This window comes from Anomaloglossus baeobatrachus, chromosome 8 (genome assembly GCF_048569485.1).
Source record: "Anomaloglossus baeobatrachus isolate aAnoBae1 chromosome 8, aAnoBae1.hap1, whole genome shotgun sequence".
Classification (NCBI taxonomy): Eukaryota; Metazoa; Chordata; class Amphibia; order Anura; family Aromobatidae; genus Anomaloglossus; species Anomaloglossus baeobatrachus.
Window position 1 is genome coordinate 57,452,222 of NC_134360.1, and position 137,893 is coordinate 57,590,114.

A 137,893-nucleotide genomic window follows, 5' to 3' on the forward strand; every position below is an offset into this window, starting at 1 on the left:
ATGATGAAAAGGCTGGGGGCTCCTCAGAGCGTGGGGGCCAGTCTGCCCGCTCTAACGCTGGCCCTGAGAAACACTCAGCCCGCAATAACAAGCCCCCGGTACCCCATACAATATAAAGCATGGGGGTACACTGGAAACCCGGGGTCCACCGGAGGATTCCCCGGTGCTTCGGTGGGCCAGTCTGACACTGAGCAGACGACCTTGGATTTTATTTGGTGGTGGGAGCCATATTGCTTTCCCAGGATCTTTGTTCTCCCAGAAATAAAATTTCCAGTGACAGATGACGAACCTAAGTGGGGGCTGGTTTTGTGCGGGATAAGTTAGGGGTTTTATTAGTAAAATTTTTGGGTATAGAACATTTTTTGATCGCTTTCAGTATACGGCTGGGATCACATTCTTATGTTTTGCACTGAGCACTTATGTCGGGGTTTCCATGTGAATCCCCCAAAAATGTGATTCAGAGGATGGCACCACTCACTAATGAAGAGGATGGAGACACTTTGGACTCCGTTTGGCATGTTTCGCTGGTGTCCATCTTTTTAGTCGTGCACAGAGCTGCGGTCATAACCTTTTTTTGTGCTAAAAAGACGATGGTACGTTGTCAGGACAGAACAGAGACCAGACAGAGTCCAAAGCGTCTCCATCTGCTTTATTATAGTGAGTGCGTCCAACGGGGGGGGGTTTGTCTGAATCGCATTTTTTGGGATTTACATCGAAACGTCGATGCAAGTGCTCAGCAGAGAGAGCGCAGGATAAATGTCAGCCTTTACTCCGATTTTTGGAGGCAGAATGAATAGACAGTGGGATTTTTTTTATTTTTGCGCGGTTCACCATGCGGTGTCAGTGACAGGACGGGTTTATTCTGGGGGTCAAAAAAATGGCTGAATAAGAAACCAGCTTCAGCATCATGTTGTGGTTTTCTGTTTTTTTTCCTTTTCTAATAACGCATTCCCTTTAAAATGTTGGAAAGTGTGAACTGTGTCATTATTAGGGGGTCTGTGTATTTAGGGGTCTGTATTTCGAGTCCTATATAAATGGCCGGGATGACGGTAACAGCTGTCACTTTCCGGCTACAGAGGAATCCTCGCACTGACCGCAATAACGCGGGGACACCGGGAGTCCTGTGACCCTGGGAGAACACCGCCGCCTCACGTCTCATTCGCGCCATTTTCTCGAGAGACTCGCTGACAGCCTATCATTCTTACTGGCCGTCTCCATAACTACCGGGATCTCTGTCAATGACGTCACACTAGGCACGCCCCTTCAGGGAGGTCGAATTTCGAAAGAAATCTTTGGCGCGCAGGTCACATGACAATGTCGTGTCACGCCCTGTCCCCGGCGCCCCCTGATGACGTCAGGCGTTCTCCCTCTCGACTCATTGTGGAAGATGGCGGCCGCAAAGTGAGCGCGTTTTTCCCGCACGGCGAGTCTGGGAACAGCATGAAGCGGCAAAGCGAGAGAGGGGAGTCCAGTCCCGGCCGTGCTAAGCGGGCTCGGGAGCGACGGGAGGAGGCCGGAAGTGGACACCACAAGAGCTCAGGGAGGCGGGAGAGGCCCAACCAGGCCGGGGCCTCCTCGTCCTCCTCCTCCCGGCGGCCTCGCGACAATCCTCCGCCCCGGCCGCTGCTCCTGCCCAGCCAGGCGGATGTGCCGGAGTACAAGACGCTGCTGATCAGTAACCTGGGCACTGCGCTGCCGGAGCCGCTGCTTGAGGACTGGCTCTTCAGACATTTCCAGCGCTTCGGAGAAATCAGCGTCAAATTGTCTCACACCCCGGACTTGGGGCGAGTGGCCTACATCAACTTCCGGCGGCCGGCAGAGGCGCGTCAGGCCCGGCATGCCAAGCTGCGGCCCCTGCTATACGACCGGCCCCTGACGGTGGAACCCGTTTTCACCCAGCAGCCCAGCCGCCCCCTGCCCCTGAGCAGAGCTGCCCTGCCGGCCCCCCGGCACCTGCTGCTGCCCCCGGCCCTGAGCGCGTCCAGCAGCAGCAGCGCCTCTGCCGAGGCCTACTACCAGAGCCTGTACGAGGACAGGGCCCGCGGGGCCACCGATGACAACGAGCAGCTGGCCCCCGAGGACGACTACCGTGCCACTCGCAATCTGTTCATCGGGAACCTAGACCACAAAGTGACAGAGACAGACCTGCGCCACACCTTCGACAAGTACGGCCCAATCGAGGAGGTGGTGATCAAACGTCCAGCCCGCACCCAAGGCGCTGCCTACGCCTTCCTCAAGTTCCAGAACCTGGACATGGCCCATCGGGCAAAGTTGGCGATGAGCGGCCGTCTGCTGGGGAGGAACGCTATGAAAATCGGGTACGGCAAAGCCAACCCCAGCACTCGGCTCTGGGTGGGGGGTCTGGGCCCTAACACCTCCCTGGCCGCTCTCGCCCGTGAGTTTGATCGCTTTGGAAGCATTCGCACCGTGGATTACGTGAAAGGCGACAGCTTCGCTTACATCCAATATGAGAGCTTGGACGCTGCCCAGGCTGCCTGCACCCAGATGAGGGGGTTCACACTCGGGGACCGCCGGCTGCGTGTGGACTTTGCAAATGTGACACCAGAGGAAGCAGCAGCAGCTGTGGCATCTTCCCGCTATACGCCTATCCAGCCCACTCCATACCCACTGCCTCTCTCCTATGAATTGCTACAATCTGAGGCCTACAGCCGCCACCGGGCAGCACTGGAGCCCGATCTACGTGTCAGAGACCGTACACCCCCGCATCTTCTCTACTCTGACCGTGAGAGGCCGTTTGTGGAGGCGGGCTGGCTAAACTCTGAGCGACGCAGTGCTGGGCAAGGTGTGCGCAGCCGCAGTGGAGACCGAGGAGGAGGGAGCAGCTCTAAGAGCAGAGAGGAGAGACGACGACGGCGCAGCTTGTCCGGGGACAGAGCACGGAGCAGAATTGAGCGCAGTCCGGACCGTCCCAGGAGGGACTTATCCGACCGAGAGCCAAGCACCCCTCCATCACCACCTCACAATCACCGCACCCCAGCACAGGACAAGCCCCGACCCCCAACTCCTGAGCCGCCGCAGCCCCGGAGGAACCACCACCCGAGACCCCCAGAACCACCTGCAGAAAGACAATCCTCACCGGTGGTGGAGAAAGGACGGACGCTGCCGCCCGTCTGGTGTGGTCACCTGGTGTTGAAGAACAGCTGTTTTCCTACCTACCTTCACTTTTTGGAGGGTGATCGCGACGTCCCTGCTGCCCTTCTCAGAGACCGCACCGCCCCCGGAGCAGGGAGTCTGACACAGCTCAAAATAGCTCAGAGACTTCGACTTGACCAGCCTAAACTAGAGGAGGTGACCCGCAGGGTGAGGCTGGGCACCACAGGAGGCTATGCTGTACTTGTCGCTATCCAGGCCCCTCAGAATGAAGGGGTGATGCCTGGGGAGTCCGGATTACAGCGTCGCCTGCTCAGGAACTTGGTCTCCTACCTAAAACAGAAGCAGGCGGCCGGGGTCATCAGCCTCCCTGTGGGGGTGAGCAGCAAAGGCAGGGACCCCAGCGGCATGCTCTACGCCTTCCCCCCTTGTGACTTCCACCAACTGTACCAGCAGGGCGCCCAGCGAGCTGTGGGCAAGCTAGAGGAGAACATGATTATTGTGTTGGTAAAAGACAATGCCTGACCCCTCCCATGCAGGACCACTGCCCTCCTGAGGTCTCCCCCCTCTGTTACAAGGTTTATGGTTGCGACATTAACCATTTAAATGCTGGTGGTATCCTCTCTGCGGATCATTGGTGCAGTCTGGGCTCTTCCAGCATTTCCAGGGTTAAGGTGGAGTATCTGCTGTGTACATATGGGTGGTGGGCAGAGCAGCCGTCACATCAGGTCCATGTTTTATAAAAGCTGAACTCTCCCAGTCGTTGCTGCTGGACAGATAATTTTCCTTTTTATTGTTCCTTTCACCCCCCACCCCTGATGTTTTCTTCTCCTCCGGTTCTTCCCGGGGCCCCTCACTGGTTGTTTTCTGGTTTGGGGGGGAATGTATATTAGTTTCTTGGGGTGGGGGGGCTCATACTGTTTTTAGGTTTGTGTGTTCTGGAGTCTTGGGTAGCGGGGTCCCCTGAGTGCCTTATTGTCTATGTGACGCGGATGTGTGTGTGCGGGGGAGGGGAGCGGACACCCCCCCTGGGCTCCTATTAGCGGCTCACTGTCTCCCTGTTTATAACCAGTAGAAACCTCTGGGGATCGGAGCCGCTCGTTATCTTGTAATGAGGTGTCGCGCCCTGAGATTGCGCAGCCCGGTACCTGCAGCTACAATCACTATTAACCCTGTCACTGCCAGGCAATGTCGACCACTGTACCCTTTCTGTAGAACGGTCGGGAGTCAGGCACGTAATGTGTGGTCCCAGGCGGAGTTGTAGCTGAGTTTCCAGCTGTTGGTGGACCGTCTGTATCTCAATACTTGGCAATATGATTGGCTTATCGGTGTCGTGTCTGGTGTACTCATGGTCTGTAATTTTAACGTGTGTGAGGACACGTGTGGAAGGCTGGGACCCAGAGGGGATAAAATCTAGGTAGTGCTGGAATCGTTGAGGGCAAGAAATCACGATGACTCGGGTCAGGTTTCGGTCTTGCGCTAAATAAGGACTGCAAATCCCAGCGGAGTAATGAAGCTGCCCAGGGCCCAGCGCTGTGTGGGACGGTCATATGTACGACACCCGACAACTTTATTCATTATCACGTTTTTCCATCTCATTAAGGCTGGTGGGGAATGGGGACGTCGGACCCTCGCGTTTGAGTGCATCACCCAGAGAGAGAACGTGTCTGGTATAGTTTTTAAGGGAGTACTCCGCAGTTACAGGATTCTGTAAGAGGAATTGTCTGGTTCAGGGTGCATGAGGGGGTGACCCTGTTTTGCAGCAGCTAGGGAGTCGTTCCCTAAATATTGACCCTGCGGCTCATTGTTTCCATGAACTGCCTGCAGAATTGATTGGTCATGTCTGAACTGATTAGCGTTCTTCATAGATTTAATCAATAAACACCAGGCATGTCCAATCATTCCTGCAGTGCCTCCCCCAGGTCAATGGGCAGGATCTCTACACAAGATCTATTCTTATCCCTTTGGATCTCTGGATAAGCTGAGGGGTGCAGGGGCCTTTATTAGACTGTCCTATCGATTTGTGGGTGTCTGTGCCACCTGTTCTCCATTACTGTCCCGTCACCAGGCATTGGCAGCACCGTTAGACTATGATTAGTTTATGGGTCTTATAGTTCAGCAGACATGAAATGGCTGATTCTTTGGCACTGCTGATTTCTGGCTCACGCTTATATAATTTTATTTTATTTTTTTTTGTGGATGGGTCTTGAATGTGATTAGTAAAGCTCCCAGAATGGACAAGTGTCACGTGTGTTCATTTCAGTGATGTATCCGCTGATGGCAGAGTTACAGGGGCACTAGGGTCATATAAAGAATCTTGAGGATGGGGGGGATCATACATGAGCGGGATGCAGACCCCCTATATGCACATGATAGAGATCCTTGTATACATGTACGATCTGCAGAGGCTGCCAGGTGGCCATATGGATTACATGGGGAGATTGGCCTTGTTTGAATCGGTGTCTTCTGCGTAACCTTGCCCTTAGTTGTCATTAGCGAGGGTGTTGGGGGTATATACGGTGGTGATTTGCTATCTGGTGGTTCTCAGCTAGTGTAAAACTACAAATCCCAGCAGGAAGCCCCAGAATATAAATGATCAGGTTCTTGATATCGCTGCTCTGAAACACTGTAACGACTCGTCTGCAGGAATGTGTTGCATTTGCTTCTGTGGTGTGACATTTCTCTGCAGTAGCACTTTTTGGAGTTGTGTGTCCCCCAGGTCCTAGAGGAGAGCTGTGCGCTGCCTGTTTGTTCATCTCATCATTACCGTTCTGTATTACGTCAGTGGTTTCCGTCTATACTCTTTAAAAATGGCTTTACCCATCCAGGCGGTTGTATTCCACCCACAGACCCATATGGAGGGGTGCGGCATGGCATTAAATCTCAGGACCTGTCTGCAGTGTCCCCCTTGTGGGGAGCTGTTATGAATTGGCTGAGACGTCCTAGTGACGGATGCTCCTTAGTAGCCCAGTGCCATGTGTCACCCCCTTATATTCAGTGCACACATTTCTAATGTAAAGGGTGCGGTGGCTGCTGCACATAGGACCCTATCCCTGTGGATTTGCACCTTTCACGTTTGTCCCTGCAGCCGGTGTACCCTCCTATGACCTTGTCCAGTAGCGTGGCGGGGGGCACATACCACCTCTTCCAGGACTGATCTGTGATTTCTATGTAGTGTCCCAGGCCTGTTTGTATTGAGCACTTACTCGTATAGAGCAGACGCCTCAGAATATATTAAAAGCTCCTCTCCAACATGTCCTGTGTGTACGTTTCTCCATTATCGGGGAAAGGGTCACATGACCCCGGGCATCAGTCATCGGCCACTGGCGTCACAAGTTATTCTAGCGGCAGAGACGAGGGGATCGGTGATTTGCATGGCACCTGGCACGATGAAACCACAACATACAATATCTACTAAAGGGGCCGCAGCTTCTGTAAATAATCCATAGATCACGAAAAGTTCTGCAAATTCCGAATAGATTTGACAGATTCATTTTTGCATTTGCCCCATTTTTTCTTTAGTGTTTTTTTTTTTTTTTTTTTTTTTCTTTTATTGTGTTTTTACATCCGTCACTGTGGTCAGGAATTCAGGTTTCCAGAAGTTTTTGACTGATTAATCAATTGGCATTTTGTAAAGTCACATTTTTGTACGCAGAGGTTCTCCAGTCCATATGTGGAATAACTTTGTTTTTTGTATTACGAAGGTGCAAAAAAAATTGCATTTTTTTTTTTTATTTTGTGCAAAATTGATGAAAGGCCTGTGCCGTTTCAAAGAATTTCGAGTAACAACGACCACAAGACTTAAAAAGGGGCAAAACATAAATGATATGTTCCCAATTCTCAATATCTATGCTTCCAGCAGCCGTGATACCGTGTAACAAGCCTTCATCAGGGGCAGGTCTAGGACAAGACGTTGGAAGCTTCTGAAAATAACATTTTTATTCACTGGCAGCAAGCACAGATTTTGAAAAATGGGGAGGAATTGAAAGTGTTAGACAATCACAGGATGGTTCGGCTTCACTCACAGGTCAGGATTGTTCTTCTCTGGGTAAATTCACACATTTTTGCAATGGGCTCATTACAGGAGAAGATCACGGTCTGTGCAGCAGGTGTCGGGATTTCTGCCACGTGGGAGTTCACCTTCGCACTTCCTCTTCAGATTCATGGCGGCTTCATGCATTATATCAGTGAATCTGGCCATAAATCTCTACATCTACCAGCACACAGCTGAACAATTGTACTCTAGTCACAGCCAGAGCTGCATTTCACGGTGACACAGTGCCTTAAAGGGAATCTGACACCAGGTTTTGGCCACCTCATTTGAGATCAGAATGTAGGGGCAGAGACTCTGATTCCAGCAATGTGTCACTTACTGTAGCTTTTATAATACCACTGTTTAATTAGCATGAGATTATCATTAGAGGACTACTTGTCCTGATGCCAGGTAGTCCAATATATTCATGACCCCTGTATAACTGCTAGATCTGCAGCAGTGAAAACATTGCTGTCATTTTGATAAAATCTATCAGCTCAGTAAGTGACAGCGCTGGGATCAGGGTCTCTGCCTCTACATTCTGCTGCTCTCAGATGGGGGAGCGAAACCCTGGTGACAGATTCCTTTTAACATGTCAGTCTGACAGTTTTGTTGTAATATTTTGACAGCTGCAAAATTTGTGTATGCAGCTTTACGAGTGAATGGAGCAGAGAACATAATGGAAGCTCTAATACCAAGTAACAGTGAACGCCATATGATTCTTTTGAGGTTATAGTGTACACATACAGTATATCAGAAAAGTGAGTACACCGTCATATTTTTTGTAAATAGTTTCTTTTCAGGAGACAACACTGAAGATCTGACCCTTTGAGTCAGTGTGCAGCTTGTATAACTGTAAATTTGTTGCCCTCTAAATAAGTCAACACACAGCCATTAATGTCTAAACCACTGGCAACAAAAGTAAGTACACCCCTAAGTGAAAATGAACAATTTGTACCCAAAGTGTCAATTATTTTTAAGCACTGCTCAGCTGGATCCTCTCACGATGTCACGGAGCTGATAAATGTTAGACCTTGTGCTCCTCCACCTTTTGTTTATGCCCTACAGATGCTTAATAGGGTTTAGGTCTGGACACGCTTGGCCAGTCCAGCAACTTTATCAAGGCAGTGACCGTCTTGGAGGTGCACTTGAGGTTATGTTGAAATTCTGCCCTGTGGCCCAGTGTCTGAACGGAGGAGGGCTCATGCACTGCTTCAGTATGTCACAGTACATGTTGGCATTCATGGTTTCCCCAATGAACTGTAGCTCCCCACAGCCGGCAGCACTCATGCAGCCCCCAAACCATGACACTCCCACCACCATGCTTGACTGTAGGCAGGAACTTGTCTTTGTACACCTCACTTGCTTGGCGCCACACACACTTGACACCATGTGAACCAAATAAGGTCATCTTGCTGTCATCAGACCACAGAACATGGTTCCAGTAATCCATTTCTTTAGTCTCCTTGTCTTCAGCAAACTGGGCTTTTTGTGCATCATATTTAGTATAGTCTCCCTTCTGGGATGACCGCCTCGCAAAGGAATGTGATGCAGGGTGTGGCATATGGTCTGAGCACTTGACAGGCAGACACCCCCACCCCCCCTGTAACCTCTGCAGCAATGCTGGCAGCACTCATACATCTAATTTGAAAAGACGACCTAAGGATATGACGCTGAGCACGTCCTTCAACTCCTTTGGATGACCATGGCGCGGCCTGTTCTGAGCGGATCCTGTCTTGTTAAACCGTTGTATGGTCTTAGCCACTGTGCTGAAGGTCAGGGTCTTGACAATCTTCTTATATCCTTGGTCATCTTTATGTAGCGGAACAATTTTTTTTTTCCAGATCCTCAGAGAATTCTTTGCCATGAGGAGCCATGCTGAACTTCCAATGACCAGTATGAGACAGTGTGTAAGCGATAACACCAAATATAACACACTGATCCCCATTCACACCTGAGACCTTGTAACAGTCACATGACACCGGGGGGGGGGGGGGGGGGGGATGGCTAATTGAGCCCAATTTGGCAATTTTCACCTAGAGGTGTACTCACTTTTGTTGCCAGCAAATTAGACATTAATGGCTGTGTGCTGAGTTTAGAGGGCACTAAATTTACACTTATATGGGCTGTAAGCTGACTACATTGTATCAATGTGTCTTCAGTGTTACATGAAAAAAATAAATATTTACAAGAATGTGATGGGGTGTACTCACTTTTGTGATATACTGTATAATCAGGCAGGGGTTTTTAACATGACACATTGTCACGTGCAGCAGTTATTGATGGAGGTGTCTTACAATCTACATTGTGAGTGAAGTTTCTACAGAAATGCTTTTTATTCCTATAATATAAAATCCATCTCCCGCTTTATGTATGCAGCGCAGGTGCAGATCTATGTCGGTGTAGTACCTTCCTGCTTTGCTATCAAGAAGAAAAGGTAGAGACTAACACACGATCGAGGGATCAGACTACAGGGTTTGTTTCTTGTCTGCAATCATGGAGACACATCCCTACCTAGGGCCCAGTTCAGGGTAAGCAAGGGCCAGTATCCTCGGCGCATAGGTGCTGTACCTTTCCAGGGTGATCAGGGGAGCCAGGGGTCAGCAAAAGGTTTGGTCAGGGGGCACCATCTCCCCCTTCCCTAGAGACAGGGTTTCTATTCCCTGTAGCCGTATGCTCATACCTTGCATGACAGTATAAAAGCCAAGGTAGGGAATGCAGAAGCTATTTTATGCTGAATCTGGATACCTTCCTGCTTTGCTATCAAGAAGAAAAGGTAGAGACTAACACACGATCGAGGGAGCAGACTACAGGGTTTGTTTCTTGTCTGCAATCATGGATACACATTGCTTTGCACGGACCCTGTATACACAAAAACAAAAAGTCAACAAATATAAGTATAATTTCTAACATAAAAGGGTCTTTTTGTCACTCATACAATTAACATGAGTTAACTTGCTGCAGCCCATCCCCTCCTTTATCAAGACCCCATATTAATAAACAGATGCAGGATAATGTCTAAAGCACTGGCATTTATAGTGCTATAGAAGAGGCGAAAATAAATAAATGGAAATATTTAAGGGATAAAAAAAAAACTGCGATCGCCGTTTCATATCAAATACTAATAATGAAGAAAAGCACTATTATCCCAGGTCAAGAATATATAACGTCCCTACACATCTCTGCCCCGTCTGTATACATACCACTAAGTCTTCAGTTATATCATTAATATACAGTGGCATGGAAACGTGGGCACCCCGGTCAAAATTACTGTTATTGTGATCAGTTATGCAAGTTGAAATGGCATAAAGTTAAAGATGACACATTCCCTTTGTATTTTAAGAAAAAGAAAATATTTTCATCTTTTACATTTTAAAAATTACAAAAAGGACAATGGACCGATGCAAAAGTTTGGACCCCCTTGGAGCTTTGTGTTCTCAGATAACTTCGACCAAGGTATCAGACCTTAAGGCTATGTTCACACAACATTTTTGCAGCGTTTTTTTTCCTGACCAAAACCTGACCTTGTGGCAGGACGTCTCCTGGGAGTCATCTGCGGTTTTTGTGACATTTTTTGTGACTTTTTTACAGTGTTTTTGTTCTGTGATGTCAAGACCTGCAAGGGTTCAAGAGTACCAGAGTGCTGGGCCGGGCTGGTATTGACCTGGATCTGGCACTCTGGCAGTTTAAAAAAAAAAAGGTAGAACGAAAGAAAAAAACAAAAGTACAGCAAGCGCGCTATACTTACCAGTTTCCGGTAGATGCTACAGTGTATGGACTCCTTCCAGGTATGACGTCTTCAACAGGCCCCTATCACATGGAGGGCAGGGGGGAGAAACATGGCCGAGCTCACTAACCCAGCTGGTCACTCCCACTAACCTGGAAGAAGCCCATACATTCTAGGATCATCTGTACCTGCTCCCGAAGCCCCTCCTACCTCCGGTGCCGCACATTAGCCTCATGCATATTCACTGCTTCCCCCTCCCACTGTAGTCTGCGGGTCTATCGTACAGTAAAAAGTAAAAAAAAAGAGGTAGAGTCCCCCCATATTTTGATACCCAGCAGATAAAGCCTACAGCCACGGGCTTTATCTTAGCTGGATATCAAAATAAAAGGTACCCCATGCTGATTTTTTTAAATTATTTAAATAATTAAAAAAAAAAAAAAACCTGTGCGGTCACCCACCCCCCCTTCCCAATATTGATGCCCAGCCAAGATAAAGTGTACAGCTGGAGGCTGGTATTCTCAGGCTGGAAAGATCCAGCCTAAAAATATCAGTCTGCAGCCGCCCAGGATTGTCTCATCCATTAGCATTTTGCTTGCCTCTTCCCGAATTGCCCAGGTGCTGTGGCAATCGGGGTAATAAGGGGTTAATCGCACCTCATAGCTGTGACTAAGCCCTAGATTGGTGATGGGGGGAGGGGGATCTCAGACACCTGCCATTACCAGTCTATAAGTGATAAGAAATAAACACAAACTGAAAAAGTCCTTTATTTGCAATAAAATACAAAAAGCCCCTTCTGTCACCACTTTATTAACCCCATAATCACCCCTGCAGGTCTGACGTAATCCACATGAGGTCCCACAGCGATTCAGCTCTGCTACATCTGAAGATCACAGTAAGCAGTCACAGAACAGGACTGCCCGCTGTGAGCTCCAGAGAATGAATGAGTCGCACGATCACCGGTCACTTCACTCAGGTGATTTCTGGTCACAGCTGGCGATACCTGTGACCATAAATTGCCTGAGTGAGAACACCACTGTATGCGAGGCTCACTCATTCTCTGTATAGACACTCAGATCGGGTCTGTGATTGGTTGCAGTCAGATCCTAGGGGCACGTCTGACTGCAACCAATCACAGATGAAGCAGTGAATATGAAATGAGCGGGGAAGTGGAGGAGCCGTGGGAGAGTACAGCAACGCCAGGGATTCGGTAAATATACCACGTCTGGTCCGATCCCCCTGTCTCCCACCACCATTTAAGTGCCGGCCAGATATCCTGGATCAATTCCGGGCCAGAACTGGGTTTTCTATTAACCCGGTTACACCCACCGATCCAGGGTATCTGCAAGTCCAACTGTCACTAGGGTGAAAACCGTAGCAAAAGCGCTGAAAAGAATTGACATGTTCATTCTTTTCAGAACGCAGCAAAACCGGAGGTATTTCACAAAACAGGAAAAAATCCTCACGTGTTTGTGTGTGTACATGAGATTTCAGAAATCTCAGACTTTGCTGGGACTGTAAAAAGAAGCGTTTTATTAGTCTGGATTTGCATAAAACCAAGGCAAATCTGCAGCTAAAAAGAGCGCAAAAACACCCAGTGTGAACATAGCCTAACAAGCTTATTAAGCTATGTTCACACTGGGCGTTTTTGCAGCGTTTTTCGCTGCAGATTTGCCTTGGTTTTATGCCCTCGGGTGCTCTTGAACCCTTGCAGGTCTTGACATCACAGAAAAAAAACGCTGTAAAATACCACCAAAACCACAGATGCCTCCCAGGAAAAAATGCTGCAAAACGTCCTGTGTGCACATAGCCTTAGGGTTATGGCTTGTTCACTATCATAGTTAGGAAAGGTCAGGTGATGCAAATTTCTCAGTTTTATAAAAGCCCAGCCTCCTCTAACCTTGTACCAAAAACAGGAGTCATGGGTTCTTCTAAGCAGCTGCCTAGCACTCTGAAAATAAAAATTATGGAGGCCCACAAAGCAGGAGAAGGCTATAAGGAGATAGCAAAGTGTTTTTGAGTTGCCCTTCCCACAGTTCGAAATGAAATTACGAAATGGCGGTTACCAGGAACAATGGCGGTTACCAGGAACAGTGGAGATAAAGATACGGTCTGGAGACCAAGCTAATTATCTGAGAGCTGCTCATAGGATTGATAGAGAGGTAAATCAGAATCCCCACTTGACTGCAAAAGACCTTCAGGAAGATTTATCAGACTCGAGTTGTGGTACATTGTTCTACTGTTCAGAGATACCTGCACAAATATATCCTTGATGGAAAAGTCATCAGAAGAAAACCTCTCTTGCGACCTCACCATAAAATTCAGCATCAGAAGTATATGAAGGAACATGTAAACAAGCCTGATGCATTTTGGTAACAAGTCCTGTGGACTGATAAGGTTAAACTAGAACTCTTTGACCAACTGATTAAAGATGTGTGGAGAAAAAGAACAGAATTTCAGGAAAGGAACAACTCGCCAACCATTAAGAATGGTGGTGGGTCAAATATGCTTTGGGGTTGTGTTGGAGCCAATGGCACTGCGAACATTTCACGGGTAGAGGGAAGAAAGGATGCAATGAAAGTTCAACAAATTCTTGATGCAAACATAACACCATCTGTAAAAAAGCTGAAGATGAAAAGAGGATGACTTCTACAAATGGATAATGATCCTCCACAATAGACGACCTGAAAAGGCACAAGCTGAATGTTTTACAATCCCTCAAACAAGAATTGCTACAAAAAGCGTTTACAAGCTGTGATACCTGCCAAAGGGGGTGCTATTAGGTACTAACAATGCAGGGTGCCCAAACTTTTGCATTGGCCCATTTTCCTTTTTTTTTGTTAATTTTAAAATGTAAAAATTTTTTTTTAATTTTCTTTGTCTAAAATACAATGGAAATGTGTCATCTTTAACTTTATGCCTTTTAGAGATCATTTCATTTTCAACTTCGTTAACTGTTCACAATAAAAGTAATTTTGATCAGGGGTGTCCAAACGTTTGCATGTCACTATAGCTATGCTGAACGTGATGTAACTGTGGAATAAAAGCGCAAAATAGGGTCTTACCCGGTATGGGGAATTTAGTCTAGTGCTAGAAACGCACTTACCTGCTGGGGTTGTGCCAGTCACAACTCCTTACTGCACAAGTAACGATAGTGGTCAGCAGCGGCCCCGAAGGTTAATAGTATCATAAACGGGGAGAGGAATACGGGTGTAAGCCGCTCTAAAACCACAGAGTCCAGAAAATGTAAATAAATCCCTTTATTTTCATAAGTCTACACGTTTCAGAGATATATCCATCTCCTTCTTCAGGACAAGGGGAATCAACATTGATTCCCCTTGTCCTGAAGAAGGAGATGGATATATCTCTGAAACGCGTAGACATGAAAATAAAGGGATTTATTTAAATTTTCTGGACTCTGTGGTTTTAGCGCGGCTTACACCCGTATTCCTCTCAGTTTATGATACTATAGCTATGCTAACACTCCTCAAAAGTGTAGTCCCCCTCCCCCATGATATCTGACCAATGGTTTGTTCTCCAGATTGCATTATTGTGGAGCATACAATTCTACACAATGAAGGGGGGTATATCAACTTTTAATTAATCTTGCATCAAAAGAAAAGATAGATTTTTGTGTACTCACCGTAAAATCTCTTTCTCTGAGTCTTCATTGGGGGACACAGGACCATGGGTTATGCTGCTGTCACTAGGAGGCTGACACTAAGTAAACAGAAAAAGTTAGCTCCTCCCCAGCAGTATAACCCCTGAGCCAGAGGCGGACTCAATCAGTTTAGTGCACAAGCAGTAGGAGGAGAACCAAACAATCCGGAATAAGACAAGGAAAAAACCTTAACCAAATAGACGTGCGACCAATGGCCTGGGAATAAGGCCACTGAGGCAACAGACCGGTAAAATGTAACTCAAACAAAACACAAGCAGGGTGGGTGCTGTGTCCCCCAATGAAGACTCAGAGAAAGAGATTTTACGGTGAGTACACAAAAATCTATCTTTCTCCATCGTTTCATTGGGGGACACAGGACCATGGGATGTCCAAAAGCAGTCCCTGGGTGGGAAGAGAACCATCACCGGAGATCGGTAGGAAACCGCTACCTCCAGTCGGGCTTGACCCAGACCTACAATTACCTACCTTGTTACAGGTGTGCTACTGCCGCCCGCAAAGATAACGGCAAGACTGGCCACTGCCAAAGCTTGGGTGTGACCTGATAGGAACTAGGAAAGGTCTGCCTACTAGACCAGTAGGAGGCCCGGCAGACCTCGGTCCGTCAACGTCTGTAGTCCAATCATCCAAGAAACTCTCCTTGGACGGTAGAAAAAAACGGCGGAGGTCCGTTTTCCATGCGATAGGCTTCACCTATGACGGAAGGATCTCTATGGAAATCTTAGCCCTGGGCGCCAGCATGCGCCTCCTGGGACCGGATGAAAAGAGGAACTGTCCTGAAAGATGAACTGACTGTCGGAGTATACCGAAAAGTGCGGTCCGGACTAGGCTCTTTTCAGGCTGAGAGAAGGTACCAGAACCGAACTCGAAACCCCAAACACCTTATCTGGAAGGAAGGCGGGCTGCCTTGGACCGAAGGGAGGGTAGTGGCCGGAGCACCCCCCTTGCCCTACTGGAGGACCTGGAAAAACAGGGGGGGAACAAAGGCAACAAGAGAGAGATGTCCGCCCTGATGCCCCTTGAGACAAGGAGACGGTCACGAGGAGCCCACCTATCCAAACATGTGGGAGTAAGAAGCCCTCGGAAAAGCTCAAACCGAGAGCCGTGAGGTGAACCCATCGCTAGATTAAGGTCCCACGTCACTAGTGGACGGCGATGCCGCTGAGCCAGATGGACGCTTCTCTGCGTGAAACACCTTGGTCGTGGGACGATAAGTGATAAGCCTCTGAACTGAAATGACCGCGTCGACACCAGGCCCCTAGAGGGACGCGCTAGAAGCCGCATCCAGATCTGACTGTCAGCATGGCAGTAGTGCAGGAAAGGAGCGAGAAAGAGAGAGGAAAGAAGATGTGCTCTTTTACCCCCCGGATGAATGCCACACGTGTGGTAATACATTTTCGAGGGAACCAGCTCCCCGGTCTCCAACATTGTCTGCATCCTTCTTGCCAACCGGCCTGTGCGAGCAAGAACCCGGGATCCGCTCTTAAGGTCGGGAAACTTAGGGCTTCTAAGTCCTGGTGTCAGAGCGGACTCGACACGGAAGAACTGGACGGTCTGGAAAGCGCCACAGGGCCTCTGCGAGTGGATTGAGTGACTTCTGTGAACTATGCTCGCCTGGGCCCCTCCATAGCCACCCTCTGCCTCGGTCCCTCTTGAGAAGCTCGAGATCATGGGAAGCCGTAGGCAGATGCCCAAGAAAATGAAAAAATGAACCGGCCTCACAGCCGGGCGAGGGCGTCGTCACCTAGCGCAGAAAAGGGGGGCACCCTAGGTGCGCCGTTGACTAGAAGCTGGATCGGGGGCAAATAGGACCACTACTGGAGGTCTTCCTTCGTCGTAGATCTGGCTGGAGACTACCCGGTTGAGGAGCCATTCTGCCTAGGCGAGGCCCCTCCTGCTGAGAAAAGAACGGCCGTCCAAACGTCCACGGTAGGGAAGTGGACTGCTGAGATTAGAGAGCGCGAGATCCGGCCCAGAGCAAGATCTTCTTGACCTCTTCCTTATTCACGACACTTCCTGCGTCTCCCTGGTGGATGATGCACGCCACCGCTGTGGCATGGTCCGACTGGGACCTGATTGGAACAACCTCGCCCCAGTGAAGAAAACGTAACCAGTCTAACCGGATGGATCTGAAATCCTGGAATGCTGAAGGGGAGACCACACATAGGGGGTGTTCCTAGGGATCGTGCTGTGGAAAGTGGACAAGCCCACCCTAGCATAGGAGACTGGTAATGGCTGATGCTATTCGCCAGAGGAGACGGAGAGGGGATCTTCCCAGGGACCGGACACGAAAGCTGGTCCACTAGGAAGGGAAAGGCGGATCCCCCGGGGCAGACGGAGGTTACTTATCTCCGTTCTTCAGTGGGGACCTCTGGAAGGGCAAGGATGAACACCGGTAAGTGTACCACCGCTATCACCTCCCCCAGCCGCTGCGGAGTAACGTATCGAACCTAACTTGGTGCGGGGAAGGAAAAACTACTCCAGCGTGAAGAGTAACTTCCCTATGGCGGACTCGAAAAACATGCCTAAGGGGATGATCTACCGGGCCGAGATCTGAAAGGACTCCAACCGGTGGAACAGCTGCCCTAGTAGCGAGAAATGACGATGAGAAATAGAGGCGCCCTGACGGTTGCGGCTCGAACGGACAGGAGCCGAGCGGTGAAGGCGACGATCCTGAGCGTCTGGGCCGATGCTGGGAAGAGATGTGCCCTTCCCTCACGTAGCCTATGGAGAGATGTACACTTCCCTCACGTAGTCTAGGGGATCCACTGGACTAACCTATGTCCGAAGGTACGTTCACCTAAAGGCGGAAGGAAGGTCAGCGACTCTTTAGATGTCGCCTCCGCGATCCCGCTCCTGAGGCAGAGGCCTCGACGTGTGGTCACACTGCTGCTATAGGCTCAGACCGTGAAGCTGTGAAAGTGCCAGGGCTATGATGAGAAGGGACTTACCGAAGATGTCAACCAGTTCTGATCGGCAGATATGGAATGTAGTCCTCTGCGTAGGGAGACCGTGTGGTCCCTGAGAGACGTCACCTTAGGGATGATCAGCCAAGAGGCAACCTGGCGAGTCGATCGCAGGGGGGCATGCCACTTCTCTCCGGAGCCCCTTGGAGAATGAATAAAGAGAATAACAAGACTTACCGCTGGTAACGTCCAGTCTGGCTGATGTCTGTGAAGGAGCAGTAGCTCTGCGAACTATTGGATGTCCACTGACAAACATCCTGGGTCCTCTAGAAAAGTCTTCAAGGAGACCTGTGTGCTCAGAGAGGAGAAGAGAACTATCCGTGGCCTTATGGTCTGACTCACCGTATCTTCCAGGCTAATCGTCATGCGCTGAAGCTCGGCGCTTGCCCGGAATCCAGCAGAGGTGGTACGTCTGGGTCATCCCCAGAGAGGTCGGAAGGCTTCTGGACGAGCGGGAGCTTTGGACCTGGGAATGAAGGAAAAACCAGGGGGAGGCGCCGAAGGCGAGACCTGGCGGGTACGCTTCGAGCAGCGGGTGAGGACCCTGGTACGGGACTCACCTCCCCCGGTGCGTGCACGTAGAGAAGGACTGTCCGTACCTTTAAGGCTTGACTCACCATCCTTACCCGGCTATTAGTCATGCGCCAAACATCCCGGTACTCCTGCTCGAAGTCCAGCAGAGGAGGAAACGCCTGGGCCATCCCCGAAAGGTCGAAAGACTACTAGAGGAGAGGCAGTCTGGACCTGAGGAGTAAGGTGAACCCTGGGAGCGCAGACGACGAGACCTGGCGGGTCCGCCTTGGGCAGAGGAAAAGATCCTTAGTACGGGACCCAACTCACCGGGGGAAAAGCGCCAGTCTTGCGGACGGTTACGGCAGAGCGACAGCCCGGGGGCGCAGCGCATGCGCACCCACCCGAGGGACGTCAGCACGGGTATGCGGGGTCTGAGAGAGAGAGCGCCAACCCGCCTGCCGGTGCGGGATACCGGTGCGTGCAGTGCCAGGGCCCGCGGAAGCTGGAGTACTAATGTGACAACGTTCGGGGCAATTCATAACTGAGAGAACAGCCCTAAACCAACTGTACCTCTTATGCAAATCAAGAACCCGAATAAGAGCTCGTAAGAGTTAATATACATAATCTATATATATATATATATATATATATATATATATATATATATATACATATATGTACATAGAAAAACCACTTCCAGATTTCCATTATTTAGAACTTATATTGCAGACTCAAACAATAACCTTGAACACAAAGAAAAAAGGGGGGGTCTAGAATGCAACCATGTACTTTTTGCAAATATCAAAAAGTATGTTCTTACTAAGAATAAAAAGAGCAATTTACATATTGAAATAAACTGAGCCCCTGACAAAAGAACAGAACAACCACTACCGTTCAGTGGCTAATGTTGGCTACTTTTCCCCCCTATGAGTGGTTGCTGAAGCCTCAGCAATCCGCAGACTAGGGAGACTGCTATAATCAGTCTTTTTTTTTTTTTTTTTTTTTTTTTTCTTTTTTAAAATGAATGCTGGGGTGGGAGTGGGGGGGGGGGGGGCCGAGGAGAGCGGGAAAAAACCTCCACCGCCCTCTCCTGTGATGCCTGGGGCTGGGAGGAGGGTGGAGATTGAGCGGCCGGCGGCCAATCGCGCTGCGGCAGGAGGCGGGCCTAGGACGCCGGGGACAAGGCCGAAGCCGGGGCCTAAATTTTGAAGGCTGCCGGAGCATGGAGAGTACCGGCCGGCTGTCCGGTGGCTGCGGCGCAGCTGCGAAGACCGGATGGCGGCAGTGCGTGCGCTCTGTCGCCCGATGCGGCCCGGGGCGTCCGGTGACTAGGCCCAGGCCGGAGCCTAAAAGGAAGCAGCCAGCGCCGGATTATGAAGAAACCGGCGGTTCTACCTGTGGGGGCGGCGGCGCGGCAGCGACATCCGTGCACCGGCCGTCAGAGCGGACTCCAGCGCTGGGAGAGGACGTGGCCGGGGCGCCCGGTGAGTAGGCCCGGACCGGGGCCCATATTTTGTAACCGCCTGGGGGGAAGGTAGGAGGGGGTGTCCTACCTGGTCGGCGGCGTAGCCTCTGCCAGTGTGCAGGCTGCGGACCGCAGAAGGATGAGGCAGGCAGGCAGGCAGGCAGGCAGGGATGGTGGACGCCGGTGGGGGCAGGGAGCCCCCTGAAGCAGCGCTGCGGGCCCCATCATCATCCAGACGCGCTGTGAGGTCCAGTCCCTGCTGTATGCCCTTGCACCCTTTGGGGTGATACCGCAGGGTGAATAGGAGGTGCCCCGGAAGGATTAGCCCAGCGTGCCAACCCGGGAGTGGTACCGTGGAATTGGACGGGGGAGAGGGCCCGAGAACTCAAGCTTCTGCGACCCAGGGGAGCGGTACCCACACGGGCTGCGAGGGCTGAGGTAGAGAAACGATACCTGCAGAAAAAGAAAATTACCACAGATGAGAGCGACGAGCGTCGCCGAGAGAAAAAAGAAAAAATATACGCAAAAAATCAAGTGGCTGAAGAGGGCCCAGACGGCCCACATCAGCCTCCTACGACACTAAGCAAAAAACTGATTGAGTCCGCCTCTGGCTCAGGGGTTATACTGCTGGGGAGGAGCTAACTTTTTCTGTTTACTTAGTGTCAGCCTCCTAGTGACAGCAGCATAACCCATGGTCCTGTGTCCCCCAATGAAACGATGGAGAAATGGATTTATCCGGAGTTATATTAGATGCATATTTGCTTCTCAGGGATAGTAGTAATCTGAGTGACCTCCCATGTAAGAGATGTAAAACCACAAATGGTGGCCATGCCCTTATAAGTGGCTGAATAGTAGATGATGGGTCAGGGCAGGACGATAGGAAAAAGTTTCACAGCGGTCGTCACAATGATTTCCATTCACTTCATCTGGTTTGCATTTTGTCAAGCACAGAAAATGCACCTGTCAAGCGTGGAGGAGCATGTGCCAGCGAACTGCTATTAATCAGGGGACATCTGTGTGACAGATGCAAATACCAGTGACCATCTGCAGGGATCACGCTCAAGTTGCCTATAAGCCAATATAGGATAGGGCAGATCCATCCCTGCTCACCGTAAAATGAGAAATCACCCCAAAAGCATCACGTCACTGGAAACGAATGCGGATTCGCAAGAAGTGATGGGACACACCACGAGCGTTACACCACGCCATTAAGAGTCATCAATGAGCAGCCCCGGAGGTAACTGGAGAGCACAGCACCCACCGCTCCAGTCTCACTGCACTGGCCACTTTGGGGAAAGGCAGATCATTAGAATAGGGGCTGATCTTCAAGACCGTGCATTGGTGCTGGTTACGTCGGGCCGATGCTGGCAGCTAATCGGTGATGGGGTCGGCATCCATCTATCGGATAGCCTAGCCTGAGGTACAGTGAAAAATGCATCTAAAACCCACACTGCATGTCTATTAACATACAAAGGCCACTTTTGACTTTTAGGATTGCTACTTCCCATAGGTGGCGCTAGAGTTTGTCTCCTTCCTGGAGAGACAATTTGAATATTTCCCAGAGGGGCTTTGCAGCTATAAGACCCCTCACTGGCAGCCAGACTGGTTTGTCAGGTCTCCGCAAGGGAAATAGTCTTCCCCGTGGTCCTTACTATAGCTTCTCATAAGCCAGATCAGATCTCATACTTTACACTGACGAGGGGCAATCACCCCAAAACACCATGTCTGCAAATTGGGGTTCTGATTTGGTATAAATCCTAAGTCATATAAAAAGGCTTGTTAAAAGGCCACTTTTGACTTTTAGGATTGCTACTTCCAATAGGTGGCGCTAGAGTTTGTCTCTTTCCTGGAGAGACAATTTGAATATTAATGTACAGAACTTTCAAGGACGTGTAGCATCAATTTCCTATTATGATGTGGATTTTCCGCTCGGATCAGTGCAGAACACCTGCAGTAAATAAACACCTGCAGTTGGGTGTAAACGGAGCCCAACAGGCTAATCCGCTTCAGGCAAATTCTGTGATACTTCCTAGTAAAGTAAATAACAGCAAAAGGTATAAAACATAAGGAAAAGTGATGAGCGAGCACTAAAAATGCTCGAAACGAGCAGGTCGGGCACTCAGACAGGCTCAACTCAAGTATCGAGTAAAGTCAATTGGAAACTAGCATTTTTCCGGAAAATCTTCCAGCAGAATGCTCGAGTTGTCCATTGACTTCCATTATACTATGTACTGGAGCCATCCAAGCCTTCGGGCCTGCACGTTTCAAGTACCTGAGCATGGTGGTGCTCGCTCCTTAGGCTATGTGCCCACGGGAGCTTGCATCTGCGTTTTTTGCTGCGGAAAACATGCAGATTTATCTGGATTTTCCAGATAAATCCGCTGGTTTTAGCATGTACAGTCACTCCCCATGTTATCCTATGGGACATGGGGAGTGCTGTGTCCACGCTGCGGAAAGTGCGGTTGCCGAACATGCTGCGGATGTCCGCATCCGCAGGTATAATTGAATGTCAATTATTCATACAGAATTACCTGCGGATGTCCCGGCCCTCCGCTATGGAGATAGAGGCCGGGACGTCCGTAGGTAATTCGCATGAATGTCTGCATGTTTCCCGCAGCTATTCCGCTGTAATCTCGCAGCTAAAAATAGCTGCGGACGCTGGCGGGCAGCTGCAGGAAACATGCGCTCGTACCTGCGGATACATCCGCAGGTACGAGCACCCGTGGGCACATAGCCTTAGTAGTTAGTGATGGGTGAACCTGAACTGTGGGGTCCATGCACAGACCTGGAACATGGATTTATCAGGGATGTTTGTGTTACTGTTTGTGTTCACCCACCCAGATTAAAAAAGAAGGGAATTTTGTTTACTTACCGTAAATTCCTTTTCTTCTAGCTCTAATTGGGAGACCCAGACAATTGGGTGTATAGCTACTGCCTCCGGAGGCCACACAAAGTATTACACTTAAAAGTGTAAGGCCCCTCCCCTTCTGCCTATACACCCCCCGTGGGATCACGGGCTCCTCAGTTTTAGTGCAAAAGCAAGAAGGAGGAAAGCCAATAAACTGGTTTAAGCAAATTCAATCCGAAGGAATATCGGAGAACTGAAACCATTCAACATGAACAACATGTGTACACAAAAAAACAGGGGCGGGTGCTGGGTCTCCCAATTAGAGCTAGAAGAAAAGGAATTTACGGTAAGTAAACAAAATTCCCTTCTTCTTTGTCGCTCTATTGGGAGACCCAGACAATTGGGATGTCCAAAAGCAATCCCTGGGTGGGTAAAATAATACCTCGTGATAGGGCCGTAAAACGGCCCTTTCCTACATGGGGGCAATCGCCGCCTGAAGGACTCGTCTACCTAGGCTGGCGTCCTCCGAAGCTCTGGTATGCACCTGATAATGCTTGGTAAAAATGTGCAGACTCGACCAGGTAGCCGCCTGGCACACCTGCTGAGCCGTAGCCTGGTGCCGTAATGCCCAGGACGCACCCACGGCTCTGGTAGAAAGGGCCTTCAGCCCTGAGGGAACCGGAAGCCCAGCAGAACGGTAGGCTTCAAGAATTGGTTCCTTGATCCACCGAGCCAGGGTGGATTTGGAAGCTTGCAACCCTTTACGCTGACCAGCGACAAGGACAAAGAGTGCATTCGAGCGGCGCAGGGGCGCCGTGCGGGAAATGTAGATTCTGAGTGCTCTCACCAGATCCAACAAATGCAAATCTCTTTCACATTGATGAACTGGATGAGGACACAAAGAAGGTAAGGAGATATCCTGATTGAGATGAAAGGGGGATACCACCTTAGGGAGAAACTCCGGAATCGGGCGCAGAACCACCTTGTCCTGGTGAAACACCAGGAAGGGAGATTTGCATGACAGCGCTGCTAGCTCAGACACTCTCCGAAGAGACGTGACCGCTACTAGAAAGGCCACTTTCTGTGAAAGGCGAGAAAGGGAAACATCCCTCATAGGCTCAAAAGGCGGCTTCTGGAGAGCAATTAGAACCCTGTTCAGATCCCAGGGCTCTAACGGCCGCTTGTAAGGAGGGACGATATGACAAACCCCTTGCAGGAACGTGCGTACCTGTGGGAGTCTGGCCAGGCGCTTCTGAAAAAATACAGATAGCGCAGAGACTAGTCCTTTAAGGGAGCCGAGCGACAAACCTTTTTCCAACCCGGATTGCAGGAAGGAAAGAAAAGTAGGCAATGCAAATGGCCAGGGAGAAACTTCCTGAGCAGAGCACCAAGCTAAGAATATCTTCCACGTCCTGTGGTAGATCTTGGCAGAGGTTGGTTTCCTAGCCTGTCTCATGGTGGCAATGACCTCTTGAGATAATCCTGAAGACGCTAGGATCCAGGACTCAATGGCCACACAGTCAGGTTCAGGGCCGCAGAATTCAGATGGAAAAACGGCCCTTGAGACAGCAAGTCTGGCCGGTCCGGTAGTGCCCACGGTTGTCCTACCGTGAAATGCCACAGATCCGGGTACCACGACCTCCTTGGCCAGTCTGGAGCGACGAGGATGGCGCGGCGGCAGTCGGACCTGATCTTGCGTAGCACTCTGGGCAACAGCGCCAGAGGTGGAAACACATAAGGGAGCCGGAACTGCGACCAATCTTGAACTAAGGCGTCCGCCGCCAGAGCTCTGTGATCGTGAGACCGTGCCATGAAAGCTGGGACCTTGTTGTTGTGCCGGGACGCCATTAGGTCGACGTCCGGCATTCCCCAGCGGCAACAGATCTCCTGAAACACGTCCGGGTGAAGAGACCATTCCCCTGCGTCCATACCCTGGCGACTGAGGAAGTCTGCTTCCCAGTTTTCTACGCCCGGGATGTGAACTGCGGATATGGTGGATGCCGTGTCTTCCACCCACGTCAGAATCCGCCGGACTTCCTGGAAGGCTTGCCGACTGCGTGTCCCCCCTTGGTGGTTGATGTATGCCACCGCTGTGGAGTTGTCCGACTGAATTCGGATCTGCTTGCCTTCCAGCCACTGCTGGAAGGCTTGTAGGGCAAAATACACTGCTCTGATTTCCAGAACATTGATCTGAAGGGTGGACTCCTGCTGAGTCCACGTGCCTTGAGCCCTGTGGTGGAGAAAAACTGCTCCCCACCCTGATAGACTCGCGTCTGTCGTGACCACCGCCCAGGATGGGGGTAGGAAGGACTTTCCTTTTGACAATGAGGTGGGAAGAAGCCACCACCGAAGAGATTCCTTGGCCGCCTGAGAAAGGGAGACGTTCCTGTCGAGGGACGTCGACTTCCCGTCCCATTGGCGGAGAATGTCCCATTGTAGTGGACGCAGATGAAACTGCGCGAAAGGGACTGCCTCCATTGCTGCTACCATCTTCCCTAGGAAGTGCATGAGGCGTCTCAAGGGGTGCGACTGGCTTGAAGGAGAGATTGCACCCCTGTCTGAAGTGAACGCTGTTTGTCCAGCGGAAGTTTCACTATCGCTGAGAGAGTATGAAACTCCATGCCAAGATATGTTAGCGATTGGGTCGGGGTCAGAATTGACTTTGAAAAGTTGATGATCCACCCGAAACTCTGGAGAGTCTCCAGCGCAACGTTCAGGCTGTGTTGGCATGCCTCTTGAGAGGGTGCCTTGACAAGTAGATCGTCCAAGTAAGGGATCACAGAGTGACCCTGAGAGTGCAGGACTGCTACTACTGCTGCCATGACCTTGGTGAAGACCCGTGGGGCTGTCGCCAGACCGAAAGGCAGGGCTACGAACTGAAGGTGTTCGTCTCCTATAACGAAGCGTAGAAAACGCTGGTGCTCTGGAGCAATCGGCACGTGGAGATAAGCATCCTTGATGTCTATTGATGCTAGGAAATCTCCTTGAGACATTGAGGCGATGACGGAGCGGAGGGATTCCATCCGGAACCGCCTGGTTTTCACATGCTTGTTGAGCAGTGTTAGGTCCAGAACAGGACGGAAAGACCCGTCCTTTTTTGGCACCACAAACAAATTGGAGTAAAAACCGTGACCTTGCTCCTGAAGAGGAACAGGGATCACCACTCCTTCTGCCTTTAGAGAGCACCCGCCTGCAGAAGAGCACCGGCTCGGTCGGGAGGTGGAGAAGTTCGGAAGAATCGAGTCGGAGGACGAGAACTGAACTCTATCCTGTACCCGTGAGACAGAATGTCTCTCACCCGACGGTCTTTGACCTGTGGCAGCCAAATGTCCCCAAAGCGGGAGAGCCTGCCACCGACCGAGGATGCGGAGAGAGGAGGCCGAAAGTCATGAGGAAGCCGCCTTGGTAGCGGTTCCTCCGGCTACCTTCTTTGGGCGTGACTGAGCCCGCCAAGAATCTGAGCTCCTCTGATCCTTTTGAGTCCTTTTGGACGAGGAGAATTGGGACCTGCCCGAGCCTCGAAAGGACCGAAACCTCGACTGTCCCCTCCTCTGTTGGGGTTTGTTAGGTTTGGGCTGGGGTAAGGAAGAATCCTTACCCTTGGACTGTTTAATGATTTCATCCAATCTCTCACCAAACAGTCTGTTGCTTTTTGCGGACGACATGCTGTTGTCTAGCCATCTAGGAGGGTATATAGCCAAGAATAGCGACCGTACAGTGCAATGTATAGCATACAAGCATAAAGTACAAATGAACACTTCGGCATTAGTGGGGTAAGCACTTCAGGTGCTGCTTACCGCCCGCTCAAAAGCGGGTGTGTGGTCGCCAGAATCCTGTGACTGGGTGTCCCAGAGCTTGTCTCCCTTCTCCAGCTCAGACTGCAAACAGGAATGGCTGCCGGCGTCCTGTGGAGAGGGGCGGGCCGTGGGCGTGCCCCAGACAAAGTGCGGGAAACTGGCGTCCCACTGTGTCCAGTGAGGGGGCTGGAGTATGCTAAGCAGACTCCAGCCCTCGGCGCTGACGTTCTGTACAGCGTCCCGCCCCTCCCCTGACTGGCAGGCCTGGGGGCGGGAACGAAACGAAACTAGGCCGCAAAGCCGGGGACTCGAGTAATAAGCGCGGCCGTCCTATGTGCACGGCCAGCGCGGAAGTCCCCGGCGCACCACAAGTCCCAGCCGCGCCGCAGTGTAAAAACAGCCAGCAGCGGCCGGCGCGGCAGTTCCCAATACATTAACTCACTCAGCTAAGCTGCAGTGAGTAATAGCACAAGCGCTCCGCGCTGTTGTCCCCGGCGCACTAACACACCCAGCAATGCTGGTGTGTGTGTGCGCGATTTGTACGGGGACACAGAGTACCTTAATGTAGCAGGGCCCTGTCCCTGACGATACTCAGCTCCATATCCAGCAGGTTCTCCGGGTCTGTGGATGGAGCACGGTCTCAGTGCCTGGAGACCGGTAAGATCCCACTTCACCCAGAGCCCTGAGGGGGATGGGGAAGGAAAGCAGCATGTGGGCTCCAGCCTCCGTACCCGCAATGGGTACCTCAACCTTAACAAACACCGCCGACAAAAGTGGGGTGAGAAGGGAGCATGCTGGGGGCCCTAGTATGGGCCCTCTTTTCTTCCATCCGACATAGTCAGCAGCTGCTGCTGACTAAAACAGTGGAGCTATGCGTGGATGTCTGACCTCCTTCGCACAAAGCATGAAAACTGAGGAGCCCGTGATCCCACGGGGGGTGTATAGGCAGAAGGGGAGGGGCCTTACACTTTTAAGTGTAATACTTTGTGTGGCCTCCGGAGGCAGTAGCTATACACCCAATTGTCTGGGTCTCCCAATAGAGCGACAAAGAAAAAAAAAATAAGTTACAAGGAAGCAAAATAGAAATTAAAAACAGAATTTTACTTACCGAGTTTGCTGTGCAGCTGTCACACTGCTTGCGGGTCAGCTCAGTAGCTTTCATGCATATTCACCAGTTCCCCTGCCTACCTTCTGTGACAGCGTCTGTGATTGGTTGCAGTCAGATTACCGGTGTCCGTGATTTTTTGTGGAGTGGAAAAATAAATAATTGAAAGAAAAAAAATTACATCAGGTCCGCCACATATTGATACCCAGTTCAGATAAAGCAGACGGATACAGGCCCCAGCTGTGAGCATTACCTTAACGGTGTATCTAAATACGAGGGACCCCATGCGGCGCTTTTTTTTATTAAAAAAAAACGTGTGCAATCTTCCCTCACTTTTGATACCCAGCCAACAATAAAAGTAGACAGCTGGGGAGGACCATAGTTATTGGTCCCTCCCCAGCCTAAAAACAGCAGCCCTCAGCCACCGTGTAACTGTCGCATTCATTAGATGCGCCAATTCCGGCGCTTTACCTGGATCATCCTGATTGCACTGGTGCGGTGGAAATTGGGGTAATATAAGGAGATAATGAAAGCTGTGATTTGTCAAAAAATCACAGCGGTGATCAAGCACGAGGTTAGTAATTGAGAGAGGTTTATCGAGATCCTCCATTACTAGCCCTATAAGGGAAAAAAAAACAAACCCAAAAAAACCCAGAAAATAAAGAGAAAAATCCTTTTAAAAAGAAACACACCCTCTTTCTCCAATTTATTACCCTCAAAACATCTTGCAAGTCTGACGTAATCCAGACACGATGATCCCAGCTCTGCTACAAGTTGCAGTGTACAGTTAGAGTACAAAATGTGACTGCTCACTGCGGAATCAGAGACACACTGACGGAGTCCCAGCTGTGACCTGAAGTGAACTCTGTGATCTCACTTCAGGTAAAGTCATTGAACTCAATGTGGGATTACCGTATTAGGCATGTGTGCATATTGAGTAATTGGGTCCAGACATTTCTGCACCAAATCTTCATTTCCTGGCAAAATAAGGGCACCGAAACCACATCAAAACACCTGCGGTCACAGCTGGGGTACCATGGACACCTCCAGCTGTGAACTCAGCGACGTCACCGCTTACAGCTGCGGCTGCGTCAATGTGTTCCTGACACCGTAGTGCTTGGTCATGTGTTTTTCTAATGTGACTACGCACTGAAACTTAAGATGTAGCAGAGTCGGGAGCGCCTTGGGACCTCTTGTGGATTACATCAAACCTGAAGGTGTGTTTTAGGAGTAAATTGGTGAAAGAGGGTGTTTTTTGTTTGTTTTTTTTTAAAATAAAGGCTGTGTGCGCTTTGTGGTTATTTTCACTTACAGGGTTAGCAAAAGGGGGGGGTCTCATAGACCCTTCCCCATTACTAACCTCGGGCTTGATGACAACTATGATTTTTTTGACAAATTACAGCTGTAATTATCTCCTTATATTACTCCAATTGCCACCACTCCAGGGCAAAACCTGGATGAGCCCGGTAAGGCGGTTGATGCGACAATTCCAGGGAGGCTGTGGGGGCTTCTATTTTTAGGCTGGGGGGGGCCCAATAACTATGGGCCTCAACAGCCAGAGAATACCAGCCCCCAGCTGTCCGCTTTATCCTGCCTGGGTATCAAAACTGTAGTGCACCGAAAGCCTTTTTTTATTATTCTCAAATCAATCATATAAGCTTTATTGGCAGGACCCAATACAAATTAGTTTTGCCAAAGCAAGTGTACAATAGGGACTGGAACTGTGGGAATGATGGGTGGGGACTATTGAAATTATATATTTTTATACATATACACACACACACACACACACACACACATACATTATATAAAAAGCTGCATGGGGTCTGTCATTTTCATACAGACAACACAAACACACACACACACACACACACCTGGGAGCCTGGAGCCATCTGCTTTATTTGCGCTGGGTATCATCAATATATAGGGGACTGTCATTATTTTTCCAATTATTTATTTTTACCCTCTACAACCAATCACAGATGCCGGCAATCTGACTGTGACCAATCACAGCCGCTGTCACGGAGGGTGGGCGAGGGAAGCAGTGAATATGCATGAGAGCTAATGAACAGACCCGGAAGCAGTACGACAGCCGCACAGGAGACTCAGTAAGTATAACTCTCCTGCTTCACAGCCCCATGGCCCCTTTTACAGCACACATGTTGGAACCAGCCGAACAAGAACATCTGCGGGTTCACCAATCTCTAGTTAGGAATATTATGATCAGAAACACGCAGTATAAAACGCACTGAACAAGAACTCTGTACAGCTTTCCAACACTACCGCTTTGGTGGCTCTCGGCCGATAACAGCAAGCAGCGGCAGACAGTGACTTTTCCATTTATTTTTTAAATAAATACAATTTACAGAAAAAAAACAAATTGATGACTTCTGGTTTGTGGTTCACATGAAGAATGAGATGAGAATTGATATGAATGATTATCGGGGGATGGTACAGAGATTGTACTACGTGATGTAATGGAGGGTGCTGGGGTGAACCTCACCCTAAATTCCCCCCCAGACCCATTACTGTAATACTGCTGAACGATCCTCTGAGCAGAAACACGATCTCTCTGTCTCTCCCCAGAAACAAAGCACGACCCCCCATTAAACTCATCGTCACACACATCGATCTCTGGTCATTGTTCACACAGACCCAGGCTCCTTCGGCAGTTCCCCCAAAAATACACAGAATTTAAAAGAAACAAAAATACACATTTCCTATGGAATATATTACAATTCTGTCATAAAAATACTTTCCTGTCAAGGTTAAGAAAAAAAAAAAATCATCCTCCCCCTTAAATAATCCTTTGAAAAAAAAAAAACCTCAGAGACGACATTAAAAAAGATCAAATGATAAAGATTTTTTGCCCTCAGGGGGAGGGGGCGCCATTCATGGGGAGAATTTATTTTTCTTGTTATAGTTTGTTTTTTTATTTTTTATTTTCTATAAAACTATTCTTTTAAGAGCTCTGTTTTACAAAAGAGAAAAAAAAAATGTTCATCTTGGAGTCTGTGAGAACAGAGGGGAAAGTGACCAGACAAGAGGGAGAAGGTGTTTATTGTAAGTGCAGACGTCTGCCGATCACAGCTCTGCTCTTCTGTCTCCAGGAGAAAAGACCCTGTGTACTCCCCGGACTCTGCAGCTTCTCATTCATTCAGTGCTAGAATAATGTCATCTTCCAGATCAGAATTATCCGAGCTGTCAGCTGTGGAAGGAGAAGAAAAGTCAGAACAGTGAGAATGGCACTTGTACCAGATATCAGCGGTGACATCACTGAGAATGCCGCCTATCCATCACCAGAGATCAGCGGTGACATCACTGAGAATGCCGCCTATCCATCACTAGAGATCAGCGGTGACATCACTGAGAATGCCGCCTATCCATCACTAGAAATCAGCGGTGACATCACTGAGAATGCCGCCTATCCATCACTAGAGATCAGCGGTGACATCACTGAGAATGCCGCCTATCCATCACCAGAGATCAGCGGTGACATCACTGAGAATGCCGCCTATCCATCACCAGAGATCAGCGGTGACATCACTGAGAATGCCAGAGATCAGCGGTGACATCACTGAGAATGCCGCCTATCCATCACTAGAGAGTGGTGGTCACATCAATCCCTGTTTGCAGATATTTGTACACACTTTTACTTTTGGTGGGGTGCCGCAGACCACCATGCAGGCGTGATGTTCACTACTTACAATCTCCCAGTATCATCTCCACTTCTGGGTCAATGTCTGAGTCATCATCGTGACCATCATCATCGTCACCATCATCTTCTTCATCTTCCAGCAGATTGGCAAGTTCTTCATCATCGGATGGGGAAAAGTCGTTCTCTCCGTCCTCTCCTGCCTGCTCTCCAGCCTCCTCCTCTTCCTCCAGCTCAGCGTCCAGCAGAGGTCCCAAATCGTCAGAGTCATCATCATCATCGTCATCCTCCTCGTCTTCTTGTTCTTCCTCCTCCTTAAAGCAAGGGACCACAACTTAGAAACTTCAAATATAAATTAAACTGAGAACTCGCCACAAATCTCTCCTATGTCCATTCTTCTGTGACAGAGAAGGATACCCTCCACCCACGTATGTAGGCAATGGGTGCCAAAATATGGTCATAGAAGATTTTTAGTGGAGATGTTCCTTTACCTGATCCTCCTCCTCATCTTCATCCTCTGCAAGTCGCTGCCTCCCAACCTCATAGAGCCGACAGACGGTGTCCATGTTCAGGGAATCCATCGTTCCTTGATTCTAAGATTAGAAATGTCACATAAATATGAGAACAAATGTACAGTTGCCCTGTACAATAATAGTGTAGACCCCAACACACCTCTATGACAGCCAGGTAGCAGTCCTTGGTGTCGGTGCACAGGTCGAATATGTTCCGCTTCACATCAATGGTGGCTGAAGAGAAAAGTACACAATAGTTCCAGAAAAAAGAAGTAACAGGAGTAAAACAAATAGAAAAGTTTACAACTCATTCAGATCTTTGATGTTAATGGCTAGAACATGTGTGAACTGTCGCCTATAGAGCTGTTCAGAGGGGGGGAGGGGTTTGCAGACAAAAAAAAAAACAACTCATGGGGACTGGTCTTTGTTTGATCCAAGATGGCTCAAAATCACACATACAAGTGTGTGACCATGAACATCACAGACGTGTGAAACACATTTATTACATTGTAATGGGTAGGTAAACCGTTAACATTTTCCTTTTTTTTGGACATTAAAAATAACTGATGATAAAAAGCGACACTGACCATTCACGGAGGAAAATCTGATCCAAAACGATTAAAATCGCATATTTTTTTACAAGCAAATCTAAAATAAAAATAGGAGCTATAATAATTGGAGAAAATAAAGGAAAAAAATATTATGTGAGCAGGAGAAGATCGGGGAGATCATAGTCAGCATGTCCTATCTCATCAGAGGTGACGATCACTGCTACTTGGGGAAAGTGGTGTAATAATTTCGCTCTGGTGGGGGACACCATGGCCCTGGAGGCCGTTGTATTCGAGCACTACCTACCCATCATGTCACTGACAATGGTCGGTAACTTCACCGATGTTCAGGTTTTGGGTGAGAATTGTGGGAATGTTAGTATTTATGAAGCCTTGGTTTTGTTCCCAAAAATGCTCCCCGGTTTGTCAAACACTCACCGATGCAACAACAGGGAGATGAATAATCGACCGCAAACAGCTGCTATGCCAAACAAATTCTTTTTTATTCAAACGTTCTTTTCATCGGTGCAGATAAAATTGCGGGAGGTGGCTTGGATGCGAGTCCCTCCAAAGGACGACGGCCGTTTCGTCTGTAAGCCAGACTTCTACGGGTCCACTCTTTGGTGGACCCGTAGAAGTCTGGCTTACAGACGAAACGGCCGTCGTCCTTTGGAGGGACTCGCATCCAAGCCACCTCCCGCAATTTTATCTGCGCCGATGAAAAGAACGTTTGAATAAAAAAGAATTTGTTTGGCATAGCAGCTGTTTGCGGTCGATTATTCATCTCCCTGTTGTTGGATCTCCTAGCTGCTCACTACTGACCAGCACGCTGCGCCTGCAACCAGCGCTATATGGCAATCATCAGCACGTGAGCCACTGGACCTGGAGGTAATCTGAGGGCAGGCGGTGCAGGACTTGTTCACTTTTTGCTGCAAAACACTCACCGATGGGTTTGTAATCTGTGGCGTTAAACGTGCGGAAAGAGGAACCAAACGGACTCTTCATCTTCTCTTCCAGGAGGTCGTCCTCATCATCGGCCTGCAGCATTGCTGCAAGAACACAGAGGATACTGTCGTTACAGGACAGGACAGAAAAGAAGAAGACGACGCTGATCCGCACACTGACCTCCATACATCACCGTCCCAGTGTTATTGAAGACAACGCGGCACTGGTCTAAGTCTGGCACCGTGTGGAGGAGGTGGAAGGTTCGCAGGTCCCACTTCAGAAGATGGTCAAGGAAACTAACTCAAATCACATCACAGATAATATACAAAAATTAAATCCAATCATACGAAAAGGAAAGGTCCTGCAACTTTTCAAGAGACTGGCTACAATCCATCACAATAATCAAGATTTCTGCTTGTTGTCAGTAAAAATAAACAGTTTACTGTTGGAAAAAACAATCTTGACCAAATACGGACAGCTCTACAATTACCGTACTTTTCGTTTTATAAGACGCACCCCAAATTTAGAGGAAAAAAAGAGAATTTTGTTTACTTACCGTAAATTCTTTTTCTTATAGTTCCGTAATGGGAGACCCAGACCATGGGTGTATAGCTTCTGCCTCCGGAGGACACACAAAGTACTACACTAAAAGGTGTAGCTCCTCCCTCCTAGCATATACACCCCCTGGATAACCAAATATAGCCAGTTTAGTGCAAAAGCTGAAGGAGGACAGCCACCCACAAGTAGAAATGGAGCAAAAACCGGAACAACCGGAGCCTCTGTCTACAACAACAGCTGGTGAAAACACACGGAACAAGAAAACTGCCAACAGGCAACAGGGAGGGAGCTGGGTCTCCCATTACGGAACTATAAGAAAAAGAATTTACGGTAAGTAAACAAAATTCTCTTTTTCTTCATCGTTCCTTATGGGAGACCCAGACCATGGGACGTCTCAAAGCAGTCCATGGGTGGGAATAAACAGAAAACTGGGAAGTAGGCGAAACCTAACTTCACAAATGGGCGACAGCCGCCTGAAGGATGCGTCTGCCCAAGCTCGCATCTGCCGAAGCATGAGCATGCACTTGGTAGTGCTTCGAAAAGGTATGCAGACTAGGCCAAGTGGCAGCCTGACCGACCTGCTGAGCCGTAGCCTGGTGCCTGAGAAACCAAGAGGCACCGACAGCTCTGGTCGAGTGTGCCTTGATCCCCGGCGGGGGAGGCACTTGAGTACACTGGTAGGCATCGGAAATGGCCGACCAGCCCAACGAACTAGGGTCGGCTTAGAAACCGAGAGGCCCTCACGCCGACCTGTGGTCAGCACAAAAAGAGAGGTGCGCCGCCTAACAACAGCGGTGCGAAACACATAGATCCGGAGCGCCCGCACCAGATCCAGAGTATGCAACGCTTTTTTAAAGCGATGAACAGGAGCCGGACAAAAGGAAGGCAGGGAAATGTCCTGGTTAAGGTGGAAAGGAGAAACCACCTTAGGGAGAAAGTCCGGAGTCGGACGGAGAACCACCTTGTCTTGATGAAAAACCAAAAAAAAAGGTGACTCCGAAGAGAGCGCAGTCCAATCAGAGACTCTCCTGAGGGAAGTTATGGCCACTAGAAAGACCACTTTCTGTGAAAGACGAGACAAAGAAACCTCCCTAAGAGGCTCAAAGGGGGGTTTCTGGAAGCCGTGAGGACCTGCTTAAGGTCCCAGGGATCCAAGGGCCGCCGGTAAGGCGGAATGCTGTGAGATGCGCCCTGCATGAAGGAGCGCACCTGAGCCAGCCGAGCGATACGCCGCTGGAACAACACTGACAGAGCCGAGACCTGTCCCTTGAGGGAATTGAGGCATAGTCCTAGCTGCAGACGGACTGCAGAAAGGACAGAAGGGTCGGCAAGGAAAAAGGCCAAGAAGCATGGCCGGAAGAGCGATACCAGGACAGGAAAATTCTCCAGGTCCTGTGATAGATTTTGGCCAAGGAATACTTCCGAGCCCGAGTCATAGTGGAGATGACTTCAGGAGAGATACCAGAAGTCGTCAAGATCCAGGACTCAAGAGCCGCGCCGTCAATCTGAGAGCCGCAGAATTCAGGCGGAAAAACGGACCTTGTGAGAGAAGGTCTGAACGGTCCGGGAGATGCCACGCACCTCTACGGACAGATGGAGCAGGTCTGGGTACCAAGCTCGCCTGGGCCAGTCTAGAGCAATGAGAATGACCCGACGCCCTCCATTCTGAGCTTGCGCAGGACTCTGAGCAAGAGCTAGAGGGGGAAACACGTAAGACAGACGAAACTGGGACAAATCTTGAACCAGCGCGTCCGCTGCAAAGGCCTGAGGATCGTGGGAGCGAAGATCCGCTTCCGGAGTGCCCCCTTGCGGCAGAATGACCGAAACACTGCCGGATGCAGAGCCCACTCGCCGCTGTCCACGGTTTGACGGCTGAGATAATCTGCCTCCCAGTTTTCCACGACTGGGATGTGGACTGCGGATATGGTGGACTTGGAGTCCTCCGTCCACTGAAGGATGCGTTGAACGTCCAACATTGCCAGGCGGCCGAGTGTCCCGCCCTGGCAGTTGATGTAGGCAACCGCTGTCGCGTTGTCTGACCGGACTCGAATGTGCTTGCCCGCCAACAGGTGGTGAAAGGCTAAGAGAGATAGAAGAACAGCTCTGATTTCCAGCACATTGATCGAGAGGGCTGATTCGGACGGGGTCCAAGTGCCCTGCGCTCTGTGGAGGAGATATACTGCTCCCCAGCCGGATAGACTGGCATCCGTGGTGAGGATCACCCGGGACGGGGCCAGGAAGGAGCGTCCCTGAAGAGAGAGGGACCGAAGCCACCACTGAAGGGAGCCCCTGGTCTGTGGCGACAGAGCCACTAACCTGTGCAAGGAGCAAGGTCGCTTGTCCCAACAGCGGAGAATGTCCAGCTGCAGAGGACGCAGATGGAACTGGGCAAAGGACCGCTTCCACTGACGCCACTATCTGACCCAGCACCTGCATTAGGTGCCTGATGGAATGACGGCAGGGCCTCAGCAAAGGGCGCACCGCCAGTGGAGGGACTGCTGTTTGACTAAGGGCAGCTTCACAAGTGCCGGCAGAGTCTCGAATTGCATCCCTAGGTACGTGAGCTTCTGGGTCGGAGTCAGAGTGGACTTGGGAAAAGGACAAGCCACCCGAATTGGACTAGAGTGGCGAGAGTGAGCGAGGCACTCCGCTGACAGTCTGCACTGGATGAAGCCTTGACTAGAAGGCCGTCCAGGAAAAGGGATTACTGCCAACTCCCGGAGGTGCAGAACCGCAACCACTGCTGCCATGACCCTGATGAATACTCGAGGGGCCGTGGCTAACCCGAAGGGAAGAGCCACGAATTGGAAATGTTCCTCTCCGATTGCAAAACGTAGCCAACGCTGGTGTGAAACTGCAATTGGCACATGCAGGTAGGCATCTCTGATGTCGAGGATGCTAGGAAATCTCGTTGGGTCATTGAGGCAATGACTGATCGCAGAGACTCCATGCGAAAATGCCGCACCTGAACATGCTTTTTAAGAAACTTGAGATCCAGGATGGGCAACAGTAGAAACCTCTGAACCGTTCCCAGGCGGGAACCGGTACAATTACTCCGTTGGCCTGCACGGCGGCCTTGGAGCAGGGGGGAGTTGACAGAAAAAATCTGTTTGACGGGCTGGATAGAATTCTATCCTGTAGCCGTGGGAGATGATATCCCGCACCCACTGATCGGAGACGTGTTGAAACCACACGTCGCCAAAGCGGGAGAGCCTGCCACCGACCAAGGACATTGCTGGCGCGGCCAGATAGTCAAGAGGAGGCTGCCTTAGTGGCAGCAGCTCCTGCTCTTCGTGCCTCAGATGGGTTTTTGGTCCTTGGCTGAGTTAGTGGACGAGGCCGAGGGCTTAGAGGACGACCAGTTGTAGGAACGAAAGGAACGAAACCTCGACTGCTTCCTGCCCTGGACAGGTTTCCTAAATAATTTCATCCAGTTGTTCACCGAACAGCCTGGGCCCAGCAAATGGGAGCACAGCAAAGTACTTCATTGAAGAAGCGTCTGCCTTCCACTCTCGAAGCCACAAGATCCTGCGCATAGCGAGAGAATTAGCCGAAGCCACTGCAGTACGGTGAGAAGCCTCCAGCATGGCAGACATGGCATAGGATGAAAAGGCTGAAGCCTGGAAGTTAAGGCAACCATTTCGGGCATAGAGTCCCTGGTGAGGGAATGCATCTCCTCTAGAGAAGCAGAGATGGCTATGAGAGCCCACACTGCTGCAAAAAATGGGGAGAACGAGACCCCTGCCGCCTCAAATACAGATTTGGCCAGAAGGTCAACCTGGCGGTCAGTTACTCTTCCCGCCAGGGAATCCTTAAGACAGGTGTCATCAGCCACTGATACAACTGTCCGGGCTGAGAGTCTAGACACCGGAGGGTCTACCTTTGGTGAATGAGCCCACTCCTTGACCACCTCTGGTGGAAACGGAAAACGGTCATCAGAACCACGCTTTGGGCAGCGTCTGTCAGGACAGGCCCTAGGCTTGGTCACAGTGGCCTGAAAACTGGAGTGGTTAAGGAACACACTCCTTGTTCTCTTGGGCAAGGTAAACTGGTGCTTTCTTGCCAGAGAGGGTTGCTCCTCTGATACTGGCGGATTGAGATCCAGTACAGAATTAATGGACGCAATCAAATCACTAGCATCTGCGTCACTTTCAGACAGATCAATGGGGTACATGGAGGTAGCTCCGAGCCCCCAGTAAAGGCATCCTCCTCGTCCTGCGAGGCAGCTCGTGAATCAGAGCCGCGGGACGAGGAAGGAGAGGGGACCCTGCGTCTCCTTTTAGGAGGACGGGGTCTGAGACCAGCTTTGCTGAGCAAGCCGTAGCAGCAGAAGCGCCCTGAGAAGGGGGTTGATGCATGCTCAGCAGAGTCCGGGAAAGCTGTCCCATGGAGAGAAGGATTCTGCCCAAGCCGGGGGTTCAGCCACCGGAGCAGCCGGAGGAACCACTGGGGATGAGACTCCAGGCTGAGGCACCACCATGTTAGAGCAGGCATCACAATGTGGTTATGTGCTCGGTACAGGCAGTAGGAGCCTACATGCAGTGCATATTGAGTACAGCCTTGCAGCTCGTGTGAGACATGCTGCTGAAGTGGGGGCTCTGAGTCAGAATGACCCCCAGCAGAGTATAGAAGCAGAGTATATAATATAAGCAGGTCCACAACCGGAGGTTGTGGCTTGCCATACCGTCTGACATTCTGCCAACCCCTCTCTGTGCCCTCCAGATCCCACAGCCCGCACCCCCAGAGAGATACTGCAGCCAGCGCCTATCGCTGTGCTGACATAAGAACGCTGATAAAATGGCGCTTCTGCCCAAGCCGGAGCGAGGAGAGGGGGCGGGGCCTACTCTAAGAGCGGGATCCGGAGGGCCAAGGAGATATACAGGGGAGGGAAACATTTCCTCAGAGAGGAGTGTCCCTCTCCTGAGCCGAACGGCCGCTGGGCGGAGCCGCACTGTCCCTCTGCATGATTGGCATGCAGGGGCAGTGAAAACGAAACTAGGCCTCAGGCGAAGCCGGGGCCTAAATTTAACAATGCGGCCGGCGCGCAGGCACCATCGGCGCGGTTCTCTGGTGAAAACCAGAGAACCGGCCGGAAATGTCAGAATACATACACAGCACACTCTCCCCAACAATAAAGTACAAGGGACCCCCTGAAAATAACGTCTCAGATACTTAGCTTGTGAGACGCAGGGCCAGGTCCCTGAGGGATGAGTGCTCCATCCGGCAGGATCCTGAAAGGGCTGCGGATGGAGACCGGTCTCCTGCAAGGCAGGGAGAACCGTGCTGGCTCCCACTTCAAGCCAGAGCCCGAGGGATGGTGAAGGAGCGCGGCATGAAGGGCTCCAGCCCTGAAATCAACCTTAACAACACCGCCGACACAGTGGGGTGAGAAGGGACATGACGGGAGTCCAGGCTTGGACCCGCTTTTCTTCAAACTCTTTCCAAAAAATCAAAATCAGATGAGAATGCATGTGTGGATGTGTGCCTCCTGAACACAAAGCATTGAACTGGCTATATTTGGTTATCCAGGGGGTGTATATGCTAGGAGGGAGGAGCTACACCTTTTAGTGTAGTACTTTGTGTGTCCTCCGGAGGCAGAAGCTATACACCCATGGTCTGGGTCTCCCATAAGAAACGATGAAGAAAAAAAAAGTTAAAAAAAAAACAAAAAAAAATACGGAGTCCGTTTTATAATCTGGTTGTGTCTTACCGAGGAGGTGGGGCAGCAGCGGTAGTGGAGCACGGTCACAGGAGACGGGAGCGGAGCTGGAGTACAGCAATGTTGCAGGCGGTGCAGAGGGGTGCCCAGATACTCACTGCGGGCTGTGGCTCTGTGCTGGGCCAGCCGGCGCTGCTCTGTGCTGGTGATCGCTGCAGGCAGTGAGGCACTGGCTATTCTGAAGAGGTCAGCGGTGTGGGCTTTAAAGAAATGGTGGCCAGTGTTGGTGCATGCGCAGATGAGAGTTTGAGCCGGGAGGTCTATCTGCGCAAGCGCAAACTCTAGGCGCCATTATATGAATCCATTACTGCCGACATCTTCAGAATGGCTCGTGCCTTGGTGCCTGCCACACAGACCCTTACTGCCCGCTGCAAAAAACTTCGCCATCTGCCGCACAGAGCCCTGCCGCACAGAGCAGCGCCGTGCACATCATTGCCCCTGCCTCCTGTGACCCCTGTCCACAACTCCCCGGTAAGCTACATTCGGATTTTAAGACGCACTCCTCATTTTCCTCCCAAATATTTTGGAGGAAAAGTGCGTCTTATAATCTGAAAAAAGAGAATTTTGTTACTTACCGTAAATTCTTTTTCTTATAGTTCCGTATTGGGAGACCCATACCATGGGTGTTTAGCTTCTGTCTCCGGAGGACACACAAAGTACTACACTTAAAAGTGTAGCTCCTCCCTCTGAGCTTATACACCCCCTGGTAGCCAGTCCTAGCCAGTTTAGTGCAAAAGCTGAAGGAGAATAGCCACCCACAAGTAGAACAGAGTAAGAACCGGAACAACTGGAGACTCTGTCCACGACAACAGCCGGTGATAACACACGGAACAAGAAAATTGCCAACAGGCAACAGGGAGGGAGCTGGGTCTCCCAATACGGAACTATAAGAAAAAGAATTTACGGTAAGTAACAAAATTCTCTTTTTCTTTATCGTTCCTTTGAGAGACCCATACCATGTGACGTTCCAAAGCTGTCCCTGGGTGGGAATAAACAGAAAAACTAAGAAGTAGGCGGAGCCTAACTTCACAAGTGGGCGACAGCCGCCTGAAGGATGCGTCTGCCCAAGCTTGCATCTGCCGAAGCATGAGCATGCACTTGGTAGTGCTTCGAAAAGGTATGCAGGCTAGTCCAAGTGGCAGCCTGACAGACTTGTTGAGCCATAGCCTGGTGCCTAAAAGCCCAAGAGGCACCGACAGCTCTGGTCGAGTGTGCTTTGCTCCCCGGCGGGGGAGGCACCTGAGTACTCTGGTAGACGTCCAAAATGGTCGATCTAATCCAACGGGCCAAGGTCGGCTTAGAAGCAGAGAGACCCTTGCGCCGCCCTGTGGTTAGCACAAAAAGAGAGGTGCACCGCCTAAGCGCAGCGGTGCGAGACACATAAATCCGGAGAGCACGCACCAGATCTAGAGTATGCAGCGCTTTCTCAAAGCGATGAACAGGGGCCAGACAGAAGGAAGGCAAGGAAATATCCTGGTTAAGGTGGAAGGGAGAGACCACCTTAGGAAGAAAGTCCGGGGTCGGACAGAGAACTACCTTGTCTTGGTGAAAAAACAAAAAAGGTGACTCAGAGGAGAGCGCAGCCAAATCAGAGACTCTCCTGGGAGAAGTTATGGCAACTAGAAAGGCCACCTTTTGAGAAAGACGATACAAAGAAACCTCCCTAAGGGGCTCGAAAGGGGGTTTCTGCAATACCGTGAGGACCAAGTTAAGGTCCCAGGGATCCAAGGGCCGCCGATAAGGCGGAATGATGTGAGACGCACCTTGCATGAAGGTGCGGACCTGAGCCAGCCGGGCGAGACGCCGCTGGAACAGCACTGATAGAGCTGAGACTTGTCCCTTGAGAGAGTTGAGGGACAGTCCTAGCTGCAGACCGGACTGTAAAAAAGACAGAAGGGTCGGCAACGAGAATGGCCAAGGAGAATGGCCGGAAGAGCGACACCAGGACAGGAAAAGTTTCCAAGTCCTGTGATAGATCTTGACGGAGGAAGACTTACGGGCCCGAGTCATAGTGGAGATGACTTCAGGAGGAATACCAGAAGCCGTCAAAATCCAGGACTCAAGAGCCACGCCGTCAATTTGAGTGCCGCAGAATTTGGGCAGAAAAATGGACCTTGCGAGAGCAGGTCTGGACGGTCCGGAAGATGCCATGGCATCTCCACGGACAGTTGGAGCAGGTCCGGATACCAAGCTCGCCTGGGCCAGTCCGGTGCAATGAGGATGACTCGACGGCCCTCCATTCTGATCTTGCGCAGGACTCTGGGCAAGAGAGCTAGAGGGGGAAACACGTAGGACAGACGAAACTGGGACCAGTCTTGAACCAGAGCGTCCGCGGCGAAGGCCTGAGGATCGTGGGAGCGAGCCACGTAAACCGGAACCTTGTTGTTGTGACGGGATGCCATTAGGTCCACGTCCGGAGTGCCCCACTTGCGGCAGATTGACTGAAACACTGCCGGGTGCAGGGACCACTCGCCACCGTCCACGGATTGACGGCTGAGATAATCTGCCTCCCAGTTTTCTACGCCAGGGATGTGGACTGCGGATATGGTGGACTTGGAGTCCTCCGCCCATTGAAGAATGCGTCGGACCTCCAACATTGCCAGGCGGCTGCGTGTCCCACCTTGGTGATTGACTCGAATGTGCCTGCCCGCCAACAGGTGGTGAAAGGCTAGGAGAGCTAGAAGCACAGCTCTGGTTTCCAGCACATTGATTGAAAGGGCTGACTCGGACGGAGTCCAAGTGCCCTGTGCTCGAGATGTACCGCTCCCCAGCCGGAAAGGCTGGTATCCGTGGTGAGAATCACCCAGGACGGAGTCAGGAAGGAGCGCCCTTGGGACAGGGAGAGGGGTCGAAGCCACCACTGAAGAGAGCTCCTGGTCCGTGGCGACAGAGCCACTAACCTCTGTAAGGAGGAAGGCCGCTTGTCCCAACAGCGGAGAATGTCCAGCTGCAGAGGACGCAGATGGAACTGGGCAAAGGGAACCGCCTCAATGGAGGCCACCATTTGACCCAGCACCTGCATCAGGCGCCTGAGGGAATAACGGCGGGGCCTCAGGAGAGAGCGCACCGCTAGCCGGAGAGACTGCTGTTTGATTAAGGGCAACTTCACAAGTGCCGGCAAAGTCTCGAACTGCATCCCTAGGTACGTGAGACTCTGGGTCGGAGTCAGAGTGGATTTGGGAAGATTGACAATCCACCCGAATTGGGCTAGGGTGGCGAGAGTGAGCGAAACACTCCGCTGACAGCCTGCGCTGGATGTACCCTTGACCAGAAGGTCGTCCAGCTAAGGAAGCACTGCTAACCCCTGGAGGTGCAGGACCGCAATCACTGCCGCCATGACCTTGGTGAATACCCGAGGGGCCGTGGCTAACCCGAAGGGGAGAGCCACGAATTGGAAATTATCCTCTCCTATCGCAAAACGTAACCAACGCTGATGTGACACTGCGATTGGCACATGTAGATAGGCATCTCTGATGTCGATGGACGCCAGAAACTCCCCTTGGGTCATAGAGGCAATGACTGATCGCAGAGACTCCATGCGAAAATGCCGCACCCGGACATGCTTGTTGAGAAGCTTGAGATCCAGGATGGGCCGGAAGGTACCGTCCTTTTTTGGAACTAGGAAGAGATTTGAGTAAAAACCTCTGAACCGTTCCTGAGCGGGAACTGGGACAATCACTCCGTTTGCCTGCAAGGACGCCACGGCCTGCGAGAAGGCGGCAGCCTTGGAGCAGGGGGGAGTTGAGAGAAAAAATCCGTTTGGAGGGCTGGAAGAGAATTCTATCCTGTAGCCGTGAGATATGATGTCTCTCACCCACTGATCGGAGACTTGCTTCAACCAAGCGTCGCCAAAGTGGGAGAGCCTGCCACCGACTAAGGACGTGGCTGGAGCGGGCCGAGAGTCATGAGGAAGCTGCCTTAGAGGCAGAACCTCCTGCGGTCTTCTGAGGACGCGCTTTTGGGCGCCAGTTGGATTTCTGATCCTTGGCTGAGTTAGCGGACGAGGCGGAAGGCTTAGAGGATGACCAGTTGGAGGAACGAAAGGAACGAAACCTCGATTGATTCCTACCCTTGGCGGGTTTCCTGGTCTTGGTTTGTGGCATGGAAGTACTCTTCCCGCCAGTAGCTTCTTTAATGATTTCATCCAGCTGTTCACCAAACAGCCGTGAACCAGCAAAAGGGAGCCCAGCAAGAAACTTCCTGGAAGAAGCATCTGCCTTCCACTCTCGAAGCCACAAAATCCTGCGGATAACAAGAGAATTAGCTGAAGCCACCGCAGTGCGGTGAGCAGCCTCTAGCATGGCAGACATGGCATAGGATGAAAAAGCTGAAGCCTGAGCAGTTAAGGTAACCATCTCAGGCATAGATTCCTTGGTGAGGGAATGCATCTCCTCTAGAGAAGCAGAGATGGCTTTGAGAGCCCACACTGCTGCAAAAGACGGGGAAAACGCGGCCGCCACAGCTTCATACACAGATTTGGCCAGAAGGTCAATCTGACGGTCAGTGGAATCCTTAAGTGAGGTGCCGTCAGCCACCAACACAACGGTCCGGGCTGAGAGCCTAGACACCGGAGGGTCTACCTTTGGGGAGTGAGACCACTCCTTGACCACCTCAGGTGGAAATGGAAACCGGTCATCAGAACCACGCTTTGGAAAGCGTTTGTCAGGGCAGGCCCTGGGTTTGGTCACAGCGGTCTGAAAACTGGAGTGGTTAAAGAACACACTCTTCACTCTCTTAGGCGAGGTAAACTGATGTTTTTCTGCCAGAGAGGGTTGCTCCTCTGACACTGGCGGATTGAGATCCAGCACAGAATTAATAGAAGCAATCAAATCACTAAGATCTGAGTCACCCTCAGAGAAATCGATGGGATACATAGCCTCCGAGCCCCCAGTGAGGGCATCCTCCTCATCTTAAGAGTCAGCTCTTGAGACAGAGCCGTGGGATGGGGAGGGGGAGGAAACCCTGCGCCTTCTCTTAGAAGGACGGGGTCTGGGATCAGATGATGAATCCTCCGTGAGCTCTGATGGACGGAGGTCAGAGGATAGGAGTCCTCTGTCAAGAGTATTAGAGGCACCCTGTGAGGGGGGCTGATGCATATTCATCAAAGTCCTGGACAAAAGTCCCATGGACTCAGCAAATGACTGGGATATGGACCTAGAAAAGGACTCTACCCAGGCCGGGGGTTCAATCACAGGTGCAGCAGCAGCCTGAGAGACCACAGCAGGAGCTTACATGCAATGCATGCAGAATAAAGCTTTTGAGCCTTGCTCCTTGTGTGAGACATGCTGCTGGTATACAGAGGTCCACAACCGGAGACCGGCTGTGGCTTACCAGACCGCTGAGCGCGGTGTTGTGTGCCCTCCAGATCCCGAAGCCCGGTCCCCCAGTCGCAGCACCTCAGCAGAGATGCAGAATGCAGGATGTCCCAGAGCAGAGTGAACTCTGCCTGAGAAATGACTAGGGGGCGTTCCTATAAAAGAGTGGGAACTGGAGGGCTATAGAGACCTGCAGGGAAGGAGGGACGCCCCAGCAGTGGGGAGTGTCCCTCCCCTGTGTAGAACAGCCGCCGGGAGGAGCCGAACCTGTACCTCTGCATGAGTGACATGCGAGGGCAGGAAAATGAAACTAGGCCTCCGGCGAAGCCGGGGCCTAAATTTAAGCGGCGAGGCCGACAAGCAGGCACCATCGGCGCGGTCCTCAGGCAAAAGCTAGAGAATCCGCCGGAAAAGTTAATACAATCACATACAGCATACTCTCCCCTTACAATAAAGAACCGGGACCCCCAACATAAACGTCTCAGGTACTTAGCTGCTGAGACGCAGGGCCATGTCCCTGGGGATGAGTGCTCCGGTCCAACAGAATCCTCAAGGGGCTGTGGATGGAGACCGGACTCCTGCCAGGCATGGAGACCGTGCTGGCTCCCACTTCAAGCCAGAGCCCAGAAGGGATGGTGAAGGAGCGCGGCATGTAAGGCTGCAGCCTTGTAAATCAACCTTAACAACACCGCCGACACAGTGGGGTGAGAAGGGACATGCCGGGAGTCCAGACATGGACCCGCTTTTCTTCAAACTCTTTCCAAAAGTCAAACAAATCAGATGAGAATGCATGTGTGGATGTATGGCTCCTGACACAAAGCAATAAACTGGCTAGGACTGGCTACCAGGGGGTGTATAAGCTCAGAGGGAGGAGCTACACATTTAAGTGTAGTACTTTGTGTGTCCTCCAGAGGCAGAAGCTAAACACCCATGGTATGGGTCTCCCAAAGGAACGATAAAGAAATTACGGTAAATTTAGTGTTTGCTTCTTGTCCCTATTCTCGGACATCAAGCAGCGATATTGAAAACTTAAAGGTAAACTTTTAGGTCCAATATGCACCTAGAATCACAAGCAGTTCTGAGTATATATTTCTAATCCCTGCCTAACTGTCCCAGAATCGATTAGGGTGACGTGTGTAGCTGTGTCCATTATCACAACCTCAGATGCCGGGTTTAGGCTCAGTGCGCATGATCAGAAGTCACCGCACTTCCGGTCATATCTCTGAAGCCGGGACGCATACACCCAACTTTTTCTAAAGAGCTCTTTATCTATGCTATTAGATGCTGGGACAGTTATGCAGGGATTAGAAAGATCCACCCAGGACTGCTAATTCTGGGTGCATATTGGACTTAACAAGTTCACTTTAAATGTAAACCTGAGAGCCCTATGCTGTGACCCGGCAGAGGATACAATCTCGGTGTTGACTATGACCTCCAGGCCATTTGGATGGAAAACCCCGCTGATGTTCATGTTGAACTTGTCAAACTTGTGAATAGCTTGAGCAGAGCGCACATCCCATAGGACCCCATCATTCAGCACCAAGTCGTCCGTGGGGTTGAAGGTGGCACAGTTACGCTTGTAGTTATTGGCCAGATCCTGATTGTATAAAGTCAGCAACTTCTGTCCGGTCTGGATGTCATAGATCTGGAGGGGATGCAGAGTGTATAGAGAAATGAGAAATAGTGGCAGAGTTCACCTTACAGAGAATCATCACATGCTGGTGTGCACAGCCCTCTATGGATGAGTTGAGGAACAGATTAATAAAACAATCACTGTATAATGGAAATTTCTGCAACTAACTCAGTCGCCATTTACAAATCCAATCCTCTGTCGTCCTTCACTCACAGAAGGTTATAGTCCACCCTGCCCTGTGAGATCGGGGTTAGGTTAGATTTTCAGCAAGCTGATATATGGAGAAAATATGGAGCGTCCGACACCCAAAGTGTATAGAAAGTAGCAGAAGGTGACCTTGTAGTAGTTGGGAAGCAGTGTGGGCCGTGGCTCAGGTTACTCAGAACGTATTGTTGAGCAAACAATTTCTGTAAAATTTGTAGAATTCATCTGGATGGGTTAGATCTGCGCCACAATGAGGTCTACAAATCCCATTCACTTATACTATATAAAGCAATAAAACCTGCCAAGTGTGAACCTGCCCGAAAAGTGTAATATCCTGGACAAAGTAGCAGACAACTAAAAGTGGTCTAGTAGCTGTGAGAGAACAAAATCCAATACTAGATGCGTGTTGTATTGATTTCCCAAGCGCTCGTAAAACAAATCTTACTAATTTGGAGTTCAAGAGGCATAGAAGGACTGTATTTTGCACAAAGGGCCAATGACAAATGTAAGTGCCGGAACACACTAATGATCAGTACCGCACCGCTTCTCATCTTTCTGCTTGTTGGGGGCAGTGCACTCCTGAGGATTGGTAGTCCGGACCAGCAATTGTGTACTCTTCTATGCTGGGTCGAGAGACCCAATTACCCCTAGAGCATTGGAGGAGCACAGGGGGACTGAAGATGAACGGCTACAGCAATCTCCAGAGCGGCACTTAAAATCTCTTTGCCAAAGAGCTCACAAGTATGTGCTCAGTTCTCAGGAAATCGTTTACTGTTGATAGACTAGTGAGGTGGTCGGTGACCTGAGAAAATAGCTACGAGTATAAACAACAGAATTAAAAATCCCTCTGTTCTTGACAACAGAGAGGCTTTTTAATAAGAGGAATGTTGCAGAGTTCCTGGTTCTCATAAGAACTTTGCAATTTGACCCATTTATGATTCTGAGAATCATCTGTTAGAAGGGACCTTCTTATGGAGGGTGAGCAGTCAGTTCTGTCCACAATGGTCATCGGCCTAAGACATACGGGCCAGGCTGACCGGCCTCCAGTGCTGCTGATAACTCACATGAGCAACGTCTTCCTTGGTGCCAATGACACGGTCCTGGGACAGTTTGCTAAACTCCACATAATGATCCTCTGTAAACGAATGCCTGGAAATGCAGGAACACAGAATGAAGTCAAGGGACAACAACACTAAGGACAACGAGGCCTTCACCTCTGACCAAGAACCCAAACTCACTTCATATCAAAGACGGACTTCATGCCCCATAACGCAGAGAGCGGCTGACTCCACGTGGCGGCAGTTAAGAGAAGGGATCCATCCTGTAAATAAAGATATCATATGATGAGGGGTGTGGGCCTAGGACTAAATATCTGGGGACTGGACCCACGGGAGAAGACGTGCGGGCAGGGCAGCAGGTACATACCCGTGAGGGCTCCAGGTGAGTTATGGCAGAGTTGTGGCAGTTGTAGCTGGCTTCTTCCTGTCCGCTGAACACATTATACAGCTTGAGTTGCCCTGTGCAGGTGCCCAACATCAGGAAACGTTCTCGAGCTGAAAAGGCACAACAGGTGAAGCCGCTTTCATCCTCATTGGCTTCTCTGAAAACAGAGATTGGACGGAACCTGAAAGAAGAGAGAGGACAGAAGTGGTGAGGACAGAACGGACCACCATATACAAGTGCCCAGTTTCCAAATGATCCTCACCTGCTGAATATAAGGTGTCGGTCAAAGCAGCCTCCATCTACACCCCCATATTTTGGGAAGGCGGCGCGGCGAGTCAGGCGTGAAGTGCAATTGGTTGGTGCTTGTCTACGTTGCTTGGGCTCTGGACATTGGTGAGGGGTAAAAAGTGAAAAGGGAGGGCAAATGGCAACTGGGTTCTTACAACGAGCGTGCTGTTCCCTTAAGTATTCGGTCATGATACTGTCCAAAGTGGGTGGGGAAGGCACATGCCGCTCCAGCTGTTTTCTGATGGCAGGGCTCTGGCTGTAGGCGCCGTGGTCAGACTTCTGTCTCAGAACACGTGATCGCTTTCCATTACAGGGTGACTGGCGTTCTCGTACAAAGCTGATACGACCAATAAGAGGGGAACCTGTAGAGGCAGGGACAGGAGATGACAACTGAGGTGGAAGCTGGTTACGAGATGGCGGGTGAGGGCACAAAGAACTGGTAGATAAGCGGGCAGGGATGCGTGGTGTCCGCGGCAGGGCAACAGGTGAAGAAGTAGCTGGTGGCTGGGTAGTGGCAGCTGGCAGGAAGGACGAGGAGTGCGATGCTGCGGTCATAGGCAGGTCCGCCTCCCGAGTCAAAGCAGTTGCTGTTTCCTGTAGCCCCTTGGAAATGAGATGGTTGCGAATTAACACCAAGAGTTCCTTCTCCGGGAAGGAAATACGAGACTGTGCCACCACATCTGCCTTCTGCAGTCGTGCCAGTGATACGTCACTGCCCATCAACAGAGGCTTCCCTGAGACTCTTTCAATCAGCTCTGCTGCAAACTTGCAGAAGCGGACATGTTCGCTGCGCTTATCTTGTAGGATCGGCTCCTTCATTAGTTGCTGGATTTGACCGCTGCTGAATAAGGGGAGCTTGCTGATGATCTGTCTCACTGAAGTACTACGACCGAGGCCGACCAAAGCCTTGCAGGACAGAGCGCGGATCTGGTCGGCATCTGTTATGGGCATCTTCACTGACAGCAGAGACAGAAGTACCTTGATGCCATTATTCGACTGAACTACATTCCACATCTTGGCAAGCGTCGGCTCCCCGCTCCCCCCACGACCGTGCGGATGAAAGCTTTGAGAGATAGGTGTCCGTCTCCGTGGGGTGCCAGAGACATATTTGCCAATGCTGGAGATACGGGTTTCTGGGGCACAGACGCAATTGATTATGATCTGTAAAGCAGATTTTTGGATCTCTGCATCGTGGGTGAAAAACTCTCCCTCTGCAACGCCCAAGACGATACTCATCCCTAAGGAAAACGAAAAGAGGTGAACTTGACGACAAACACCACGTCTCTAATACGATGAAAGGATCAGTCACAATGACATCAGGCTCCTCTTCTTACCTACGGTAGAGACTGTGGAGCCCGCCTCGTCCAAAACATCTACCGGCTCAGATAACTGCAGCTGGATTTTTGGCACCACTGTGAGGATTGCGAGGACGTCAAGAGCGTAGCGGACAGTGTCATTTCTGAAGAGTAAATGAGATTTAAGAAGTGTCAGCAGCCATGAGGTTTTCCGCTAAGCTGATCAATAAGGGCCACTAGAAACAGTCCTAGAAAGGCACACACGTGGCCAAACCGCTGTGTGAGATGAACAATGTAGTGGCACTACAGCTCCAGAGATGTCATATCCTAAGAAAACCACATGCTCAGTGCTCACCTCGCATAGTATGTCTTCCAGCTGCAGGCGATGGAGATGAGCTGCAGAAGCAGCTGCACACAGGACAGCTTGAGGAAAACCTCGGCAGGTTCCCAGTACAGCTGAGAAGGGCCGAACGCTATCAGGTATTCCATCATCTCCACGATCTGCTCTCGGGTGTAAGTACAGGCCTAAGAAAAAAAAACAAAGGAGTTTATATCATTAAACAGAGTAGAGGGAACTTCAAGAAGCAGCGACTATAATAACCAGCTGTAAACAGAAAACAACGCTGTAAAATCCAGGACAAATCATATACATATAACATACAGGACACATGGGCACCTGAAGGCTGAACACACTCAGAACACCATTGCTCACCTTGTACGGAGGGGGAGGGTGGATTGGCAGACCACCCTCTGTGCGCTGCAGTGACTGCTTCACTTGCTCCACCTTGATGGCGAGGTGAGCTTCAAAGTATCGGCGTAAGGCCATGCACGTATGTTTCCCTGTTTGCCGACTTGCAAAAATCTCATCGTCACTAAGCAGAGCTCCCTGGTCTTCTAGGTTCAGTATCTCCAGGGTACTGATCTGTGCAGACAAAAGCAGAAGATACAGAATGAGGGAACCCGCTTCAAAAATCTACTCTTACAAAGTGCCTCCTCCCACCTCACCAACTGCACAGTGTTCCGCCTCTTCAACTGACGTCGGACCGTGTTCCCCCTACCCATCTCGCCCATCGCATCATATACCCCACCATCTCCTCCTCTGTCGCACTATATGCCCCGATATCACTCGTCGAACTGTGCCCCCCACCCCATCTGACCCTATAGCACTGTGTGACCGCCCCCTCCCCAGCTCACCAGTTACACTATGCAGCCACCCTTCCCCTCTCACTCGTCGCACTGTGTACCCCCACACCCATCTCACTGTGTACCCCTTTAAAAATCACACCTGTTGCATGGTGTCCCCCCATCTCATTGTGTGACTCCATCCCATCTCACCCTTCGCACTGTGTGCCCCCATCACACAGTGTGCTCCATCCCCATCTCACCTATCACACTGAGCCCCCACCTCATCTAACCCTGTCACACTGTGCCCCCACCCCATCTCACCCGTTACATTTTGTGGCTCCCACATCTCATCCGTCGCATTGTGTGCCTCCACCTCCCATCTCACTTGTCGCACTTTGACTCCACCCATCTCACCCATTGCACTATGCGGTAACCCCCCCCATTTCAGATTGCCGCCCCCACTTGTCACAAGGTGAAGCCATTCTCAATATTCATGTATTGAAATATATTTTTGTAGCAACTCAGTTTCAGATATATAAATGGCCGCTGCGTGGGGAAACTACTACAGCTGCCGGAACCAGCACATAACAGCAGAGTAAACCAACCACCTCCTATTCCCTCCCCCCTCACAATACAAACATGGACCCATCACAGATTCCTAACATGACCTCCCAGCCTAACTTACAAGATTAACAAGCCGCCGTAGTCCATCCTGGTTATCGAACAGCTCCAAAACAGCTCGAAAGGAGAAGCAGATGGAGAAAAACATGGTAGCGTGGCAGCAGCCTGATGCATGGGAGCACTCCATGAGCCAGAGCGTGTAGCTCACTACATCCGCCAGCACCTTGTGAGGATGCATGCAGACCTAGGAGAGGACAGGAGATGGTGAGAATGCACTTTCCAGCCGTAGATTGATTACACATTCTGACATGGAATTCATGGTAAGTTTACAGCCTCATCAGGTCAAATACATTTATCTGATAAGGTATGATACTTTATAAAGTTATCTGACGACGGAACCTCCTTTAAGAGCTCATCCAGGATTCAGTACAACATCACTGATGGTTTTCAAAGAATAAAATAAAAACAGTCATGTCCAGCGCAGAGCACCGGATACAGCGTCTTACACCTGCGTTCTGCTTCTCTTCAATCACAGACTCACCCGTTCCATAGCATCCTGATTGTAGGACAAGTAGTACAGACACATGGACACTCCGGTTGCTGCCATGGAGGGACGGGGGATCTCTAGCAGTTTCTGGACACCACCGTGAGAAACAAACTCCGCAGCAAACTTGTTGTGAAGGAGAAGAGAAGCCAAATGCTGGGCAAAAAAAAGAATAAAGGAAAGAAGGCTGAAAACACTGGTGGACCATGAGACATACATCTTAAGACGCGTCGTCTCTTCACAACAGATGGGAAGTGGCTGCATGCCACATGTTCACAACCGGTGAAAACGAAAGAAGATCTCTGCGCTGGTTAGGAATCCAACCTCTGGGAATGCTTCTTAGCATTGACTTAAAGCGTTAAATAACGTCAGAATACAGACGTTTTGGAAAGAAAAAACATTCACAAATAAAGATATTGGAGAGAATAAGTAACATTTACCTTCAAGGCCTCAAACGTGAGGAGAACATCGTTTGTTCGCTTCAGATCGATGTAATACATCATGAGCTCTCGGGATCCCATCTGCATGAAGATTGGGAGCAACTAGGGAAGAAAGAAGTTGTTGACACTGATAACATGCACTCAGAGGGGATAACAAAGCCAATCAGTGTCAGGAGTGGACGACCGTGCACCCCAGGACTAGAGATGAGTGAGCCTGAACAGTAAAGTTTGGTGTTTGGACCATACTCCGAATTAAAAAAAGAATCAGTGTTCGAATTCGGATGCTTTATGGCGAACCTGGACTAACAAGGGGCCGCTCATCTCTACCCAGGACATCTGTGTAAGACACACAAGGACCTCCGGGGGAGATCCTCAAGAAGACGCCCTGGACATAATTACAAGATCCTACAACCTATTTCCCCTGGATCGCGAGTGAATACCAGCTCCTCACCTCCTGGTATTCTCCGAGGGGCGTGAGGTATTGTAGGATCAGCCGCTGTTCGATGGCTGGAGTCAGGGGGCACAAGCTGTAGTTGGTGCCAATAACCCAGACTGACATCTCGGACCAGCTGCTGTTGGACAGTTCGCTTGGAGCTCGCTCAGACTCGAAGCTCAGTTTCTGTTTCACTTTGCGGTGAGAATCGGTGTCCGGTTTTGATCTCCGCGGCGGTCCTGTGCCATCAGAATTAACCATGACCCCAATACCCGGAGTAGTCTCTGCCTGGAAAGAGAGGTCAATATTTTCCGGCTTTGATCTTGTATCATGTGAATTCTCTCCGTAGTCCATGTCCACGGCCTCTTCGTCCAGCGGGAGGAGGGGCTCACCGAGGGGCTTACGTGGACTGGGACGTTTGCTTTCCGGCTTGTTAGATGTTTCCCGAGTCTGAAGTTCGCGAAGCCTGCGCAAAACAAGCGCAACCTACGAAAAAGAAGAAGTCGAGAAGAGTCAGTTCAGATGAAATATTACACTGGTAATTGGGGAAATATCTTAAGGCTTAAGGGGTTACTCCAAAAATATGATGTCATTCCCTATCCAAAATTGCTTTTTGATTGCACCTGGAAAGCGGGAACTGGGCTCTGCAGCCCCTTCTTAAATGTAATCCACAGGTTCTGCCTCCGCTCCATTCATGGTCTACGCCATAGACCGCCAAGTACAGTGTCCGGCTACTTCCAGTGGTCCCATAGACATAACATACGTGACGGTCGGAGCATGCATTCAAGGCGATGCTCTGCGGGGCCCGATTCTCGGGGTCTGTGCTGTCAGACCACAAGTGACTTGACTTATTATTATGGGAATAACCCCTTAATCTCTTCCTGCAAAAATGAATTTTGCCTTTATGATAAGACTTTTTTTTATTTTTCACACTATTTTTTTTTTAAAAAAAAAAAAAAAATTATTTTATTTTGTCGTGCTCAAAAAGGTCCATATTTCTTTTTTTTCCCCGATTTTATTTTTCTTGTGATGAGTTGTACGTGTCAGTGGCATCACGTTATAGTACAAATAAAGAGAATTTTGTTTACTTACCGTAAATTCTTTTTCTTATAGTTCCGACATGGGAGACCCAGACCATGGGTGTATAGCTTCTGCCTCCGGAGGACACACAAAGTACTACACTAAAAAGTGTAGCTCCTCCCTCCTAGCATATACACCCCCTGGTAGCCAGTCCTAGCCAGTTTAGTGCAAAAGCTGAAGGAGGACATCCACCCACAAGTAGAGATAGAGCAAAACCCGGAAAAACCGGAACCTCTGTCTACAACAACAGCCGGTGAAAACACACGGAACAAGAAAACTGCCAACAGGCAACAGGGAGGGTGCTGGGTCTCCCATGTCGGAACTATAAGAAAAAGAATTTACGGTAAGTAAACAACAGGGCTGTGGAGTCGGTAAGCCAAACCTTCGACTCCGACTCCTCAAATTCTCTTGCACCGACTCCGACTCCGGCTCCGACTCCGACTCCGGCTCCGGCTCCGACTCCTACATATATTGCTTAGTTAGGTGAAAAATTTATTGTAGTACATGAATATGTGTATGTGAACATCAGACATTTAATAATTTTTATGATACGATAATCAAGATATTTGGATAGAACATAAAATATATTTATTGGAATACAACTTTAGAACACAAAAAACTGTAATAAATTGTAAATATGTAATACACTATGTAATATACAGTAGATTACATATATATCTTGTGTGTGTATATACATATATATATTACATATTTACAATTTATTAGTTTTTTGTGTTCTAAAGTTGTATTCCAATAAATATTTTATGTTCTATCCAAATATCTTGATTATTGTATCATAAAAACAATTAAATGTCTGATGTTCACATTGTACTACAATAAATTTTTCACTTAAATATAAGCATTATACTAAATGTTATTATTTAGTAAAATATTCAGCACATTCTGCATTGCACTCCTGTCCCCAATTTATTATATATTTTAAGAGTCGGAGTCGGTGCATTTTATACCGACTCCGACTCCGACTCCACCAAAATGAGCTCCGACTCCGACTCCACGACTCCGACTCCACAGCCCTGGTAAACAAAATTCTCTTTTTCTTCATCGTTCCTTATGGGAGACCCAGACCATGGGACGTCTCAAAGCAGTCCATGGGTGGGAATAAACAGAAAAACTGAGAAGTAGGCGAAACCTCACTTCACAAATGGGCAACAGCCGCCTGAAGGATGCGTCTGCCCAAGCTCGCATCTGCCGAAGCATGAGCATGCACTTGGTAGTGCTTCGAAAAGGTATGCAGACTAGTCCAAGTGGCAGTCTGACAGACCTGCTGAGCCGTAGCCTGGTGCCTGAAAGCCTAAGAGGCACCGACAGCTCTGGTCACGTGTGCCTTGATCCCCGGAGGGAGAGGCACTTGAGTACACTGATAGGTATCGGAAATGGCCGACCTAATCCAACGAGCTAGGGTCGGCTTGGATGCCGAGAGGCCTTTACGCTGACCAGTGGTCAGCACAAAAAGAGAGGTGCACCGCCTAAGAACAGCGGTGCGAGACACATAGATCCGGAGCGCCCGCACCAGATCCAGAGTATGCAACGCCTTTTCAAAGCGATTAACAGGAGCCGGGCATAAGGAAGGCAGGGAAATGTCCCGGTTAAGGTGGAAGCAGAAACCACCTTAGGGAGAAAGTCCGGAGTCGGACGGAGAACCACCTTGTCTTGATGAAAAACCAAAAAAGGGTGACTCCGAAGAGAGTGCAGCCAAATCAGAAACTCTCCTAAGAGAAGTTATGGCCACCAGAAAGACGACTTTCTGTGAAAGTCGAAACAAAGAAACCTCCCTAAGAGGCTCAAAGGGGGGTTTCTGTAAGGCCGTGAGGACCAAATTAAGGTCCCAGGGATCCAGAGGCCGCCGGCAGGGCGGAATGATGTGAGATGCGCCCTGCATGAAGGTGCACACCTGGGCCAGTCGGGCGATACGCCGCTGGAACAACACTGACAGAGCAGAGACCTGTCCCTTGAGGGAATTGAGGGATAGTCCTAGCTGCAGACCGGACTGTAGAAAGGACAGGAGGATCGGCAAAGCAAAAAGGCCAAAGGCTACTTCCGAGCCCGAGTCATAGTGGAGATGACTTCAGGAGGGATACCAGAAGTCGTCAAGATCCAGGACTCAAAAGCCACGCCGTCAATCTGAGAGCCGCAGGAATCTGTCGGAAAGACGGACCTTGTGAGAGAAGGTCCGGACAGTCCGGGAGATGCCATGGCACCTCTACGGACAGATGGAGCAGGTCAGGGTACCGAGCTCGCCTGGGTCAGTCTGGAGCAATGAGAATGACCCGACGGCCCTCCATTCTGATCTTGCGCAGGACTCTGGGCAAGACGTAGAGGGTGAAACACGTAAGACAGACGAAGCTGGGACCAATCTTGAACCAGTGCGTCTGCTGCAAAAGCCTGAGGATCGTGGAGCGAAGATCCACGTCCGGAGAGCCCTACTTGCGGCAGATTGACCGAAACACTGCCAGATGCAGATCCCACTCGCCACTGTCCACGTTTGACGGCTGAGATAATCTGCCTCCCAGTTTTCCACGTCTGGGATGTGGACTGCGGATATGATGGACTTGGAGTCCTCCGTCCACTGAAGGATGCGTTGAACCTCCAACATTGCCAGGCGGCTGAGTGTCCCGCCCTGGTGGTTGATGTAGGCAAACGCTGTCGCGTTGTCTGACTGGACTCGAATGTGCCTGGCCGCCAACAGATGGTGAAAGGCTAAGAGAGCTAGAAGCACAGCTCTGATTTCCAGCACATTGATCTAGAGGGCTGTTTCGGACGGAGTCCAAGTGCCCTGCGCTCCATGGTGGAGATATACTGCTCCCCAGCCGGATAGGCTAGCATCCGTGGTGAGGATCACCCGGGACGGGGCCAGGAAGGAGCGTCCCTGAAGAGAGAGGGGCCGAAGCCACCACTGAAAGGAGCCCCTGGTCTGTGGCGAAGCCACCAACCCGTGGAAGGAGGAAGTCCGCTTGTTCCAACAGCGGAAAATGTCCAGCTGCAGAGGACGCAGATGGAACTGGGCAAGGGAATCGCTTCCATTGACGCCACCATCTGACCCAGCACCTGCATTAGGTGCCTGTTGGAACGACGTCAGGGCCTCAGCAAAGGGCGCACCGCCAGAGGAGGGACTGCTGTTTGACTAATGGCAGCTTCACAAGTGCCGGCAGAGTCTCGAATTGCGTCCCTGGGTACGTGAGCTTCTGGGTCGGAGTCAGAGTGGACTTGGACAGAATGACAAGCCACCCGAATTGGCTAGAGTGGCGAGAGTGAGCAAGGCACTCCGCTAACAGTCTGCACTGGATGAAGCCCTGACTAGAAGGTCGTCCAGGACAAAAGGATCACTGCCAACCCCTGGAGGTGCAGGACCGCAATCACTGCTGCCATGACCTTGAGAATACTCGAGGGGCCGTGGCTAACCCCAAGGGAAGAGTCACGAATTGGAAATGTTCCACTCCGATTGCAAAACGTAGCCAACACTGGATGCTAGGAAATCTCCTTGGGTCATTGACTGATCGCAGAGACTCCATGCGAAAATGCCGCACCTGAACATGCTTGATGAGAAGCTTGAGATCCAGGTCGGAAAGGCACCGTCCTTTTCGGGGACTAGGAAGAGATTTGAGTAGAAATCTCAGAACCGTTCCCAGTCGGGAACCGGTACAATTACTCCATTGGCCTGCAAGAATGCCACGGCCTGTGAGAAGGCGGCGGCCTTGGAGCAGGGGGGAGTTGACAGAAAAAATCTGTTTGGCGGGCTGGATAGAATTCTATCCTGTAGCCGTGGGAGATGGTATCCCGCACCCACTGATCGAAGACGTGTTGAAACCACACGTCGCCAAAGTGGGAGAGCCTGCCACCGACCGAGGACGTTGCTGGCGCAGCCAGATAGTCAGGAGGAGGCTGCCTTAGTGGCAGCAGCTCCTGCGGTCTTCTGAGGACGCGGCTTCGTGCGCCAGTTGGGTTTTTGGTCCTTGGCTGAGTTAGTGGACGAGGCCGAGGGCTTAGAGGACGACCAGTTGGAGGAACGAAAGGAACGAAACCTCGACTGGTTCCTGCCCTGGACAGGTTTCCTGGTTTTGGTTTGTGGCATGGAAGTACTCTTCTTGCCAAAAGCTTCCTTAATAATTTCATCCAGTTGTCCACCGAATAGTCTGGTCCCAGCAAAAGGAAGCCCAGCAAGGTACTTCTTTAGAAGCATCTGCCTTCCACTCTCGAAGCCACAGGAGCCTGCGGATAGCGAGGGAATTAGCCGGGGCCACCGCAGTGCGGTGAGAAGCCTCCAGCATGGCAGACATGGCATAGGATGAAAAGACTGAAGCCTGGAAGTTAAGGCAACCATTTCGGGCATAGAGTCCCTGGTGAGGGAATGCATCTCCTCTAGAGAAGCAGAGATGGCTTAGAGAGCCCACACTGCTGCAAAAGATGGGGAGAACGAGGCCCCTGCCGCCTCCATACAGATTTGGCCAAAAGGTCAATCTGACGGTCAGTGGAATCCTTGAGAGAGGTGCCATCAGCCACAGATACAACTGTCCAGGCTGAGAGTCTAGACACCGGAGGGTCCACCTTTGGTGAATGAGCCCACTCCTTGACCACTTCTGGTGGAAAGGGAAAACGGTCATCAGAACCACGCTTTGGGAAGCGTTTGTCAGGGCAGACCCTGGGCTTGGTCACAGTGACCTGAAAACTGGAGTGGTTAAGGAACACACTCCTTGTTCTCTTAGGCAAGGTAAACTGTGCTCTTTTGCCAGAGAGGGTTGCTCCTCTGATACTGGCGGATTGAGGTCCAGTACAGAATTAATGTACGCAATCGAAACACTAATATCTGTGTCACCCTCGGACAGATCAATGGGGGACATGGAAGCGTCCAAGCCCCCAGTAAAGGGATCCTCCTCGTCCTGCGAGTCAGCTCGTGAATCAGAGCCGCGGGACGAGGAAGGAGAGGGGACCCTGCGTCTCCTGTGAGGAGGACGGGGTCTGAGACCAGAAGAAGAATCCTCTGTGGGCCTTGCTGAGCGAGCCGTAGCAGCAGAGGCGCCCTGAGAAGGGGGCTAATGCATGCTCAGCAGAGTCCGGGACAGCTGTCCCATAGAGAGAAGGATTCTACCCAAGCCGGGGGTTCAGCCACCGGAGCCGGAGCAGCCGGAGGGACCACTGGGGATGGGACTCCAGGCTGAGGCACCACCATGTTAGAGCAGGAATCACAATGTTACTATGTGCTCGGTACAGGCAGTTCGAACCTACATGCAGCGCATATTGTGCAGCCTTGCAGCCTTACTTCTCGTGTGAGACATGCTGCTGAAGTGGGGGCTCTGAGCCAGAATGACCCCCAGCAGAGTATATAAGCAGTATATCAGCAGTATATAAGCAGGTCCACAACCGGAGGTTGTGGCTTGCCAGACCGTTTGACATTGTCTCTGTGCCCTCCAGATCCCACAGCCCGGACCCCCAGAGAGATGCTGCAGTCAGCGCCGATCGCTGTGCAGACATGGCATAAGAACGCTGAAAAAATGGCGCCGGAGCGAGGAGAGGGGGCGGGGCCTACTCTAAGAGCGGGATCCGGAGGGCCAAGGAGATATACAGGGGAGGGAATCTTTCCTCAGAGAGAAGTGTCTCTCCCCTGTGCCGAACAGCCGCTGGGCGGAGCCGCACTGTCCCTCTGCATGACTGACATGCAGGGGCAGTGAAATCGAAACTAGGCCTCAGGCGAAGCCGGGGCCTAGATTTAACAATGCGGCCGGCAAACAGGCACCATCGGCGCGGTTCTCGGGTGAAAACCAGAGAACCGGCCGGGAATGTCAGAATACATACACAGCACACTCTCCCCCACATTAAAGTACAAGGGACCCCCTGAAAATAACGTCTCAGATACTTAGCTTGTGAGACGCAGGGCCATGTCCCTGAGGGATGAGTGCTCCGTCCAGCAGGGTCCTGAAAGGGCTGCGGATGGAGACCGGTCTCCTGCCAGGCAGGGAGAACCGTGCTGGCTCCCACTTCAAGCCAGAGCCCGAGGGATGGTGAAGGAGCACGGCATGTAAGGCTCCAGCCCTGAAATCAACCTTAACAACACCGCCGACACAGTGGGGTGAGAAGGGACATGCCGGGGGTCCAGCTTGGACCCGCTTTTCTTCCAACTCTTTAAAATGAAAAATCAGATGAGAATGCATGTGTGCATGTGTGACCTCCTGAACACAAAGCATTGAACTGGCTAGGACTGGCTACCAGGGGGTGTTTATGCTAGGAGGGAGGAGCTACACTTTTTAGTGTAGTACTTTGCGTGTCCTCCGGAGGCAGAAGCTATACACCCATGGTCTGGGTCTCCCAAAAGGAACGATGAAGAAAACACATTTTGGGGGAAAATACACGATCCAGCAGTTCTGTCGTCATCTATAATTACCTTTATTCCATGGGTCACCGCGATCACCACAATACAATATTTATATTGTTTAATTTAATTTTTTCCTTTTTTTTAAAAAATACAAAAAAGTTCACTCAAATCATAATCAGTAGTTCTTGCGTCACGACATTCAGCCATTAGTCGTCCGTTCCTCCCTCATTGGAGCGGTTTTATGGCTGAAGCCGTCATTAGGACGTTTTATGGTACATGCAACTTTCTGATCACTTATTACTCTTTTGGGGGCAAAAACAACAATTCTAGATTTTTTTTTCCATATTATATTTTTTTTAACAAATCGATACAAGACGGTACCAAATTGATTACCTTTTTTTATTTTTAAATTTTGCACAAGAAAACCACAGGAATATCATTTTTTCTATAATAAACTGAGACACAGAAAAATTTAAAGGTTTTCATTTCCAGGGATGTACAAGGACGGTAATTGTTATTGGTGCAATGTTTGGGTACAGTAGGACGCAGCGATCACTTTATTTCATTTTTTGTGAATAACCAAAAAAACAGCAATACTGGCACAGCTTCTAATATTTTTATGTTACTCACCATGTGGGATAAATATTCATTTAGTTTTTGATTGTCAGGCATGTACATAAGCAACCCACAATCATGAAGTGTGGGATGGAGAAGCAGAGGTAGGATTCTCACTCTGGAAAACTACTCACAAGATTATGTCACTACTGACAGCAGCATATGAGGGGTTAAAGTGCATAGGTAATAGGAGCGTTGTAGTGTATTATTTCCGGCTGCCATGACAGAAGAAATGGGCACAACTCGTGTGTCAGCACCAATGCAGTAATGGACGAACAAAGTCCTAATGGGATAAAGGGTTAAGGAGTGAACATATGTATGTACACAGTGACTGCAGCAGCAGAATAGTGAGTGCAGCTCTGGAGTATAATACAGGATAATAATTTAATGTATGAACACAGTGACTGTACCAGCAGAATAGGGAGTGCAGCTCTGGAGTATAATACAGGATGTAACTCGGGATCAGTACAGGATAAGTAATGTAATGTATGTACACAGTGACTGCAGCAGCAGAATAGTGAGTGCAGCTCTGGAGTATAATACAGGATAATAATTTAATGTATGAACACAGTGACTGTACCAGCAGAATAGGGAGTGCAGCTCTGGAGTATAATACAGGATGTAAATCGGGATCAGTACAGGATAAGTAATGTAATGTATGTACACAGTGACTGCAGCAGCAGAATAGTGAGTGCAGCTCTGGAGTATAATACAGGATAATAATTTAATGTATGAACACAGTGACTGTACCAGCAGAATAGGGAGTGCAGCTCTGGAGTATAATACAGGATGTAACTCGGGATCAGTACAGGATAAGTAATGTAATGTATGTACACAGTGACTGCACCAGCAGAATAGTGAGTGCAGCTCGAGTATAATACAGGATGTAACTCAGGATCAGTAATGTAAAGTATGTACAGAGTGACTGCAACAGCAGAATGGTAAATGCAGCTCTGGAGTATAATACAGAATATAATTCAAGATCAGTACATAATGTATGTACACAGTGACTGCACCAGCAGAATACAGAGTTCAGCTCTGGAGTATAATACAGGATACAGTGTTACTCTGCTGTGTATGTAGATTGGTGCTCAGAGGTGATTAGATGCCCTCAGTCCCTCTGTACCCTGTATTCAGATACAGAATAAATTAGTAGCCCTTTACTGCTCTTACCATCTGTGAGTTCTCATCACGGTAATTTGCAGCGATATCTTGATTCTCCATGGCTCCTCCCAGCAGGCCGATGGCGTATGTGCGGAGGGGTTGTTCGGCTTCCCGCGCCCATTTGAAAAGGTTTTCCACAATCCCTTCCTAATAATGAAGCACAGATATTGTACCCATCCTCCAGACAAATTCTCCCCAATACAAGGATGGGTGCATCTCACTGCCAACAGTTAACACTGGGGAGAATATCATAAGGGGATGTAATAGAGAGAAAAGTCAGTCATTGGGGAGAGCGTACAAACCTTCTCCTGGAAGACCACAGCGGTTTCCAGCCCCGGCATTATGTCCAGTAATAGTCGGCAGGCGGCCGTGTTGAGCGGAGACTCGCGGCTCGTCATGACATAAGCATTAACCAGCTGACGGGAAAACAGACGAGGTATCATAAAGGGGAACACTGCAGGAGAGAATAATCGACGGGGAGGAAAACAGCGACTCACCGCATTCATGAAGTCATCGTTCTTAAAGAGAATCCGCAGGAGGTGTCCCAGCATGCACTCGGGATTCGCACGACCTGGAGAATACAGCACAATGGTATTATAGAAAAATAATAAACACCACGAGCGAAGATTTACACAAACCGCAGCAGGACAGGCGGATCCGCCATCTTTATCAATCGTTCGGCAAATTTACCGCTGTCCGTTACGCAAGTGATACTATTGGACCTGCACTGACCGGGATGTCTGTCGTCAAAGGGGTCAGGGTCACCCTTCCGATATTCCTCTGTCTCCTTCTCAATCAGTTCTGACATCCTAAGATAGAAACATGGAGGAGCTTGGTTACGCATCGCCCCACAGCTCGAGCCCCCGCTATCTGTGAGCGGCTGACCCCAGGACTCTGCTTCCTTTCATCATTTGTCAATCTCTCCTCACCTGGTTAATATGGGCACCATGTCCTGCCCGCTGCCATGTCCCGTCTCCCACTGTTCCAACAGGGAGGTCAGCTCGGATTTGGAGTCAACGTGGTTCCCTATGGACGCCATGTCTGTAAAAAGAAAGAATGGTGAGAAATCACAGAGATCAAGCTTATCTGAACAAAAAACTGACAGTCTCCTCCCCAAAGTAATGGCTGATAACAGGAAGTAATAGATTGTAGTCACCTGTCCTACAGTCACCTACCCCAAGTAATGACTGATAACAGAGAGCAATAGATTGCAGTCACCCCTACTACAGTCACCTTCCACCAGTAATGGCTGATAACAGGGAGTAATAGATTGTTGTCTCCTGTCCTACAGTCACCTCCCCAAGTAATGGCTGATAACAGGGAGTAATAGTTTGTAGTCAACTGTCCTGCAGTTGCCTCTAATCCATTATTGGCTGATAACAGGAAGTAATAGATTGTAGTCACCCGTCCTACAGTCGCCTCCCCACAGTAAGGCTCTGTGCACACGTTGCGTTTTTTTCAGCGCGGAAAAAAAACGCACCCTCTGGCAGAGGGGAGAATTGCAAACAATGCGTTTTGGGAAAAAACGCATCAAAAACGCATGCGTTTTCTTCAGGTGCGTTTTTGACCACATGATCCAGTGACAGTGCCACAGTACATCCAGTACACAGTGCCAGCCTTCCTGCAGAGATGTGAGTGTTGTCCACGGGAGAACGCAGCTGCCCACGATTTGGGTTCAGGCTGCTGTGGAGCTCTATGCTACCTGCAGAGAACACTCTTGTCTCCGCAGCATAAATTGACATGCTGAGGCTCGGGAAGCTGCACCACTGGTCGGTTTATGCTGCGGAGAAGAGAAGCCCAGTGGGCACGGGATTTCTAAAAATCCTTCCACTGTGCTTCTACTGCACAACGCAGCGTTATGGACGCAGGGAAAACAATCTGTGCCCATAACGCTGCAAACCCCGATTGTGGGCACACAGCCTAAAATGTGTCAATGGATGTCAAACATATATATAACGTCCCACCCCCCCTGCATATTCTAAGCTGGCACCCTTTAGTGCCTTTCATGTGGCACTAAAGGGTGCCTAGCCTTGTATTTAGCCCTAAAAAAAAAATAATTACAATAAATGGCGTGGGGTCCCCCCTATTTTTGATAGCCAGTCAGGGTAAAGCAGACAGCTGTAGCCTGCAAACCACAGCTGACAGCTTCATCTTGTCTGGTGATCAATTTGGAGGGCTCCCCAAGCTTTTTTTTTTTTATTTATAAATAATTAAAAAAAAAAAAACGTGGGGTCCCCCCCAAATTAGATCACCAGCCAAGGTGAAGCTGACAGCTGGGGTCTGGTATTCTCAGGGTGGGAAGAGCCATGGTTATTGGACTCTTCCCAGCCTAAAAATAGCAGGCCGCAGCCGCCCCAGAAGTGGCGCATCCATTAGATACGCCAATCCTGGCGCTTCGCCCCAACTCATCCCGCGCCCTGGTGCGGTGGCAAACGGCGTAATATATGGGGTTGATACCAGATGTGTAATGTCACCTGGCATCAAGCCCAGCAATTAGTGATGTCACGGCGTCTATTTGATACCAGACATAACTAATTGACAGTAATAGCAAAAAAAATTGACAACCAAAAAAAAAAAAAATTTATTTGAAAAAACACTCCCCAAAAACATATCCTCTTTCACCAATTTATTGAAAAGAAAAAAAATTGGGTCCACAGTATCCATTTTTGACGTCCCACATCGCCTCTGGACCTTCTAGAATATGGGGGGCACGCTCAGGGAACGTGTCCCCCATTTTCTAGTAGTGCAGACCCTCCATTTGAGGAGAGTGGGTGCAAAGAATCTGCACCCACTCTCCCCGGGTCACAGCTGCACAGTGCGAGCAGCAGCAGCCAGCGCAGCTCACACTGAACACAGGAAGCAGTCAGCTGCTCGGCACATGTGACCGGCGCGCACTGTGAAGGAGGAGGGGGCCGCAGGGGGTGTGGGGGGGGGGGATCAGCGCTGTGACAGGTACGGGGGTTACCGGGGGACACCGGGGGGAATAGGGAGTGACCTGGCAGGGCCTGGGGAGCAGTTTTCTGTCGCATGTGTTATTGCACATGCGCCAGGAGTAGGGCGGCTGGTGCGCTGCTGTGCTCACGGCCATGTTGGATTTTCGAGAGGGGGGGGAATCGGGGGTCGGGGCGGGCACTTTGGCGACACCGGAGCTTTCCTGAACTTTGCCAGGAAGTGAGGTCAACAGGAAACCTCTTGACCTCACTTCCAGGTAAATGCCTGCATTCTGGCATGCCGACAAAGCCCGCGGACCGCAACAAAAAAGCAGCGAACTGTGGTGTAGCTGCGTTCTGACCCGCATCATTGATTTCAATGGGGGAGAGAACGCAGCCACAACGCACAAAAGAAGTGACATGCTGCTTTTCTTTCCGCACCGATTTTTGGAATCCAAAACTCTGCGTTTAGAAACGCAGCGTGTGCACTGATTTTTCGGCTTTCTCATACACTTTGCTGGGAAAGCTGAATGCATGCAATTTGCCACTGAAACGCTGCGGTTCTAAACGCAGCGTTTCCGCGGTAAAAAACGCAACGTGTGCACACAGCCTAATGGCTGATAACAGAGAGTAATAGATTGTAGGACAGGAGACTACAGTCACCTTCCCCCAGTAATGGCTGATAACGGAATAATAGATAGTAGTCACCTATCCTGCAGTCACCTCCCCAAGTAATGGCTGATCACAGGGAGTAATAGATTGTTTACTCCTGTCCTACGGTCACCATCCCCCAATGGTAAGCCGATTCTCCACACTGTGACCATTTCTACATTAGAAAAACTTTAAACCACGATTGATAAATTCTATAAATGATCTAGAAGTTTCTACAGACGCTAGATTATATACAACTGCCCCCTAACAAGTGAGATGGAGGCGAACAGCTGTCAAGGAGTGACCAATGACCTCAGACATCCACTAGGTGGCGCCAATCACACCGGACACACGAGGAAAAGAAGAGTGAAGTGTGCTCAGGGCCCGGAAGGACAGAGGTGAAGAGAACGACCACAAGGGAAATTCGTCTCCGGCCGACAGCGCAACAGAATTAACCCTACAAAACCTGCAATTCTAGGGTTTTGATTTTTTTTTTTCTCATTACGCTAAAGAATTTGGAACACTTCAACAGATCCCAATGATTCAATTGTTGTTTAGCACTTCATGCGAGTAGTAAATTTTGTTCTAAATTGTTTACGTTTATTTGTGAAAATGTCAGAATTTTGTGTAAAATTTTGCAATTTTCAAACAGTTTTTTTGCCCTTAAACCAGTGAGTCACGTCACACAAAAGAAACATTTCCCACGATTACTTTACATCAGCATAATTTTATAAACAATATTCTAAACTTCTAACAAAAAAACAAAACCAGAAGGATTTTCAATTTCTCATTTATCCAACAAAAAATTTACAAAGAAGGGAATTTTGTTTACTTACCGTAAATTCCTTTTCTTCTAGCTCCTATTGGGAGACCCAGACAATTGGGTGTATAGCTTCTGCCTCCGGAGGCCACACAAAGTATTACACTTTAAAAAGTGTAACCCCTCCCCTCTGCTATACACCCCCCCGTGCATCACGGGCTCCTCAGTTTTGGTGCAAAAGCAGGAAGGAGGAAACTTATAAATTGGTCTAAGGTAAATTCAATCCGAAGGATGTTCGGAGAACTGAAAACCATGAACCAAAAGAACAATTCAACATGAACAACATGTGTACACAAAAGAACAATAGCCCGAAGGGAACAGGGGCGGGTGCTGGGTCTCCCAATAGGAGCTAGAAGAAAAGGAATTTACGGTAAGTAAACAAAATTCCCTTCTTCTTTGTCGCTCCATTGGGAGACCCAGACAATTGGGACGTCCAAAAGCAGTCCCTGGGTGGGTAAAAGAATACCTCGATAAAAAGAGCCGTAAAACGGCCCCCTCTTACAGGTGGGCAACCGCCGCCTGAAGGACTCGCCTAACTAGGCTGGCATCTGCCTATGCACCTGATAGTGTTTTGTGAAAGTGTGCAGACTAGACCACGTAGCCGCCTGACACACCTGCTGAGCCGTAGCCTGGTGCCGCAATGCCCAGGATGCACCTACGGCTCTGGTAGAATGGGCTTTTAGCGCTGTAGGAACCGGAAGCCCAGACGAACGGTAGGCTTCAAGAATCGGTTCCTTGATCCACCGAGCCAAGGTTGACTTGGAAGCCTGCGACCCCTTACGCTGGCCAGCGACAAGGACAAAGAGCGCATCAGAACGGCGCAGGGGCGCCGTGTGAGACACGTAGAGTCTGAGTGCTCTAACGAGATCTAACAAGTGCAAATCCTTTTCACATTGGTGAACTGGATTAGGACAAAAAGAAGGTAAGGAGATATCCTGATTGAGATGAAAAGGGGATACCACCTTAGGGAGAAATTCCGGGACCGGACGCAGAACCACCTTATCCTGGTGAAACACCAGAAAGGGGGCTTTGCATGACAGTGCTGCTAGCTCAGACACTCTCTGAAGTGATGTGACTGCCACTAGGAAGACCACCTTCTGCGAAAGGCGTGAAAGAGAAACATCCCTCATCGGCTCGAAAGGTGGTTTCTGAAGAGTCGTTAGTACCCTGTTAAGATCCCAGGGTTCTAGCGGACGCTTGTAAGGTGGGACTATGTGGCAAACCCCCTGCAGGAACGTGCGTACCTGCGGAAGCCTGGCTAGACGCTTTTGAAAAAACACGGAAAGCGCCGATACTTGTCCCTTGAGAGAGCCGAGAGACAAACCCTTGTCCATTCCGGATTGAAGGAAAGACAGAAAAGTGGGCAAGGCAAACGGCCAGGGAGCAAAACCCTGATCAGAGCACCAGGATAAGAAGATCCTCCACGTCCTGTGGTAGATCTTGGCGGACGTTGGTTTCCTGGCCTTTCTCATAGTGGCAATAACCTCTTGAGATAACCCTGAAGACGCTAGGATCCAGGACTCAATGGCCACACAGTCAGGTTGAGGGCCGCAGAATTCAGATGGAAAAATGGCCCTTGAGACAGCAAGTCTGGTCGGTCTGGTAGCGCCCACGGTTGACCCACCGTGAGGTGCCACAGATCCGGAAACCACGACCTCCTCGGCCAGTCTGGAGCGACGAGGATGGCACGGCGGCAGTCGGACCTGATCTTGCGTAACACTCTGGGCAGCAGTGCCAGAGGAGGAAACACATAAGGCAGTCGAAACTGCGACCAATCCTGAACTAATGCATCTGCCGCCAGAGCTCTGTGATCTTGAGACCGTGCCATGAATGCCGGGACCTTGTTGTTGTGCCGGGACGCCATTAGGTCGACGTCCGGCGTACCCCAGCGGCAACAGATCTCTTGAACACGTCCGGGTGAAGAGACCATTCCCCTGCGTCCATGCCCTGGCGACTGAGAAAGTCTGCTTCCCAGTTTTCTACGCCCGGGATGTGAACTGCGGAGATGGTGGAGGCTGTGGCTTCCACCCACAGCAGAATCCGCCGAACTTCTTGGAAGGCTTGACGACTGCGTGTGCCGCCTTGGTGGTTGATGTATGCCACCGCCGTGGCGTTGTCCGACTGAATTCGGATCTGCCTGCCTTCCAGCCAGAGCTGGAACGCCTTTAGGGCTAGATACACTGCCCTTATCTCCAGAACATTGATCTGAAGGGAGGACTCTGTCGGAGTCCAGGTTCCCTGAGCCCTGTGGTGGAGGAAGACCGCTCCCACCCAGACAGACTCGCGTCCGTCGTGACCACAGCCCAGGATGGGGGCAGGAAGGATTTTCCCCTCGACAAAGAAGTGGGAAGAAGCCACCACTGAAGAGAGGCTTTGGCTGCCCGAGAAAGGGAGACGTTCCTGTCGAGGGACGTCGACCTCCTGTCCCATTTGCGGAGAATGTCCCATTGGAGTGGACGCAGATGAAACTGCGCAAATGGAACTGCCTCCATTGCTGCCACCATCTTCCCTAGGAAGTGCATGAGGCGCCTCAAGGGGTGTGACTGGGCTCGCAGGAGAGATTGCACCCCTGTCTGTAGTGACGCTGTTTGTCCAGCGGTAGTTTCACCATCGCTGAGAGAGTATGAAACTCCATCCCGAGGTAAGTTAGGGATTGCGTCGGCGTCAATTTTGACTTTGGGAAATTGATGATCCACCCGAACCTCTGGAGAGTCTCCAGAGCAGTGTTCAGGCTGTGTTGGCATGCCACCCGGGAGGGTGCCTTGACTAGAAGATCGTCTAAGTAAGGGATCACCGAGTGTCCCTGGGAGTGTAGGACTGCCACCACTGTTGCCATGACTTTGGTGAAGACCCATGGGGCTGTCGCCAGGCCGAAAGGCAGTGCCACGAACTGAAGGTGTTCGTCTCCTATGGCGAAACGCAGGAAGCGCTGATGCTCTGGTGCAATCGGCACGTGGAGATAAGCATCCCTGATGTCGATTGATGCTAGGAAGTCTCCTTGGGACATCGAGGCGATGACGGAGCGGAGAGATTCCATCCGGAACCGTCTGGTTTTCACATGTCTGTTGAGCAGTTTGAGGTCCAGAACGGGACGGAATGATCAGTCCTTTTTTGGCACCACAAACAAGTTGGAGTAAAAACCGCGACCACATTCTTGAAGGGGAACAGGGATCACCACTCCTTCTGCCTTCAGAGTGTTTACCGCCTGAAAAAGAGCATCGGCTCGCTCGGGGGGCGGAGATGTTCTGAAGAAACGAGTCGGAGGACGAGAGCTGAGCTCGATCCTGTAACCGTGAGACAGGATGTCTCTCACCCATCGGTCTTGGACGTGTGGCAACCAGGCGTCGCAAAAGCGGGAGAGCCTGCCACCGACCGAGGATGCGGTTTGGGGAGGCCGAAAGTCATGAGGAGGCCGCCTTGGGGGCGGTTCCTCCGGCGGTCTTTTTAGGACGTGACTTAGACCGCCATGAATCAGAGTTCCTCTAGCCCTTCTGTGGCCTGTTGGACGTGGAGAATTGAGATCTGGCTGAGGGCCGAAAGGACCGAAACCTCGGTTGTATCTTCCGTTGCTGAGGTCTGTTTGGTTTGGACTGGGGTAAGGACGAGTCCTTTCCCTTGGATTGTTTAATAATCTCATCCAATTGCTCGCCAAACAGACGGTCGCCAGAAAATGGCAAACCGGTTAAGAATTTCTTGGAAGCAGAGTCTGCCTTCCATTCGCGTAGCCACATGGCCCTGCGGACTGCCACTGAATTGGCGGATGCTACCGCTGTACGGCTCGCAGAGTCCAGGACGGCGTTCATGGCGTAGGACGAAAAAGCCGACGCCTGAGAGGTTAAAGACACAACCTGCGGAGTAGAGGCACGTGTGACTACATTAATCTCAGACAGACAAGCTGAGATAGCTTGGAGTGCCCATACGGCTGCGAATGCCGGAGCAAAAGACGCGCCTATGGCTTCATAGATGGATTTCATCAGGAGCTCTATTTGCCTGTCAGTGGCATCCTTGAGCGATGAACCATCTGCCACTGCTACTATGGATCTAGCCGCCAGTCTGGAGACTGGAGGATCCACCTTGGGACACTGAGCCCATTCCTTAACTACGTCAGTGGGGAAGGGGTAACGTGTGTCATTAAGGCGCTTAGTAAAGCGCTTGTCCGGAAATGCTCGGTGCTTCTGGACCGCATCTCTGAAGTTGGAGTGATCGAAAAACGCACTCCGTGTACGTTTGGGAAACCTGAATTGGTGTTTCTCCTGCTGAGAAGCTGACTCCTCTATCTGTGGAGTTGGAGGAGAAAGTTCTAGCACCTGGTTGATGGACGCTATAAGGTCATTTACTATGGCGTCCCCTTCAGGTGTATCAAGATTGAGAGCCACGTCAGGATCAGAGTCCTGATCTGCCACCTCCGTTTCATCCTCCAGAGAGTCCTCATGCTGAGACCCTGAGCAGTGTGATGAAGTCGAGGGAAGTTCCCAGCGAGCCCGCTTAGCCGGTCTGGGACTGCGGTCTGTGTCGGAGTCCTCCCTGTGGGACCTAGGAGTCACCCCAGGAGCAGTTTGCTGCGCCGACCGAGGGGGGCCTGGGGGCAATGATTCAACAGTGCCCGGGGCCTGTGTTACCGGTCTGGACTGCAAAGCTTCTAGTATCTTAGCAGACCATCTGTCCATAGACTGAGCCATGGATTGTGAAAGGGACTCAGAAAGTTTCTCAGCCAACACTGCAAACTCTGTCCCTGCCACCTGGACAGTGGCAGCCGGTGGTTCTACCTGGGCCGAGGGTCCCACTAGTGCCTGAGGCTCCGGCTGAGTGAGTGTTACAGGGGCCGAGCATTGCACACAATGAGGGTAGGTGGAACCTGCAGGTAACATAGCCGCACAAGAGGTACAAGTTGCAAAATAAGCCTGTGCCTTAGCACCCTTGCTTTTTGCGGACGACATGCTGTTGTCTCCTCTTAGAGCAATCAGAGCAATCAGTGAGGGTATATAGCCAAGCAAATAATGCGGCCGAACAGAGCAAATGTATACACAATATGGATATATATATATATATATATATATATATATATATATATATATATATATATATATATATATATATATATATATATATATATATATATATATATATATATATATATATATATATATATACACTTCGGCACCCAGGGGGGCCAGCACCAGACAACTGGTGCGGCTTACCGACCGCCCTCAGCGGTTGTGTGTCCACCAGATTCCCTGCCTGGGCCTCCCAGCGCTGTGGAGCTCTGTCTGAAGTTCTCCCCCTGCAGCAGTGATGATAACAATGGCTGCCAGCGTTCTGAGAGGAGGAGGGAGCCGTGGGCGTGCCTCAGAAAGTGCGGGAATCTGGTGCCCCACAGTGCTCAGTGAGGGGGGAGGAGGATACTAAGTATGCTCCTGCCCTCACCGCTGACGTCCAGTCTAGCGTCCCGCCCTTACCCCTGACTGGCAGGCCCGGGGGCGGGAGTATGCGGTACTAGGCCGCAAAAGCCGGGGACTAAATTTAGTAGCGTGGCCGGCAAACAGGCGCGGTCGGCGCGGTAGTCCCGGCAACCCAAAACACACAGCAGCTGCTGCAGCGTTTGTTACACAGGCGCTCCATGCGCCGTCCCCAAGGGGATACAGAGTACCTCATGAGAAGCAGGGCCTGTCCCTGGTGATACCCGGTCTCCTGTCCGTCAGATTCCCCCAGGGGCTGCGGATGGAGCCCGGTCCCAGTGCATGGGGACCGGTTAGGATCCCACTTCTCCCAGAGCCACTAAGGGATGGGGAAGGATAACGGCATGTGGCTCCAGCCTTTGTACCCGCTATGGGTACCTCAACCTTAACAGCACCGCCGACCATAGTGGGGTGAGAAGGGAGCATGCCGGGGGCCCTGGGGCCCTCTTTTCTTCCATCCGATAAAGTCAGCAGCTGCTGCTGACTAAAATGTGGAGCTTGCGTGAATGTGTGCCTCCTTCAACACAAAGCAAAAAACTGAGGAGCCCGTGATGCACGGGGGGGTGTATAGGCAGAGGGGAGGGGTTACACTTTTTAAAGTGTAATACTTTGTGTGGCCTCCGGAGGCAGAAGCTATACACCCAATTGTCTGGGTCTCCCAATGGAGCGACAAAGAAACCATTTTTTTTTATTTTATTTTTTTGGGACCACATCACATCTGAAGTGTCTTTGAGGGGCCTAAAAGAAAGAAATTACCCACAAGTGACACCGGTCTAAAACCTGCACCCCTCAAACTGCTCAAAAGCACATCTAAGAAGTTGATTAACCCTTTAGGTGCTTCACAAGAATTAAAGCAATGTGGAAGGGGAAAAAAAAAATGAAAATTTTACTTTTTTACGACAAAAATGTTACTTTAGCCACAATTTTTGCATTTTCCCAAGGGGAACCGTAGAAATTGCACAAACAATTGTAAAGTGCATTTCCTCCTGAGCACATCAATACCCCACATGTGGTCAAAATGTACTTTTGAGGCACAGTGCAAAGGTCAGAAGCGAAGGAGCGCCATATCGGAGTGCAGATTTAGTTGGAATGGTTTGAGGGTGCCATTGGGCATTTGGATTTGGGAGCGCAGATTTTGCTGGGGTTTTTTATGGGTTTTTTTTAGGGAGTAGCCATTACACTTTTCCAATGCCTTTGTGCTACAAGTAATGTGAAGCCCCCATAGTTCCATTAACAGATAACGGAACTGAGTGGGACTTGTGTTTTCGTGGTTAAAGGGAACCTGTCAGGTCCAATATGCACCCAGGACCACGAGCAGTTCTGGGTGAATATTGCTAATCCCTGCCTAACTGTCCCTGTATACACTAGCATAGATAAAGAGATATATAGAAAAAGTATTTCTAAAGATCTTTTATCATATGCTAATGAGCGAGGGGACTAGTCCCCTGGTTGTTAGTCGGCCCCATTAGCATGTTAGTATGCTCCTGTGGGCGTGCTAACATGCTAATGAATGTGCAGCGTCAGACGATGATCTCACTCACCTCTCCGCTGCCATCACACCCGACGCCGGATTTCGACTTAGTGCACATCACCCCGGAGTTTTGGTCCCACGCTCTATGAAGCAGAGTGTATGCGTCCTGGCTTCAAACTGAAGTAGTGCGCGTGACTGAACCTCTGGGGTTCAGTCCAGAGTAAGGCGGGCTTTGCACGTTGCGACATCGCAAGCCGATGCTGCGATGTCGCACGCGATAGTCCCCGCCCCCGTCGCAGGTACGATATCTTGTGATAGCTGGTGTAGCGAAAATTATCGCTACGCCAGCTTCACATGCACTCACCTGCCCTGCGACCGTCGCTGTGGCCGGCGACCCGCCTCCTTCCTAAGGGGGCGGGTCGTGCGGCATCATAGCGACGTCACACGGCAGGCGGCCAATAGCGGCGGAGGGGCGGAGATGAGCAGGATGTAAACATCCCGCCCACCTCCTTCCTTCCGCATAGACGCCGGCGGCAGGTAAGAAGAAGTTCCTCGCTCCTGCGGCTTCACACACAGCGATGTGCGCAGCCGCAGGAGCGAGGAACTACATCGTACCTGTCGCGGCAGCATAATTATGAAAAAGTCGGAGCCTGCAACGATGATACGATAACAACGCTTTTGCACTCGTTCATCGTATCATCTAGCATTTACACACTACGATGTCGAAAGTGACGCCGGAAGTGCGTCACTTTCGATTTGACCCCATCGACATCGCATGTGCGATGTTGCAACGTGCAAAGCCGCCCTAAATCTACGCCTCATTAGTGAATGGATCCGTCGGGGGTTTGATCTGAATCACGTATTTTGAAGATGTAGATTGAAACCCTGATCTAAGTGCTCAATATAGAGCACAGGATAAATGTGAACTGATCCAAAATGTTCTGTACCCAATGCACCACGAAATAGCTTTAAACTTAAAGGAAACTTGTCAGGTTCAATATGCACACAGAACCACGAGCAGTTCTGGGTGTGTATTCTAATCCCTGCCTAACCGTGTATCTAGTAGCATAGATAAAGGGATCTTTAGAAAAGTATTTCTAAAGATCTTTTACCATATGCTAATGAGCGAGGGCACTAGTCCCCTGGGCGTTGGTTCCCCTGGCCAGTCGGCTCCATTAGCATGTTAGAGCGCCCTGTGAGTGTGCTAACATGCTAATGAATGTGCAGCATCAGAGGATGATCTCACTCACCTCTCCGCTGCCATCGCGTCCAATGCTGGATTTTGGCTCAGTGCGCATGACCCCGGAGTTTCGGTCATGCACACTATGAAGCCAGGAGTACGCGTCCTGGCTTCAAGCTGAAGTACTGCGCATGACCGAACCTCTGGGGTCATGCGCAAAATCCAGCGATGGTCGCGATGGCGGCGGAGAGGTGAGAATTCACTAATGAGGCTGCAGAGTTACTCTGGACTCTGTTCGGCCTCTATGCTGCGGTGACCACAGACCAGACAGAAGTTCAAAGTGACTCCATCTGCCTCATTACAGTGAATTCTCCATTGGGAATTTTGTCAATCGCATCTTTCAGAGATTCACACGTAATCCCTAATGTAAACGCTCAGAGTAGAGCGCAGGATAAATGTGAGCTGCGATCTTTGGGAGACAGAATGACCAAATCAACAGCAGTTGAAGAATTGGCTTTATTTTGTTATGTTGCTCACCTTGCGGTATAAGTGATAAGGCGGCTTTGTTCCTCAGGTCAGTACTTTGTGGGTTTTTTTCTCAATTGTAGCAATAAAAAAAAATTATTTTTTTTTTACATCACCGAATTTTGAAGATCATAGTTGTTTTTTTCTTCTGCCGACAGTCATGTGAAGACTTGTGTTTTATGCACGATGAATTGGAGATTATTTTGGTACCATATTGGCCACATAATCGTTTTTGAACGCTTTGTTTTCTGCTTTTTGGGAGTCAGAATCAAGAAGAAGCAACAATTCAGGAAATGTTTTTAAGTTTTTTTCTACAGTGTTTACTGAAAGGGTTCAGTAGAGTGACAGTTTTATAGATCGGGTTGTTCCGGACACGACAATAACAAATGTGTATTTTTTTTCTTACATAAATATATGTACTTATTGATAATTTTTTTTAAATTTCTATGTTCTTTATTTCCTGATTGATTTATTTATTTATTTTTTATATATATTTTTACAATTTTTTCTTTCTTTTTTTACTTGGTCTCTATATGGGACATTACCTTTTATTAGTCTGATTGTATGTGTAATGTACTGCAATACATTATACCTGTGCATTTTCCACTGACCCAAGCATCTTAAACCATGCAAGGAGCAGGGTATTAGAGGCCACCGTAGCCACGTAACCCGGAGGTCATTATTTGGTTCTGGGTTACCATGGCAACGATCGGGATCCCTTGATCACATGGTGGGGGTCCCGTTTGGGTGGGTAGAAGAAGCGCACGCCCTCTTACAACCTCCTGATCACAGCATTTTAGGGGGTTAAACAGCCAGGTCACAGGTATCACTGAAGCTGAGCTCACGGCTGCGATTGTGCGGGCCCAGCTCCTGTGCCCGCACGATCATCAAGATGTACCGGTATGTTCATTGGCGGGATCGCACCGCAAAATAGGACGTACCGGTAAGTCCAATGTCAGGAAGGGGTTAATTTATTGTATTCATTTATTTTATATTTCGATAGATCAGACTTTTACAAATGCAGCAATACCAAATGTGTATATATACTGTATTTTTTTATTTCTTAATGTGGTAAAAGAGGGGTGGGATTTGAACTTCTATATAGTTTAAAAAACATTTTTTTGCTACTTTGTTCTGTATTTAATAGTCCCCTTAGGGGATTTGACCCTGTATAGTCTGATCACTTGTTCTATATACAGCAATGCAACAGCACTGTTGTATATAGAAGAAATCACAGTCTCCTATGAACGCCGGGGGGCAGAGAAGCTGATCAGAGATGATCGGAAGATGGCTGGAGCTATACCTTCCAGCAGGACAATGACCCCAATCATCCAGCCAGAGCTACAATGGATGGTTTGGACTAAAGATTATTCATGTATGTAAACGGCCCAGTCACAGTCCAGACCGAAATCCCATAGAGAATCTGTGACAATACGGGGGGGGGGGGGGAAATCGCTGATCACAGACGTCTCCATCCAATCTGAATAAGCGAGAGCAAAGAAGAAGGGGCAACAATATCACCTCTAGATGTGCAAAGCTGGGAGAGACTTGCACCAAAAGACCTGCAGCAGGAATTGCACTGAAAGATGGTCCTACAAAGTATTAACTCAGGGGGACTGAATACTAATGCACGTCACAAGTTTCAAATTTATATGCTTGAAATATTTAGAAAACCATATATCCTTTCCTTTACACTTCACAAATAGGTGCACTTAGTTTTGGTATATCACATAATATCCCAATACAATACATCTGTGTTTGTGGCTGTAAAGTTGAAAAATGATAAAAATTCACGGTATCGCACTGTTCTTGCACTGGGGCGTCCTGCGGTAACGTATTATAACACAATATAATTCTGCCTGTGCTTGTGTCATCACAGTGACCCCCACACCTCGCACACATACAGGGGGGCTGCGCAGGAGAATGTGGCTCCACATCACTTTACAGGGGTCAGCCATCATCTGAATGTGCAGTCTGTAAGAGCAGATTTCCAGGTTTTCTGACACCCCGATAATCACAGGGACCCCATTAATAAATACAGCAGCCAGATCTGTGTGTTGTCAGAGGAAAGCCAGCACCAAACTGAGGGTGATCCAGGTGATAGCTGTCACATGGGGAAGAGAGGGCAGGTCAAATTATTATTTTTTAAGTGTCTCTCTAAACACCCCCAGCCAAATTTTGGAAATGGTATAACCCAACCGCACATTCCATCCCAGGTCCACAACTGCTCTGCTCATGCTGGGAGCAGTAGTTCCACAATGACTGAAAAGTCACAAAGGGTCTCCAAAGTCGTAGCAGTCTCCAGCCTGTGTCTCACCCAGTGATTGCCGTCACTGGCGGCAGCTACAACCCCCAACATCCTCCTGGCTGCTTCATGTAGTGTCCATGTAATAAACTGTCACCTTATTGTGACATCGTCCCATTGTGACCTGGAACCTGTCTCCTATGGCTGTCTATCAGACACTCTCTCCTCTCCCTTCCAGCATTCTGTCTCTTCTCCCCTCCCGTACTCTGTCTCTGCTCCTCTCCCCTATTCTGTCCCTTCTCCTCTCCTCTCCTATTCTCCCTCTTCTCCTCTCCTATTCTCCCTCTTCTCCCCTCTCCTAATTCTCCCTCTTCTCCCCTCTCCTATTCTCCCTCTTCTCCCCTCTCCTATTCTCCCTCTTCTCCCCTCTCCTATTCTCCCCTCTCCCCCTATTCTCTCTCTTCCCCTATTCTCTCTCTTCCCCCTCTCCTATTCTGTCTCTTCTCCCCTCTCCTATTCTGTCTCTTCCCCTCTCCCCTATTCTCCTATTCTCTCTCTCTTCTCCCCTATTCTCCTATTCTCTCTCTCTTCTCCCCTATTCTCCTATTCTCTCTCTCTTCTCCCCTATTCTCCTATTCTCTCTCTCTTCTCCCCTATTCTCCTATTCTCTCTCTCTTCTCCCCTATTCTCCTATTCTCTCTCTCTTCTCCCCTATTCTCCTATTCTCTCTCTCTTCTCCCCTATTCTCCTATTCTCTCTCTCTTCTCCCCTATTCTCCTATTCTCTCTCTCTTCTCCCCTCTCCTATTCTCTCTCTCTTCTCCCCTCTCCTATTCTCTCTCTCTTCTCCCCTCTCCTATTCTCTCTCTCTTCTCCCCTCTCCTATTCTCTCTCTCTTCTCCCCTCTCCTATTCTCTCTCTCTTCTCCCCTCTCCTATTCTCTCTCTCTTCTCCCCTCTCCTATTCTCTCTCTCTTCTCCCCTCTCCTATTCTCTCTCTCTTCTCCCCTCTCCTATTCTCTCTCTCTTCTCCCCTCTCCTATTCTCTCTCTCTTCTCCCCTCTCCTATTCTCTCTCTCTTCTCCCCTCTCCTATTCTCTCTCTCTTCTCCCCTCTCCTATTCTCTCTCTCTTCTCCCCTCTCCTATTCTCTCTCTCTTCTCCCCTCTCCTATTCTCCCTCTCTTCTCCCCTCTCCTATTCTCTCTCTCTTCTCCCCTCTCCTATTCTCTCTCTCTTCTCCCCTCTCCTATTCTCTCTCTCTTCTCCCCTCTCCTATTCTCTCTCTCTTCTCCCCTCTCCTATTCTCTCTCTCTTCTCCCCTCTCCTATTCTCTCTCTCTTCTCCCCTCTCCTATTCTCTCTCTCTTCTCCCCTCTCCTATTCTCTATCTCTTCTCCCCTCTCCTATTCTCTCTCTCTTCTCCCCTCTCCTATTCTCCCCCCTCCTATTCTCCCCCTTCTCCCCTCTCCTATTCTCCCCCTTCTCCCCTCTCCTATTCTCCCCCTTCTCCTATTCTCCCCCTTCTCCCCTCTCCTATTCTCCCCCTTCTCCCCTCTCCTATTCTCCCCCTTCTCCCCTCTCCTATTCTCCCCCTTCTCCCCTCTCCTATTCTCCCCCTTCTCCCCTCTCCTATTCTCCCCCTTTTCCCCTCTCCTATTCTCCCCCTTTTCCCCTCTCCTATTCTCCCCCTTTTCCCCTCTCCTATTCTCCCCCTTTTCCCCTCTCCTATTCTCCCCCTTTTCCCCTCTCCTATTCTCCCCATTCTCCCCTCTCCTATTCTCCCCTCTCCTATTCTCCCCATTCTCCCCTCTCCTATTCTCCCCCTTCTCCCCTCTCCTATTCTCCCCTCTCCTATTCTCTCTCTTCTCCCCTCTCCTATTCTCCCCTCTCCTATTCTCCCCTCTCCTATTCTCCCCTCTCCTATTCTCCCCTCTCCTATTCTCCCCTCTCCTATTCTCTCTCTTCTCCCCTCTCCTATTCTCTCTCTTCTCCCCTCTCCTATTCTCTCTCTTCTCCCCTCTCCTATTCTCTCTCTTCTCCCCTCTCCTATTCTGTCTCTTCTCCCCTCTCCTATTCTGTCTCTTCTCCCCTCTCCTATTCTGTCTCTTCTCCCCTCTCCTATTCTCTCTCTTCTCCCCTCTCCTATTCTCTCTCTTCTCCCCTCTCCTATTCTCCCCTCTCCTATTCTCCCCTCTCCTATTCTCCCCTCTCCTATTCTCCCTATTCTCCCCTCTCCTATTCTCTCTCTTCTCCCCTCTCCTATTCTCTCTCTTCTCCCCTCTCCTATTCTCTCTCTTCTCCCCTCTCCTATTCTCCCTCTTCTCCTCTCCCCTTTTCTCTCTTCTCCCCTCTCCTATTCTCTCTCTTCTCCCCTCTCCTATTCTCCCTCTTCTCCTCTCCCCTTTTCTCTCTTCTCCCCTCTCCTATTCTCTCTCTCTTCTCCTATTCTCTCTCTTCTTCCCTCTCCTATTCTCTCTCTTCTTCCCTCTCCTATTCTCTCTCTTCTTCCCTCTCCTATTCTCTCTCTTCTTCCCTCTCCTATTCTCTCTCTTCTTCCCTCTCCTATTCTCTCTCTTCTTCCCTCTCCTATTCTCTCTCTTCTTCCCTCTCCTATTCTCTCTCTTCTTCCCTCTCCTATTCTCTCTCTTCTTCCCTCTCCTATTCTCTCTCTTCTTCCCTCTCCTATTCTCTCTCTTCTTCCCTCTCCTATTCTCTCTCTTCTTCCCTCTCCTATTCTCTCTCTTCTTCCCTCTCCTATTCTCTCTCTTCTTCCCTCTCCTATTCTCTCTCTTCTTCCCTCTCCTATTCTCTCTCTTCTCCCCTCTCCTATTCTCTCTCTTCTCCCCTCTCCTATTCTCTCTCTTCTCCTCTCCCCTATTCTCTCTCTTCTCCCTTTCCTATTCTGTCTCTTCTTCCCTCTTCTATTCTCTCTCTTCTCTCCTCTTCTATTCTGTCTCTTCTTCCCTCTTCTATTCTGTCTCTTCTTCCCTCTCCTATTCTCTCTCTCCTCTCCTATTCTCTCTCTTCTTCCCTCTCCTATTCTCTCTCTTCTTCCCTCTCCTATTCTCTCTCTTCTTCCCTCTCCTATTCTCTCTCTTCTTCCCTCTCCTATTCTCTCTCTTCTTCCCTCTCCTATTCTCTCTCTTCTTCCCTCTCCTATTCTCTCTCTTCTTCCCTCTCCTATTCTCTCTCTTCTTCCCTCTCCTATTCTCTCTCTTCTTCCCTCTCCTATTCTCTCTCTTCTTCCCTCTCCTATTCTCTCTCTTCTTCCCTCTCCTATTCTCTCTCTTCTTCCCTCTCCTATTCTCTCTCTTCTTCCCTCTCCTATTCTCTCTCTTCTTCCCTCTCCTATTCTCTCTCTTCTTCCCTCTCCTATTCTCTCTCTTCTTCCCTCTCCTATTCTCTCTCTTCTTCCCTCTCCTATTCTCTCTCTTCTTCCCTCTCCTATTCTCTCTCTTCTTCCCTCTCCTATTCTCTCTCTTCTCCCCTCTCCTATTCTCTCTCTTCTCCCCTCTCCTATTCTCTCTCTTCTCCCCTCTCCTATTCTCTCTCTTCTCCTCTCCCCTATTCTCTCTCTTCTCCCTTTCCTATTCTCTCTCTCTTCTCCCCTCTCCTATTCTCTCTCTCTTCTCCCCTCTCCTATTCTCTCTCTTCTCTCCTCTCCTATTCTCTCTCTTCTTCCCTCTCCTATTCTCTCTCTTCTTCCCTCTCCTATTCTCTCTCTTCTTCCCTCTCCTATTCTCTCTCTTCTTCCCTCTCCTATTCTCTCTCTTCTTCCCTCTCCTATTCTCTCTCTTCTTCCCTCTTCTATTCTCTCTCTTCTCCTCTCCCCTTTTCTCTCTCTTCTCTCCTCTTCTATTCTGTCTCTTCTTCCCTCTTCTATTCTGTCTCTTCTTCCCTCTCCTATTCTCTCTCTTCTCTCCTCTCCTATTCTCTCTCTTCTTCCCTCTCCTATTCTCTCTCTTCTTCCCTCTCCTATTCTCTCTCTTCTTCCCTCTTCTATTCTCTCTCTTCTCCTCTCCCCTTTTCTCTCTCTTCTCTCCTCTTCTATTCTGTCTCTTCTTCCCTCTTCTATTCTGTCTCTTCTTCCCTCTTCTATTCTGTCTCTTCTCTCCTCTCCTATTCTCTCTCTTCTCCCCTCTCCTATTCTCTCTCTTCTCTCCTCTCCTATTCTCTCTCTTCTTCCCTCTCCTATTCTCTCTCTTCTTCCCTCTCCTATTCTCTCTCTTCTCCTCTCCTATTCTCTCTCTTCTCCTCTCCTCTCCCGTATTTTCTGTCTCTATCCGGTGCTGTCTCTGCTCCAGCAGTCCCGTTATCTCCGTTCTCTCCCCGGGTGCCTCTCGCCCTCCCCCCGGGCTCTTACCCGCTCCAGTGTCTCTCACCTCTCGGCCTCAGTGTCTCACGCTCTCGGCTCTCCTGTCGCACACTTCATACGTCACCGCGAGCGCGCCTTGTCTTTCACTCTACAGAACGTCCAGCCCCGAGCGCGCAAAGGAGTCTGGGTAATGAAGTCCAATCACTACGTTAACCTCTTCACGACACCCGCCCGTGCACGGCTCAGTCCTTAACCGAGTATGGCGCAGCGTCACCGGGTGATCGCTCCCCATACCCGGCCGGTAATGGCTGTGCATTACAGTCTGGACCTGCCGCTAACAATCGCAGGTGGAGCAGAGCGGAGCTCCGCCCACTATTGTTAACCTGTTAAATCCCGCTGTCAACCTCTGACAGCGGGATTTAACACGCGCCTGCATGAGGGCGCGCCAAAGCGGCCATGACGCGCCCCTGATATGATTGCGGGGCGCCTATTGGTTGCTATGACAGCAGGGGGGGGGTCTGCTGCAGACCACCTCGGTGCTTTTTCATCGCAGCCTCATCTTCAGCCTGCCTGTGATATATGTGGGGACTATTAACCCCTTCACCACTCGGCCAGTTTTCATTTTCGGTTTTCCTCCCCTTCTTCCACGAGCGCGTTTTTTGCAGGGCGAGTTGGACTTTTCAAAGAAAGAGTTAATTTTACCATATAGTGTTTTGTTTTGGGCTTTTTGTTTACCATGTTCACTATATGGTAAAAATGACCTTTCATTAAAATTTCTCAGGTCGGTACGAATTCGTAGATACCAAACATGTATAGCTTTGTTTTTATTTAATTGATGAAAAATAAAATTAAGACATTATTATTAATAATAATAATAATAATAATTAATAATAATAATAAAACTGGTTTTGTCGCCATTTTCGGAGACCCGTAACATTCTCATTTTTTGGGATCTAGGGCTCATTTTTGGGTAGATGTGATATTTTTATCACCTCTTATTGCTTTTCGTTGCAATGTTGCAGCAACCAAAAAAGTGTAATTCTGGCATTTAATATTTTTTTCATTATTCTGTTTACTAATCAGATTAATTTATTTCATATTTTGACATTTCTGAACATGGCAGTGCCAAATATGGGTATTTCTTTTCATATTTTTAAAACTCTTTTTTCACTTTTTATTGTTTTCACTAGTCCCCTCAGGATTTTGCCGCAGGTTTCTCGCAGCTGCTCCCCGGAATCCTCAGCTATCCATTGCTGCGGTATTTCTGCAGAGTTGTTGCGGTAAACCTGCAGAAAATGTGGATTTCGTGCAGAATTACTGCGGATTTCCCGCCCTGTATCTCCATAGTGGAGGAGTGAGAATTCCGCAGGTAAATCCGCAGGAATAATTGACTTGCAGTTATGTGCGGCTGCGGGACATCCGCAGCTTATTCCGCAGCCGCACATACCGCAGCATTGATACAGCACTCCCCAAATCCCATAGGATAACATGGGAAGTGTCTGTACTTGCTTAAACCTGCAGATTTATCTGGAAAATCCAGATAAATATGCGGGTTTTCTGCGGCAAAATCCGCGGGTACATTGTCCCGTGGGCACATAGCCTAAGGCAGTCATGGCGAACCTTTTACAGGCCGAGTGCCCAAACTGTAGCCCTAAACCCAATTTTTTTTCCGAAGTGCCAACCAATCCTATCATGTAAATAATTGATCTTAATCTTACCTTTGCCGTCTTCTCTTCAGCAGGGGGTATCACACTCATGCTTACCACACATTGAAGCTGAGCCCCTGCCCTTTCCAGACACAGCAGTTGGATTGATCTTTCTGGAAAAAATTGCAGCATATTAGACAGAGATTTTAGCCTGGAATGCAATCAGATGTCACCCTGTAATCCACATCTACATTTCAAAGTCTGAACATCTCGAAATCCCATAAAGACGTACGAGTTGCTCCCCCTCCCCTTTCATTGTGTAGTTCTGTCCCCCTTCCTCGGCCACTTCCTGGAAAACATGTCCCCCATCCTGATATATATTTCCTACATTCTGGTATATTTGTCCCCATCATGGCCCCATCCTGGTAAATGTCCTCCATCCTGGTAAATGTTACCCATTCTGGCATGTTCCCCCATGCTGGTAAATGTACCCCATCCTGACATATTGCCCATCCTTGTAAATGTTCCCCCATCCCGGCATGTACCCCATTCCTGGTAAATGTTCCCAATCCTGGTTAATTTACCCCATCCAGGTAAATGTACCCCTTCCTGGTAAATGTACCCTATCGTGGCATGTTTCCCCATCCTGGCATGCATGTTTCCTCCATCCTGGCATGCATGTTTCCTCCATCCTGGCATGCATGTTTCCTCCATCCTGGCATGCATGTTTTCCTCCATCCTGGCATGCATGTTTCCTCCATCCTGGCATGCATGTTTCCTCCATCCTGGCATGCATGTTTCCTCCATCCTAGCATGTATGTTTCCTCCATCCTGGCATGCATGTTTTCCTCCATCCTGGCATGCATGTTTCCTCCATCCTGGCATGCATGTTTCCTCCATCCTGGCATGTATGTTTCCTCCATCCTGGCATGCATGTTTTCCTCCATCCTGGCATGCATGTTTCCTCCATCCTGGCATGCATGTTTCCTCCATCCTGGCATGCATGTTTCCTCCATCCTAGCATGTATGTTTCCTCCATTCTGGCATGTATGTTTCCTCCATCCTGGCATGCATGTTTCCTCCATCCTGGCATGCATGTTTCCTCCATCCTAGCATGTATGTTTCCTCCATCCTGGCATGCATGTTTTCCTCCATCCTGGCATGCATGTTTCCTCCATCCTGGCATGCATGTTTTCCTCCATCCTGGCATGCATGTTTCCTCCATCCTGGCATGCATGTTTTCCTCCATCCTGGCATGTATGTTTCCTCCATGCTGGCATGCGTGTTTTCCTCCATCCTGGCATCCATGTTTCCTCCATCCTGGCATGCATGTTTTCCTCCATCCTGGCATGTATGTTTCCTCCATCCTGGCATGCATGTTTCCTTCCAGCCTGGCATGCATGCTTTCCCCATCCTGCCATGCATGTTTCCTCCATCCTGCCATGCATGTTTCCTCCATCCTGCCATGCATGTTTCCTCCATCCTGGTATGTATGTTTCCTCCATCCTGGCATGCATGTTTCCCCATCCTGGCATGCATGTTTCCTCCATCCTGCCATGCATGTTTCCTCCATCCTGCCATGCATGTTTCCTCCAGCCTGGTATGTATGTTTCCTCCATCCTGGCATGCATGTTTCCCCATCCTGGCATGCATGTTTCCTCCATCCTGGCATGCATGTTTCCTCCATCCTGCCATGCATGTTTCCTCCATCCTGCCATGCATGTTTCCTCCATCCTGCCATGCATGTTTCCTCCATCCTGGTATGTATGTTTCCTCCATCCTGGCATGCATGTTTCCCCATCCTGGCATGCATGTTTCCGCCATCCTGGCATGCATGTTTCCGCCATCCTGGCATGCATGTTTCCCCATCCTGGCATGCATGTTTCCTCCATCCTGCCATGCATGTTTCCTCCATCCTGCCATGCATGTTTCCTCCATCCTGCCATGCATGTTTCCTCCATCCTGCCATGCATGTTTCCTCCATCCTGCCATGCATGTTTCCTCCATCCTGGCATGCATGTTTCCTCCATCCTGCCATGCATGTTTCCTCCATCCTGCCATGTATGTTTCCCCATCCTGGCATGTATGTTTCCTCCATCCTGGCATGCATGTTTCCTCCATCCTGGCATGCATGTTTCCTCCATCCTGCCATGCATGTTTCCTCCATCCTGGCATGCATGTTTCCTCCATTTTGCCATGCATGTTTCCTCCATCCTGGCATGCATGTTTCCTCCATCCTGGCATGTATGTTTCCTCCATCCTGCCATGCATGTTTCCTCCATCCTGGCATGTATGTTTCCTCCATCATGGCATGCATGTTTCCTCCATCCTGCCATGCATGTTTCCTCCATCCTGCCATGTATGTTTCCCCATCCTGCCATGTATGTTTCCTCCATCCTGGCATGTATGTTTCCTCCATCGGCGCCGGCGCTGCACTCTGACGCTCCTCTGTCTCCTAGGCAACCCACTGCAGCCTGGGGGAGGAGGAGTGTCAGAGCGGAGGAGAAATGTCTCCTCCGCTCCAACACAGATTTGATCTGCCGGCGCGACTACACTAGCAGACCAAAGCTGCAGCATCGGGCGACAGCACGCGTGCCACCAGAATGGGCTCAGCGTGCCCCTGGTGGCACGCGTGCCATAGGTTCGCCATCACTGGCCTAAGGGGTCTTAAAGCATGCGATCTTCCGAGCGTTTCTGCTGTGCAGAACGATGCTTCAGCGTCAGCACCGCTCTGTACAGCAGAAATGATGACTTCCTGTGAATGTCGTTCTCAGCCGGTGTCCATAGGACATTTATCATGACAGCTCACAGGGGTCATCAGCTGGTATGACCTGAGTACGAATAGTTAACTACTTGCTTAACACTAATGACGACCCATCGACGCCCCGCGATCAAGTCAAGGGGCTGCTGAGCAATAATAATAATAATAATCTTTATTTCTATAGCGCCAACATATTCCGCAGCGCTTTACAATTCAGAAGGATCATATACAAACAAGTAACAGTTATCGAAAATACAATATTTAAAGGGAAAAAAGACAACCCTGCTCGTGAGAGCTTACAATCTACAGTGAGATTGGGAGGGGGGGCAAGGTACAAGTGCTTATTTAGAATGACAATCCAGCCATCTCAAAGAAAATGGGGGATAGATAATGGCTTCGTGGATCAGTTGGCCAGGACCTTGAGATGCATTTGGGTGCCATGGAGTTTGACGTGGGGTACTTATCTGAGAAGATGTGGAGGGATTAGGTGAAATTAGTTTGGCTAGGGATTGTGATAGGCCGCCCTAAAAAGATGCGTTTTTAGGGTGCGTCTGAAGCTGAGTAAGTTGTGATTCGTCCTAACTTCTTGGGGTAGAGCGTTCCAGAGGTTTGGTGCAGCTCGGAAGAAGTCTTGGGTTCGGGAGTGGGAGGTTCAAATTAGTGTGGATGTTAGTCGAAAGTCATTTGCAGAGCGTAGAGAACGGGTGGGGTGATAGAGAGAGAAGGGTGGAGATGTAGGGGGTGCCGCATTGTGGAGAGCTTTATGGGTGAGAACAAGCAGTTTGAATTGGATCCTGTGATATATGGGCAGCCAGTGCAATGACTGGCACAGAGCAGAGGCATCCGAGTAGCGGTTAGCCAGATAGGTGACCCTGGCTGCTGCATTGAGGATGGACTGTAGAGGAGAGAGTCTAGTTAGGGGGAGACCAATTAATAGAGAGTTACAGTAGTCAAGGCGAGAGGGAAGCAGGGCCATGGTGAGGTTTTTTGTCGTTTCCATTGTGAGAAAGGGGCGGATTCTAGAGATGTTCTTGAGGTGCAAGCGGCAGGAGAGGGCAAGAGATTGTATGTGGGAGGTGAAGGAGAGATGAGTGTCAAGTATAACCCCCAGACAGTGGGCTTGCTGCCTAGGATTTATCGTTGTGCCACACACAGAGAGGGAGATGTCAGGTGTAGGAAGGTTGGGAGATGGAGGGAAAAGAAGTTCAGTTTTGGAAAGGTTAAGTTTCAGATAGAGAGCAGACATGACATTGCAAACTGCAGTCAGGCAGTCACTGGTGTTCTGTAGTACAGCGGGGGTGAGCTCAGGGGATTGAAGTGTATAGCTGTCTGTCATCAGCATAAAGATGGTACTGAAAGCCAAATCTGCTGATGGACATTCCAATTGGGGCAGTGTAGAGGGTGAAAAGAAGAGGGCCAAGGACTGAACCTTGAGGGACCCCAACAGTGAGAGGAAGAGGAGAAGATGTGGAGCCAGCAAATGATGCACTGAATGAGCGGCCAGAAAGATAGGAAGAGATCCAGGAAAGAACAGTGTCCTTTAGGCCGATAGAATGGAGCATAGAGAGAAGGAGATGGTGGTCAACAGTGTCGAAGGCGGCAGAGAGGTCAAGAAGAATAAGCAGAGAGTGGTCACCGTTACGTTTTGCTGTCAGTAGGTCATTGGTCACTTTGACAAGAGCAGTTTCTGTTGAGTGTAAAGGGCGGAAGCCAGACTGTAAAGGATCTAGAAGAGAGTGAGTGGAAAGGTAGCGGGTGAGACGAGAGTAGACCAGGCGCTCCAAGAGTTTGGAGATGAAGGGGAGATTGGAGACTGGTCTGTAGTTGCTTGTGCAGGACGAATCAAGAGAAGGTTTTTTTAATAATGGAGTAATGATAGAGTGTTTGAGGGAACAGGGGAAGATACCAGAAGAGAGAGATTGAAGATTTTAGTTAGGTGAGTGGTGACAACCGGAGAGAGAGACTGGAGTAGGTGTGAGGGAAAGGGATCAGTAGGGCAAGTGGTAGGACGAGAAGAAGAGAGGAGCCTGGAGACTTCCTCCTCTGTGACTGGGTCAAATGTGGAAAGTCAGTTGGGCGGGATGTGGCGAGGGATGGGATTCACAAGGCTTGGTGGCTGGCAGCTGATCTCTCGGCGGATGTTTTTTATTTTCTTTGTGAAATACGAGGCCAGGTCGTCAGCATGAAGGTCTGTGATAGGGGTCTGTGCTTTGGGACTGAGGAGGGAGTGAAAGGTGTCAAAGAGCTTTTTTGGATTGTTGGCTAGTGAGGAGATAAGGGTGCTAAAGTATGTCTGTTTGGCGAGGTGAAGGGAAGAGTTGTAGGTCCTTAGCATGAACTTGTAGTGGATGAAGTTTTCTGGTGTGCGGGTTTTCCTCCATAGGCGTTCGGCACTCCTGGAGCATCGCTGAAGAAATCGAGTTTGGGATGTGAGCCAAGGTTGTTTTACTCTGTGTTTGGAGGTTCTGAGAGTGACGGGTGCTACTTGGTCCAGGGTGCTACTGAGTGTTTCATTGTAGTGGTTTAAAGCCAGATCAGGACAGGAAAGTGAGGAGATAGGGGACAGTGATGAGTGTAGAGAGTCTGTAAGTGTCTGAGAGTCAATGGCCTGTAGGTTTCTGAATGTGTGATAGGTGGGAGTGTGCTGGGGCGGACGAGGGTTTGTGAGCTTGAAGGAGAGGATGTTGTGGTCAGAGAGGGGAAGAGGTGAGTTGTCAAAGTGAGAGATTGAGCAGAAGCGGATAAAGACCAGGTCATGGGTGTTACCCTCTTCATGTGTCTCAGAGGATGAGAGCTGTGAGAGGCCAAGGGAGGTGGTTAGAGATAGAAGCTGGGATGCTGATGGGGAGGAGGGGCTGTTCATGGGGATGTTGAAGTCTCCTAGAACGAGGGTTGGTAATTCAGAGGACATGAAGTGTGGCAGCCAGGCTGAAAAGTGGTCAAGGAACTGGGTGGGTGAGCCTGGTGGACGGTATATGACAGCTACTCTGACGGAAAGGGGATGGAAGAGTCTGATGGTGTGTACCTCAAAGGATGGGAATGAGAGTGATGGAGCCCGGGGGATGACCTGGAAAGTGCATTGAGGCGACAGGAGTAAACCGACTCCACCACCATGTCTGTTTTCAGGTCTTGGTGAATGTGAAAAGTGTAAACCACCATGAGAAATGGAAGCAGTGTCAGACTCCTGAATCCAGGTTTCAGTGAGGGCTAGAAGGTTAAGAGGGTTATCGAGAAAGAGGTTGTGGATATAAGAAAGCTTGTTACATACAGACCGTGGATTCCAAAGAGCACAATTAAAAGAGGGAAGTGAGGGTGTACAACTAATGTCAATAAGGTTAGCAGGGTTTCTATGGGAGGTGGGGGAGGGGGTAAAGTTAGCATGGGGTGGCCCGGGATTAGGAGAGATATCGCCTGAGAGAAGTAGAAGTAACAGGAGAAAGGTCAGATGGTGTTTGGAGTTGTGGCATGTTTTTTTCTGCAAGACCCTGGAGTATGATGGATTGAGATTATTCAGATAGGTGAAAAGAGCCTGGGAGCTGTGCATAGGAGAGGGGAGGAGAGAGGGGCTGATGTGGATGAGTGGTGATGGAGGGGGGACAGGGCGGTGAAAGTGAAAGGTAAAAGCAAATAGGATGGTAAGGATAGAAAAAATGGTCATGGTTGACACAAAAGGTGTCAAAGAGTAGTATACCTGCTAACTCCTGCCCTGACTAGCTGCCATTGAAATAACTGCCAGGCACTTAGCATAAGATGGCACGCATGCAACACCCCGCATGCATGCACCCCTTAAGTCACCCCCAGATACATAGGGCAGACTAGAGGAGTAGGTAAGGGGAATTGTGGGAGGCCAGCTTGTAAGGGGAAATTAACAAATGCTCATCACACCAGGGAATGATGAAGGAAACAGGACACTTGACCCCCGCCCGGACTCTAGTCTACAGAATATCACACCTTCCACCATCAGATAAGATTTACAAAGAGGACGATACAGTCATACATCAGTGAGTATTAAACATAATGTAAAGATGACATAGCATAAGTCACAGTAATCAGCGATATATACCATAACAGAAAAGTCAATAGGAGCAGAGGGGAGCAGACATTGCACTTCAGTTCAGAGCAAGGAATGACGCGCTGCTCGCCACCACATGTTTAATCCTGCTATCAGAGATTGACAGCGGGATCTAACTAGTTAACAGCAGTGGGCGGATTTCCGATCCAGAGAAAGAAGAAAGTTAAAAAATATCAGCTCACCACCACTTCCAATATGTCTTGCTGTAGGCGGTGCACGAAACGCGTTGACGTTTCCGTGTTCCTATTATGTGCTAAACATGTATGTGTAATGGGCTTTTAATTTTTATAATCAACTTTTTCATTTTATTTATGTTGGTGCTGGATTTTTTCGTTTTTTATTTAGTCTTCACCTGGGAGCCGGACAAGGATTTCCGAGCACCGCACCCATCAATCATTCTCCAGGGAGCTGCTATTCTCTTTTCTGATACTGTCCAGTCCGACTTATTGGCTTGATATGAAGAATTCAGAAAAAAAGAGGGAAAATTCCAACACTCTTAATAATAGAAATCTGGAGTTGAGATTAAAACATCACGTTTATTAGGTAGATTAAAATAGAAAAACAAGCAAGACACAGTCTACGCGTTTCGAGCACACAGGCTCAACCATGACATCATAATTAAGAGCCTGTATTCTCGAAACGCGTAAACTGTGTCTATTGCTTGTTTTCTGTTTTAAGCTACCTAATAAACGTGATGTTTTAATCTTAACTCTAGATTTCTAGTATTAAGGTTATGTGCCCACGGGAGTTTGACCTGTGGATATATCCGCAGGTACGGCCGCAGGTTTCCCACAGCTGCTTGCTGGAGTCCGCAGCTATTTTTAGCTGCGGTAGTACAGCGAAATAGCTACGGTAAACCTGCGGACATTCATGCGATTTACCTGCGGACGTCCCGGCTCTATATCCATAGTGGAGAGCCGAGATTTCCGCAGGTAATTCCACAGAAAGAATTGACATGCAATCATGTGCAGCTGTGGGACATCCGCAGCATGTTCCGCAGCCGCACGTATCCGCAGCCGCACGTATCCGCAGCATGGACACAGCACTCTCCATGTCCCATAGGATAACTTGAGGAGTGTCTGTACATGCTTAAACCTGCGGATTTATCTAGAAAATCCACGGATTTTCCGCAGATAAATCTGCAGGTTTAATCTTCCGTGGGCACATAGCCTAAGAGTGCTGGAAAGTTTCCTCTTTTTTTCCGATGATTTCCGATCCATCCGTGGATGTCAGAAGAACGTCAGCTTATCAGATCAGCCAATCTGCAGGGAAAAGTGCGGGCTAGCCCACATCAATGGGAGTGAAAGAACCTAGGACGTCCCAGTACGTTATAGGCCGGAAAAGGGTTAAGAACAGAAAAATTAAAAAAAAAAAGTTTTAAAAAATATGGACAAAATATAACAAAAAAAAAAAGCATAAAAGGTTCAAGTCAAACCCCTTTTGCACCATAAAAAAAGAAAAAACATATACATATGGTATGGCCGCATTCAGAAAAGTCAGATCTATCAAAATAAAAAATAATTAACACAATCTGTAAACATTGAACTAAAAAAAAAGTCAAGATTGTTAAAATTCTGTTTTTTTGGTGGCTGCAATAACACAAAAAATGCTGTAACAAGCGATAAAAACGTCATATCCATTCCAACATGGTATCAGTAAAAACGTTATCTCGCCCCACAATAAAAGGCCATCACACAACTCCATACACCAAAAAAATAGAAGCATTATAGGTCTTGGAAAATGGTGACACAACCCCACAATTTTATTTTTGCAAATTTAGGATTTTTTTGCACCGATAAAATAATTAAAAAAATTGGATGTTTGGTATAGCCGTAACCGTACTGATGAGGAGAATCATATTGTAAAGTCATTTTTATCACAAAATGTACACCATAAAAACAATTCATAAAAAAAAATATTAGAATTGAGGGGGTTTTCTCCATTTGGATTTTTCCCCCATTTTTTCAGCACTCTAAGTGATAAAATGAATGGCGTCATTCAAAAGTACAACTCCTCCCCAGAAAAACGAGCCCTCATGTCTATGTGGAAACAAAACTTAAAAAAAATGTTGTGGTTCCTGGAATAAGAAGAAAAAAAGGCAAAAACGCAAACAGGTTAAACGCCGAGCAGTTGTTGGCTATGTTTTGAATGGTAGAGCCGGAGAAAATCTGCGCCATGTTGTGAATGGCAGCCGGTTACTTATCTTTGCCTTCTCAGAGATGCCTCAGACATTCTCTTTGGAGCGAAGAACATCTACTATTCAGCATTCATTGTATTCATTGTGATTGTGCAGTGGGTGAGCAGACCCCCTGCAAAAGGGAGCATAGTTAACCCGGAAATGTTATTAATAAAAATGTTTTATTTGTATGTGCATGTGCATTGTGTTAGGGCACCCCCTAGTGGCCGGGTGGGACGGCTGTCACCACAGTGGGGAGGAGGAGCCGGCAGAGACAAGGGTGTGAGGAAAAGATTAGATCAAGGGAGCAGTTGTCTCGGGGACAGGAGCGGAGCAGCAGAGCCGGGGCAGAGTGTGGAGCTGAGTGGGCAGAAAGCAAGAAAGAAAGAAGGGAGCTGGAAATCAGGGAAGCCGGTGAGAAAAGGAGCGAGCGGAACCTCATAGTGTGAAGCAGTCCGGTGTGGGTCCGGACTGTGGGTAGCCAGCAGTGGGAGCCGGGCGAAGTGGAGTAGTCAGGCACATCACCACTGGAGGGGACGCAAGGACAGGCTTCCCCCAGCTAAGAAAGCGTCTCAGCACCTTTATGGCTTTGTTCGGGACTTTGTGAGAAGTAGCATCCGGGACAGCAGTGTGTGCACGTCGGGCAGAGTGTGTGAGCAGAACAGCAGGGGACACCGGAGAGAAGGAGGTGGACGTAACCTCAGAGCCTATTCTGCCGGTGTGGGTCCGGTGTATGCTTGGCTGAATAGTGGGTGCCCGAAGGAAGTAGAGTACGGAGGGCATATCCCCACCCGAGGTGACGTTTGGTCAGGGTGTTCCCAGCTCCACAGGAATTGTCATCTGCCAGATTTATTGCTGACCGGATTGCTTTGTCTGGACTTTTAACTGTGAAGAATAAAAGAATGTTTGTTCATCGCATTGTACCCTGCCTGAAGAGTGTTTGTGCGCCGGACAACATCTGCACCACGACCACACTCTGCCCCACCAAGTCAGCTCCTGTCCCCATAGTGACGGTGGAACCAGGGGTAAGCCTGATACCGAGGGCCACGACTACAAGGCCGGAGGCACCCCTGGCACCCCGTTACATGTGGCGTAGTCGGCAGGATCCGGATCGTATGCAAGGGGACCCGCTCCAAGAAGATGGAGACCAAGTGGTGCCAAGGGCCCCTGATCCGGACTCCCAGCGAAGATTTACAGTCCCATGGTGGGAAGAAGAAACAGTGCCTGAGGTGAAGGACCGGGCACAAGATGGCGGCAAGATGGCCGTTGTCTGTGAGGATACAGCAAGCGCGCGCAGAATTGGCGCCAAAAGAAGAGCCTGGGGCTGGCCGGCGCCGAAGAAAAAGGACAGAGTACTCCGCCCAAAGAGGGGAGGCGCCAGCTCCAGGGCATTGAAGACGAAGAAAAGGAAAAAGAAGTACCTCAGCGGAGGAGTCAAGATGATGCGTGGGGCTGGGGGTGGAGTCCGTTTAAAAGCGGGAAACGAAGACCCGCCTCCACTTCCTCCAGCCTCAGCATTGACACCGCCGCCGTTACCAGCAAGATTGTCAGGGGCAGGGACACCTTCACCACCGAGAGGAGCTGCAGCAGCTGCGCCCGTGGAGCCACCCTACGCCCCTGTGTCCTTCCAGAGGATCCGTCGGCAGCCGGGACAATCGCTGGGGGCATACATCCAGGCTCAAGCGGAAGAATGGAAGCGGGCCTGGCCCCCAGAGTAAGTCACCACTGCTGATCTGTTGTTTAAGTCCGGCGCCGTTTAGCCGGCAGAAGTGTCTTTAACGTTGACGGGCCTGTTGCCCTCCAGCAAAGACCGGGAGCGCTCTTGAAGCCTCCGGGCACCTCCAGCAAAGACCGGGAGCGCTCTTGAAGCCTCCGGGCACCTTCAGCAAAGACCGGGAGCGCTGTTGAGCCTCCGGGCGCTATCCAGAGACCGGGAGCGCTGCTGCGCCATCAAGCGCCCCTCAAAAGAAGGAGCGCCGCTGTACTGGTGCCGCTGTTGAGGACTGACACAAAAGGTTTTTATGTGTTTATGTGTTTAAGAGCCTTGCCGGGAGGCTCGGGTTTTAAGAGGGGAGGTATGCAGTGGGTGAGCAGACCCCCTGCAAAAGGGAGCATAGTTAACCCGGAAATGTTATTAATAAAAATGTTTTATTTGTATGTGCATGTGCATTGTGTTAGGGCACCCCCTAGTGGCCGGGTGGGACGGCTGTCACCACAGTGGGGAGGAGGAGCCGGCAGAGACAAGGGTGTGAGGAAAAGATTAGATCAAGGGAGCAGTTGTCTCGGGGACAGGAGCGGAGCAGCAGAGCCGGGGCAGAGTGTGGAGCTGAGTGGGCAGAAAGCAAGAAAGAAAGAAGGGAGCTGGAAATCAGGGAAGCCGGTGAGAAAAGGAGCGAGCGGAACCTCATAGTGTGAAGCAGTCCGGTGTGGGTCCGGACTGTGGGTAGCCAGCAGTGGGAGCCGGGCGAAGTGGAGTAGTCAGGCACATCACCACTGGAGGGGACGCAAGGACAGGCTTCCCCCAGCTAAGAAAGCGTCTCAGCACCTTTATGGCTTTGTTCGGGACTTTGTGAGAAGTAGCATCCGGGACAGCAGTGTGTGCACGTCGGGCAGAGTGTGTGAGCAGAACAGCAGGGGACACCGGAGAGAAGGAGGTGGACGTAACCTCAGAGCCTATTCTGCCGGTGTGGGTCCGGTGTATGCTTGGCTGAATAGTGGGTGCCCGAAGGAAGTAGAGTACGGAGGGCATATCCCCACCCGAGGTGACGTTTGGTCAGGGTGTTCCCAGCTCCACAGGAATTGTCATCTGCCAGATTTATTGCTGACCGGATTGCTTTGTCTGGACTTTTAACTGTGAAGAATAAAAGAATGTTTGTTCATCGCATTGTACCCTGCCTGAAGAGTGTTTGTGCGCCGGACAACATCTGCACCACGACCACACTCTGCCCCACCAAGTCAGCTCCTGTCCCCATAGTGACGGTGGAACCAGGGGTAAGCCTGATACCGAGGGCCACGACTACAAGGCCGGAGGCACCCCTGGCACCCCGTTACAATTGGATGTAAGAAGGAATCGCTGCAGCTCATTGGCTGCGTGTCTGGCTGGAATTTTATGATTTTTTTTTCAGCAGCAGAGTTGTCATGGAAACGGTGCCTCCCAATTTGTACTTCCTGTCAGAACGGGATTAGGAAGGCTAGTTTCACACTTGCGTTGGACGGGATCCGTAGCATTGCGTTGTGTGACGCATGCAACGGATGCGTTGCATATAGTGGCACAACGCAATGCTACGGTCATACAAAATAACGGAAAGCTTTTTTTTTTTCTTTTCTTCTTACAGTCTACCGGCAGCCGACTATTGTGAACGATCAGCTGATCGCTCTTAATAGCCGGCGGCCGAGCGCTCTCACATGCCGATCGCTCAGCTGAGTGCCCTGACATGCCTGCGGCCAAGCGCTCAGCTGGGCGCACAGACATGCCGGCGGCCGAGCGTTCAGCTGGGCGCCCTGACATGCCGGCGGCCGAGCGCTCAGCTGGACGCCCTGACATGCCGGCGGCCGAGCGCTCACCTGGGCGCCCTGACATGCCGGCGGCCGAGCGCTCAGCTGAGTGCCCTGACATGCCGGGGGCCGAGCGCTCAGCTGAGTGCCCTGACATGCCTGCGGCCAAGTGCTTAGCTGGGCGCACAGACATGCCGGCGGCCGAGCGTTCAGCTGGGCGCCCTGACATGCCGGCGGCCGAGCGCTCACCTGGGCGCCCTGACATGCCGGCGGCCGAGCACTCAGCTGAGTGCCCTGACATGCCGGCGGCCGAGCGCTCAGCTGAGTGCCCTGACATGCCGGGGGCCAAGCGCTCAGCTGAGTGCCCTGACATGCCGGCGGCCGAGCGCTCAACGCAATGCTACGGATCATACAAAATAACGGAAAGCTTTTTTTTTTTTTTTTCTTTTCTTATTACAGTTTACCGGCAGCCGACTATTGTGAACGATCAGCTGATCGCTCTTAATAGCCGGCGGCCGAGCGCTCTCACATGCCGGCGGCCGAGCGCTCAGCTGAGTGCCCTGACATGCCGGCGGCCGATCGCTCAGCTGAGTGCCCTGACATGCCTGCGGCCAAGCGCTCAGCTGGGCGCACAGACATGCCGGCGGCCGAGCGTTCAGCTGGGCGCCCTGACATGCCGGCGGCCGAGCGCTCAGCTGAGTGCCCTGACATGCCGGCGGCCGAGCGCTCAGCTGAGTGCCCTGACATGCCGGCGGCCGAGCGCTCAGCTGAACGTTCGGCCACCGAGAAATAAAATAAAGTTTGTGATAAAAAAAAAAAAAAAACATGCGCAGTGAAAAATAAAGGTTTCCGCTGCTCAAAAAAAGTTACATGCAGCGTTCCATCCGCTCGACGCTCACTGACGGTCAGCGTCAAAACAACTGATGCGCTGCGGGGCGGATGCAATTCAAGACCATCCGTTGCTATCCGTAGCTAATAGAAGTCTATGAGAAATATAACGGTTTCCTGTAACGGTTACCGTAATTCCTCAAGGCTGCGGATAGCAACGGATCCCGTCCAACGCAAGTGTGAAACTAGCCTAAGCTGTTCCTATGACTACAGTGCAATGTAGTTGTGCAGCCTTAGGCGGGCTTTGCACGTTGCGACATCGCAAGCCGATGCTGCGATGTCGCACGTGATAGTCCCCGCCCCCGTCGCAGGTACAATATCTTGTGAAAGCTGGCGTAGCGAAAATTATCGCTACGCCGGCTTCACATGCACTCACCTGCCCTGCGACCGTCGCTCTGGCCGGCGACCCGCCTCCTTATTAAGGGGGCGGGTCGTGCGGCATCACTGCGACGTCACACGGCAGGCGGCTAATCGGAGCGGAGGGGCGGAGATGAGTGGGATGTAAACATCCCGCCCACCTCCTTCCTTCCGCATATTCTACGGAAGCCGCGGTGACGCCGGTAGATGTTCCTCGCTCCTGCGGCTTCAGACACAGCGATGTGTGCTGCCGCAGAAGCGAGGAACAACATCGGACCGTCGCGTCAGCGTAATTATGGATTACGCCGACGCTGCACCGATGATACGATTACGACGCTTTTGCGCTCGTTAATCGTATCATCGAGCCTTTACACACTACGATGTCGCATGCGACGCCGGAAGTACGTCATTTTCAATTTGACCCCACCGACATCACACCTGCGATGTCGTAGTGTGCAAAGCCCGCCTTAGGCTTCGGCCTTATTGGGTGATCACATTTGTCCAACAAATTACCTGTACTATGCTTCAGAGCTGCACTCACGATTCTGCTGGCGTCACTGTGTACATACAGTTAGGTCCAGAGATATTTGGACAGTGACTGAATCTTCATGATTTCAGCTCTGCAAGCAACATTTTATATGAAACAACTGCGATGCAATTGAAGTGGAAACTTTCAGGTTTAATTAAAGGGGTTGAACAAAAATATCCTATAAGACGTTTAGGAATTACAACCATTTTTGTACAGTCTCCTCATTTCAGGAGACTCAAATGTAATTGGACAAATTAACTTTACCATAAATTGTTCACTTTTAATACTTTGTAGAGAATCCTTTGCAGCAATGACGGCCTGAAGTCTGGAAGATAAGGACGTCACCATCGCTGGTTTCCTCCTGTGTGAGGATTTGCCGCCTTTACTGCAGTGACTTCAGTTGCTGCTGTTACTTGGTCTTTCTGCCTTATGTTTTGTCTTATGCAGCTCGATGGGGCTGAGATCTGGTGATGACTCGGCCATTGCAGAATATTCCTCTTCTTTGCTTTCGCAGGATGTTTTGGGTCATCGGACGGCGCTTCACAGACAAATGTACAATTCCCCTTGCTGCATTTGGTTGACTCTGAGCAGAAAGTCTCACCCTGTGCACTTCAGAATTCATCCGGCTGCTTCTGTCTTCAGTCACATCATCAATATCCACTAGTGCCCCAGGGCCATTGGGAGCCCTGCATGCCCGGCCATCACACCGTATCCGCCATGTGTTACAGAGGACATGCTGTGGGTCATGACCATGAGCCGTTCCAAGCCTTCTCCAGACTTTCTTTTTCCCATCATTCTGGTACAGGTTGATCTTAGTCTCACCTGTCCTCTTCTGCTTTTCCAGAACTGGGCGACTTCTTTAGATTTTTTTTTTTTGGCAAAATCTAATCTGGCCGTTCTATTTTTAAGACTGATTAATGTTGTGCACCTTGTGGTGAACCCTCGGTATCTGATCTCATGAGGTCTTCTCTTTATGGCAGACTTAGCTACTGGAACACCTACAACCTGGAGAGTCATCTTCACTTGGGTAGATGCTGTGAAGGGATTTTTCTTCTTCATGGAAGGAATTCGGTGATCATCCGCCACGGATGTCTTTTGTGGATGTCTAGGCATTTTTGGGTTACCAACTCACCAGTGCACTTTTTTTTTGCAGAACGTACCAATTTGTTGATTTGACCATTTATTTCTGTCGTCTCAGATGGATTTCTTCTTTTTCTTCAGCCTAATGATGGTCTGTTTCTCTTCTGTTTGAGAGCTCCTTTGACTGCATGTTGTGACTTCAGAGCAACAGCTTCCAAATGTTAATGCCGCACCTGGAATCAGCGCCAGACCTTTTACCTGCTTAGCTGATGATGGATTAGAGGGAATCGCCCATGCAGCCCAGTAATTTCTAAATTTACTCACATTGAGGGTACGGTTCCACTTGCGTTTTTCACAGACGGGTGCAATCCGATAAAACACCGGACTGCACTCGCACCAGTGCAAAACTATGGGGCAGTGTCCATCTGCGATTGATTTCTCATGCCATATTGGCCTGAGAAGTGAATCGACGCACGCTGCATTTGGCAGCGAGTCTCGGCTCACACGCCCCCATAAAAGTGTATGGGAGTGTGTGAAACATCGCATTGCACTCGCATGTCATCCGACCGCAGTGCGATGTATGCAGAGACAAGCAGCGAAGGAGATGGGGAGAAAGTGCTTCCTCCATCTTCTCCGCAGTTGTGACCCGATTGCAAGATCAGATCACAGTCGCATGATCCGCGGCTGACACTCGCAGCAGAGGGTCATTAAGCATATCGCTCCCGTTGCTCTTGCATTGGAAGCTATGCATAAGTAGAACCGTATCCTTAGGATGTGAATACCCTCAAATTAAAGCTGAGAGTCTGCACTTTATGCTCATACTGATTGTATAAATGTATTAATTGTAAAGTGCCGAGGAATATGTTGGCGCTATATAAAATTATATTTTAACTGTTTTCAAAACAGATTAAAGGACAAACCTTGTGTCACTGTCCAAATATCTCTGGCCCTAATTATACTTTACATTATCTATCCGGTACTGATCCGGAGTTATATCTTGTAATATACTCCAGAACTGCACTCACTGTGTACATACATTACTTATCCAGAGTTATATCTTGTATTATACTCCAGAGCAGCACTCACTGTGTACATACATTACTTATCCTGTACTGATCCGGAGTTATATCTTGTATTATACTCCAGAGCTGCACTCACTGTGTATATGCATTACTTATCCTGTACTGACCCGGATTTATATCTTGTATTATACTCCAGAGCTGAACTCACTGTGTACATACATTACTTATCGTGTACTGATCCGGAGTTATATATTGTATTATACTCCAGAGCTGCACTCACTGTGTACATACATTACTTATCCTGTACTGATCCGGAGTTATATATTGTATTATACTTCAGAGCTGCACTCACTGTGTACATACAGTTGGGTCCAGAAATATTTGGACAGTGACACAAGTTTTGTTATTTTAGCTGTTTACAAAAACATGTTCAGAAATACAATTATATATATAATATGGGCTGAAAGTGCACACTCCCAGCTGCAATATGGGAGTTTTCACATCCAAATCGGAGAAAAGGTTTATTAATCATAGCTCTGTAATGCATAGCCTCCTCTTTTTAAAGGGACCAAAAGTAATTGGACAAGGGACTCTAAGGGCTGCAATTAACTCTGAAGGCATCTCCCTCGTTAACCTGTAATCAATGAAGTAGTTAAAAGGTCTGGGGTTGATTACAGGTGTGTGGTTTTGCATTTGGAAGCTGTTGCTGTGACCAGACAACATGCGGTCTAAGGAACTCTCAATTGAGGTGAAGCAGAACATCCTGAGGCTGAAAAAAAAGAAAAAATCCATCAGAGAGATAGCAGACATGCTTGGAGTAGCAAAATCAACAGTCGGTTACATTCTGAGAAAAAAGGAATTGACTGGTGAGCTTGGGAACTCAAAAAGGCCTGGGCGTCCACGAATGACAATAGTGGTGGATGATCGCCGCATACTTTCTTTGGTGAAGAAGAACCCGTTCACAACATCAACTGAAGTCCAGAACACTCTCAGTGAAGTAGGTGTATCTGTCTCTAAGTCAACAGTAAAGAGAAGACTCCATGAAAGTAAATACAAAGGGTTCACATCTAGATGCAAACCATTCATCAATTCCAAAAATAGATAGGCCAGAGTTAAATTTGCTGAAAAACACCTCATGAAGCCAGCTCAGTTCTGGAAAAGTATTCTATGGACAGATGAGACAAAGATCAACCTGTACCAGAATGATGGGAAGAAAAAAGTTTGGAGAAGAAAGGGAACGGCACATGATCCAAGGCACACCACATCCTCTGTAAAACATGGTGGAGGCAACGTGATGGCATGGGCATGCATGGCTTTCAATGGCACTGGGTCACTTGTGTTTATTGATGACATAACAGCAGACAAGAGTAGCCGGATGAATTCTGAAGTGTACCGGGATATACTTTCAGCCCAGATTCAGCCAAATGCCGCAAAGTTGATCGGACGGCGCTTCATAGTACAGATGGACAATGACCCCAAGCATACAGCCAAAGCTACCCAGGAGTTCATGAGTGCAAAAAAGTGGAACATTCTGCAATGGCCAAGTTAATCACCAGATCTTAACCCAATTGAGCATGCATTTCACTTGCTCAAATCCAGACTTAAGACGGAAAGACCCACAAACAAGCAAGACCTGAAGGCTGCGGCTGTAAAGGCCTGGCAAAGCATTAAGAAGGAGGAAACCCAGCGTTTGGTGATGTCCATGGGTTCCAGACTTAAGGCAGTGATTGCCTCCAAAGGATTCGCAACAAAATATTGAAAATAAAAATATTTTGTTTGGGTTTGGTTTATTTGTCCAATTACTTTTGACCTCCTAAAATGTGGAGTGTTTGTAAAGAAATGTGACAATTCCTACAATTTCTATCAGATATTTTTGTTCAAACCTTAAATTAAACGTTACAATCTGCACTTGAATTCTGTTGTAGAGGTTTCATTTCAAATCCAATGTGGTGGCATGCAGAGTCCAACTCCACCAAATTGTGTCACTGTCCAAATATTTCTGGACCTAACTGTACATTACTTATCCTATACTTATATTAAGATACATTTTGTAATATACTCCAGAACTGCACTAACTATTCTGCTGGTGAAGTCACTGTGTATATACATTACATTACTTATCCTGTACTGATCCTGAGTTACATCCTGTATTATACTCCAGAGCTTCACTCACTATTCTGCTGGTGCAGTCACTATGTACAGGTGAATATACCAATTACATGAATGGTTTACTTTCATATAGGAGGGGGCATGCAGTGCCAGCTTTCTGCTTTCTTGTTGGTGCAGTCCCTGTGTACATACATTACATAACTGATAATGAGTTGCATCCTGTATTATGCCCCAGAGCTGCACTCACTATTCTTCTGGTGAAAGCACTGTGTACACACATTACTTATCATGCACGGATCCTGAATGAATAAGAGCCTGTATTGTAACTCCAGAATTGCACTAATTAGGCTAAGTTCACATTTCCGCTAAAATCTATCAGTCACAATCCGCTGCTCTTGTAAACAGCGGAATCCGTTTAGCGGATTCCGCTGCTCCCATAGACTTGTATGAGCAGCGGATTGTGACTGATGATGCTGCGTTGCACCCTCCGCCCGACTGATCAGTCGTGGAACGACTGACCGCCGGGCGGGGGGAACGCAGCATGTAATGTTTTTTGAGCAGCGAGATCCGTCGAATTTCGCTGCGCATGCTCTCTGGCTCCCTGCACACGTCACCAGCTTTGGTTGGTTACCCGATATTTACCCTGGTTACGGTGCAAGGAGCCAGCGCTAAGCGGTGTAGGCCCGTAACCAAGGTAAATATCGGGTAACCAAGGTAAACATCGGGTGCTTTGCTGTTACCCGATATTTACGTGTGCAGGGAGGCCGACACTTCCCCGCTCGGCCCCGCCCCCTCCCGCACTCCGCACATGTATGTACACACACACACACACACACACACACACCTGTCCCCAGCCATGCAGACAAGCACTGACACCCTCGTCTGGCCCCGCCCCCTGCTCGGCTCCGCCCCCTCCCGCACTTTGCATGTGCACACACACACACACATACATACATACATACATACATGCACATACACACACTCACACATACACTCACCTGTCCCCAGCCATGCAGACCGCAGCACTTCCACTGACATCCTCAGCGCCTGGCCCCGCCCCCCGCTCGGCTCCGCCCCCTCCCGCACTTTGCATGTGCACACACATACATACATGCACATACACACACTCACTCACTCACAGATACACTCACCTGTCCCCAGCCATGCAGACCGCAGCACTTCCACTGACATCCTCAGCGCATGGCCCCGCCCCCCACTCGGCTCTGCCCCCGAACTCCGCCCCCCGCACACAACGGAATCCGACAAAGAATTCTGTTCTTTGTCATCCGTTGTACAGCGTTGAACAGCGCATCAGTCACATGCGTCAAGCGACGCATGTGACTGATAGAAAACAACGGAAATGTGAACTTAGCCTTAGTGTGAAGCTTCAGAGCTGGAATCTCCCAGAATTCCCTACCTGTTCTGGAGATATGCAGTCTGGGATGTGTGGGTCTGTGCAGTCGTGTAATATAATTGACCCCACCCCCACCCCCCCATGCATGTACAGAGCTCAAAAAAACTGATAGATGACAATGTTGGGTTTTTTTTGTTTTTTTTTAAGATTTAACGTTTATTTTACAAAAAAAAGAAACTGATAAAGGCAGGTAGTCATCACCACATGAAGCCTCCATTAATTGGGCAATTTATTTTTTTTCCTTTTATATATATATATATTTATATATGTTTTAAAAAAATGACATGGGGCACGAGACCAAAGAAATAAATAGATATCTATAAACAAACATGTGAGTGGCGGTATAATAACCGTCCTGACACCACGCCGAGGTCCGCAAGCTCTCTGTTCCTGACACGCGGGAGCAGAAGGTTCATCACTCATCCGCGACAGGGAGGAGGTGTGATTGACAGGCGCCTCTCCTCTCTGATGTCACTATCCCTGGGTGAGATCCGCTACGCAGACATGGTATTTGGCAGATTTGAGCGAGATGTTACAACGTAGAGGAACGCGAGGCCGAATAATGACTGAACCTCAGTGTGGGCAATCCTGAGCATCTACTTACCTTCCAACTAGTGTTCTAAGAAGAGCTGCAGCAGTACGGGGGGCTTAACCGCAGTCTTTTTGCAGAAAGGACCGCCCTAACGTAGTGGCAATCGCCACAGTGCAGACTTTGAACCCTGCATCTTATTCTGTCTGTATTGTTTGTTTTAGGATTTAATTAGGACTTTACAGTCATTTGATCATTAACAATTCACCCCTTAAATTGGGGAAGAGAGTTACACCCAAATTTATTACCATAAGAGTGGATACATTCTGTAAAAATGGACAAGCTTCGGCACAGGACGTACCCCTGTACAAATTCCTATGTCGCCGTCCTCGCTCTTCAGCCAGTACTTTTTCTAAATTGGGGGTGAAGACCTCGGTGGCCTCAGTACTGCGCTTATCACTGACCCAGGCTGTTGTAGGTAACACAGTGATACATCCCCCTCACTTCTGCCATTCACAAAAACAGGGAGATGACTTGAAAAGTCTTGACTTTATAAAATTATTTTATATAAATAAGCCAAATGTGGACTCCAACATTGAAACTGTGACAGCCAGAAAGAACAGTGGTGGAAACATGAAGATCACAGGATGGACACATTACTGATCCGTAAATAATGGGAAATGAAAATAAAATTTACCAACTAGTCTGGAGTCTAAGCCTTGTGCAGAAATCCTGGCACATACATCCTCAGCTGATATCACTGAGGTTATTAATGGTCGTCTGGGGAAGGTTCTGCCGCTGAATGCGCTTGGGCAAATCATCAAGATCTGCTGCTGGCAGCTCCCGTCTCATCACCGACACAATGGCCCCCGATGTCTCCAACGTGTCCCAGGAGTCATTTTTTTTTTTAGCAAGGGCATTAAACAGCAGAATCTTGAATCTTCTCAGACGATTGTTAATAACACAGCCCCCCCAAAGGAAGACCACGAAACGTGCACGTCGGGGCACGTTACACTTTATGGGTGAGTGTGATTAGCCCTCTCTATATTTATGCTTGTAGTTGCGTGTAGTTGATTAATATTGATGCTCAGTGTTTCATTATTTTACGACTATTTACTATGCATTGTACTAATTGGGACCTACACTGCCATCCAGAAGGTACTGAATGGTACTGAGGACCTAATTTAGTGAAACATCTGTGTATATCTTTGTATAATAACAATAGGATGATATAGGCCTACCACTCATCTGATGGGTATCTCCGTTTAGTAGTGTTTTCAGGGACTCGCTTTTGTATAAAATATTGTATAAAATATTTTCAAATTTTTTTGCAATGAGGTTCTTACTAGCATTTATTATTGTATTTACTATGGCCTTGACCACTATAGTCCCTCTTTTTCTCCCTGCATAGTAGTTTATGAGTTTTGGGGTGTAGTTTTTGGCCTGTTTGCTAATATGGTCTTTTCATCTGCCTTGATTCGTGTTTGATTAATAACCTCAGTGATAGAAGCCGGGATGTCTGCACATGGCTCAGATTCCACTGGAGAAATCCTGAGGTTGTAATGATTCCATCATTTGCAGATCTTTGATGTCTTCGTCCTGAGCGCCTCATAATTCCACCATTTCTCCTTCTTGGTCTGATAATTGCAATGTTAAGAAGTGTAGTAAATGACACAAAGTACTAAGAAACTCAATTATCTTGGGATCTTCTACTGTCCCCTTCAGTACCCAGAATCAGTGGCTCCACTCCTGACTTGGGTTGGATATAGTAGAGAGTGACCAGTGCTGTGTATAAAGGGGACTGATGGTGCTTTTCCATAACTAAACCACATGAGTGGTCAGCAAGCACCTTTTTACACAGAACACATACAATGCAGTGGAGCCACTGAACCCAGGCCCTGGAGAGATATCAGAAGTTCGGGCCCCTGTGATCAGTGAGTATTACTGCATTGTGTCTTATTTACGGTTAATGCTTTAAATCGGACAAGGTGGAAGAACACAAGTCTCCTGGGAATGGCGCAGGCAGCAGCTATCGGGGTGTATGAGCGGCACATTTCCGTCCCTTTCCCCTCACCCCACCCCCTATATTACCACTGCACCCAAACCTCATGTCAGTTTCCGTACTTTATATCACGTGACCGAGCAAAAACGTACAATAAAAAAATAAGATTTAAAAGGAAATACAGTAAAATACCTGACGAACCGGAACGTATTAACCCCCCTCACTGCTGGGGGTGCATTTTACAACCTGTCGGACAAATCTGCAACTAATCTTAATGCGACAGAACTTCTCTAGAATGGACTTCCCATGATGTCTGATGAGTCACTGACTACACGCAGGCGAGTGGTGTGTCTGCACACGGACCCGACCCCTGGCGTAACGTTCTGACCCCTATATCAGAGCACACTCCCACTCTCAACGACGACCGCTCAGGGGTGCTGTTTTGGTGATGTCTGCCGTTCTGTGATGGTGTACGTGTGACTACCATGACCTCTCCCTGTGCAGGACGGCGTCCCAGACCATCCTGCGTGTTGTGCGGTTGTAGGAAAGCATTTAGGAAGTAAAGTTTCTCTGGAAGTCTGACAACCGACACTCATTTTATCACAGAGGTCGTTAGTCCTGGGGAGAGGGGAGGTGACCTCCATCCTGTCCTCTTCCCTGTGGAATGACAAGAATGATGAAACTGTGCTTGTTACCCCCGCAGCACTGATCAGGGCTCTGGAGCGGGTTCCCCCCACAACTGATGATCCAGCGTAGTGGAGTGGGGGGAGGCACAGTCTTCTGTCAATGCCTATTGGCACCAAGTCCTCACTTCCCTGTTACTTCCACTACGTCATCGTCTTTCCCATCCTCCTCGCTGGACTCCAGCTCTCCCTCGCCCAGAGGAAGGGAGCGGGATGCAGTCCCGGCAGCTGGAGGTTGGTAGCCGGGCTGTGAGGAGAGGTAGCTAGGGAAGGTTGAAGCTGCACTGTTAGTGGAGAGTCCTCGGTTCAGCATTGAAGATGGAAATGGGGCAAACATTCTTGTCTGAGCAGGCAATGACTGCGTGAAGGGCAAGGAGAAAGATGGGGGCAAAAGGTACGGGGGCACACTGGAGGAGGCTGAGGAGGTGCCTGAGGTGGGGGGCAGTAGAGGGTCAGGAACCATCGGTAGGCCTAGTTGAGGGTCCGATAGCAAGGAGGGAAGCTGAAAGTGGGAAGCACCACCACCTGCCCCCATATACACAGAGTTCGCTGCCCTCGATAAGCTGTGGTTCAGAGAGGAGGGATTGACGCCATAGCCTGCCAACCCAGGGAAAGGCAGCTGGCTGAAGGGGTGCCGCTTACTGGACGACCACTGGCTGGACTGGTCCGGCATCTCCTTGCGCTTTCTGGACTGTATTTTGGGCACCTGAATCACACCTTGAGGCTGAATGTTGGGGTTTGGGTGTTGCGGGTTACTGTGAGAGCTGCGTGGCACCCCGGCCTGTGCATACTGCTGCAGCTCGCTCAGAATCTCTGGGCTGTCTGGAGAAAGCGGCCGCGAAGGCTCCTCACGGTCTTGGGAAGGGGAACTAGATGTATGACGTCCGTTACTCACATAGGGTCCAGGCTGACCTTGGCCGGGGTTGTGTCCTTGGGCACCTATAGATGGAAACAGAGAAGATAAGATGATGTTCAATGTGGAAGAGGAGTGAAAGCTACAGAAGGGCTGGACGTCCACCACCGGGAATGACATGACAGCGTATTACCTAACTGCACCGAACGCCGCAGGTCAGAACTTTTCTGTTTGCTGCTTGACCTGATAGCGAATATCCGCCCGTCGCTGGTACGGATGTACGTTCCTACAATGATAAAAAGATCCAGCTACAACACACTGCACATCAGAAGTACTAAAAGTTCTGCAGCTTTTAAGAAACTGAATGACAAAGTTTGTTATCATTTTCAAGATCTCTCATTGGTGTCAGAAATATCACAAAGTTACTAAGGGTCTCCTGACCTTTTGTTCCCCGGATAACGTGAATGCTCTCGCCTGCACTGATTCGTGCCTGTACGTCCGTGGATGTGGTCATTCCAGGTATCACAATATCTACAAGAAAAAAAAAGAGATGATCACAAGAAGGACAAGGATTTCATCATACAAGCGGCCGCCACAGCAATCTGAGTAGCACACTTTAGTTTACCCATGAGACCACTGGCTATGGTGCCTACCTGTGGTGGTGACCACCTTCTGAACAAGGACCCCTGCCCTCTGAAGGTAGTTCACTGGGAAGTTAAAGGAAGGGACAGAGCCAGAACCATGGCCAACAGGCATGTGGCGGGGCATCATGGGGATCGGTGTGGACTGCAGAGGTCGGACACTGGCCACAGGCCTCTCATCAGTCTTCATCAATGGGCGCCTGTGATCAAAAACAATCACATTAACCTACAGATCTCCCAAATAACGTGCTGCCTCCCATCAGCTCCTGCTCCCTCACCAGTTCCTCTGGCTGAACGCTGGGATGTTTGCCAAGCTGTGGTCTGGTGCTGGGTAATACTGGGTATAGGACGGTCGGGTGTAGGGCACAGAAGCCCTCTTCTCCTCCTCATAGCTGCGCTTTGCTGCTTTCTTCTCAGCCAGTGTCAGTTTTTGTTCCTTACGATCCAGGAGAAGAGATTCGTGTTGAAAAGGATCCTACAGGACAGGGGAGAAGATGGTGATGGAACATACAGTCAATGTGAAGGTAAACCTAGGGACCGGTATTAGAGACCGATGGTGCTAGAGGAGGCTTGCCTTAGTAATGAGGTTAGGATACATCATACAAGCTTTCTGCAGCACAGTCTCATTGAATGTAGCAGGTTCCGGGTGCTGACGGGACAGATCTGGTTCCTCTTCTACAAAATGCAGAAGATTCTCCACCTCTCGCCGGGTGAAATTCACATCTGGGTTCAGATCATCGACCACACGATCTGAGAAGAGACGGCGGTGTTATAACCCGGATGCACATGACGCGGTGTATCCGCCCGCTCAGCCTCACACTCACCTGACATGCCCTGCTTGGTGATCTGCCGGTCGTATATCTTCCTCTCTAAGGTGAAGTCAGACACTAGACGATATATGTGACAAGGTTTCCGCTGACCGTATCTGTACACGCGACACACGGCCTGGGCATCATGACACGGGTTCCACGAAGCATCAAACACGACCACGCGGTTAGCACCTATCAGGTTGACACCCAGGCAGCCGGCACTGGAAGAAAACTGGTCAGCTCTTGACTGATGAAGAAATTGTAGCATTATCTGACAAAGCCCAACCATTCCCACACTCACCGCGTGGACAGCAAGAACAACCAGACATTCTCATTACCGGGATCATTAAACTGGTTTATTAACCGCTCCCTTTCTGAGGCCGAAGTGCTTCCATCCAACCCTTAAAGAAGAAGACAATGTAGAAAGCAATGAGTGAAGCTGGAAAAACAGAGGTCACATAAGAGGTTTCCTGACAATTTGGATCCTTACTAATAAACATCAAACGAAAGCACACACAAAAAATATATGATGCGGTTCCTACAGTCACCACTAGATGTCAGAGGAAGCTAAAAAAAAAAAAGTAGTCATGTATTAGTGCTTTTAGGACAAGTAAGCAAAGAGTTAATGACAGTGTGTATATCTCTGTGCTGCCTGAGCCAAGATAAGCGGCTCTCACACTTGACAGGAAACCAAGCAAAGAAAAGTCAGCGGACAAGGAAAAAGTGAGGGAGAAAGGTGATGTCACAGCACATAACCAGTGACGTAATTGCACAGCCCATTGTGAATTATCACGTATCCGCAGCATTCCTGTTTTCTCAGATATTTACTGCAGTAACACAATTATGTTTAAAGCCTCCTGTCCCTGGGCAGCACTCACTGTAGTAGTTGACGTTCCTGATCCAGGTGTTCCTGTCCTGACTCTCCTTTCCCGGGGTGAGTGGCATCGGTCTCTTCGATAAAAAATCTTCAATGATGGTAAGTGTAGACAAGCTCTGACTGGAGGAGAAAAGATATAAGAGGCTTAAGAATCACTGCACTGCCCCCAGGTATCACCCAGCAGTACTGCACTGCCCCCAGGTATCACCCAGCAGTACTGCACTGCCCCCAGGTATCACCCAGCAGCACTGCACTGCCCCCAGGTATCACCCAGCAGCACTGCACTGCCCCCAGGTATCACCCAGCAGTACTGCCCCCAGGTATCACCCAGCAGTACTGCACTGCCCCCAGGTATCACCCAGCAGCACTGCACTGCCCCCAGGTATCACCCAGCAGTACTGCACTGCCCCCAGGTATCACCCAGCAGTACTGCACTGCCCCCAGGTATCACCCAGCAGCACTGCACTGCCCCCAGGTATCACCCAGCAGTACTGCACTGCCCCCAGGTATCACCCAGCAGCACTGCACTGCCCCCAGGTATCACCCAGCAGTACTGCACTGCCCCCAGGTATCACCCAGCAGTACTGCACTGCCCCCAGGTATCACCCAGCAGCACTGCACTGCCCCCAGGTATCACCCAGCAGCACTGCACTGCCCCCAGGTATCACCCAGCAGTACTGCACTGCCCCCAGGTATCACCCAGCAGCACTGCACTGCCCCCAGGTATCACCCAGCAGTACTGCACTGCCCCCAGGTATCACCCAGCAGTACTGCACTGCCCCCAGGTATCACCCAGCAGTACTGCACTGCCCCCAGGTATCACCCAGCAGTACTGCACTGCCCCCAGGTATCACCCAGCAGTACTGCACTGCCCCCAGGTATCACCCAGCAGCACTGCACTGCCCCCAGGTATCACCCAGCAGCACTGCCCCCAGGTATCACCCAGCAGTACTGCCCCCAGGTATCACCCAGCAGTACTGCACTGCCCCCAGGTATCACCCAGCAGTACTGCACTGCCCCCAGGTATCACCCAGCAGCACTGCACTGCCCCCAGGTATCACCCAGCAGTACTGCACTGCCCCCAGGTATCACCCAGCAGCACTGCACTGCCCCCAGGTATCACCCAGCAGTACTGCACTGCCCCCAGGTATCACCCAGCAGTACTGCACTGCCCCCAGGTATCACCCAGCAGCACTGCACTGCCCCCAGGTATCACCCAGCAGCACTGCACTGCCCCCAGGTATCACCCAGCAGCACTGCACTGCCCCCAGGTATCACCCAGCAGCACTGCACTGCCCCCAGGTATCACCCAGCAGTACTGCACTGCCCCCAGGTATCACCCAGCAGTACTGCACTGCCCCCAGGTATCACCCAGCAGTACTGCACTGCCCCCAGGTATCACCCAGCAGTACTGCACTGCCCCCAGGTATCACCCAGCAGTACTGCACTGCCCCCAGGTATCACCCAGCAGCACTGCACTGCCCCCAGGTATCACCCAGCAGCACTGCCCCCAGGTATCACCCAGCAGTACTGCCCCCAGGTATCACCCAGCAGTACTGCACTGCCCCCAGGTATCACCCAGCAGTACTGCACTGCCCCCAGGTATCACCCAGCAGCACTGCACTGCCCCCAGGTATCACCCAGCAGCACTGCACTGCCCTCAGGTATCACCCAGCAGTACTGCACTGCCCCCAGGTATCACCCAGCAGTACTGCACTGCCCCCAGGTATCACCCAGCAGCATTTCACTGCCCCCAGGTATCACCCAGCAGCACTGCACTGCCCTCAGGTATCACCCAGCAGCACTGCACTGCCCTCAGGTATCACCCAGCAGCACTGCACTGCCTCCAGGTATCACCCAGCAGCACTGCACTGCCCCCAGGTATCACCCAGCAGTACTGCCCCCAGGTATCACCCAGCAGTACTGCACTGCCCCCAGGTATCACCCAGCAGCACTGCACTGCCCCCAGGTATCACCCAGCAGCACTACACCCCACCTCCCAGAATCACTGCACAGCCAGCAGGTGTCACCCAGCAACACTACACCCCACTTCCCAGAATGACCGTACTTCCCCCGAGTATCACCGAGCAAAACTAATCTACCTCCAGACTCACTGCACTGCCTGAGGTATCACCCAGCATCACTGCACCCCACCTCCCAGAATCATTGCACTGCCCCCAGGTATCACACACCATCACTGCACCCCACCTCCCACAATCATTGTACTGCCCCCACGTATCACCCAGCAGCACTGCACCCCACCTCCCAGAATCATTGAACTGCCCCCAGGTATCACACACCATCACTGCACCCCACCTCCCACAATCATTGTACTGCCCCCACGTATCACCCAGCAGCACTGCACCCCACCTCCCAGAATCATTGCACTGCCCCCAGGTATCACACACCATCACTGCACCCCACCTCCCACAATCATTGTACTGCCCCCACGTATCACCCAGCAGCACTGCACCCCACCTCCCAGAATCATTGCACTGCCCCCAGGTATCACACACCTGAACACCAGCGTCTTGTCTCCCAGTTTCATGCTTTCCTCAATGAGGTGAAATAGCAGGACCATCTTTGGGGAGTTTGGCAGTGAGCCAGTTTGGTAGTCACACAGAATTTCTTTGGCCTTTAAAGGACAGAAAGGAACAGAGTGTAAATGATCAGACAGCGGCTCACGGCTGATGTTAGGATTAGTGGGGTCCAGGGGGAATGTAGCATTGTAATAGAGTGAGATGGAGCAGCCCTCTGACATCCAGTACACAGGAGACGAGCAGGCGGGAGCGCCTCATACTCACCCATTCATAAGTAACCACTTGATTGGCTTTCTCCAGGCCGGGATTAAAGACCATGCCTTGCAGCAATTTGCTATTGGCGGCCTCTCCCATAAGGGCTCCTAATGCACCAGGTTCCACTTTGACTTTTGATCCCTGGGACTGGCATCGGGTGTTTGTTCCGAGATCATCAACATCCAAGTCCTGCTCATTGGACAAGTTCTCCTTCTGGAGAGCCTCGTACAAAACATCCGGATGATTCCAAATCTGGAAAGAGAAAACATTTACAGTCACATTTACTGTAGTGGGATTGGGGGGATGGAGATAAGTCTAAGGGTCCTGACTGGCACTATCATGGGGGGCAGTGTGCGGGTCAGGGGAATGACCATGGTGGTAATACTACTAGAGCCTACAGGTGCCGGTGTGAGGGTCAGGGTAGTCAAAACTGTATCAATACTACAAGACACTTGGGGTGTGGTGTGAGGGTCCGGATCATCAACACTGTTGTAACACAACCAGATTCCATAGTAGGCGTGTGATGTGTTACGGTGCAGACAATCACCATTGTAATAACACTACCAGAGCCCATGGAGAGCTATATGGTGGTCTGGCCTGTCACTCCTATATTAACAAGGCAAGACTCCATGGGAGGCAGTGTGAGGGTCTGGATTGTGACCTCTGTACTAACACTAGAAGACCCCATGGGGGCGGGCAGTAAGAGGGTCAGGAACATCACTATTGTGATAACAACAATACCAGACCCCACGGAGGCCAGTTTAAGGTTCAGATATGTCACCACTGTAGTAATACTACAAGACCCCATGTGGGGCACTGTGAGGGACCGGACCAACATCACTATACTAACAATACCAGATCCCACAGGAGGCAGTGTGAGGGTCCTGACCGACATAACTATAGTAACCCTACAGGGGGCAGCATGAGGTTCAGGGACGTCACCATTGTGGTAACAGCACTACCAGAACCCACAGGGGTCTGTGTAAGGGTCGGGGATGTCACCACTATGGTAACTCAACTAGAGCCCATGGGGACCAATGCAAAGGTTGGGGATGTAATCACTGTAGTAACACTACCAGAAACAACGGGGTCGGTGTGAGGTCCAGAGATATCACCATTGTAGTAATACTACCAGACCTCATGGGAGCCGTATGAGGGTGGGGAATGTCATTACTGTATTAACGCTACCAGACCTCACAGGGGCTATTATGAGGGTTGCGGACATCAGCACTATGGTAACTCAACCAGAACCCACAGGGACCAGTGTGAGGGTTGGCGATTTCCCCATTATGGTAACTTAACCAGAACCCACAGGGGGCGGTGTGAGGGTCGGGGATTTCACGACTGTGGTAACACTACCAGAGCCCACAGGGGCCGGTGTGAGGGTCGGGGATTTCACGATTGTGGTAACACTACCAGAGCCCACAGGGGCCGGTGTGAGGGTAGGGGATTTCACGATTGTGGTAACACTACCAGAGCCCACAGGGGGCGGTGTGAGGGTCGGGGATTTTACACTGTGGTAACACTACCAGAGCCCACAGGGGCTATTATGAGGGTTGCGGACATCAGCACTATGGTAACTCAACCAGAACCCACAGGGACCAGTGTGAGGGTTGGCGATTTCCCCATTATGGTAACTTAACCAGAACCCACAGGGGGCGGTGTGAGGGTCGGGGATTTCACGACTGTGGTAACACTACCAGAGCCCACAGGGGCCGGTGTGAGGGTCGGGGATTTCACGATTGTGGTAACACTACCAGAGCCCACAGGGGCCGGTGTGAGGGTAGGGGATTTCACGATTGTGGTAACACTACCAGAGCCCACAGGGGGCGGTGTGAGGGTCGGGGATTTTACACTGTGGTAACACTACCATAGCCGGCGCTCACCTTGCAGCACACACAGAAAGCTTTCAGCGGGTTGAGCCCGAGCCATCCACTATTCCCAGCATCCCGGAATCTGTTCATGAATTCTGTGTATAGGGCTCTCTGTATAGGGGACAGACGAACCAAGATCACATGTTCTTCTTTAGAGGGAAGCTGCGCCTTTAAAACAGTGTGCCCACGCCTAAACCATGCAGGTGAAAACAGAGAACACTAGCCTCAGAGCCCAGAACTGGACAATAGTAAAAAGCAGGTCACACAAAAGAATAGTGCGGCATTATTACACCATTATGCATGTCTGAAGCTGCCTAACATTAATCTGAGTATCCCACCTGTAATAAGTATAAAACCATGTTGGATTAGCAGAAAATGATCTGATCATCCGGTACAGGACAGAAGATGAGAGTGGAGGCACCTCATGTGTATGATGATACAAAAACGCCCATGAATTGCCCCCAGCATGTTCACATCCAACATACCAAGTGCCAGATTATCAGGTAAGTGAACACGTGTCAGCTATATATGTCTGATGGTTCAGAATGTGCAATAATTCAACAAGTCTTACGGATGCAGCATTATTGGGATTTTACTATACTTCTGCCTCTGTAGGTCACTTTAAACTCATAAAAGCAAATATCTGCCCCATCCTTACCTCTGCACAAAGCCTTCCAGCAAGCTGTGCAGAACGTGGCTGCGGTACCTCATCAGGCGTTTGTCCTGTGGCGTACTGTCGGTACATTGGCCATTAAGGATGGGCCTCTCAAACATGTTACTAAACTCTTGCCTGGTGCCCAGAAAGTCCGGTCGCACAAAGTCCACCATGCACCAGTACTCAATGAGGTTGTTCTGCAGGGGGTATCCTGTCAATACCACTCGCCGCCGGGACCGGATGTTCTTCAGGGCTTGGGATGTGCTGGCGTGACAGTTCTTTATACGATGGCCCTCATCACAAATGACCACGTCAGGTCCCGGCCTAGACAAAGCCTTTTCTATTCCTATGAACAAAGAGAAAAGGCTAGTAAAAAGTGCTGAACTAGGAATATATGTAGAGATGGGTCACAGCTGAGATCTCGCCATGTGGCTTCTTGCTGTATCACATCCAGAACACCCCAACCTTTTAGCATCTCTTGTTGACGATCCTCCTCGTCCAGGTCAATGATCACTGGCCCGGCTGCTTTCTTGCTCCTTTTCTTTCTACCCACAGTGAAGGATTTCTTGAGGGACAGGAGCCGATACATCTCATACCCCATTAACAGGACGCCTCCATCTGCTACCCAGTCATTCACAACCTTGGCTCGAGCAGCTGTTGTTCTAGAGGAAATCAGGAATAATGAAACTGCATGATCCAACCCCGTGGCATTCACATACCCAGGGTTGGTAGGATCCAACCCAGTGGCATTCATATACTCAGGGAGGGTGGTGTTTAGCCCCGGGTACCCATATAATCAGGATTGGTGGGTTCTAACCCCAGGGCCCTCACAATCAGGACTTGTGGGATCTACCACCAAGGCACCCACATTTCCAGGATTGGTGGGGTCCAACGCCAGGGCAACCACATAATCAGGATGGTGGAGTCCAACCCGAGGGCATACACAATCAGGACTGGTGGGGTCCAATCCCAGGCCACCTACATAAAAAGGACTGGTGGGGTCCAACTCTGGGCACCCACATAATCAGGAATGGTAAGGTGCAATCACAAGGTACCCACTTAACCAGGATTGGTGGAGTCGAACCCCAGAGTACCTACAATCAGGACTGGTGGGGTCCAACCCCAGGGCACTGACATAATCAGGAATTGTGGGGTCCAACCACGGGGCATCTACATATACAGAACTTGTTGGGATTCAGCCCCAGGGCACCCAAATATTCAGGTGGCATTTAACCCCAGAGGGCCACCATATACCGAGGACCAGGGAAGTTGCCAGCAGGTTCAGTCCATATACCATGCAAGTTCACAGTGGAAGAAATCTTGTAGCTTCCCCCACACACAGAGAAGATACTTACTTGTGCTCATCATTAAGCGTATGAACCTTGAATGATCGTGGCAGCATAAACTCAGAGTTGTGGTCAGGAGGTAACGACTCAGGAGCAGGAAGCCACATATTAAACTCTGCTAGCCAATTCTGCAGAGTGTTCACCTGACAAGAGAAATTACCAGCAGATGTGACCCAACATCAAGAAATCACAAAGCTAGCACTGCAGGGCCCTCCTATATGTAAGTAAAGCATTCATGTAATGGGTATATTCACCTGTACATAGTGACTGCACCAGCAGAATAGTGAGTGCAGCTCTGGAGTATAATACAGGATGTAACTGAAGATCAGTACAGGATAGGTAATGTAATGTATGTATACAGTGATGTTGGCTATTAAATCATATCTCTACCTTGTACAAGAATATAAGATTTGATTCTGGTCCTCTCTAGATCTAGAACAATACAATGTATTCAGGTATATGTATAAGTTCTAGATTTCACAAATCTCATGACTACTTTACTGGCTGTGATGCAAATATCAGTAAAAATGCAGCAGAATATTGTACTTTCCACAGCTTTGCAATATGTGGTTACCCAGATATTGAAACACAACAGGTCCTCACCGGTACAATTGCCAACACGGTCTTGGCCGAGGTGTGCTGGAAGAGAACGTCCAGGAAGGAGATGACCTGGAGGGTCTTGCCCAATCCCATGCTGTGCGCCAGGATGCAGCCAAAACCGCTGCTGCCGGAAAATCTCTCCAGAGACTCCACAAGGTTATCATACAGAAAGCGGATGCCCCCAATCTGATCAGGAGACAATGGCAGAATATTGGGGTAGGAAATTTCGTGGGGTACACATTGGAAGCGGATCTGAGATGTGATACAGTGCACTCACCTGATGTGGTTTGACGGCTGCAGCTAATTGTGGTGCCAGGAAAATGTCCTTCTCATTGGGCGGGTGGTTAATATTGACAAGGACCCGTCCAAAGGCATCCGGCAGGTTCAAAGTGTCGTTGACATGGGAGCCGCTGTTCTCACCACCAAGATCACCATCATCGACCTCATTAGTGGGGTCGCCAGAGTCCACGATCTGCAGAGACTCCTCTTCCCCCGAGCTCAGCTCGATCACCTCTGTAATGGAATAGAAAAGAGGAAGAATGAGTAAAAGTAATGGGAGCTGAGGTCAGACACGGACCAAACACTGATGAAAAATGTCTGAATGAGGCCTTACACCCCACATTGCCCCGCAAAGCACGGTCTTACCAGCTAGAACTTTCCTCTGGGACTCGTCCTCGCTGTCCCCGCTGCTGCTGTCCAGGCAGATAATCTCCTGGTTCCCCACAATTTGTGACAATTGTGACACTTCTGCCGTCCCCAGGTCGATCTCTTCTATAAAGAAAATTACAGATCACTCCGTTGTTGGTTCTGACTCTACCCTCCCCCATGCCCCGATCATCCCCAGGTACTCGTACCGCTGAGGAAATCTGGCAGGGTAGGGATCAGTGGTACAGGGTAATCCTTCCTCTGCTGCTCCAGACGTTTCCGTCTTTCCAGCTCCTCCTGTTGTGCGGTCTTGGTCACAGCTTCCAATTGATCTTCACGGAGCAGCTTCCTGCGTCCCAATGAGACAAACGTCAGTAATCAGATCTTCATACGTAGGAGGATCAGAGCGGCACAGAACCTCTCCAGAACCACATCATGTTCATATAGACGGGCGTACTGCAGACCCATAAATAGGAGCATAGTTCTAAAACTCCAACACCAATACTATAGGAGATCTGTGAGATCAGACCCATACCTTGAGCTATGCAATCAGATCCGCTTCCCTGCGCAATGAGGGGAGACCCACCCCCGCACTAAGATCAAACCCACCCCCCAGGCTGTGCGATAAGACCTGCCCCCTACACTATGTCATAAGATACGCTCCCTACGACGCTATGAGGATAGACCCTCTATGCTGATACATCAGAGCTGCTCTCTGGACTATGCCATCAGACACAACCCTGCACTATGAGCTCAAACCCGTCCCTTGCATTATGTGATCCGCTCTCTATGACGCTATGAGGTTAGACCCAACCCCCTCGGTCTGTGACATCAGACCCGCCCCCTGTACTATCCTATAAGAACCGCCCCCTGCACTATGAGGTCAGACCCACCCCCGCAGTAAGATCAAACCTACCCACGGGCTGTGAGATCAGACCCACTCCTTATGCTATGAGGTTAGACCTAACCCCCTAGGTCTGTGACATAAGACCTGCCCCCTGCACTATGCTATCAGACCCATCCCCTGCACCATAAGGTCAGACCCATCCCCTGCATTATAAGATCAGACCCACCCCTTGCGTTGTAACGTGAGACCTGCCCAAAGCTCCATGCGGTCAGACATGACCCCTGTACTGAGGTCAGACTTACCCCCTGTAGTATGGGATCAGATCCGCTCCTTATGCTATGAGTTTAGACCCAAGTCCCTCGGTCTGGGTCATCAGATCTGCCCCTTTAACAACACGATCAGACCTCCCCCTTGCACTATGCGATCAGAACTGCCTTTGCTTTGCTTTACTTTCAGACTCACTCCCTGTATTTTAATGTAAGACCCACCCCCTGGACTACATGATCACACTCACCCCCTGGACTACATGATCACACTCACCCCCCTGGACTACATGATCACACTCACCCCCTGGACTATGCAATCAGGCCGGACCCTGCACTATGCAATTAGACTCCCTCCATCACTATGCGATCAGACCATCCCGCTGCTTTCTGCAATTAGACACTGGAGTCAGACCCGCCCCCACACTGTAGTCAGACCCGCCCCCACACTGTAGTCAGACCCGCCCCCACACTTTAGTCAGACCCGCTCCCACACAAAGATCAGAGCCTTCCCCCCCCACATGGGTATCAGAGCCTCCCCCCCCCCCCACATGGAGATCAGAGCCTTCCCCCCCCCACATGGAGATCAGAGCCTTCCCCCCCCACAGGGAGATCAGAGCCTTCCCCCCCCACATAGAGATCAGAGCCTTCCCCCCCACATGGAGATCAGAGCCTTCCCCCCCCACAGGGAGATCAGAGCCTTCCCCCCCCACATAGAGATCAGAGCCTTCCCCCCCACATGGAGATCAGAGCCTTCCCCCCCACATGGAGATCAGAGCCTTCCCCCCCACATAGAGATCAGAGCCTTCCCCCCCCACATGGAGATCAGAGCCTTCCCCCCCACATGGAGATCAGAGCCTTCCCCCCCACATGGAGATCAGAGCCTTCCCCCCCACATGGAGATCAGAGACTTCCCCCCCACATGGAGATCACAGCCTTCTCCCCCACATGGAGATCACAGCCTCCCCCCACATGGAGATCACAGCCTCCCCCCACATGGAGATCACAGCCTCCCCCCCACATGGAGATCACAGCCTCCCCCCACATGGAGATCACAGCCTCCCCCCACATGGAGATCACAGCCTCCCCCCACATGGAGATCACAGCCTCCCCCCACATGGAGATCACAGCCTCCCCCCACATGGAGATCACAGCCTCCCCCCACATGGAGATCACAGCCTCCCCCCACATGGAGATCACAGCCTCCCCCCACATGGAGATCACAGCCTCCCCCCACATGGAGATCACAGCCTCCCCCCACATGGAGATCACGGCCTCCCCCCACATGGAGATCACGGCCTCCCCCCACATGGAGATCACAGCCTCCCCCCACATGGAGATCAGAGCCTCCCCCCCACATGGAGATCAGAGCCTTCCCCCCCCCACATGGAGATCACAGCCTCCCCCCCACATGGAGATCACAGCCTCCCCCCCACATGGAGATCAGAGCCTTCTCCCCCACATGGAGATCACAGCCTCCCCCCACATGGAGATCACAGCCTCCCCCCACATGGAGATCACAGCCTCCCCCCCACATGGAGATCACAGCCTCCCCCCACATGGAGATCACAGCCTCCCCCCACATGGAGATCAGAGCCTCCCCCCCACATGGAGATCAGAGCCTTCCCCCCCCCACATGGAGATCAGAGCCTTCCCCCACATGGAGATCACAGCCTCCCCCCCACATGGAGATCACGGCCTCCCCCCACATGGAGATCACAGCCTCCCCCCACATGGAGATCAGAGCCTCCCCCCCACATGGAGATCAGAGCCTCCCCCCCCCCACATGGAGATCAGAGCCTTCCCCCACATGGAGATCACAGCCTCCCCCCACATGGAGATCACGGCCTCCCCCCACATGGAGATCACAGCCTCCCCCCACATGGAGATCAGAGCCTCCCCCCCACATGGAGATCAGAGCCTTCCCCCCCCCCCACATGGAGATCACAGCCTCCCCCCCACATGGAGATCACAGCCTCCCCCCCACATGGAGATCAGAGCCTTCTCCCCCACATGGAGATCACAGCCTCCCCCCACATGGAGATCACAGCCTCCCCCCACATGGAGATCACAGCCTCCCCCCCACATGGAGATCACAGCCTCCCCCCACATGGAGATCACAGCCTCCCCCCACATGGAGATCACAGCCTCCCCCCACATGGAGATCACAGCCTCCCCCCACATGGAGATCACAGCCTCCCCCCACATGGAGATCACAGCCTGCCCTGTCCCCACTGAGGGCAGAACCGCACATCCTCACCTGATGTTCCTCCTCAGGTTTGCCGGCTTCTGTGCTCGTTTCTTCTGGGCGTCCTCATTTGATATCGTCTTCTCCCCTTTTTCATTCTGCCCTGAGGTAGATGAGCATTTCCTTTCATCCTCGCCACCGGAGCCATGCTCAGAATTTTCTGCACCAAGTGCAGCGCTCTTAGACTTTCCTGCAAAAAGGAAATAAATCAGAGTTTTCTCACAATAAGTGAATATTTGGGCAGCATCCACCAGGGGGCGCTCAGGAGGGAGCGGAGGACACATTTATCAGTGGGATAGATGGGAGCAATATAACGATGTATACAGTGAGTGCCCGGCATACAGTCCGTAGACCCCTTGACACCGACAGGTTCTTTTCCGCCAGGATCTATCTGGCTGGCACTGACCCCAGCAGCCGCCCCATAATATATAGGTGATCTGTATCTGCTTACTTATCACCATCTGTATCCTGCGCTGACAGGGTCCAGCACCTCCAACACGAAAACTGAGGAGTGAGCACAATGCCCGTGGGAGGAGGCTCTGTGTCACCGGTAAGGGATCTGGACAATAAGGGGTTACACAGCTGAATATTTGGCCTCCTGTTATGTAAGCGGGTTAATCTGCCGGGTGTTACATAAAGAGGCCACAATGTTATATAATGCTGCAAAGAGCAAACAGCGCGGACCCCAGGGTACAGACCACGGAGGGCGAGTACAGGCCACAAGAACAGGCTTCGCACAGACTTCCAAAAGTGGGAACAGACCCCACAGTGTAAACCCCAAGCACAGAACCAGCACACAGGTTGGTCACAGACCAAGCAAGATGGGCACAAACCCTCAGCACAGACCCTTGGCACGGTCTCCGTAGGGTGGGCACAACTCTCAAAAACAGTCCCCACAAGGTGGGCACAGACCCCGGATGCAGTCAACCGTAAGGTGGGCACAGACCCCAGGAGCAGTCAACCGCAAGGTGGGCACAGACCCCAGGTGCAGTCCCCTGCAAGCTGGGCACAGGCCTCAGGTGCAGTCCCCGCAAGCTGGGCACAGTCCAGAGGTGCAGTCCCTGCAAGGTGGGCACAGGCCACAGGTGTAGTCCCAGCAAGGTGGGCACAGGCCACAGGTGCAGTCCCTGCAAGGTGGGCACAGGCCACAGGTGTAGTCCCCGCAAGGTGGGCACAGGCCACAGGTGCAGTCCCCGCAGGGTGGGCAGACCCCAGGTGCAGTCCTAGCAGGGTGGGCAGACCCCAGGTGCAGTCTCCGCAGGGTGGGCAGACCCCAGGTGCAGTCCCCGCAGGGTGGGCAGACCCCAGGTGCAGTCCCCGCAGGGTGGGCAGACCCCAGGTGCAGTCCCCGCAGGGTGGGCAGACCCCAGGTGCAGTCCCTGCAGGGTTGGCACACGAATTATAAGTAATAAAAATAGCAATATGGTGAATGATTCCGGCGCCTCGTAGCTCCATACGACAAGCACCAGAATGCACTTATGTCAGATGTTGGTGCATTATAAGCCACAGCACGCTCTTATGTCATAGCTGACAAGGTGGCAGTAAACTACAAGTCCCAGCATGCCACTCAGTAAAAAACAGGAAACGAGTGAGGGTTTTTTTGAACTACAACATCCAGCATGCAGTGTCAGTACAGAGGTTATTGCTAACAGTGACTACTTCGGATCTGGGGGACTACACCCTCCAGCATGCCCTAGCAGGACACCCGCAACTCTGGCACTCCTGGACCTGGGGATTATTACATGCAAATAGGGCAGAATAAGAGACATCATATTCATAGCCCCACATTCTGGTGAACTACAACCTCCAGCATGTCCTACAGCGTCTTATCCACCAGCTCCATCCCTTATCGGACTACAAGCTCCAGAATAATAGACACAACTGACAAGTGGAGTCTGTGGCTTCAGCAGTGACCTGGGTCGTGATAGAGACCCCTATATGAGGAGCCCAGGGACCCCGCTGCTGGTCACTACACAACATCTCACCTATGGCGACATCTGCTCTTTTATTAGGTGAATGATGTCCGGGGCCGGCAGCCGCTTATCACAGTCACCCACAAACTTCTCTGTATGCAATGAACAAAGCTATGAAGAGGGATATACCTGCATGGCTAGCCGGAGGGCGCCCTCATAATACCCGGGCCGCCGGCTCCCTGCACTTATGTGAGCAGTACCAGGCCACATGGAGGGGGCAGCAGGGAGGATCACAGCGGACAACGCGCGCCATTCATCTCCAGCGAGCGATGACTGCACCTGGAGGAGCCCCCGGGACAGACTCGCCCACCGCTCTTACCTAACCCCGCAGCCTGGGGCGCACTACACCGACAACACTCACACAGATGTAGCAGAGCTGAGCATGTCATTGACTTGTACACTGCAAGTGATTACTCACAGTGCCAGGTAACACCACACACAGCACATTGTGCGAAACCACAAAAAGTCAACAGATGAGTCTGTAACATACAACAGAGATCAAGGGGGCCACGGAAGTTACTGCACCTCATCCCACTGATCACCAAGACAGTCACTCTCTGTTATCAGCCACTTCAGGCTGGGGAGAAGCTAAAGGATTGTAGCTACTTCTCCCCAGTAATGGCTGATAACAGAAAGAAATAGATTGTAGTCACCTGTCATACGATCTACTCCAGTCAGTAATAACTGATAACAGGGAGTAATAGATTATATTCACCTGTCCTACAGTTGCCTCTCCTCTGTAGTGGCAGATAACAGGGAGTACTAGATTGTAGTAACTTGCCCTACAGTCGCCTTCCTTCAATAATGGCAGATAAGAATACATTGTAGTCACCTGTGCCCAGTAATTGATGAAAACAGGGAGTAATAGATTGTAGTCACCTGTCCTACAGTCACCTGTGCCCAGTAATGGCCGATAAGGCTACTTTCACACATCCGGTTTGAGCTCTGCGGCTCAATCCAGCTGTGAAGCCTATGCAACGGATGCGGTGAAAACACCGCATCCTTTGCATACGTTTTTTACATGCGGCCGGTCCGGTTTTTGCCGCTTGCGGCATGCTACTGAGCATGCGCAGTGGCAAAAACCGCATGCGGCGGCCGGATGCGGTTTTTGCCGCATCGTGCCGCATCCGGCATCCATAGGGATGCATTGGGAAAAGCGCCGCATCGGCCGGATGCGTCGCGATGCGGTTTTTTTTGCCGGAGCAAAAAACGTTGCAGGGAACGTTCCATCCGGCCGCCGCATCGGCTAAATCTGCCGCATGCGGCAAAAACCGGACCGAACGCAAGCCCATGCGGCACAATGCGGCACTAATTAAAGTCTATGCAGGAAAAACGCAACCGGCAGCAAAAAAAAACGGTTGCGGTTTTCCTGCAAAGTGCCGGATTGTGCCGCATAGCAAAAGCCGGAGGTGTGAAAGTAGCCTAACAAGGAGTAATAGATTGTAGTCACCTGTCCTACAGTCACCTGTGCCCAGTAATGGCCGATAACAAGGCGTAATAGATTGTAGTCACCTGGCCTACAGTTGCCTCTCCCCAGTAATGGCTGATAACAGGGAATAATAGATTGTAGTCACCCATCCTACAGTCACCTGTGCCCAGTAATGGCTGATCAAGGAAAAGATAAAAACACGGTCCGGAGGAGCGCTAAAGAAGCCTGGTTAAATGGTAAGTTAAAAAAATATTTTTCTTTTTTTTAAACTTTTATTGCCTCTGTGGCAGGTTATTAAATAAAAGTTAAATATTTTTTTTTAACTTCCCATTTAACCTGGCTTCTTTAGCGCTCCTCCGGACCGTGTTTTTACCTTTTCCTTGATTCACTGTTCCCTTTGTGGGATTCACGGCAGGAGCTGCTTTGTTTGGAGGCATTGATCACTAACAGGGTCAGCGGCGTGCAGGCTCCCCGTTGATCGGTCTTCTGACCGCTCCATTGAAGCTCCAGTCTTCACAGACAGATCTACCCGGACCAGCGTCCAGGCACCTGTAATAGGAGATTTTCCACGCTAATACCGCGGTTGTGCAGGGGTGCACAACCACGTCAGGTGAGCGGCTCCACTTATCCTTGACTATACCATCCCCGAAAATTCTTCACATGTGCTCCTATCTCCATTCTATTCAGTAATGGCTGATAACAGGGAGTAATAGATTTCAGTGTAATATCCTACAGTCTCCTCCCCCAGTAATGGCTGATAACCGGGAGTAATAGATTGTAGTCACCTCTCCTACAGTTTCCTCCTCCAGTAATGGGTGATAACAGGGAGTAATAGATTGCAGTCTCCTGTCCTACAATCTCCCCTCCCCATTAATGGCTGATAACAGAGAACAACAGATGTGCAAAACATATGGAGATGGTTCAGACACATTAAAGGCGGCTGACCACCTAATGTGTATGAGGCCTCCTGACCCTCGGATGAGCGTGCGAGAGGTATCGGGAGAGCTGACTGCGACAATCCGCTGTGTGCGACAACTGTCCTGGGAAAGCAAGTTACTAAGACAAGTGTCCGATACGAAATCAGTAGAAAAATCAAACAAAACCCATGTGCGCAGTGAGGGCAGATCTGCTGCGGCCGATACACAGCGCGGCAGGCAGTAATGGCACCACACGCGCTCTGCTTCCCCAAGATACTACAAATATGTGCTAAGACTTCTCAAGCCTCCAACTGTGATGAGAAACCTACAAGACCTGCTCCTTGTGCTAAGTAACAAGGACATCACACACCAACTGTAACCTGGGACTGGGGGTCACAGATCGTCCTGCAGTGTAAAGCATCACAATCAAATGATCACTTAAAGTATTTATTAACTGTCAAGAGTAAAAGTGCTGCTGTGGACCCAGCTCCATCCACTATAATTCTCAGCCTGTGACATCCTATAAGATCAGCACAACCTCTCCTGAAATACTCTGTGCTGCTGTGGACCCAGCTCCTTCCACTAGAATTCTCAGCCTGTGACGTCCTACAAGATCAGCACACCCCATTCCTGAAATACTTTGTACTGCTGTGGACCCGGCTCCTTCGACTATCTAACTCTCAGCCTGTGACATCTTATAAGATCAGCATACCTCTCTCTAGAAATACTCTGTGCTGCTGTGGACCCAGCTCCTTCCACTATGTAACTCTCAGCCTGTGACGTCCTATAAGATCAGCACAATCTGTCCTGAAATACTCTGTGCTGCTGGGGACCTGCTCCTTCCACTATGTATGATTTTCCACAAGTTCAGCACAAATGTCTCCTGAAATGCTCTGTTCTGCTGTTAACACTGCTCTAATACAATAAAATCATTGGTAATCGCGATCCATCTTCTGGCCATAAGTTAATGGATTGATATTGGGAAATCTGTAGCAGAAACGCACCCCGACATGCAGAGGTGACAAGCTGTACTCACCTTTCTTGTCATCCGCTTCATCTTCATCATCCCCATCATTATCATCATCATCATCATCCAACCCATCTTCTTCATCAGCCTCGTCGTCCTCCTCGTCGTCGTCATCATCATCCTCTTCCTCCTCCTCCTCGTCCTCCTCCTCTTCCTGTGGATCCAGGTCTGGCTCGCTGGGCGAGATGGATGCGTCAGACATTGCAAATGTGTCCGGGGAGCAGCACGTTACCTGCGCATCCTACTGGGACAAACGGGGAGCTGCAAATATAAACATCGGGTAAGAAAAGTGCCATTCACTGACAGCAAATCGAGGCTCAAAATAAATTAGAAAGTTGTAGAACAGAAACTCAGAATCAAGATGGGGAAAAGAGGAGATAAGAGTTGGGGAGAGGGGGAAGCTTTTTCAGGTTGCACCTCCATCCGTTCACATCACACTGTAATTGCTACTAATAAGTAAAAGTGTTCGGACTTGCGGCTTCTCGTTATGTGACCGGATAGTGCAGCCGCCATTGTCACTATAACTGGCAGAGATCAGACTATGATCGCAATCACTTCCACCTGGTGAGACCCAACAGAGAGAAAACACATATTTCTGGGAGATGGACTGATAACACAGAGCAACAGCCTGCATTCCTCTTATAAGCAAAGTCAGAACCAGCAGATAGAGCCAGGTACGTAGAGATCAGAATCGTGTTGGTCCAATCAAGCGACAGCGTCAAGGGACAGCTAAGACCTGGACTAGCAGGGAATCTGGACTATCAGACACGGCAGACGGCAGCTCTGCCATACTAACACTTCACAGAACATATCCTGCATTTGCTGTATTTGAATGGCGAACATCCTGCACCTCACAGACGACGGATCAGCGAGTGTTGGGATGAACCCCGTTTTTGTAGCGTTAGAAGCATTAAATATCTTTTATCTGCTTATAACAAAGTATCTGATTCCTCTCCTCGCCCAAAACATGGCATCCCATAACCTTATTCTTCTGGGTGACACTTTAAAAAAAATTATTTAAAAGGGAACCAATCACCAGGATTTTCCTATATAACCTAAAGCATGTGCTATAATGACACTATCAGGCTAATGCTATACATACCTGTAGTGGTCAGCTCGGATGTTTAGGTTTTGAAATACAAGCAAGTAAAGTTTATAAAATCGGCAGCTTCTTGAGTGACAGCAGCTGAGGATCAGATAATATGTGGGGGGATATTCATAGTTATCCCCTCCCCCTCTTAGAATTAGCATAAGTATTATACCATTGATTTAACTTTTCACTAGCAAGGACCTGTGTGAAGTCATACCATGTGACCAGAAGGGGCGGGGCCTCAGCAAACAAAGCTAATACCATAAAGCAACATTTGTCTGTTTGCTGAGACCCCGCCCCTTCTGGTCACATGGGTATGATGTCACACAGGTCCTGCTAATGAAAGGTTAAATCGATTGTATAATACTTATGCTAATTCTAACAGGGGAAGGGGACAACTATGAATACACCCCCCAGATATTATCTGATCCTCAGCTGCTGTCACTCAACAAGCTGCTGATTTCATAAACTTTACTTTCTTGGATTTCAAAACCTAAACATCCGAGCTGACCACTAAAGGAATGTATAGAATCGGCCTGATAGTGCCAGTATAGCCCTGGATTTAGGTTATATAGGAAAATCCCGGTGATTGGTTGCTTTTAAAGCTTGCCTGATGATCGGGCCAAGTGCTGATAAAGTGATCGATCTGCCCAATCATTAGACGAACCGTGCTGGCACAGAGACGGCTCCTCTCCCTCCCTGGAAGCCACAAGTAAGATAGCAGGCAGTTCTCTTTCCTGTGTTGGGGGGGGAAAAAGCTGATAACAGCGAGCCACTGCAGCCAGCATATGTGGTATTGCCCCATGAGGAAACTGCAAATTACTGACATGCTGTGGTCAGGGCTCCAATATACCCGCTGTGGGTGATTGCAGTGATGATAATGCTGCTATACTGCTATATGGCAGCGAGTCCGCCATCATATTCCCCCTCCCCAAGTACGTCCGCAACCCCCTCAGAACGTCCGCAACCCCCCCAGTACGTCCGCAACCCCCCCACCCCTATATGTACAGACCCCCTTCTGTATGTATGAAACACCCCCTGGATGTGTGCAGCAACCCCCAAGCCCTACAGGCGCAACCCCTCCCCGTATGGGTGCAACCCCCTACCCCTATATATACAAAATCCCCGTCAGTACAGAACCCCCCTCCCCCCATGTATTTCTACTGGCCCCTGCAAGATGGGAGTAGTCGGCTATGATATCCGATGTCTCCTCTGTCGTGTCATTTACAGACAGACATAGGGAATATCTGGCCTTCACCGCGCCCTCTGTACACGTTTAGCGCGCACATCATGGTGTACACATGACACGACCATGAAACTCTACAGAGGCTTTGATATTGGATGTTGTCATTTTTCTCCACAGACACAGCGAGGGCCTAACATTAAGTGTTTCTGTATATTTTAGATTGGAGTTACTGCAAATTAGAAGCTGCTTAAAAGTGCCCAGAGGAGCACGTCCACCCTGCTGTAAAGCCCGCAGAGCGACCTCTGGTGGTGAGGGGGCATCGCACGGGTGGGTCCCGCTGTGGGCCATTTACACGGATGTCCATTTCGGCACTATGTGCCGTCTGTATGTGGCCGCTGAGCGCAGAAGGCGTTATTCTGCAACTGTCACATTGAGAGACGACGATCACCGACACCAAACCGATCAACCAGCGCTCGCCGGACAGAACCTGCAGAATGTCTGATATTGGGTGCAGATGATCGAGGCCAGATCACCGAACCTAACCTCACAGAAGGTGACGGAGGGCGTGCACAGCGGGTCACCAGGAAGCATTACATCCATACTGCACAGACCACATGAAGACACGCTAATGCTTTCTGGTCACCATGACACGTACATACTGATCCAATCCTCTCCACCATAATCTCACTCACCTAATATAGTATCGCCAGAAAATGACAGCAAAGTGTCACATACACACTGAACCATCATCTAATATACAAACAGGCTCATACACACTGATCCATCATCTAATATACAAAGAGGGGCTCATACACACTGATCCATCATCTAATATACAAAGAGGGGATCATACACACTGATCCATCATCTAATATACAAAGAGGGGCTCAAACACACTGATCCATCATCTAATATACAAAGAGGGGATCATATAAACTGATCTATCATCTAATATGCAACAAGGGGATCATACACACTGATCCATCATCTTACAACCAGGGGCTCACACACGGAGCCATCACCTATTATACAACCAGGGGTCCTACACACTAATCCATCATGTAATATACAACCAGGGGTTCACACACACTGATCCATCATCTAATATAGAAATGGGATCATACACACTGATCCATCATCTAATATAGAAATGGGATCATACACACTGATCCATCATCTAATATACAAACAGGGGCTCCTACACACTGATCCATCATCTAGTATACAACCAGGAGCACATACATACTAATCCATCATCTAGGATACAATCAAAGGCATATACATGCTGATCCATCATATGCAGTGTACAACCAGGGGCTCCTACACACTGATCCATCATCTATTATACAACCAGGGGCTCCTACATACTGTTCCATCATCTAATATACAACCAGGGGCTCTCACACACTGATCCATCATCTAATATACAAATGGGATCATAGACACTGATCCATCATCTAATATACAAACAGGGGTCATACACACTAATCCATCATCTAATATACAACCAGGGGCTCCTACACACTGATCCATCATCTAATATACAACCAGGGGCTCACACAAACTGCTCTATCCTCTAATATACAACCAGGAGCTCATACACACTGATCCATCATAGTATACAACCAGGACCTCATACATACTAATCTATCATCTACCGTGTACAACCAGGGGCTCACACACACACTGATCTATCTTCTAATATACAACCAGGAGCTCATACACACTGATCCATCATCTAGTATACAACCAGGAGCACATACATACTAATCCATCATCTAGGATACAATCAAAGGCATATACATGCTGATCCATCATATGCAGTGTACAACCAGGGGCTCCTACACACTGATCCATCATTTATTATACAACCAGGGGCTCCTACATACTGTTCCATCATCTAATATACATCCAGGGGCTTCCTACACACTGATCCATTATCTAGTATACAACTAGGGCATCAACCAGGGGTCCATACACACTGATACATACATAACCTGATGCTCATACACAACCAGGATTTCATACACACTGATTCATCATAGTATACAGCCAGGAGCTCATACATACTGATCTATCATCTAGGATACAATCAAAGGCTCATAAATACTGATCCATCGTCTACAGTGTTTCCCGGAAAATAAGCCCTAGTAGGATTTTTCGGCCTTTTTGGAGTAGGCTTGAAATATAAGCCGTAATCCAAAAATGAGCCCTAGCTGCATACTTAGACAAAAAGTATCCTGAAATAGGACATCCCTATTTCAGTATACATAACTTTTATTGTCCCCTTGTGTTGCTCTAATCCCCTGCTAATTAAAAGAATGAATATTCACCCTCTCTGAGTCCCGCACTGCACCTGCGGTACTGCCGGCCTGAGGCTCGCATCACAATCATCGGTGACTCTCCTCAGCTGACAGTGACAGCATGTATCTCTATGCAGCGGTTACTCTCAGCTCAGGAGAGTAGCTAAGGCCGGTTTCACACATCCGGCTTTTTGCCGTTTTGCCGGATGCGGCGCTCTCCCGTACAGTTAAGGCTACTTTCACACATCCGGCTTGAGCTCTGCGGCTCAATCCGGCTGTGCAAGCTATGCAACGGATGCGGTGAAAATACCGCATCCTTTGCATAAGTTTTTCCTTTGCGGCCAGTCCGGTTTTTGCCGCTTGCGGCATGCTACAGAGCATGCATGCGCAGTGGCAAAAACCGCATGCGGCGGCCGGATGCGGTTATTGCCGCATCGCGCCGCATCCGGCCGCCATAGGCATGCATTGAAAAATGTGCCGCATCGGCCGAATGCGGCGCAATGCGGTTTTTTTTGCCGCACGAAAAAACGTGCCAGGCAACGTTCCATCCGGCCGCCGCATCGGCTAAATCTGCCGCATGTGGCAAAAAACGGATGGAACGCAAGGCCATGCGGCACAATGCGGCACTAATTAAAGTCTATGCAGGAAAATCGCAACCGGCAACAAAAAAAAAACGGTTGCGATTTTCCTGCAAAGTGCCGGAGTGTGCCGCATTGCAGAAACCGGAGGTGTGAAAGCAGCCTAATACAGTACAATGACAGCGCTGTAACTTCCGGGTCACACGCGCCAGTCACATGACAGCATGTGACCGGCACTTGTTGCGCTGTCACTGTACTGTATTAACTGTACGGGAGAGCGCCGCATCCGGCAAAACGGCAAAAAGCCGAATGTGTGAAACCGGCCTAAGGATTGCGATGCGTTCCTAGTACAGTGATATAGGACAGCAGGCAGGGAGTATCGGTGCAGGACAGGACTCAGAGCGGTGGGCAGTGCTCTGGGTGGGGAAGAGCGTGAATATGAATTCACTTAATTAGCCGACACTCCTGATCTGAGAGTGACAGCCTGTATGTCTATGCCACTGTCACTCTCGGCTCAGGAGAGATACCGAGGACTGTGGTGCGATTCTTGGCCATTGATATAGCAGGCAAATATAAGACAACCCCTGAAAATAAACCCTAGCACATTTTTTAAAGCAGAAAAGAAAACAAGCCCCTTGTCTTATTTTCGGGGAAACACGGCAGCATGCAACCAAGTGGTCAAACACGCTGATCTAAAATCTAACAAACCATGATCTTTACACACTGATCCATTATCTCCTACCCAACTAGGAGCTTATACACACTGATCCATCATCTCATACACAACCAGGAACTCATACCCACTAATCCATCATCTAGTATACATCCAGAAGATCATACACACTGATCAATTATGTAATACACAACTGTTGGCTCATACCCAATGATCTATAAATCACATACACACTGAGACATCACTTAGTGTAAAAGGAGTTCATACACACTGATCCATCATTAGTATACAACCAGGGGCTCATATACATTAATCCATCATCTAGTATACAACTAGGATACACACTGATCCATTGTCTAGTATACAATCTTGTTTTGATAAACACTGATCCATCATCCAGTCTGTTACCAGGCACACACACACACACACACACACACACACACACACACATGGACACACACACACACACATGGACACACACACACACACACACACACACACACACACACACACACATGGACACACACACACACACATGGACACACACACACACACACGAACAGAGACACACAGACACACACGCACACACACGAACAGACACACACACACGGACACACGAACAGACACACACACACGGACACACACACACACACACACACGAACAGAGACACACACACACACACGAACAGACACACACACACACAAATCATCTAATATACAACCAGGGCCTCATACACACTAATTCATCATCTAATATGCCACCAGGGGCTCATACACACTGATCCATCATCTAATACACCACCAGGAACTCATACACACTGATCCATTATCTCATACACAACTGGTGGCTCATACACACTGATCCATCATATATTATACCACCAGGGGCTCATACACACTGATCCATCATCTAATACACCACCAGGGGCTCATACACACTGATCCATCATCTAATACACCACCAGGGGCTCAGACATACAGATTCATCATCCAGTATACAACCAGGGGCTGATACACGCTGACCCATCATGTCATACACAACCAGTGGCTCGTACACACTGATCCATCATCCACTCACCTTGTACAACTAGGATCTCATTTATCACCTGCTGTAGATCCAGCACCATTATACACACAAATCTATATCAAGTGTCTCATACACACCAACAAATGATCAACTATAGACCCAGGCTCTTGTACTCACTGCTCTAAAAGCCACTATAGACCCATTGTCTCCTATTCACTGGTTCATTATCCACTGGAGATCAAAATTAGAGAACACACAATTTCCTAAATGTTGCGGTCATTGTGTCGTCCTATGTGATATCCTAACATGAGGAAACTCGCAGTATTTTAAGCTTATAACATAAACTGAATTTATTGTAAAGCACAAAATAAAAATGTAAATGAGGTAAATGGGAAAGAACACCGATCAAAATTAGACCACTTTCACACGTCCGTGCAAAACACACACGTTTTGCACGGTCCGTGGTGTAGGTGCATATGTGTGTGTTCAGTGTATGCAGTCAGTGTGCTATCCGTGTGACATCCACATAGAAAACGGACAGCATGAATTTCTATACTTACCTATCCATGGTGCTGCTGTGTCCAGCGCTGCTGCTGCTTCCGGTCATCGGTGCAGTGCATTATGCAATGAGCGGGGGTCAGAAGCAAGTGACAGCAGGGCAGAAGACAGCAGCACTGGAGACAAGCGAGTATAGAAAATCATTTTATTTCACAGACATGTGTTTTTTTCCAATACATGTCACACAGATATCACACGGATCACATTAATGTGAGCTCCGTGCGCTCCGTGTGACACCCGTGCTGCCGGAGAAAAATTGGACATGTCTACATGTGGAGCACACGGACACACAGTCCATGTGAAAAAACACGCACATGTGCGCAGACCCATTGATTTTAATTAGTCCTTGTGTGTCCATGTCTCTGGTATGTGTGAAAACCGGACACACGGATCTGTGAAGAAGGCCTTAGGGCCGTTTCACACATCCGGTATTTTGCCAAATTGCCGGATCCGGCACACTCCAGTGCAGTGTATACAGTACAATGGCATTACGGCAACCTCTGGTCACATGCTGTCATGTGACCAAAGCATGTGACCGGCGCTTGCCGCGATGCCATTGTACAGTATTAACACTGTACTGGAGTGTGCCGGATCCGTCAATCCGGCAAAATGCCGGATGTGTGAAACGGCCCTTAGAGAATACTTTCAGATACCTGCAAGTTATTGGTGTTAATCTGGCATCTGGTGCTAATTTCCTTAATTATCAGATAAACCCTACAGTATGTAACTGGCGCCTAACTTTCCAGTTTGCACTGACTTTGGAAAACTGGTGTGCCATTCCAAAGTGACTGAAACCCTCCGGCAGCAGGTTGCCCAGATGAAGGTGAAAGGGGTGACCCTATCAGCCATAGCAAGAGACGTTGGTTGTTCCAAGTCTGTGATTTCAAGAATATTGCATCTTTACAACATCACCAACTATTTCAAGTCCCCCAAGAAGGCTGGTCACCCTCAAAAGACAAATGGAAGGGAGGACAGGATAATGCGGAGAATCTCCATGGGTAATCGTTTCATCACTGCAGCTGGAATTGCTCGCCGATCCAGCACTGAACAGGGTAAGGATCTTGTCATACAGTGTCACGACGTTTTATAGCATTTGGACTGAAAGCCCACTCTGCAGTGACCAAACCTCTCATTAGCAAAAAGAATCACAAGGCTAGATTCATCTTTGGCGAGGAGCATGTTATGTGGACAGAGGAGAAGTGTCCACAGTTCATTCTAGTGATAAAAGCAAGTGTAATTTATTTGGGTGTGATCGGAAACATTATGTTCATCGACAAAGTGGGAAAAGACTGAACCCAAAGTGTGTTAAGAAGTGAGTGAAAGGCGGTGGAGGAAGTGTCATGGTTTGGGGGATGTTTTCTGCAGCAGGAGTTGGACCTCTCATACAGCTACATGGCAGAGAGAGTGAATGCAAGTGTGGATCAGAACCTTATACACAACACGTGGTTCCTTACTTTTGTTCATCACTCAATCAGCCAGCAATTTTCATGCAGTACAATGCTCCCCGTCACAGCAAAACCGGGAAAGGAGTCCATAGAAACAGAAAACACTGAAGTAATGAAATGGCCACAGCCCAGAGTCCTGATCTAAACCCAATAGAAAACCTCTGGAAAATCCTTGGTGACAAAGTTATGGCCAAAAGACCCACAACAGTCAAAGAACTGTGGAAGAGACTGGAAGAAGAGTGGACCAAAATCCCACCAGAGCAGTGAGAGAGACTAGTGATGTCCTGTGGCTGCAGATGTCTTTCACAGCGACAGCCGGTGCACGTCCTACTGATCGGTGACTGTTGTTACCTGCAGAAAATGTAGTTATAATCTTTCTCTGTGCTACAGTCATTGCTGTTCTCTAATTATGATCATCATGTTTTGGGCAAAGTAAAGGTTTTATGTTGAGAAACTCTGGATCTTTTGTAAAACCCTGTTCTTGTTGCATGGTGCATCCCTTACAGGAAACCTCCAAATGTTCATCAATGTAGATTACATTATTTCTGAAAAAAGCGAGTGATCACACATTGTTCTCTAATTTTAATCTCAAGTGTAGAGTCATAGTGTCTTGTAGACTCGGTCACAAACAGATCCATCACCCACTATAGAGCAGGTTCTCATATAAAATGATCCATCGTCCTCTACATCCAAGGACCTCACACACTATTCCAATGTCCTATGTAACCTGGGTCTCATTCACACTAATCCATGCTCCTCTTTAGACCAAGGGCGTCAAACACAACTAATATATTCATCCTCTATAGACCCAGGGTCTCGTACACACTAATTCATGAAACTCTAAAGACTATGGGTTTCATACACATTGATTCCTCATTTTCTATAGAATCAGGGTTCATAAATACTGATCCATCGTCCACGATAGACCGAGGGTCTCATACCCACTGATCCATGATCCACTACAGACCCTGGGTCCTATTCACAGTAACCCATCCTCCACTAAACCCAAGCTTTCATGCACACTGATCCATCACCCACTATAAACCCTGGATTCCATACACAATGATCAATAATCGTCTATAGACCCAGAGTTTTACAGACTGATCCATCTTTCTCTATTGACCTTGGGTATCGTACTCACTGATACATCCTTCACAATAGACCCAGGCTCTGGTACTCACTAATTCACCATCCTCTATAAAGCAAGGGACTCATACAAACTGATCCATCACCCACTATAAATCAGGTGTCAATTACTCACTGATCCATCATTCTCTATAGATGCATGTTTCCATATTCACTGATCAATTACCCATTCTAGACCCAGGATGTAATACTCACTGATCCCCCATTCTCTATAGATCAAGGATGTCATACTCACTGATCCCCCATTCTCTATAGATCAAGGCTTCCATATTCACTGATCCCCCATTCTCTATAGATCAAGGCTTCCATACTCACTGATCCCCCATTCTTTATAGATCAAGGCTTCCATACCCACTGATCCCCCATTCTCTACAGATCAAGGCTTCCATACTCACTGATCCCCATTCTCTACAGATCAAGGCTTCCATACTCACTGATCCCCCCCATTCTTTATAGATCAAGGCTTCCATACTCACTGATCCCCCATTCTCTACAAATCAAGGCTTCCATACTCACTGATCCACCATTCTCTATAGATCAACGCTTCCATACTCACTGATCCACCATTCTCTTTAGATCAAGGCTTCCATACTCACTGATCCCCCATTCTCTACAGATCAAGGCTTCCATACTCACTGATCCCCCATTCTCTATAGATCAAGGCTTCCATACTCACTGATCCACCATTCTTTATAGACCTATGTTTCCAAACTCACTGTTCCATCACCCCACTTCAGATCCAGGAACTCATACACAGTCAACCATTGACTGCTATAGACACAGGGTCCTATACTCACTGTTCCCCCAATTTCTATAGTCCCAGGGTCCCATACGCACAAATCCACCATTCTCTATAGATCAAGGCTTCCATACCCACTGATGCTCCATTCTCTATAGACCAAGGCTTTCATACTCACTAATCCATCATCCTCTATAAACCCATATTTTAATACTCACTGATCCATCATCCTATATAGACCTATGTTCCCAAACTCACTGATCCATCCCCACTTCAGATCCAAAAACTCAGTCATCCATTAATTACTATAGGCCCAGGGTCCCATACTCACTGTTCCACCAATTTCTATAGTCCCAGGGTTCCATACTCACTGATCCACCATTCTATATAGAATCAGGTTTTCATACTCACTAATTCTTCATCCTTTATACACCCAGGTTTCTATAGTCACTGATCCATCACGCACTATATACCCAGGATCTCCTACTCACTGATCCATCATCCTCTCTAGCCCCAGGTCCCAGTACTCAGATCACTGGGGGAGGGGCTTTGTCATGGTTCCCCGGACCCCAATATAACACACGTGTATGTAATAACGTCCCCGTATAGCGCGGCGGGGGTGTGCACGCGAGGGGCGGCCGCGCGCACTCACCTCACTCGGGTTCGGCTCGGTCCTGCCCTCAGCCCGGGCTCTCTCCCCAGCTCCGGGGATCCCCGTTTCCCTGACTCCTGTTCCGGCCTCTACGAGTCTCCCCCGCCTCCGCTCAGTCCCTGCAGGCCTGTCCGCTCAGCGCCGCCCCGCCGGGAACACAGGACACGGCACTGAACGTTCCGACCTGCAAGAAAGGTTCCGCCTCAGGGGACTGACAGTAGAGGCGGCAGAGAGCGGAGAACCGCGGCCGTAATCCGGGGCTGAGCCGGTGTAACGTCCTGGACAGTGGAAGACTGTCATGTGTGTCCTGTACCACTGACTGCACATGCAACACAGACACTCAGTGTATAATCCAGAATCACAGGGAATAATCCAATATAATAGAATATTCCCATACAGAAGAAGAAATATACCACAATCATATAACAGTGTAATATAGAATAATAGGAATAATCCTACATAATATATCATAGAGTATAACAGAGAAATAGAATAATAGTCATATGGAATAATCCTATATGCAGTAAGTGTTATACAGAAGACACAAAATACATGACCCCTATGTAATAAACACAGAGTAAGAGTATAATATAGAGTAATAGGGTAATAACAGTATAATATACACTGGTAGTGTCACAAT

At 49.7% G+C, this 137,893-nt stretch overlaps 3 protein-coding genes across 7 annotated transcripts; 1 reads left to right on the forward strand and 2 right to left on the reverse strand.

Annotated features, from left to right (window-relative positions):
• Nucleotides 1-1,308: 1,308 nt before the first annotated feature.
• Nucleotides 1,309-6,365, forward strand: RBM15B (RNA binding motif protein 15B). Its single transcript, XM_075321658.1, has one exon. It carries the CDS (start codon nucleotides 1,309-1,311, stop codon nucleotides 3,634-3,636), a length of 2,328 nt encoding a protein of 775 aa, XP_075177773.1. The 3' UTR covers nucleotides 3,637-6,365.
• Nucleotides 6,366-29,564: 23,199 nt separating this feature from the next.
• On the reverse strand, nucleotides 29,565-81,622 carry DCAF1 (DDB1 and CUL4 associated factor 1). Of its 4 annotated transcripts, none has more exons than XM_075321663.1 (24): nucleotides 81,362-81,622; nucleotides 62,633-62,744; nucleotides 62,436-62,512; nucleotides 62,201-62,274; nucleotides 62,006-62,119; nucleotides 61,713-61,850; nucleotides 52,538-53,005; nucleotides 52,087-52,188; nucleotides 51,644-51,802; nucleotides 51,167-51,346; nucleotides 50,069-50,278; nucleotides 49,712-49,881; nucleotides 49,396-49,520; nucleotides 48,036-49,299; nucleotides 47,756-47,954; nucleotides 47,569-47,651; nucleotides 47,395-47,479; nucleotides 45,905-46,138; nucleotides 33,082-33,175; nucleotides 32,901-33,005; nucleotides 31,569-31,642; nucleotides 31,388-31,489; nucleotides 30,949-31,207; nucleotides 29,565-30,449 (listed from the first exon to the last, which is right to left on the reverse strand). In XM_075321663.1, the coding sequence occupies exons 2-24, from the start codon at nucleotides 62,740-62,742 to the stop codon at nucleotides 30,391-30,393; spliced, it is 4,485 nt and encodes a 1,494-aa protein (XP_075177778.1). In that variant the 5' UTR covers nucleotides 62,743-62,744; nucleotides 81,362-81,622; the 3' UTR covers nucleotides 29,565-30,390. The 4 variants fall into 4 exon arrangements, with proteins under 4 accessions (XP_075177778.1, XP_075177775.1, XP_075177774.1 ...); XM_075321660.1 differs by having other exon boundaries at nucleotides 30,949-31,210; nucleotides 81,343-81,622; XM_075321659.1 differs by having other exon boundaries at nucleotides 30,949-31,210; nucleotides 81,362-81,621.
• A 21,380-nt stretch (nucleotides 81,623-103,002) lies between these two features.
• Nucleotides 103,003-137,400, reverse strand: RAD54L2 (RAD54 like 2). 2 transcript variants are annotated; one of them, XM_075321665.1, is made up of 22 exons: nucleotides 137,254-137,400; nucleotides 125,866-126,117; nucleotides 120,523-120,700; nucleotides 117,362-117,501; nucleotides 117,153-117,275; nucleotides 116,785-117,020; nucleotides 116,511-116,693; nucleotides 115,917-116,050; nucleotides 115,027-115,223; nucleotides 114,565-114,907; nucleotides 113,919-114,096; nucleotides 112,042-112,284; nucleotides 111,754-111,872; nucleotides 109,239-109,357; nucleotides 108,662-108,761; nucleotides 108,376-108,581; nucleotides 108,126-108,301; nucleotides 107,830-108,026; nucleotides 107,564-107,751; nucleotides 107,352-107,441; nucleotides 107,104-107,196; nucleotides 103,003-106,996 (listed from the first exon to the last, which is right to left on the reverse strand). In XM_075321665.1, the coding sequence occupies exons 2-22, from the start codon at nucleotides 126,056-126,058 to the stop codon at nucleotides 106,182-106,184; spliced, it is 4,251 nt and encodes a 1,416-aa protein (XP_075177780.1). In that variant the 5' UTR covers nucleotides 126,059-126,117; nucleotides 137,254-137,400; the 3' UTR covers nucleotides 103,003-106,181. The 2 variants fall into 2 exon arrangements, with proteins under 2 accessions (XP_075177780.1, XP_075177779.1); XM_075321664.1 differs by having other exon boundaries at nucleotides 117,153-117,278.
• Between the last annotated feature and the right edge of the window lie 493 nt (nucleotides 137,401-137,893).

Bases quoted from the DNA above. Each gene is read 5' to 3' on its own strand.
- RBM15B (XM_075321658.1), top strand. From the start codon at position 1,309: ATGACAATGTCGTGTCACGCCCTGTCCCCGGCGCCCCCTGATGACGTC.
- DCAF1 (XM_075321660.1), bottom strand. From the start codon at position 62,742: ATGGCGTCCATAGGGAACCACGTTGACTCCAAATCCGAGCTGACCTCC. The intron at 62,275-62,435 runs GTCAGTGCAGGT...TGTATTCTCCAG, and splicing joins CTTTGACGACAGACATCCCG to GTCGTGCGAATCCCGAGTGC. The intron at 49,882-50,068 runs GTGAGCAATGGT...TTTTTTTCTTAG, and splicing joins ACCCTCCCCCTCCGTACAAG to GCCTGTACTTACACCCGAGA.
- RAD54L2 (XM_075321664.1), bottom strand. From the start codon at position 126,058: ATGTCTGACGCATCCATCTCGCCCAGCGAGCCAGACCTGGATCCACAG. The intron at 108,582-108,661 runs GTGAGTGTGGGA...GTTTTCTTCCAG, and splicing joins TTGTTCTTGCTGTCCACGCG to TGCCGGCTGCCTGGGTGTCA. The intron at 107,752-107,829 runs GTGAGGGAGCAG...TTTTGATCACAG, and splicing joins GCGTTCAGCCAGAGGAACTG to GCGCCCATTGATGAAGACTG.